At 45.2% G+C, this 122,021-nt stretch overlaps 1 long non-coding RNA gene and 1 pseudogene across 4 annotated transcripts; both read left to right on the forward strand.

The window, feature by feature from the left end:
- The first annotated feature begins 17,951 nt into the window (after window positions 1-17,951).
- LOC112820475 (U6 spliceosomal RNA) lies at window positions 17,952-18,049 on the forward strand (annotated as a pseudogene).
- Window positions 18,050-39,618: 21,569 nt separating this feature from the next.
- Window positions 39,619-121,184, forward strand: LOC112820357 (uncharacterized). 4 transcript variants are annotated; one of them, XR_012377673.1, is made up of 7 exons: window positions 39,619-42,878; window positions 44,630-44,875; window positions 47,998-48,129; window positions 48,938-49,047; window positions 118,164-118,605; window positions 119,043-119,129; window positions 120,942-121,184. It is a non-coding gene; the product is annotated as an uncharacterized lncRNA (long non-coding RNA). The 4 variants fall into 4 exon arrangements; XR_012377671.1 differs by having other exon boundaries at window positions 118,164-119,129; XR_003207128.2 differs by lacking the exon at window positions 120,942-121,184 and having other exon boundaries at window positions 118,164-119,826.
- The last annotated feature ends 837 nt before the right edge of the window (window positions 121,185-122,021 follow it).

Here is a 122,021-nt window from a genome sequence, read left to right on the forward strand (position 1 = left end):
ACCACCCCTTATCAGCATGTGTAGGGCTCCCTCCGGCTAGCAGGCAGCGCCCCGTCCCCAGTACCCACTCTTTCTCAGTTCAGTGGCCTTCGGGCCCTCCTCTCTTTGCTCTAGGCACAGTGCCCCAGGATGCACCTTTGTTCAGGATCAACAGCATCTGAGGCTGTCCCTTGAGATTGATTTCTTGAAGGGGAATTACATGTAATATACATTTTGATAACTATTGCCGAATTCCTATCCAAAGAGGGGCCCCAAGGAGCTCTCCCAGAATCGAGCTTGGAAGCCCTGAGCCCAGGCTGACCCCCGTGTCACTGAGCTCAGGCCCCTCTGTTGAAGCAAGCCAACCACTAAGACTAAAATTATCTGGGTGTCCTTCCAGTGATTGTGTATGCATGCTGGGACCATAGGCATGCTTACTTTCTTAGTTCTCCCGAATAGTCGTGAAAATTTCCCCAAACTGGGACTTGCTCTGGGGGTCCCCGAGAGCCCTGGGAGTGCTTGGGGAAGAGCGAGGGCTGCAGCTAGCCGAGGGAAACAGAGACATGTACCACCTCTTGCCTTCCAAACACCGGAGCCCAGATTCCTGCTGCCCAGCACAGCGGGTGTGCCGGGAAGGAGGGACGGAGGGGCTGACCAAGCCGGCGCTGGACTCCGTGGGGCTCGGAGCAGTGGTTGGAACAAGGTGAAGGATGGCTCTGTGTGTACTTGGCTGGCTCATGCCAACGTCAGGTGGGGGCGAGTGCCAATACCTCCTTTTCTGCTTTCAAATAGTTTCACTCTTGTGAATGGAAAGGAATAAAGTTTGCATCCCCATCCAGGACCATATACCCAAGGTTTCACAAAATAATCCCTGCTTTGGCCATACATGTGAACCTTGACCTGTCCCAACCTGCCCCTGTTCTCCTGCCCCTCCTCCTGGAAGTTATGGTGATCCACTAAGCTGGGGACACAGCCCGCCGAGGGCTGCTACCTGCTCGTGGGAAGTAACCTTGAGCTCCCATGGTGCTCTTGGGATCAAAGGAGCCGTGTCGATCTAAGTGGCCAGATCTCACAGCTCTGTTCTCATTTCTCTGTCCTTACCCATGCCCCCCCCCCCCCCCCCACCGTCTGGCCTTCCTCCAGCCAGCTGGCCTCGGATGACCCATGGCCAGCAGCCTTGCACGGGTCTGACACAAAGGAGGCCGTGGGCTCGGAGGGCTGCTCTTGGACCTTCTGGCTGCTTCCCTCCCCCCGTGTGTGATGTCTGCGAGGGGTGGGCCGTAGGTCAGACAATCACCCACAGTGGAGGAGAAGAGATGTCAATGCATGTAGAAACCTTCCAGGAAGGGGGGCGGGGGGCGGGGGGTGGGGCAGAGGGGAACTAACACTGAGGGGGGTTACTGTCACAACAGCCCCGAGTGGGAGGCGCTGCTCACCCCACTCGCCTGTGGAAGCGAGTCCAGGAAGGCTGAAGGCCCCGGCCGAGGCCCTGGGCCAGCAGAACCCACCGTCCTCTGCGGCTGGTGCCGCGGCTCGGGCCATCTAGCGCGTGCTCGTCAGGCTGTGGGTGAAGCCTGGGCCGCGGGGTCGCCCAGAAACACGCCTGTGCTCGTGGCCTCGCCACAGCGGAGGGGCCCCCTGGGGCCAAGGAGCCAGGAGCGGTCCCGGTTTCTTATAGTGGGAGCGAAGCGGCACTGCTCTGTAACCTCCCGCTGGGAAAGGGAAAACTGCCCTATCATGACCCCTCCTCTGAGCAGACGGCCGCCCGCCTCCGGAGATGTCCTCTGAGGGCGCAGGCCCGTGGCCTCATTGGGCCCCAGTGCCTGCCCACTGCACGCGGCTCCGACCCCAGGCTGGGGGCCGCAGCGGGTGTAGTGCCCGGGACCCCTCACTCAGTCGGAAGAGGCCGAGGTCCAGGCGGACTTGGCAAGAAGAGCTCTGGGGTGGGTGCAGAAAGGTTGTCTCTCAAGATGGCACAAAGAGGTGTTTTTAAAATCCACCCAGAGGTGAGCGATTCCAGCAGCAAGAAAGGAGGGCACGAGAGCAGGGTGCAGGGGGGTGGGGGCAGGCTGCTCCCAGTCCCGGGCTAGGGCCTTCTCAGAGGCAAGATTCTGCACTTATGTTCCCAGGCTTCTGTGGGGCAGGAAACATCAGACATGCTTCTGCCCGGCCCAGCAGGAGCAAGCTTCTCAGCTCCGTGGCTCTTTCGTGGCTTGTATTAATGACGTCATCTCTGAGATGCTTTGAGGTTCCTCTCTTAGCCACTCCGACTACTTGTCTTATTCAGAGCACCCCCTATCAGTCCCTTAAATGTTTGTTTGGTTTCAATTGTAGAGCAAATGTTAGATTTGTCTTTCTCCTTGGTTTCCAGTATCAGTGACCCCGGTGTGGATCACCCCTCCACCTTTATCTCCCACCCAAACACTGACTCGTCGCCTGGTTGCTGTCTTACCGGCCGGGGTTAGCACGTTAGAGATAGTCACCCCTGCCGGGATCCTGCAAAGCCATGATTGCTTCTCAACTCGGTATCTTTGATGGGCCGGTGTCTCTTTATTTGGAAGGAATCCATTCTCAAGACTTTGGAGATAGAAAGTTCAACTTATTGGCACCTAGAGCTGGAAGAGACCTAGGCCTTCAGGTCGCACCGCGAATGCTTGCTGAGATCCTGCTGAGTAGCATTGATGTCCACATGGCCTTTCTGTGAACGCCAAGGGAAGGGACCTGGTCCCTCCTCAGGCCACCGCCTCCTTCCACCTCTGGACGCTGGATTGTCAGAACCTTCTCTTATGTAGTGAGCAAAGTGTGTTTGCTTGCAGCTTTCCTCTGTTGGTTTTAATTTTGCTCTATGAGGAACAAGTTATCTCATGTCTGCTGCTAGTTCCAATATAATATATTTTGGGGTCTTCTCATTAACTTTTCATTTGAATGAACTCCTATCTATCTATCTATCTATCTATCTATCTATCTATCTATCTACCTACCTACCTACCTACCTGTCTATCTCTGTCTCCATGTCTGGCAGATATACCCTAAGATGATCCTCAGTGAATTGCCCTCCCCCTTGAGTGTAGGTGGAACCTTGGAGTCCTAACCAATAGAATATAACCAAGGAGAGGGCATGTACCTCTATGTTATCTAAGACTCCGTCTCCCTTCCACTGGCCTTGAAGATGCAAGCAGCCGTGTTGTGAACTGCCTGTAGGAAGTCAGGCCCTTAGCCATAGCGCTTCAGCAGATGGATTCTGGAGCTGGAGCTCTTTGCCAGTGTGGCATAAACACAACACGTTCAGAGGTAGGAGACCTGAGTGATGACCAGTGTTCATGTCATCCATCAGAGTGCACAAGCTGTAGCAATAGACTCTCCACGAGCTCATGTGGCAGGCAAGGACCTGTGAATTTCTTCCCTTCATGGGTGGCATGGGGGTCCCTCTGCACATAAGGCCTGTATTTCTGCATCACAGCAGTTGTGATCTTGATGAAGAAGAGGGCTGGAGGAGGCTTTGGAAGACCTTACCACCCTTCCTCCTCTCTGCTCTCTGGTGCAGGAGTCTGGCCCTCCACACAGCATTGCTCCACAGCCCTTGCTGGTGGAGCGAGCCATTGCTCCTGTGGAGGTTGAATGTCCATGCCCCAACCCCCAGAACCAGGGAATGCTAGTCTCATGGCAAATGAGACTCAGCAGATGGGCTGAAGTTAAGTATCTTGAGATGGGGAGACTATCTGGATGATCTAGACAGGCCCAGAATACGTGTCCTTGTGGGGAAAAGACAGGCAGGAGATCAGAGGAGGAGGTTGGCAAGTGGCAATGGAAGGAAGAAGTTGGGTTGATAGGAGGGAGGGCTGTGAACCAGGGAATGTGGGGAGCCCCAGAAGCAGAAAATGGCTGAAAAGGGTGCTCCCCTCGCACCTCTAGAAGGAGCCCCCCCTTCCGCCCCTGCAACTCCTTGACTGTAGCCCAGTGAGACTGATTGCACAATTCTGGCCTCCAGCACTGTAAGAAAATAGCTTTGTGGTGTTTTCTTACTGCAGCCACAGGAAAGGAAGACAACTGCCCTTTCTGCCTGTGGCCATGGGGCTGACCGTGCCCCTCTGGGGAGGCGGAGCTCTCTCTCTCATCCATGTTGGGCCGGCCATGTGACTTGCCTTATCCCACAAAGTGGGGCAGAGGGGATGTGGGGCACTTGCAGGGCCCAGCAAAGCCCCACGTGGTGGTCCTTGGCGAGCTGTCGCCACCCCTGTCCGCCGTGAGGACAGCACACCTGCTCTTCAGCTCAGACCCAGGAATGATGGGCAGGTGAGGTGGAGCAGAGTGAGAAACAGCCCTTCCTTGTTAGCTACGGAGATAGATTGTCCCTGCACACAGCTTGGCTTCTGGCCTGAGTTGGCCCACGGTGGACATTGGCAGGAGGGTTGCACCAGCCAGGGAGTCTCTCTTCTGCTGTCAGCTCCGGGAGGTGTCCCTCGACCCTGTCTCCTCTCTTGGGCTCCAGGAGGTATCTCTGGCAGCCGCTGAGTATTGTCTGTGGTTCCAGCTTTCCCCATGCAGCCCCTCCTGAGGACCCAGCTCCTACAGATGGCCTGGCCTTTGGGCTCTGCTAACACCTACCTCTTTCTCTTTCTGGCACCCCTCCATCCCTGGGGGAGGGTTCTCCTGCTTTGGCCAATCCTCATGGTTTGGTTTTCCATCTCTTCTAACACCTTTGCAACCAGTTTTCCATATTAAATGCTGTCTCTTGAACTGTCTGGTATGGTCCTTTTTTTTTTTTTTCTGGCTAGGTAGAGCTAGAATATCTAGTGAGCGAATTAAAAAGAAAAGAGAAAGGCTGGCAGCTGTTGACAAAGGACACAGGACCCAGCATGAAGATGTGTTTTGGTGGTGGCAGGGAATGTAAGGAATGCATGGAATCTCCAATCAGGGAATTGCGGTTGACAAATGCTTCATTCTTGCAAATAGTGCTAAAATCCCTATGCTCTTCCTTAAGCAAACATTCGTGCACACACAAACACACACACACACACACACACACACGCATAAGTCTAAGGAGCCTTCAACTGCGCTTCCTTGGGAACCGTTATGAGGAAGCTCTAATCTAGAGATTCTGGACTGAAGCATGGACGAAGAGCAAAAACTGCATGGTTGCAAAAAATGGCTGCAATGATCCCTCCCTGTCTGCGATGTGACTTCGATGCTCTTCCATCAAGAGGTTGCAGTTTGTATTTTTGCTCCTTGAATCTGGGCTGATCTCATGACTTGCTTTGACCAACAGAAGGTGGCAGAGGTGATGCTCTGCCAAGCGTAGTGTACATGGGCCTGCCTGTGCTTCTGCTCTCTCCTGAGAACCCTGCCCAGTCGCCACTGTGAACAGCTCAGGGCTCGTGTGCTGGAGGATCAGAGACCTCGTGGAACAGACCGAGATAGCCAGCTGAGGCCATCCGGGACCGGCCAGCCCCCAGCTCACCCGGCAACTGAGCTCAGACCCATGAGCGAGTCCCACTGATCCAAGCCAGATGTCACCGAGGAAGACTTCTCGAGCTGGCCTCGGGTCCCTATGAGCACAAACACTGGACTATATTCTGAGAGGAAATTAAACGTAATCGTAGGTAGCCTGAGCCCAGTCCTGTGGGCATTTCCAGTTATACTGGGGAGAGGCTCACAGGCCACAGATGGACACGGCTTTCAGCGTGTCGGACCACTGTGGCTGGGCAGGAGTGGGGCACGGGCAACTGCTCAGTGTCTTCAGACCTTTTCACCAAAACATCTCTTCCCATCAGAGAAGGATTCTGGCCCGGATTCATAGTCTGGAAGCAGGGATAAAAGACCTGCTTCAGCAGATTAAAAACAAAACAAAACAAAATTTCTTGCCTCATTTAAAAAATATGAATACTCTATAGCTTATTAGGCTTGCATTTACTATAAATAAGAGAAGTTACAATTTATTTGCATTGAGCAAAATTGTTGGCATGGAAAGCACTCCGTGTTTATCCTGATGCTTTTTGTCTCTTTGGTGCACTCATTGCCCCTGGTTGAAAATCATGGTGGCAGGGCGGGGTGGGGGCGTGTCGAATCGTGGAAGAATTGGCTGCTAAGATTTTACACCCGGTTACCAGTTGGTTCTTGGACCCAGGTCTGCATTTTTAGCAATGCCTGAAGGCAAAGTAGGCAAGGCACCTGGAGTAGTAGGAGCAAAATATTAGGAGGAGGAGGAGCAAAGTAAGCAAAGCACTGTTAATAGGTGCTTAATATGCGTTAGTTCATTCCCCTCTGCTGGGAAGAAAATAAGAGTTTTGGCTGAGGACGAGATGAACACGGTACATTAGGAAGCAATGACCTCGCATCTAACAGTTGTCCCGTGTGGCTCTTGAGGGGGTGCAGGCTGGCCCTCAGCTGTTCTCCTTCTCTTACGAGGAAAGCCCTTTGGCAGGAATGTCGGCCACATCTTCATCCTGCTTCTGCTCTGGGGTCTGCTGTGCCCTGCCCTTCTTGCTCCTCCACAGTCTCTGCCTTGGAGCACAAGCCGCTCCAATCCTGGTGGGGTTTTGTTCTCCTGGTGGTGAGTCAACTTGGGACCCAGGCACAAATTGCAGAAACTTTCCAGTCTTTAATTGTGAATTTTAGGATTTCAGGCTTTTTGGCAACTGTGTTTCTAGAGCTCTCATGACTTGTTGATGATGCTGCCTTCTGTACCAAGCTGTGCAAGTGTCATGGGGAGGGACTCTCGATGATGATGTTAGACTTATGCAGGTGATGCTGGGGAAGCCCCTCTTTCCTTGCTGTTCCAGGAACCAAATGGAATAGCAGAGGCTTGGAGAAGGGAAGAGCTTGCCTCTGGTGTGTGTGGCAGAATAACGGCCCAGCAGAGATGGGCACACCCTAATCCCTGGAACCTATGACTGTGTTAGGTTAGTGATGAGCGGGCATCAGGGGTGCAGATGGAATTAAGGTGCTAGTGGGCTGGCTTTAACATAGGGAGTTAGCCTGGATTATCTGGATGGGTCCAATGCAATCACACGAGTTTAAAAGTGGATAGGGGACAGAAGAAGAAAGTTGGAGGGAGACACTGAGTGTAGAGGAGACAGGACACAGAAATGCAGTGTTGCTTCACTGAAGATGGAGGAAGGGGCCACGAGCCGAGGAATGCGGGCAGCCTGGAGACGCTGTGGAAGGGCCAGGAGACGGATTCTGCTCCAGAGCCTCCAGACAGGAATGCATCCTGCTCTCACCTTGAGTTCCACCCAGTGAGACCTTTTCTGGAGTTCTAAGCAATGGCACCTGAAGATAAATTTGTGTTGTTGGAACTGCTAAGATTGTAGTAAGTTGCGGTTGCCTGGAAGAGTCTCCCCCACCCGAGGTCATTCATTTCCCACCAGCCAGGACCATCTTGGCTTCCACAGAGGGGTGGGATCTTATTCTCGTGGTACCCTCGAGCTCATACAGAGCAGCAGGATCCAGCCCTTTCTAGACTCTTTCTAGAACTTTCCATCGGTGAGTGCCTTCCAGGACAGCCATGGGGCGAGAAGGAAGGGAGGGGAGGGCTTCAGCTAAAGGGCAGCAGGAGGGCCCTGCCCTTGCAGGAGCTGGGCCTGGGGCTGAGCCGCGCTTCTGGGCAGCAGGGGCGGCCCTCTCCAGGAGCAGCCCAGCAGGAAGCAGCATGGGAGACCCTCCAGGCACCTGGAGCGCGGGCCCACCTGCTCGCCCTGCAGAGAGCAGCCACAGGCGAGGGGTCTCCCACAGAGGGGCTCTGCACCTCACTTGCCTCCCTAGCTAATGTCACACAATAGGGACCCAGGAGACATCCCTTGGAATGGGACAGACTCCTAGCTCTAGGTCATCTCTAAGGGCGAGCCTTAAGAGAAGCTTCTTGAAAGCTTCTGGAATATGCCATGGAGTGAGAGATTGGGAAGCTGCTTCTCTCTTGCTGAGTCATACATTTGTGGGGGTATTAGAATTTCCGTGGGTGAGGATCAGTGCCCATTTTCTCCCTAATGCATTTCGTTTCAAACTCCGGAGACCTGTGCAGAAGCCTCTTCGGGGAACGGAAGGCTTGCTTGGCAGAATTAGCCTCCACCTGAGGCTTCTCAAAGGCAGGGCGTTCCGTCTCTCATGTCTGTGGTCCCCGGGGGAGTGGGGACCCTCCTGGCTCCCCATCGCCTCTTCCCTACATCGTCTCGTCCTCAAAGTCCGCAGCCCCTCCCGGCAGGTGTCCCCCAGCCCCCATGCCTGGCCTGCGGGCCTCTCCCCATTCCCACCTGTGTTCCTTCCATGTTCCCTCCGTCCCCATTTTATGTCATCGGGCTCCTTGAGGATAAGGCATGGGATGCCTGCTCTCAGTTCTGTGACCTCCTTAAAGCTCTGGCCATGGCCCCCCAGCCCACCTGGACCACATCCTCCGGGGCCATGCTCCGGGCCTGTCCTCTCCGCAATGCCCTGGCCTCCAAAATCTCCGTGCAGACTGTCCCCTCTGATGCCTTCCTCCACCCGCCCAGTGCCCTGGTGTTCCCTCACTGTGGCGCCTGCCTACCCTTTTGGAGGCTTCCTTCTGATTCCTTCATCCAACCACGTGTCTGCTCTGCTGCTCCCCATCCCTGCACCCCTTCTTGTGCCACTGGACTCCGTGGCTCTCCCCAGGAGCACTCCTCTTAAGCACTCTCAAGTCTCTGGCCCTCTTCCCTCTGACTGGGATGCAGTCAGAAACATCATAGCCCGATTAAACCCATCCATCTGCCCCCCCCCCCCGGGGTCCGGGCATCCCAGGAGAAGGTTGCACCACCGGCCAACACCCCCTCTGGAGATTCCTGCCCTCCAGGCTCAGAAGAGCCCCCATGCAGCTGCGGTCTGCCGCCTTGTCCTGGCCTGCACCCCCTCTCCAGGGGCCTTTCCATGGGCTCAGCCACTCTGCCTTGTTTTTTCTTTTTTTTCGCTGGGGGTGCTCAGGCATCATTAGGTCTCACTTTTTCTTTCTTCTTCCACTTCATTGGAGTGTTACTTTCCTGTGCCTGCTGTGACAAATGACCACACAGGGAGGGGCTTGAAAAAACAGAAATATATTGGCTCACAGTTCTGGAGCCCAGAAGTCTGCCATGTGGGTGAGGGTGATTGACAGCCCACTTATGAGCATTTGTGCTTAGATGTGTTTACTGAGCCTGGGTATGGCTGCAGTGAGGGCTCTCTGGTATTAACAAACGGATGCCCTTCCATAGTTCTTCTAAAATGAGGCACAGACAGAACAAGAGCAACAGCGACCCCCTACAGCAGGTCTACTTTGCCTGTTTATCAGAAGGTTTCAGATCCTGTGTCTTTCCCACCTCCCCTTCCCTGCCCTCAACCAGTGGCTGACGTGATTTTAGGGTTCCAGCCATAAAGAGAAAATTCTTTAATTTAGAGATGACTGTCCAGGCCCCAGGCATATTGCATTTACAGTACAATATTGCTTTTGGGGGTGGCAGATAATATTGTCAGAATCATCCTGGGACCAAAAATGAAGGTCAATGAAATGCACCGTCTTATTAAGCCGTTCACTAATTGCATACTATTCCACTTTTATTAGCTGCCCCGTTTGACGAGGGTGGTGATTTTGAAGCTAGAGAGAGAGGCAGTATCCCATATATACTTGCATAACGTCGGAGAAAGAAAGGTCATGGGTTTTCCTAGCACTTTTGACGAATCTGACAAGTATGTGCAGATTCCAGGTAAGTGATTCCAGACTGGCTCGTTCCCTTGCACACTTTGTTTTTCTGTTGTTTTAACATGACTGTGTACTACTTCCTGTCTCTCGCAACCTGTTGTACGTTAATGGCCAATTGATAATAGGATTCCCAAACACGAATGCAAGACAGATACAGCCACGAGCTAGCCAGAGGGTGTGTTTCGCCACTGTGCACCTCTGTCTGATGGCACGTTTTTAACATCAGGCCCGTCCCGTCTCAAAGCTGGTGTGCACTGCTTGCTGGCCTGCCAGTGGGGACAGCCAGGCGTGCCCCCGCCTTCCAGGGCGTGAGGAGGCGTGGTATCCAGCGTGGGGCCCTCGCAGGGCACCAGGATGAGGCTGAACTCCGGGTGTGGGGCACTTTGGGCCACATTCCAGCCTCCTCTGGGGGTGACAGTACCATGTGGTTTCTCTCGGGGACATGCGCTTCTGGAGATAAAAGCGAAGCAGGCAACGTATGTTAGGGATCAGGGCCCCTCTGCTGACCACCCACCCACCTGCTCTTGCCGCAGCTTTGGCTAAGCCACAATTAGAAGCTGGAGCGGGGTTCCTGGTCCAGGCTGGAGCCATGCAAGCGGCTTTCCTGCGCCCTGGGGGGCCCGTCTGAGGCCTCTGCTCCTTGGGTGGAGGGTGTCTATGAGCTAGTGGTAGGAAGGTCAGGGGCCTTTGGCCAGGATGGCAGTGCCGCTGGGGCAGAAGGTCATCCCCAAGGGAAGATCAGGCTGCTGTGGAATTACATTAGTCAGCAGGAAAATGGGATTCAGAGAGGTTTAAAGCGGAAATCACCACAGAGGTTTCACACCACAGCCCTCCTCTTACAGATCAGAAGGCCGGCCCGAGAGGAAACAGCTCAGGGGCCACAGAGCTGGGCCCGGAGTCCAGGCGCCCGGTTCCCAGCCCTGGGGTTTCCCCCCACACCGTCGGCCTCTCTTTCCTGGGAGAGAGAGACGGGTTCCTCAGTCAGGGTCTCACGGCTGCCACCCCCACCCCAGGCTCTTGGGTGGGTTCGGGGTGGGGGTGGTGGGGAGTGTTGATGATCCTAAGGAAGTAGCGACAGCGTCAGGTGGAACACCGGCTGTCATCTGAGGCTTCCTGCCCTGAGCAGGCCGAGCCCCCCCACCCCCCCACCATGCCCGCGGACAGCACCCCGAAGCTGGGGCTCCTGCCCTGGGGCCACAGCCCTCGTCTGCCTTTGCCCCCTGCGGCCTGCCAAGCACTGAGGCTGTTATGGGTCCAATTTGTCCCCCCAAAAGCCATGTTGAAGTCCTGGTCCCTGGTGAATTCACGTGACCTTATTTGGATAGATGGTCTTTGCAGATGTCATCAGGTTTAGATGAGGCGATAGTCGAGGAGGGGGGCGCTCCACCACAAGCCGTGTCCTTGTCAGGAGAGGAACACGGGGACAAGCAGAGCGGGAAGAGGATGTGAAGTCACGCAGGGGGACCGCCGTGGGGAGACCGCCGCAGGGGGACCGCCGCAGGGGGAGGGGGACCGCCACAGGGGGACCGCCACGGGGAGAGGGGGACCGCTGCAGGGGGAGGGGGACCGTCGCAGGGAGACCGCCACGGGGGGACCGCCGCAGGGGGACCATCGCAGGGAGGCTGTCAACAGGACGCCAGAGGCAGAGATTGGAGCGACGCGTCTACAAACCGAGGAACGTCCAGAGGCATAGGACAGACGCTCCCCTGGAGCCTCAGACAGAGCAGGGCCATTGCCACCACCTTGAGGTCAGACTCTGGCCTCCAGAACTTGAGAGAAGACGCTTCTGCTGCGTTTGGCTGCCCAGGTGGTGCCTGTTTGTCACAGCAGGCCCTGGGACTGGCACGGCACCCCGCACTGAGCACCTCTGTGCCCGCCATCTGGCCACACCGCAGCCATCCCCTGCCCGCCTCCCTGTACCTGTACCCCTCCCCCCCCCCCCCCCACCCCTTCCAAATCCGTCCTCCTCGCGCTGCAAGAGCCGCTCACCAAAGCACACCTGGGGTTCTGTCTCCTCTGCTCAGCAGTCCTCGGATGCCCCAGCACCGCGGTGCAGTCGACAAGGTGCAGTGTGGCCACCTGCCCTCTGTGAGCCTCCTCTCCCCCAGGCCCCTGTGTCCCTGTGTCAGCTGTCCCACACCACTCAGTCTGCAGGTCCACTCTGTCTCCGTGCTGGAGAGCTGCTCCCTCCTCGCCATGTTGCACACCTCTGCCCGAGCTTAGACGCCCCAGCGGGCTGCCTTCTTGCTCTGCACCATGTTCCTGTCTCCACGCAGACGGCAGAGGGAATGGCGTCCTCCTGTCTCCACCCGCCTGCCCTCCACAGAGGTGTCTGAGCCCAGGTCACGGGGGCCCCCCAGGCCATAGCTCTCAGTAAGCCTTTGTGCTAGTGGTCTGGTTAGCCTTGCTGCACAAGCACAAGTCAGGAGAACTGGGGAGAAGGTTCAGTCTGCATGAGCTTTGCACATCTTGGAACACTGGAGTTTTGATGAATTTCATAAAAATAAATCAGTGACCTTTAGGTTTAAGCTTTTTTTTTTTTTTTAAACTATGCTGATTATAACTCAAGGGAGAAATAAATCGGTGCTACACACTTGTGCTGAGCTGAGAAACTTTTACACAAAAATGCTAAAGTCAGCCTCGCTGGCATCCCATCATTCACTAAAAACCCAGTGAAATGGTATTGAAACTCATATTGAGAAGCTTAGGAATTCAAAGAAATAAACTTAATCGTAGTAGTCACATCTCCATTAGAATCAGATCAGTTTCATTGAAAACTACTGAAAATATACCTTAGTATTAATATAGATCCCACATTATCTTATTTACAGAGATGCGGTTCATATTCTGGGTAGAACAACCCCTCAGCATGTGTTTTGAGATGCTTTTTCTAGCTTGAGAGGGGACACGTGCTAGATTTAGGAAACTAAGCGTATTATATTCCTCGGACATTAGGGGGTGTTATTCTCAGTCTAATTACCCTATTTTCAGGAGCTTATTTTTCTAGAGTCTGAATGCAGCATTGAAAGCCGGGGGCCTATCTTCTGCTGGTGTAGGAGAGGGCCAGGAGTTGGTTCATTTGTCCACTCATTCATTCCTTTGGCAAGCAGCAATAAACACAGTGCAGATGTGCGGCCAGCTTCAAGCAAGGACCTGGCTCCACGTCTGTGGAATGACTCAGCATGATCAGAAGGTTAAGAGACACATTCAGGAACAGCTGTTCTCCAGCCACTGTGCTCTGGTCTTGACATCACTCCAAACTGGAGTGGGAAAAGCAAACTTGGGTGTCCAGTGGGGATGGAGCCTCTTGGTGGGCGCTGATGGGTGTGGTGAGGTGAGTGACTCTGGACTGCAGCCGTGCACAAGCCCTGCTCTGCGAGAGTTCAGTGGGAATACAGAGGCAGGACAGAGTGGTGGAACAAAAGAACATGGGAAGAGTTTTGTGCAGCATTTTGTGGTATGACATCAGAGGTGCTGCCTAATTTATCGAAACTAAATTCTACGATGCAAAAAGAAAGACTGTAGAAAGAAACGCTTCCATTTCACAGATGGGTAAGTGAGGTTATTGTTAGTGTTAGGTTCAATTTAGTTGGAAAGTTTATTATGGAGTGTCTCTCCATCTACCCATTTATCCACTCACCTTCCCAACTGTCCATCCATCCATCCATCCATCCCCACCTATCCATCCATCTATCCCTCAGTTCATCCATCCATCCATCCATCCATCCATCCATCCATCCATCTGTCCGTCCATCCATCCATCCATTCATCCATCCAAATACTCACCTTCCCACCATCATCTACTTTCATACTTACTGGAAAATTAACAAAAACATTTAAAAGGTTTGCATGTATCTTTTGTGGTTTCTGAAGTAAAAACAAACAAAACAAAACCTCAGGGAAACAGCATTTCACCTGACAGAACTAGCAGCTTCTGTTCAGAAAGCCAAAATATTTCAGGTTCCTGGGTGGCAGTTTGGCTATAATTGAAAAAATTTAACATGTATGCTGTTCTGAGTTGCTAATAGATCTACAAAGACATGGTCTCTCCTGTGGATTTGAAATTGAATAAATGGTCAAAACCAAAAGCATTAAAAATATTCAAAGATGAAAAAAAGTTCAAAGATGCCTGTAAGACCAGCCAGCATCAGATGATTCCTCCCTTGTCCTCGCTGATTCATCATCATACCCTCTGTCTTGTGCCACTTTAGAGCATGAGATTGGGAATCCTTCTAGGTACAGGCCACCTTGAACTCCGAACTGGTTTCAGTGTATCACACGTAGACAGACACAGTGTAGGACCCAGGGATCCTGGTTGGTTGCCACATCCACTGTCCCCAGAATCAGTCTCTGCAATGTGACAAAGCCCCGCTCCTGGCTCTCCAGGCCTTAGCACCCATTCTCCTCTTTCCCAGTTCCCTCCCTGGAGCATCCATTTCCCATAAGTGTCTTCCTCCCAACTCCCCAAACCACATCTGGTTGCTCCCCACCATTGGCCTCTGGGTTTCCTACCAGAGGGCCACTCGAGACCCTTTGCTCAGCAGAACCCAGGGCATTCCTATTCCTCTGCTAGAACCAGTTCTAAGGGACTGTAAGGCCATCTGTGTGCCCTCTCTTCCTCTTTGGTAGCACGCCAGTCAGGGCATCCAGTTTCTTCATTCTTGCCATGTCTTTCTTGTTTGTGACTTGATGATGTTCTCAGGCTCCAGTGCCAGGTCAGGGCTCCCTGAATCCACCCCTGGCATGGTGTGGCTTTTTGTCTCCAGTGACTCCTCTCTTTTTAAGGGACAATGGAGTTGATGTTGAGTCATAACAACACACTCCTACTCAGTGCCTAGAATGACTATCACCTTCCAGCCTCTAGGATCTAAGCATAATAACCAATAAGCATGTGGTGCTGATGATGCTCCTGGAGCTTTTAAAAATGATTTGCAGATTTCAACTCAGATAATCCTCAAAATAAGTGCTATGGACTGAATATTTGCGGCCTCCCCAAATTAATACGTTGAGGCCCTATCCCCATTGTCATGGTTTTGGGAAGTGAGGGCTTGGGGAGGAAATAAGAATCAGGTTGGATTATGAGAGGGAGCCCCCATGATGGGATTAGAGCTCCTGTAAGAAGACAAGGGACCAGAGCTTGCTTTCCTGGCCATGTGAGGTTACAGCCAGAGGCAGCTGCCTGCAAGCCAGGAAGTGGCCCTTCACCAGACGCCAGCTCCACTAGCTTCTTGACCTTGGACCCAGCCTCCAGAAATGTGGGAAATAAAGGCTTGTTGTTTAAGCCACCTGGTCTATGGTAGTTTCATTCTACCAGACCAAAATGATGGACACAATACTCTTAAAAAAGACAAGTCATTATTAAACCCATTTTACAAATAGGAAACCGAGACCCAGAGAGGCTATGTGACTTGCCCGAATCACCCAGCTGGTAAGTGGTAGAGCCCAGCCAAACCTGGGTGCAAACAACCAAGCATCTGATGCCCGTCGATTGCTCCCTTTCTTCCTCACTGCAGCAGAGCTCCCAGAGGATGCTCCAGCCCCAGCTGGCACTTTCCATCTCTGCCCCTATTGTTCTCATGCTTCGTCCTCTCTCCTCCTCACCTCCATGCAGCACTACACCGTGCCTCCCGCCCCTCCTGGCCATCATGCTTTGCCTCATCTGGGGAGCTATGTTCTCCCAAGACCATGTGTAGAACAGACCGTGAGCTTAGAAAGGCAGGGCACTTGTACATGGTCATTTATAATTTGTGTTCACAATTCCTCATCACACCAGTCATACTGCTTTATAGATGATAATGGTTCAACATGTGTGGATTATCCGGGGAAAAGCTTGCTTCATGCTGACTCTGCCAAAGGAGGGGTGAAGTCATAGTTACATAAGCAAAATGAAGTGGAAAATGAAGGCAATTATGTAGGTAATTCAAAAAGAGGGAAAAAAAGAAGCACTTTTTGGGTGGGGGGGGCTTAATTATGTGGATTTATCAGATGTGAGTTAAAAAAATGTATAATTACCCAGACAATGGGCTGAGTGTTCCACTTAACTTTGAGTGGGTCAGAGAGAGCGTGAATCGGGCGCTTTGTGTGCCAGACTCGGCTGAGAGGCGAACTCATTGTCAGATTCTGGGAAACCCAAGTGGCTTCTCTGAGCTCTGGTTTTTCTCTGCGACGGAGTCGGGGCCCAGCGATTGGCACAGCTGGTCTGAGTTACATCATCACGCTCCTGTTAAATGTCTCATCTTGGTCCCTAATCCTCTGCACTCCACACTTTGGCATTCCTTTTATACCCTGCTTTCTCTAATTGATACTTCGGAATTTGTCTCTCTGATGAGGTTACAAAGTCTGTGAGGTTGAGATCCATCCCCTGCTTTCTTGGCTGAGCTGCCCACCTCCTCAAATCCTACAGTGGAGGATCAGAGCCAGGACAAGCATGGCGTTGATGGATGGGAGCAGTGAAGTTGCTGCAGACCGGTGTCCTGAGGCAGTGGTCCTAACCTGGCTGGCTGCTCATTACTGTCACTTACAGAGCCTCTGATGTGGTGGATCTGGGTTTGGCCCCAGGATCAGTGCTTCATTAAAGGCCTCAAGTGATTCCAGTGGGGGTCGTGAGATTCTGCAGTAGTTACCAATACCCCTCTGCGGTGGGCTGTGGACACCCGGCTCCTCCATCTTACCGAGGCAGTAGCGGCTCACCATCAACGATGATGAAGCTGACAGAGACTCATTATGAAATCTTCCTCAAGACCCAGTGGCCTTGGCCATGCCATGGAGGAAGCAGTATGGTGGCCAGGTCTTCCTGTCCTTAGTAAAAAATCTCTTTGGGTTGGTCCGTGCTCTAGAGGAGAGATATATAGTAAATTTCCAGCATATATTAACTTTAAGTGTTATGGTCGAAAGTAGAAGATTGATTTTTTGAATCAACCTTTAAAAAAACTCCTTTTTAAAGTAGCGAGTCACGAGATGAGCACAGTCTTGTGACAGCCTGGAAATTTAGAAGCAAACTGTAGAGCATCAATCATTGGTTCCAGGCTGACTGGCTGGCATGCACCCGCATGGGCTATTTTGGGCATGAACTGGTCTTGGAGATGCTATCAAAATATGGTGTTGGGCCTCGTCCAATACTAGCACTTCCATTTGGTTATTAAGCAGAAGCTCCAGAAAGGGCAAGGCTTGAAATAGGCAAAAACTTGCAAGGTTTGAGATTCTATTCAAACTTCCCATGGCCAGCCAGCCTTGGAATCATCAAGCATCAGAATCTGGTGAATCAGCATTTGAGGATGCATCCAGGCTTGATTTGGAGATTTTGACTCAGCCATCAGTGAAATTCAGCATTTTCTCTTGAAGCTTTCAGTGACCTTTGGCTTCATTCAGGCTCAAACACCGAAGGCAAAGGGAGAGGGGATGGATTCTCAAACTCCTGAGTGAAGATCGTGCATCTGAGATGCTGAGATCCATTCATCCACGGTAGAACCAAATGACATCTCCTTTGCCCCTGGGTCTTCCTCTCCCATTACTGGGGCGGGAGGGGTGGAGGCGGGAGCAGAGGCCCTCAGAGAAGGGTCAAGGAGAGCTAGGAGCCACACACAGACCCCATCAAAGCTCACCCAGGCAGCAGGCTCCATGCCAAGTGCTCCACAGAGCTCAGAACCATCCCCAGTCCTGTGTCTGCTGACACATTCCCGTAAATCTCCAGTTGAGACTTGGAGGTACTGTGAAGCTGACGCTAAGTGCTTTCTGCTCTGAGAACAATTATGTACTTCTGAATAACACTCAACACACCCTTTGAATGTGAAAATGGGTTAGATCAAAACATCAGAGTGTACCTGCATCCCTGATGATCCTTTTTAATGTAGCGGTGGTTTCTGACATTAAGGAGAAATGTGAATTTAGCTGCGTGCTTTTATGTCTCTAGCCTGCGACTTGCTTATTCAGGCTGTAGATACACGTAAACAGGGAAACAACAGAAGAACATCAAATATTAATTCTGTATCGGTATTAAAGTATCATAAGCAGTAGTAAGCATGTGTTAAGCTGTCAGGAGGCATGTTGGATTGTACAATGTAAGTTGGGGCCGGATTCTTCATTATCCCGTGGACCAAGAGCCTCACCAAGGATGGTATTTAGTCTCTTTGAGGCCTTTACTTTGGTGTTGAGATGTTTTCCTCAGGCTTTTCTGTATGAATGATTTCCTCTTTTACTCCTTCGTGAATATCTTTGTTGCTGTTGTTTTTTAATTACGAAAAATCTACATGTTTATCTTTAAGGATTTAAGTGATGTAGAAATGAGTAATAGGTGCTCATTTCAGCACATATAAAATTGGAACGATACAGAGAAGATGAGCACGGATGTGCAAGGATGACACACAAATTTGTGAAGCCTTCTATATTTAAAGAAAAAGAAATGAATAATTAGAAATTCGCATGGGTTTATTTCTTATTTGTAATTTAAATTAACCTATGCAGATATCTTTATGTATATAACATATATTATTAAATTAACTTTAATTATATCATACTAAGATATTATTTTATATCTCTGGCTTTTTTCACCTAATAGTGCATGTTTAACAACGTTCTATGAATGTATATTATTTTTAATAGAAAAACTATGTTACAAAAGATTAGGTAAAAACACATTACGATATTCGTTGGGCAGCCATTAAAATGTGAATTGTCCCAGATTTCAAGATATACTACAAAGCTGTAGTGATCAAAATAGTATGGCACTGGCCCAGAAATAGACACATAGATCAATGGAACAGAACAGAAAATCCAGAAATAAACCTGATTATATGGTCAATTAATCTTTGACAAAGGAAGCAAGAATACGCAATGGGACAAAGGACGGTCTCTTCAATAAATGGTGTTGGGAAAACTGGACAGCTACATGAAGAAGAATGAAACTGGACCACTTCCTTACACCATACACAAAAATAAATTCAAAAGGGATTAAAGACCTAAATGTGAGATATGAAACCATAAAATCCTAGAGGAAAGCACAAGTGGTAACTTCTCTGACATTGGCTGTAGCAACATTTTTCTAGACAGGTCTCCCGAGGCAAGGGAAACGAAAGCAGAAATAAACTATTGAGACTATATCAAAATAAAAAGGTTCTGCACAGCAAAGGAAATAATCAACAATCCTTAAAGACAATCTACTAAATGGAAAGAAATATTTGCCAATGGCATATCTGATAAAGGGTAAGTAATCAAAATATATGAAATCCGAGTAATCCAATTAAAAATGGGCAGAGGACATGAACAGACATTTCTCCAAAGAAGACATACAGATGGCCAACAGACACATGAAAAGATACGCATCATCACTCATCCTCGGGGAAATGCAAATCAGAACAATGAGATGTCACTTCACACCTGTCAGAATGGCTAAAAATCAACACCACAAGAACCACCAAGTGTTGGCGAGGATGTGGAGAAAAAGAAACACTTGTGCATGTTGGTGGGAATGCAAACTGGTGCAGCCACTACCGAAAACAGTATGGAGGTTCTTCAAAAAATTAAAAATAGAACTCCTATATGATCCAGTAATTCCATGATTGTGTATTTACCCAAAGAATATGAAAACACTAATTTGAAAAGATATATGCACCCCTATGTTTATTGCAGCATTTGCAACAACGGGGATGGATGGACCTAGAGAGTATAATGCTTAGTGAAATAAGTCAGGCACAGAAAGACAAATACCATATAATTTCACTCATATGTGGAATTTAGGAAACAAAACAAATGAACAGAGAAAAAAAGAGACCAAAAAAATCAGACCGTTATCTCTAGAGAAAAACCTGAAGGTCACCAGAGGGGTGGTAGGTGGGGGATGGGTGAAATGGGTGAAGGGGATTGAGTACACTTAACTCGATGGGAACTGAGTAACGTGTAGAATTACTGAATTACTGTATTGTACACCTGAGACTAATATAATTCTGTATATTAATTATATTGGAATTAAAATTTTTGAGACAGTGAGTTGTCAAGATTATGTGATTACATGGAAATACGATAGTCAATAAATGAAATGTGATACACAGTTATTCATAAACCAAATATCCAACTGGAGTTTTCAAACAAAATATGTTTCTTGTTTAAGATGGATTTGTCTTGGGGCCCCTGGGTGGCTCAGTCGGTTAAGCGTCCAGCTCTTGATTTTGGCTCAGGTCATGATCTCGGGGTCATTGGATGGAGCCCCACGTTGGGCTCTATGCTGGGCATGGAGCCTGCTTAAGATTCTCTCTCTCTCTCCTTCTGCCCCTCCCCAGCCCCTGCTCGCATGCACTCCCTCTCTCTCCCTCTCAACAAAATTATAAATAATAATAATAATTTAGACAAAAATAAGATGGATTTGTCTTGATTTAAAAAAAATGAAATTGCTTCCCTGGGAGAGAGTCTCTTGGCCATCTTCACAATGGCCTATCCATGTGGATTTTGTTTCTCGCAATGAGCCAGGTATGATTGTAAGGGCAATCCCTTCCCCACCTTGACCTTAGTAGGCTGTTCCCCAGCAGCCTCACCCAACTGAATGACAGTGGTGAGATGGGCAGAGCATGGGTTTCATCCTTTCATGACCTTGTTTCTATCTTTCAGCTCTTTAGAACCTCTTTGGGGAAATTAGTTTTAACTTCAAATGCACTTTCTTTTTGGATAAATGTGAACTGAATTTCAGGGAATAAAATGTTTGACAGTGAGCAGATTGCATATAAGGGATTTAAAAATTTATTTGGGATGTTAAATTACAAACAAACAATTTGAAACAATTTGATTCTCCTACAAATGCAAGGAGTGTGTCTTCCATAAAATAGCTGGTGTTCTTATTCGTTAAACATGTTCTAAACTGAAATCTCAATTCCCACCTTCCACCCCACTTGTCAATCCCTAAATTGGTAAGCTGAGCTACTAGGTATACAGTTGCTTAAGCCAAAGATCTAGATGATATTCTTGTAGAGGGTAACTTCTGCCATAGCAACAATTAATCCTGGAATCTCTGTAGCTCACAGTGGGAAACATTCACTTCTTGCTCATGGGTCTGTTTCGTCTTGGACTCAGTTAGGCCTACTTGAGGTCTACATGTATTCCCATCCAGGACCCAGGCTGGCAGAGAAGTCACCCCCTGGGATGTGCCTGATTTACAGTGTAGAGTACAAGCTCAGGAAGGACAGCAGAAATAAGTGGTACCTCCTAAACCTTCTGCCATATCTGGCACACTTCCATATAGATCTTGTTGGTCAAACGAAGCCACGTAGCCAAGTCCAAAGTGAATGGGGAGAGATTTGTACTCTCCCTGCAGGGTGACCAGGCTCTGGTGGGATGGATTAACTGAAGATAAATGATTCAGTCAACCACAGCCCTGGTCTCGTTCAAGTCCTGTTGCCTGTCTGTCCAGAGCATAGCCTACACCTGCTCTCTTCTCTCCCCCTCCACCCCTGCCCTCCAGAGCAAGTCACCATATTCTCTCCCTCTCTTTCTCTTTCTACTCTTCACCTGACCTCCCACAGTCCCTTCCACGTACAGCAGCTGGAGTGATCTAAAAACAACCCAACAAAATGCAGAACAGGCCACGATACTCCCTTGCTTAATGCCATCCTTTGGCTTCTCACAAAAACCCACGATCCTGCTCCAGATTATAAAGCCTAATGAGATCTGGTTTCTGCCCCTCCCCTGATGTCACTCACCTTGGGTAGTTCCCCTCTCCTACATGGCTACCTTCTTCATTTCTCCAGTGTACATACTTATTCTTGCCTTGGGGTCTTCACACCAGCTGCTCCCTCTGCCAGGAGCATATTCCTCCTGGTCTCAAAGATCTAGATGATATTCTCGTAGAGGGTAGCCTCTGCCATTGCAACAAATAATCCTGGAATCTCTGTAGCTCACAGTGAGAAGCATTTACTTCTCACTGACCTTTCTAGAGAAGCTTCCGTTGGACACTGGTCCTAGCACCTTCCCTGTGTGGCACTCACAGCAGCTTGATAGCTTGTCTGTTTTCCTGGTTGATTGTTTGTTGTCTGTTTGCCCTCTCCCACGATGCCCGCTTAGGAGTGCTGGGCCTTTGGCGTCCCCAGTTCCTAGGAGTCCTCCTGCAACGTCCCAGGACTTGGTGAATATTCTGAATGAATTTTAAAGTCTCCTAATGGAGTTCACGGCACAATATCTTCTCCTACTCTTAATGTACTTTTTGAAAAAGTATACTGTTGTGGGTGAATCAGTGTGAGTGGGGAGTAGAGTATCATCAGTTCAATGTTTGCCTCACCGTGGCATTAAAAGCCAGGTCAAATGATAGGATGAGAAATAAATCCACAGGGAGGAAAGACCTAGCACCTTCCATGAGGAGGGGCCGTGCCGTGTGGTGGAGTCAACGAGGTGCATGGGGTGAGACCCAGGGAGAGTGGGGCGATTCCAGTTCTGTTTCTTCCCAGATGTGCGTCTCTGGCTGTGTTATTTTGTTCCCTTTAACTGAATCCTTGGGAGCCTTATGAAGTAGATGTTCAGTAAATGCTGGCCCCCTAGGAAAACAATTCTAAGTTCTGCTGTAAGATGCCTTTATAAACATGTGATGTATTAGAATTCTAAAACTCTACAATCAGAAATAAAAACCAGGTAATTTCTAAATTCTAAAAGTGCTGCTCTGTGGAGGGCTTCCCCTCGGGGTATCTGTCGTTGTAACACCATGTATTACCTTACACTGTGGTTACACTGTAATGCAGCCCCGTGGCCGGCCACCCAGGAGCAGGTCCTCCCCATCTCATTACTTGCGGGGTCAGAACCCATCCTGTTATCTGTGCTCCGTTCCTGGGGTGCTGGTGAATCGGTGTTAGGACTTGGCCAGACCCGCCAGGCCGGCTCCATGGCCCTACGCTGGAATTCTTACTGGCTTCCAGAACTCCTTCCCACGGGGGCTCATTATATTAATTTAAAGCCCTATAGGTGATTATTGAAAAGAAAAGCAAATGTTTACAGACATTGAAGCAATGTCTGGGTAACAATTAGCAATTTCTGTCTCAAGTTAAAAAAAAAATCTCAATTTCCCCCCCTCAGGCCCCTTGCACATCAATAACATAATCCATACTTTTCTTGCTGTTTACAGTTAATTAGCCTGACTTCATGAAGCACTCACAATCATCCTGGAGGCATGACTGCATGCGTTTTAGAAATGGGAAAACAGAGACTCAGAGCGGTTGACAAAGCTGCCCAGGGGACACAGCCTCCAAGTGGCTGGAAGTGCAGGTGCCGGGACTTGAGACCGTAGTGGACACTCTGACGCTGGTTGTCTGTATCAGTTACCTGTGGTTGCTGTCACAAAGCACCGCAAATTTAGCAGCTCACCAACACGCATGTACGATCTTACCATTCTGAGAGGTCATCAGGGCCGTGTCCTTCTGCAGGTTCCAGGGGAGAATCGGTGTCTTGCCTTTTCCCCATCTAGAGCCCATCCCTTGGCTCCAGGGTGCTTCCTCGGGCTACACCGTGGGCTTGGCTGCCCACCTTCCTCGGGCTACACCCCCGGCTCCGTTCCTCGCTGCATCTGCATTTCCCGTAGTCACACCTCCCTCAGGCTCCGCGAGCCTCCTGCACTCTGGAGGACCCCACTGAGGCGCCCAGGCGATTCGGGATGACCTCCCTGTTTTAAGGCCAGTTGATCATCAGCATTAATTCCATCCACGAGCTCGGGTCCCCTTTGCTGGGTTCCCCACCATATTCACAGCCCCCAGGGATTAGGAAGTGAATGTCTGGAGGGGCCCACTGTGCCCACCACGTCTGTCTGTGGCACTTCTGGCGGGGGCTGAACAGACACAGGAGGGGGACGCCCTGCCGCCCACCAGCGCGGGGAGGCGGATTCCAGCACGCTGGAACAGGGGCAGAGGCTTCGCCTATAGTCCTCGGGACCCGCTGGCCGGGCCCCGCGCCTGGCGCCCCTTCCCATGAGCTCCATGCGCGTGCTTGTGAGGTGCTGTCTCTGGGCGTCCCTCCCCCGTCTGCACGGTGGGCTCAGCCACTCTGCCTCCTTGCCCTGCTGACTGGGCCCCCAGGAGGTCTCGTCCCTAAGGCTCCCGTGCAGGTGGTGAGCTCCTGAGAGGACTGGCTGCATGAAAATGCTTGCATCAGCCTCAGCGAGGCTCTAGGCATGTGAGGGCCTGTGGGGTCATGACGCAATGGCCACACACGCCTGGCTATCCCCTCCTTCTGGCCCCGGGGTCCTGGACCCTTGTCCTTTGCTGGGACCACAGGACTTATTCTAGAAGGTGGCACCTCAGGTCAGAGCGTTAATTGGTTTCCTCCGCTCGAGTCCCACTCTACAGTTGGGGGTGTCCCCCAAGGAGGTCCGTGCAGACGACTCCATCAGACTCGAGTTAATGCCCTGCACCTTTCCCGGTCTAGATGTACAAGGGTCTAGTAGGGACAGAGAAAAGAGAGGGCTCGGCTGGCAGACATCGGGGCTGGGTGAGGGGTGGGCTTCCCCGCTGGGAGCAACACGTGCACTTTCTCCTCTCTTCCCTCTCAGTCCCAGGGTCCCGTCTTCTGAGGGGGTTCCTGACCCTACTGGGCTGGGTTCAAAGCCCTCATGGAAGGATTTCTGAGACAGGCAGGTCACTGCTGAGCTGAGTTTCGCACACAGCCCTGCTTGGGGGGTCCGGAGTACCAGCCAACATGACCGTATCTGGTTCTTGTTCACTTAGTTGATGATGTGTCTGTGAACATGGGAAGTCTTCCACAATCTGATGAAAGGGTCTAAGTCCTCACATACTGCTTTTGAGAAACAGAGCTTACGCTGATTACCCAGAATTGTACAGCTAATAGCTGGCCCAGCCATGATTTGAACTCGGGATTTTTGCCTCCATGTTAAAGATGGGTGCACTCACCAGGATCTTGGTGGAAACAACAAAACATTTCTCCCTAACTAGTTTTAGCCAGCATGGCTCTTCAGTCATGAGCAGAATCTCCGAAGAGGCTTGCGGGGCCCCTGAACAGGAGCTTTGTGTCCCCGCCCCCGGCCCCCCTGAAGACGTGGTTTGAGGGACCAACTGAAGCTGGGTCCTGGTCCCTGACACCCCTGCCCCTGGGTCTCAGGGAACTGGGTAAGGAGGCACCACTCTGGCTGGATCGTCTCCTGCCCACCCGCTTCCCTGTGACAGACACAAGGTTTCAGTGCAGAGCCTAGGATGATCCTGCGTGGTATGGAGGCCTGGGACCTGGGATCTGGCTTCTCGAGAGGGGCTGACTCTGCTTCCGTTGTAACGGCTTCCCTGCCGAGCAAGGGTACTCAAAGGGGCCAGCCCCCCCCCCCCCCCCGCCCTGCAAACAGATGCTCACCTGGTGCATTTAGTCATGGCCTATGGGGGCTGAATCCCAGGCAGGGTGCCTCCTGACAGACCCCCGGTTTCCCGTCCCACTTCCCGGAAGAGAGGGTTCGAAGAAAGCAAGCATCTGCGGAGCGTGGGGGACAAGCACCCTGTGCCTGTCGCTCACGTCTTATTTGAATTTTACAAAAACAAGGAAAGTAAATGTGTGAGACATTTTTCTATTCAATTTCCAAGTACTTTCTTAAAAGTGACTTCTGACAACTGTCATTAAAAAGGAAATAGACATAGTATGAAAAACACCCTGAAATCTCATAATATAAAATTTACTTGATTTCTTCCGCTTTGCTGCTGGTTTTGAAGGAAATAACAAGCTTTTTCTATTTCGAGCTAGTGTGAGCCTTGAATTCATATTGCTTATGTCCCTGCTGGTCATAATGCTCAATATATATAGCGCCTAATAGAGTCAACCGTAAAAGCAAAGAAAGTACTTCCGGAGCCCACAGATTGCAGCTGAAAAAAGCCATCACTTATGCAGGGGCCATTATTTATCAGCTTTAATCCAGGGTAGCTATTTCTTGTGCTGTGTCCATGAGACCAGCTCTCTCTCTCTCTCTGCCCTTCCACATCCGCCCAAGCTCTGTGAACCATAAATCACGATTCAGATCTCTCTGTACTAATCCCAGCCATAGCCACAGCCTCTCAGAGATCCCTGGTGAGCATGCCTTTTGTGTCAGATTGCCTTATCCAAAATTTGCTCACTCCCCTACTGCACCCCCTCTTCATCCCACCACCTCCGGGGTACGTCCCGCCAGAGGGAGGATCAAACTGAAGGGGGGGTTGTGACCACATATATGGCGGATGGGCTACAGGGCAGAGCCATTGGACACACAGTGCTGGAGTGGGGGTCCACGCAGAGATCTGATTTTCAGTACCATCGGGTCCTTTGCAATCTGTTTTGTTTTATGCATTTTAAAACAACATTCTGCACAGAGTTACCAGCCTCACGGAGCTGCTGGAGAGAGCTCTGTTGGACAAGGGGGCAAGAACCCCCGGTGGAGAGGAGGTGGCGCTGCCTGTCCCAGGAATCTGGTGGCAGCGCTGAGGCTCAGGGAGCAGCTGGGTGTTGCCCTTTTCTCCGGTCCACGTGCTGCTTACCCTTGCCAATGCAATAGCTTTAAGCGCGTATCTATTGTGCTGCTCTCTGCTAGGGACTGTGAGAGACAGTGAAGCTGGAGAAAGCACCATGCCTGCTCCCCAGGGACTGCACGCCACGGTGGGCAGCTGCAAAGAGAGAGAGGGAGAGAGCACAGACGGCAGTGAAGAGCATCACATTCACGATCCAAAGTCTATAAAAGCAGATGTAGGAGTGAGGGGAGGAAGGACTCAGGCTCACTGTGGGAGGGAAGGCTGGGAGGGCAGGTTTTCTGTGGCAGGTGGGGGACCCTGGAAAGTGGGAGGGCGCGGGGGGCCGTGCGACAGGGACGGGGTTGACAGGAGAGGGGAATATACCTGCAGCGAAGAGCTGAGCTCACGGGTCAGGTGGGTGCTTGTGAAGCCAGAGGCAAGGACTAAGAAGAGGGTCTGCAGAGCCCTCGGTGGGTGCTGCCCATTTACTCCCTCAGTGAACCCCTGCCGAGTCCCTGCTTCAGGCGGCCCATGCTCGGTTGGGAGATCCTGGACCCCGCTGCCTCCGTGCTGCTCACAGGCCATCACAGCATGCACTCAAAAAACTTTAGGAGCAGCGCCTTCCAGAGACACGCGTGAGCACATACACGTGAGTGCGGCGCGGCTGCTCGCAGGCTATGCTGGGTGTGTGCCCGCGAGCAGAAAGGCCTGGGGTCGGGAGGCAGTAAGGAGGGAGTTTCTGGATACTTCCTTATCCTCTCAGCTCCGTTCTGTTGAGTCTTCCCTTCTCCCTGTTGGCCCCTGCCCCTCCCTCCCTCCCTGCGGGTTGCAGAGTCCCAACCTGCTGTGGAGAGCGAGGCTCCAGGCCCACATGGCCCACAGCTGCTGTGTCTGCAGGCGCTGAGACCCAAGTGCACGCGGGCACATGCGTGCACAGACTCATCCAGGACTGGGCTTCGGCAGCCCTGGCGCGGTTCTGAATCAGTGAGTGAGTGGAGAGTAGGAGGTCTGAGCTCAGGGTGAGGAGGCTCTGGGTGGGGAGCAGTGGGAACGTCCCTTGGGGCTGGGGTGCGGGCAGTGCTCTAGGAAATGCTTGTGTCTGAGTCTGCGGTTCAGCGTAGAAGGTTTCCTGGGCTCCCTTCAGCCACCGTGTGCATAATGGCCCTGTGATCCTGTGACAATCACCTGCTTGTAAATGGTATCAGTGCAAGGTGACAGCTGGATCAAAAGGCCTGTGATTCTCAAAAACAGTCCTTGAATGTTTACTAGTTCGAGGCAGCTGGTCTTTGGAGCGGGCGGTCTGGGGCTCCGCAGCCCCTCCCAGGTGGCACCCCCTCTTTCCACAGCTCATCTAATTCCAGCTCACTTCGTGTGTGTGCGTGTGTGTGTGTGTGTGTGTGTGTGTGTGTGTGTGTAGTATATAGTATCTTAAAGTTAGAAAGGCTGAGCCGTGTGTCAGAGTGAAGGAAACAGGGAACAGGGAACAACCATTAACACACCATCTGAGGGGAGGTCAAGTAGGCGGGAAGGCTGAAAGGAAACTCCCAGGTGCCGGCTTCCGGAGGAGGTTAGACAGGGAGCAGAGAGGAGCGCAGAGCCACTTGTCACACGGCAAAGGGCTCGGAGCTGCTGAATCAGAGGTCCGGGCTGCCAGGAATCAGCCTCAGAGCCCGTCTCGGGGACCGTGTCTCAGCAGTGAGCTCCACCACCATCACCACCGCACAGGATTCTCCCTGCTCCTTAGTCTTCGGAAGAAGAAACTATTTTCTCCAGCTTTGGTCTCCTCTCTGTCAGGCTCTGAGGCAATGATGTGAAAGGGAACCCCCCAAACCTCAGGGGCAGGCTTTTGGGACGATTGGCGTCTGTCTCCTGATAAACACGCAGAGCTGCTCTGGCAAACATTTGAGGGTGGTCTAACGAAGCGTGGTACCTGAGCTGAACGACAGTTTTACTTATGTTCAAAGTAGCTCTTAGGGAATAAGTAAATGAACTGATAAAAGATACAACAAATAAGTAACTGCGGAAGCTTGGAACATTTTCCGAAAATTCCTCGACTTGTCGACACTTCGGACAGAGATGGTGGTGGTGACCCCGCCCCTTGGATCTGGGTTTGTTCTGCTTGGACAAGCAGTGGGGATGGCAGTCTCACTTCTCAGAAAGTGGTAACCTCTACTTCCCGCCACTTGGGACACGTCGTGTGGGACCCCAGCCGCTGTTCTGTGAGGCAGTCAAGCCACCTTGTGGAGAACCCACACGGAGTGGATCCCCGCTCCCTGGCTCTGGGATGCGTCACCTCAGAAGCAGGTCCTGTTGAGTTGTCCCAACCAATGTCACGTGGAGCAGAACCAAGCTCCCCGGCTAGGCCCCTGCTCAGCTAAAGAGTGAACAAAATTAAGTAAGTGTTGTTTTAAGATACTAAGCTTTGGGCTAATTTGTTCTGCACCCACAGATCACTAAATCTGATTTATGAATAAGTTTTATGCTATAGGAAAAAGTGTTATGATCTAGATCTGTGGCTTAACTGCAGTTTTCACAGATGTTTTATTACCGGAGTGCAGGCTACATGGCCCCGGTAGTCAGCTGCAGCCAGAACTCAGTCTCCTTATCCGTGGAGAGAGCTGTCCGTCTTCCGCTTATGTCGTGAGCATGAGGGTCCCTGTACAGAGTGTTGAGCAGTGCCCCCACCAGAGAGCACTCCTCAACCGTGGTGGTTCCTTCTCTTCTGCCCCACCCCATTTCCCACCCCTAGGTGATCAGTGATTAATTTTTTGGTTTGTTTTCAGAAGTGACCTAGTTAGGTACCTTGGTGAGAGTCATTGTGTCAGAGAAGAGCAAGGGGAGGGATAGGGTTCAGGCCTGGGTGAGACAGGTCTTCTGTAGTTTGGACACTTTTCAGTTAACAATTTGCACCACCTTTCAAACAAGAGGGTATAGGGAGGGACTCATGAGTGTGTGCCAGTGCTGGCTTCTAACTCTCCCCCATCCTACCAGTGGGCGCCCGCTCATTCATGAATGGCTGTGTGCTGTGAACACTGAGGGCCATACAAAGTGTGGAGGGAGTTATCTGATCTGTGAAGGTTGGGGTTGGGCTGGAATACAACACTCCCCAAAGGATAATCTCAGGAACGCCAGTGCCGGAGGGTAGAGGGCAGTTCCCAGGTGGACAGGTCCTGTGGCCCTCTTCGCTGCAGGACTTTTCAGAGCCTTTAAATCCAGTGGTGTATCATGTTCATGTTGACCCAAATTTCCATGATCAATCTCTGGGTATGACTTGAAGGACTGGGGGCCTCATGGTTATCAGTTGGGCAACCCTAATCTCTAGGGTCTGAGATGGTATTAAATTAAAAAAAAATACAGAGAGCATCAGGTTTATTTTTCACCTCCTCTTTGTCCTTCACAGCTCTCCTAATTGGCCTCAGGGACTCCTGCTCCCCTCTTTCCATGCTACCTGGGCATGGGTGCTCTTCCTCCTGGCTCAGGGTTTCTCCTCTGCTGGGAGGACCCTAACCCAAATGACCTGTCCCTTCACCAACTGCTCCATCAAACATTTATTCCCTTACACCTCATTGCCTCAGAGCCTGACTCCGCCTGCTGATTTCTCCCCAAGACTTCAAAGATGTCCCTCACCATTGTGGCGGGGGGACTTTGGTATCTCTGTGTCTGCTCCGGCATTCTGGAATCTACCCATGTGGAGCCACTGAAGATCTGCAGCCGGAGGCTCCCCTTTTCTCTCCTTGGACCCAAGGGTTTGGGAATTTATGAGTCTTTTTCTGTAAAGGGCCAGATAGTCCATATTTTCAGCTCTGATGGCCATCTGGTCTCTATTGCAACCACTCAGCTCTGCTACAGCAGTGGGAAGGGACCACAGGCAGTAGGTAAAGGAGTGGGCGTGGCCACATTTGTCCTGAGCACCATAGTTTGCCTATCCTGGCTCTGTAATGTATCGTGGGTCCCCTTGGAGCATCTGAACATTCACCAAATTATTATTTTCCCTCCCAGCCACAGGCTGGATAATAAGCTATAGAACTTGATTTACATTTTATTTCACCCAAGGATTGGAACCTGAGGCTGAACTCAAACCCTAAGGTATAAGGTCTTGGCTTCTGGCTGGTTGTTGAGGGCCAGTGAGTGGACATGGATAGGGAGGTTTGGATGCAGTATTCTAACACTTCGGACTGTCAATCAGTGGTGGCTCATTTGGGAGACCATGAGTGAGGGGGTCAGTACCCTGACATGGGCGGGTCACCAAGCAACGGTTTCAGGTGACTTTGTTCTGGAAATTACAGATGGACTTTGACAGGCTCTGAAGGCAGTTCCAGTGCCTGACCTTCTGACATGGATTCAAAGCCTGGCTTCCTTCCTCCTCACTCCCAACCTCTTCCTGTGCGGATTCGTCCCTTGGCTGCTGCAGCTTGCCGTGCCTGGTGCTAACTTGTCTTACTTAATTCCCTCTGCCTGACCAAATAGAAATCAATGCCTGTTAGAAAATGAATTGAAACTGGGAATATAGTATTGAGCTATTGAATTATTTTGACAGACTCCAAAGCCTGATACAGCCACACCTGGCAGCCACAGCCTCAACTTTGTCCAGCTGCTTATTAGCTTTGGAGTGAGCTGTCACAGAATCCTTTCTTGCTCCAGGGACTGCTTCTCGGCCCTGAGAGCCTGTCACCCTCTGCATCCCTAGTGAATGGTATATGTGAGGTAGGGTGGAGACACACTGGGCACAAAGCTCTTTTGTTGCCCCTGCTGACCCTGCGTGGGGCTGGTTTGTTCTGAAGTTGCTCTTCAGCCCATCTAAGCATCCCAGCTGGTGGACATCAATAGATTGGATCCAAAGAACAACAGTTGTCCCCAGAATATAGTCAAGAATGTGAAGGGTCTGAGTTTTACCCTATTGGCAAGCTCACAAGTTAGCCTGGCACAGTTGGTATAAGATGCAGCGCCCCTGGCTTAGGGACAAAGGAGTTTGTGAAATGTGGCAGAGCAGTTGCCCTTGCCTGCAAGTCCCATGCGCTCGGGGCAAGTAGGTCTGGAGGGATGGTGGATGCCTGTTCACACAGTCCACTGTGTTACAGCTGAGGAACTTGAGCTTTGGGGACCTGAATCTTTTAGTAATGGCAGTAAGCATGCCTGCTCTTTGCTCTGGAGGGAGAGACTACTTCTGCAGAGAGTTTCTCAACCTAGGCTTCCTGAGCATTTTGGGCTGGATAATTCTTTGTGGTTGGGGACTTTCCTGTGCATCATAGGATGTTTGCTTGGCAGCGTTCCTGGCATCTACGTGCCAGGTGCCATTAGCATCCTCATCCCAATTATGACAAGCAAAAATGTCTCCAGACATTGCCAAATGTCCACTGCTGGGCAAAATTGCCCCTGATGGCTTACCACTGCTCTGTACTATGTACAAACATATACTCACTATTTAAATATGCTTGAGAAGAAAGGGCATTCTTAGAACAAAGGGAAGTCAGTGTCTCTGATCATAAGGCAAGTGGAAACATGAAAGACCCATAAAGAACTATTTCCCAACAAGGGGCAGGTGAATGTCACGTTACCTGGGTGGGACAGGTTGGCATGGTGCTCAGCATCTGGTCTGTGGCCCAGAGATGGACCATAAGACATGCTCATGAGCTGTATACCCATCCCTGAACGCACGACGTTTCTTTGCTGCTATGGATGAAGGGAAAGTAATTTGGTAGACTTTTACTTTTACATGGGATTAAGGCCTGCTTCCTAGTACCCTACTAAGTTATTAAGGGCCAATAAAATCTGGTGTTTAAATCAGAGAGGCATCAAATGACAACACACCAAATGTTGAATCTCAACCATCTGCTGAGTATTGCCATCACAGAATAAATCTCTAGGATGTAAGAATAAGTCTGAATTTTGTTAAAAATGTGATCGTTGTTATTTCTTGGTGGTCAGGTTTTAAGTTTGATAGATTGCTTTTGCGATCCTTCTAAAAGTGTGCATTTGTGATGTGAAGTGGCTTGCTTGCTCTCTGCTGACAATGACAGAGCGTAAGTGTGACCAGCATGAGGTGCTGCTGACCACAACCACTGAGGTGAAGGTGGTATGGTGGTCCTGTGCTGAGGGTGATGCTGCCTGTGTTGTGTTTTATGATTACAAATGTAAATTTACAGCTCAGCAGATTTTAACATATGAATGGCAGAATTTTAACATATGAAAACCACCAGGAGATTTTAACTCCAGGATTTCTCTATTATACATGATTTTGAGAGACGATATTCAGATATTGACAATAAATCTAAGTAATATGATTTGTCCATACTGCTGACGGGATATGATGGTGGCCTATGACTCATGTGACTGTCGAGCATTCACAGATTTGGGATCCAGCAATGGCCTGGACACAGACATTTGACCAATTTCCTTCTAAAGGCCAGACATGAGTCAAAGAGCAGATTTTGGCCAAATGCTGAGGCTTCTACCTAGTTTACTGACAACTAATATAGGTTCTGTGAGAAACCTGGCTGGTCCACACAGCTGGGCACCGTGACCATCTCCTTCTGCAGGTGAAATGCTCAAGACGATGGTGCATTCTTTCATGTCTCTTGAGTTGCTCAATGTTTTTACTGGCTGCTCTTCTCCACTTTAATGATAAAATACTATTTATTTAGATTTATCCGTATTAATAGAAGTGTTATTCCATAACTCCTTTTGTTAACTTGTCAGTATGTAGTGTTGCCGTTAAAATTAATTGTGTATATTATTTCCTTAAAATCCAGTATGGAGGGAGGCGGAGCAAGATGGCAGAGGAGTAGGAGACCTGGATTTCGTCTGGTCTCAGGAATTCGGCTGAATAGGGATCAAACCATTCTGAACACCTACGAACTCAACAGGAGATCGAAGAGGAGAGTAGCAACAACTCTCTGAACAGAGAAGCGACCACGTACCGGAAGGTAGGACGTGCGGAGAAGTGAATCCGAGGCGATATTCGGGAGGAGAGACGGCGGGGGAGGGGCCTCCGTCGGCCGCTTCTGGCAAGTGCTAGAGCCACGGAGCACAAAATCGGACCTTTTAGAAGTCGGCTCCGCAGAGGGACGTCGCTCCAGTGGCTAAGCGGGGGGTGGAACCCTCGCGGGACAGTGTGGTCTCAGGACCCTCGGGGTCACAGAAAGACCGGGGGTGCCTGAGTGCGGCAGAGCTCCCAGGGATCGGAGCGGGGAAGCCGGCTGCAGAGACGGAGCCGAGGCGCGGGCTCTCAGCTCGGGGTGGCCATAAACTGTGATCCGCGGCCCAGTCGGGCCACTGCTCCTCCAGCAGGGACCCAACAAGCGGCAGAGCCGGGGAGACTCCCCTTCCTCCCCTGGGAGGAGCGGCGCGGGAGCGCACCGCAGGGATCTGCTGGGTTTGGAGACTCCACACGGGGTCGGGTGCCAGAGATAGAAATGCTCGGTCACAGGCCGGGTGAGCACGGAGTGCGGCTGGAGACCAGGGAGACGGGAGTGACTGCTTTTCTCTGGGGGCGCACTGAGGAGCGGGGCCCCGAGTTCTCGGCTCCTCCGGGCGGAGATTGGGAGGCCACCATTTTCACCCTGGTCCTCCAAAGCTGTACCGAGAGCTTGCAGGGAACAAAAGCGCCTGAGAGCAAACCCGAGCAGATTACTTAGCCCGGACCGACAAGGGTGGGGCAATTCCGCCTCCGGCAAAGACATTTGGGAACCACGGCAACAGGCCCCTCCCCCAGAAGATCAGCAGGAGCAGCCAGCAAGCCAAGACCAAGTTTACCGATCAAGGAGAACGGGAGAACTCCAGCGCTAGGCGAATACTGCATACAGAATTCATGGCTTTTTTTCCATGATGCATTAGTTTTTCAAAGTTAATTTTTTTAACTTTTTTTTAATTTTTCTTTTTCCCTTTTTCAACCAACATCTTATCAATCCCTTTTTTAAAAAAAAACATTTTTTATTTTTCATTTTTAGAGTCATATTTTATCCCTTCATAGTAGGTACCCTTATTTTTGGCATATATATATATATGTATATATAAGTTGTTCTCTCTTTAAAATTTTGAGATACAGTTTCTTCTAACAGATCAAAATATACCCTAAATCACTAGTGTATGGCTCTGTTCTAGTCTCCTGCCTGATCACATTCTCTCCCTTTTTTTTCCTTTTTCTTTTTTTAAATCTTCTTTCTTTTTTCAAACAACTTCTTATCTTATCAATTTCTCTTATAAAATCTTTTATAATTTTCATCTTTACAGTCATCTTCCATCCCTTCATTGTATCAACCCTTATTTTGTACATACATAAGTCTTTCTTCCTTTAAAATTTTAGGAGGCACTTTTTTCTAACCAAAATGCGCCCAAAATCTAGTGTGTGGCACTGATCTATGCACTAGCCTGATCATATTTGATCATATTCGGGTTTTTTTGGATTGTTCTGTTTTTGTTTTTATCTTTTTCTTTTTGTTTTTTTTCTCTTTCTTTTCTCTTTCTTTTTTCTTTCTTTCCCTTTCTTTTCCCCTGGTTTCAGGTCTTTTCTGATTTGTATAGAGTATATTTGCTGGGGACGTTGTTAACCTGTTAGCATTTTGTTCTCTCATTCATCTGTTCTCCTCTGGACAAAATGACAAGATGAAAAAAATCACCTCAGCAAAAAGAACAAGAGATAGTACCGTCAGCCAGGGACCTATTCAATACGGACATTAGTACGATGTCGGACCTAGAGTTCAGAATCATGACTTTAAAGATACTAGCTGGGCTTGAAAAAAGCGTGGAAGGTATTAGAGAAACCCTTTCTGGAGAAAGAAAAGAACGAAAATCTAACCAAGTCGCAATCAAAAAGGCTATTAATGAGGTGCAATCAAAAATGGGGGCACTAAATGCTAGGATAAATGAGGCAGAAGAGAGAATCAGTGATATAGAAGACCAAATGATGGAAAATAAAGAGGCTGAGAAAAAGAGAGAGACAACTACGGGATCACGAGGGCAGAATTCGAGAGATAAGTGATACGATAAGACGAAACAACATTAGAATAATTGGGATCCCAGAAGAAGAAAAACAGAGAGAGGGGCAGAAGGTATATTGGAGCAAATAATAGCAGAGAACTTCCCTAATGTGAGGAAGGAAACAGGCATCAAAATCCAGGAGGCACAGAGAACCCCTCTCAAAATCAACAAAAATAGGTCAACACCCCGACATCTAATAGTAAAACTTACGAGTCTCAGAGACAAAGAGAAAATCCTGAAGGCAGCTCGGGAGAAGAGATATGTAACCTACAATGGTAGAGATATTAGACTGGCAACAGACCTATCCACGGAGACCTGGCAGGCCAGAAAGGACTGGCATGATATCTTCAGAGCACTAAACGAGAAAAATATGCAGCCAAGAATATTATATCCAGCTAGGCTCGCATTGAAAATTGAAGGAGAGATAAAAAGCTTCCAGGACAAACAAAAACTAAAGGAATTTGCAAACACGAAACCAGCCCTCCAAGAAATATTGAAAGGGGTCCTCTAACCAAAGAGATAGCCTAAAAGCAGCATAGATCACAAAGGAACACAGACAATAGACAGTCACAGTCACCTTACAGGCAATACAATGGCACTAAATTCATACCTTTCAATAGTTACCCTGCATGTAAATGGGCTAAATGCCCCAATCAAAAGACACAGGCTATCAGATTGAATTAAAAAAACAAGACCCATTGATATGCTGTCTGCAAGAGACTCATTTTAGACCCAAAGACACCCCCAGATTGAAAGTGAGGGGGTGGAAAACCATTTACCATGCTAATGGACACCAAAAGAAAGCTGAGGTGGCAATCCTTATATCAGACAAATTAGATTTTAAAACAAAGACTGTAATAAGAGATGAGGAAGGACACTATATCCTACTTAAAGGGTCTATCCAACAAGAAGATCTAACAGTTGTAAATATCTATGCCCCTAATATGGGAGCAGCCAATTATATAAGGCAATTCATAACAAAAGCGAAGAAACACATTGACAACAATACAATAATAGTGGGGGACTTTAACACCCCCCTGACTGAAATGGACAGATCATCTAAGCAAAAGATCAACAAGGAAATAAAGACTAAATGACACACTGGACCAAATGGACTTCACAGACATATTCAGAACATGCCATCCCAAAGCAACGGAATACACATTCTTCTCTAGTGCCCATGGAACATTCTTCAGAATTGATCACATCCTAGGTCACAAATCAGGTCTGAACCGGTACCAAAAGATTGGGATTATTCCCTGCACGTTTTCAGACCACAATGCTTTGAAACTAGAACTCAAGCAGAAGAGGAAAGTCGGAAAGAACTCAAATACATGGCGGCTAAAGAGCATCCGACTAAAGAATGAATGGGTCAACCAGGAAATTAAAGAAGAATTAAAAAAATTCATGGAAACCAATGAAAATGAAAACACAACTGTTCAAAATCCTTGGGATACTGCAAAGGCAGTCGTGAGAGGAAAGTATATAGCAATACAAGCCTTTCTCAAGAAATAAGAAAGGTCTCAAATACACAACTTAACCCTACACCTTAAAGGAGCTGGAGAAAGAGCAGCAAATAAAGCCTAAACCCAGCAGGAGAAGAGAAATCATAAAGATCAGAGCAGAAATCCATGACCTAGAAACCAAAAGAACAGTAGAACAGATCAACGAAACTAGGAGCTGGTTCTTTGAAAGAATTAACAAGATCGATAACCCCCTGGCCAGACTGATCAAGAAGAAAAGAGAAATGACCCAAATCAACATAATCATGAATGAAAGAGGAGAGACCACAACCAACACCAAAGAAATACAAACAATTATAAGAACATATTATGAGCAACTCTATGCCAGCAAATTAGAGAACCTGGAAGAAATGGGTGCATTCCTAGAGATGTATCAACTACCAGGAGTCAACTACCAAAATTGAACCAGGAAGAAATAGAAAACCTGAACGGACCTATAACCACTAAGGAAATTGAAGCAGTCATCAAAAATCTCCCAACAAACAAAAGCCCAGGGCCAGATGGCTTCCCAGGGGAATTCTATCAGACATTTCAAGAAGAATTAATACCTATTCTCCTGAAACTGTTCAAAAAAATAGAAATGGAAGGAAAACTTCCAAACTTCTTTTATGAGGCCACCATTACCTTGATCCCAAAACCAGACAAAGACCCCATCAAAAAGGAGAATTACAGACCAATATCCTTGATGAACATGGATGCAAAAATTCTCACCCAAATACTAGCCAATAGGATCCAACAGTACATTAAAAGATTATTCACCATGACCAAGTGGGATTTATCCCTGCGCTGCAAGATTGGTTCAACATCCGCAAATCAATCAACGTGATACAATACCTTAACAAAAGAAAGAACAAGAATCATATGATCCTCTCAATAGATGCAGAAAAAGCGTTTGACAAAGTACAGCCTCCTTTCTTGATCAAAACTCTTCAGAGTGTAGGGATAGAGGGTACATACCTCAATATCATAAAAGCCATCTATGAAAAACCTACAGCGAATATCATTCTCAATGGAAAAGCTCTCAGCTTTGGTCAGGAATGCAGCAGGGATGTCCACTCTCAGGAATGCAGCAGGGATGTCCACTCTCACCACTAAGGTGAGGAATGCAGCAGGGATGTCCACTCTCACCACTGCTATTCAACATAGTATCAGAAGTCCTAGCCACAGCAATCAGACAACAAAAAGAAATCAAAGGCATCCAAATCGGCAAAGAGGAAGTCAAACTCTCACTCTTTGCAGATGATATGATACTGTATGTGGAAAACCCAAAAGACTCCACCCCAAAACTGCTAGAACTCATACAGGAATTCATTAAAGTAGCAGGATATAAAATCAATGCCCAGAAATCAGTGGCATTCCTATACCCCAGCAACAAGAAAGAAGAGAGACAAATCAAGGAATCGATCCCATTTACAATTGCACCCAAAACCATAAGATACCTAGGAATAAATCTAACCAAAGAGGCGAAGGATCTGTACTCAGAAAACTATAAAATACTCATGAATGAAATTGAAGAAGACACAAAGAAATGGAAAAACGTTCCATGCTCATGTATTGGGAGAACAATCATTGTGAAGATGTCAATGCTACCTAGAGCAATCTACACATTCAGTGCAATCCCCATCAAAATACCATCCGCTTTTCTCAAAGAAATGGAACAAATAATCCTAAAATTTGTATGGAACCAGAAGAGACCCCGAATAGCCAGAGGAATCTTGAAAAAGAAAAGCAAAGCTGGTGGCATCACAATTCCGGACTTCCAGCTCTATTACAAAGCTGTCATCATCAAGACAGTATGGTACTGGCACAAAAACAGACACATAGATCAATGGAACAGAATAGAGAGCCCAGAAATGGACCCTCAACTCTATGGTCAACTTATCTTTGACAGAGCAGGAAAGAATGTCCAATGGACAAAAGACAGTCTCTTCAACAAATGGTGTTGGGAAAATTGGACAGCCACATGCAGAAAAATGAAACTGGACCATTTCCTTACACCACACACAAAAATAGACTCCAAATGGTTGAAAGACCTAAATGTGAGACAGGAGTCCATCAAAATCCTAAAGGAGAACACAGGCAGCAACCTCTTCGACCTCAGCCAAAGCAACTTCTTCCTAGAACCATCGCCAAAGGCAAGGGGAGCAAGGGCAAAAATGAACTATTGGGATTTCATCAAGATAAAAAGCTTTTGCACAGCAAAAGAAACAGTCCACAAAACCAAAAGACAACCGGCAGATTGGGAGAAAATATTTGCAAATGACATATCAGATAAAGGACTAGTATCCAAAATCTATAAAGAACTTATCCAAGTCAACACCCCAAGAACAAATAATCCAATCAAGAAATGGGCAGAAGACATGAACAGACCTTTTTCCAAAGAAGACATCCAAATGGCCAACAGACACATGAAAAAGTGCTCAACATCACTTGGCATCAGGGAAATCCAAATCAAAACCTCAATGAGATACCACCTCACACCAGTCAGAATGGCTAAAATTAACAAGTCAGGAAACGACAGATGTTGGCGGGGATGTGGAGAAAGGGGAACCCTCCTACACTGTTGGTGGGAATGCAAGCTGGTGCAGCCACTCTGGAAAACAGTATGGAGGTTCCTCAAACAGTTGAAAATAGAGCTACCATACGATCCAGGAATTGCACTAGTGGGTATTTTCCTCAAGGATACAAATGTAGGGATCCGAAGGGGTACGTGCACCCCAATGTTTATAGCAGCAATGTCCACAATAGCCGAACTGTGGAAAGAGCCAAGATGTCCATCGAAAGATGAATGGATAAAGAAGATGTGGTATATATACACAAAGTAATATTATGCAGCCATCAAAGGGAATGGGATCTTGCCATTTGCAATGACATGGATGGAACTGGAGGGTGTTATGCTGAGTGAAATAAGTCAGTCAGAGGAAGACATGTGACATATGACCTCACTGATATGAGGAATTCTTAATCTCAGGAAACAAACTGAGTGTTGCTGGAGTTGTGGGAGGTGGGAGGGATGGGGTGCCTGGGTGAGAGACATTGGGTAGCGTATGTGCTATGGTGAGCGCTGTGAATTGTGCAAGACTGTTGAATCACAGATCTGTACCTCTGAAACAAATAATGCAACATATGTTAAGAAGAAAGAAAAAGAAGAAGCTAGCAGGATGGGAAGAATGAAGGGGAGTAAGTCGGAGGGGGAGACGAACCTTGAGAGATGATGGACTCTGAAAAAGAAACTCAGGGTTCTAGAGGGGAGGCGGATGGGGGGATGGGTTAGCCTGGTGATGGGTATTAAAGAGGGCACAGTCTGCGTGGAGCACTGGGTGTCATGCAGAAACAATGAATCATGGAACACTACATCAAGAACTAATGATGTAGTGTATGGTGATTAACATAAGAATAAAAAAAATAAAAAATAATTCTTATTTAAAAAAAAAATCCAGTATGGAAACTTAAGGACACATGCACTACAGTTTAAATGGTATTCCCTAATCTTCTCCTGACCATGGGATGCTGACATGTGGTCAAGGATTTTTCTTTTTTGATCATGCATTTTTTTGAATGTGTTTGTGAGGGTGTTTTTTGATAGATTAACATTTCAGTAGGGTAGACTGAATAAAACAGGTCAGTTTGCCATCCGTAATGTGGGTGGACCTTATCCAATCAACTGAGGGTATGAATAGCACAAAATGGTTGAAAAAGGTGGATCTTTGCCTTCCTGACTGAGCTGGACATTAGTTTTCTCCCGCCCTGGGATTGAAATTTACGCCACTGGCTCTCCTGGGTCTCCAGCTTCTTGACTACAGATGAGGGAACTTCTCAGCTTCCATAATCACATGGAAGATTGATTGATAATAAGTCAATCTCTTTCTGTCACTTGCTCTTTTCCTCCATCTCTATCTCATGTTACTGTTTTATAAACAAATAGCTATATCAATATCATCTATATCTATATCTCCATTTGGTTCAGTTCCTCTGGAGAACCATGGCTAATAAAGGGACCATCTCAGGGCAATAGAAGTGAGAGAGTGAAAATGTCCTTTAGGGAAATTAGAAACATCAACACAGGTTTCCTTACTACATGGGTTACCACTGAGAAAGGCTGAACGTCAGCCTGCTGGAGACTTGAGGAACCATGTTTTTACATTTGTTTTACAGGAGGACAATGACACTAGGACATTTATCCATGGATTTGCATCTCCCGAGGGTTTCCCCTGGGACATGGATTTTTTTCCCCACTTCCAAGCTATGTCTGCATGTAGCTCAGCACCTTCTGCAGCTTTGGGATGCAGAGAAGTCAGATGCTGAGATGCTAGTGCTCTTCGCCTGGGAGCACCTGTAATGAAATGAAGAGCTGTCCAGCACTAAGGTGCTGAAGTTTCCTGGCACAGGAGGATGTGGTGGGTTATACATCCAGAGGATCTATATGACACAGGTTTAATAAAACTACCTGGTTACTTCAAAATTATAGCACATGGTTTTATAATACAATGGAAAGCTCTGTTAGGACAAGGACAAAAAACAAAATTTTTGTTTATGGATGTGTTTCCAGTGCCTGACACTTAAAAAACAATAAATTTTATTGAATGAGTTGATACAAAATCAGAGGTTTGAACTAACATTTATTCTCTTATGAAGCAAATAATAAGGCTTTTCTATGTATTGCTAAGAAGAAGTCTACTTCAACAGTTTGTTTGTCTCCAATTCTTTGTCACTTGATTTCTTTTCTTCCTGAAAAGGAAAAGAGGTGGGAAAGATAGGTCACAGGTTCTTGTGCTCACCTGGGGCAACTACTCTAAACCATCCCCACCAGCAGGACTAGTGCTGAGCTCTGACAAGACGGTCTTTGCAGGTGGTGATCTTGGAACCTGAGGCATTGAGATACAGGACAAGAGGGGTCATTGGAAAGGCCTAACCTAGGGTAATGGGGAGCCACTTTCTTTATATATTAGAGTGAAAAGGGTTTGGATGCTCACCTTGCTATTTAACTTTTACAATCCACTTTTGTGATAATCAGCATCTGTAAATGTTAATCAGAATATGAATTGGAGTAGCTTTGCCTTGTTTTCAGTCTTCACTATTCTTTCTCCCTTGGGTCATAGATGGAAATCTTTCAGTGCACAGGCCAGTGGGATATGAATGTGGCCTTTCTCAAGAAAAGACTCTGCGTAAGCTTAAAAGAACTTATTAAATTAGTACGTGGGATATGATTTCATCCACATAATAGAAGCTGCAGCTGCTTTTAAAGAAATGAAATTGTGTTGCACGTGACGTTCAGTCTTCAGCCCTACCACACAGGTGCTCTCTTCTAGAGATGCATGGCTCCCAGAGGGCCTTCCTCCAGGAGGGACATCAGCCAGGAGACAAATGAGCCTTCCTGCTTTTCATACTGTACATGTCGGCTCTTCACTAGTGGAGGTTGGAAGTCATGGATTTCATTACTGCAGTGCATTGAGGGCCAGGGAAAAAATCCAATTTGCTGCTGCCTCAGTGTCTTTGTGTTTTAATCAAATGGATAAGAAAGAGTCATTAACTGATGCTCAGGCTGACTGAAATTCCAGTGAGAGGGAATGGAAATGAGATTGTGACACAGCCTTAGAAGGTCACTTGCTCCCTGGTAGTCCTGAGCCAATAAAGTCTCACTTGTTGATTGTTACCAAGTTGTTCACTGAGCACCCGTGGCAGTTGTGGACAGTGGGGGTGGCAGTCCTGATCGCCATCCCTATACCCAGGGCCACTGGCCATGAAGGATGGTGCCTGCCCTTCCTTGGATGATCCAGTGAGTGGATTGTATAAATCTCCTATATGCTGATAAAAGCTTCCTTTTCCCTGTGCCAATGAATCTTGATTTAAAATCACAGGAACTTTTAAAGATGTGGCCACTGTAGTGATTACCTGTATATGGCAGGGTCAGTGGAGGTGCTGAGGGGAGCAGCAAATGCATTTGAAAGCACTCTGAAAGCTATGAAGTGCTACTCAAATTTAGATGCCTGTTATTAATGTTATTATTTTTATCCCTATCGTTATTATGGTTTACTGCCACTGCTACGATGAAGTTTAAGATTGCATAAACTTCCACATGGTTGTCTGTTTGACAGGCAGAGATCAGAGGGGCGGTTGGTGAATGGGAATCTTTCCTATGGCAGAATTTCTCTTCCTGATTTACGCGCAGCTGTCTCTGGGGCAGTCCCAGGGCCCCAGGAGAATTCGTCCACAGAAGGAGATGGATTCCTGAGCAGTTTCACCAGTGCCTCCATGAGGAGTGAGGCAGACACTTGTGCCCTGGAGCAGGTTGGTGGCCTTCCTTCATTCTTTGTTCACTCACTCATGCCTTCCTTCCTCATCCCTTCAATAGTGAGTGGCTCCTTCATGTCAGGCACTGTTCTTCCTGATGTTCACAATTCCCATTTTCCAAGAAGGGACAAGGAGGAGCACCCGTTCTTTAGTGTAGTGAGACTCTCCCAAGTGCTGGTAAGATTGGCCACACTCACGGGGCAGTGCACTGAGTCACCTGTGCAGGCTGGGATTGGGACAGACTTGTGAAGACATGGGGGAAGGGCAGACAGTCTTTAGGGAGTAAGCAGGAAATGCATGACTAAATCAAAATCTGAAACAGTTTGCAGAGATCATGGACAAGTCAATTATCATATGGTTTCATTTATTTGTGGAACATAAGGAATTCCATGAAGGACATTAGGAGAAGGAAGGGAAAAATGAAGGGGGGGGAATCAGAGGGGGAGACGAACCATGAGAGACGATGGACTCTGAGAAACAAACAGGGTTTTAGCGGGGTGGGGGGTGGGGGGATGGGTGAGCCCAGTGATGGGTATTAAGGAGGGCACGTACTGCATGGAGCCCTGGGTGTTATACGAAAACAATGAATCGTGGATCACTACATCAAAAACTAATGATGTATTATATGGTGACTAACATAACATAATAAAGTAAAATTAAAACAAACACACACACAAAGAAACAAAGGATATACAATGGTCAGGCAAAATGCAAATTAGGCCCAGAGGCCAAGGTCAGTGGGAAAACCAAAATAGAGACATACAGGGTGTAGAGTCCCACAGACTGGCTGCCACTGAATAAAGAGCTGCGCTTGACTATGGAAGACAGTATGGAGGTCCCTCAAAAGCTCAGTGTCCTTGGCCCATTTACTATCCAGGTGGAGGCCCAGTGTGTTCTCTATCTTCTCCTGTTCCAAAGTCTGAGATCAGAACTGTGGTAGCCATCTCAAGAAGAGATCACCCTGCTCTTGTCCCTGCAGCCACGTGGGGATGTAGTTGACCAGTCTCCCTCTTGGTCTGTCTTGCTATTCAGTCTCCCAGGAAACCTCCTAGGATCAGAAGGGTGGCTCCTAGGATCAGCTCAGCCCTGCTGGGAGTGGCTCCATCTTTCAGAGGTAGACTCGCATTAGCCAAGCTAGCAAGACTGATCTGTAGAACCAGCAGGCTGCTTTGTTTAATTTACAGCACCTCCGGCACGGCAGGCGCACGGTGTGGGTGGTTTGAAGTTGAGGTCAGCACACGTTATATCCACAGGCAGTGGAATCCAAAGCTGGTTGGCTGAGTAGTTTAATGGTGCCAAGCTTAGCATCATTTTATACCAGGAGTCCCCTCACCACTGAGAGGGAGGCCAAACAACTTGCCGGGGCCTTTCACTGACGTGGGCCAGCTTCTCTCTGGGTCTCTTTCCTGCCTGCCTTCTGACTGGCATGCTGCGATCCTTCTCACATCTGCTCACCTGCTCCCAGTTGGCTCTAGGAGGCCCGTGGCTTGGGAGCTTCTGCTCTTCAAGGTGATTCCAGCCTCTCTGCTCTATTCACTGCGGGCATTACAGACCTTGTGGTGAGACCTCATGGGCCTGTCTAGTTCTCAGGTACTGGCGGATGCTTCAGTTAAAATGAAGATCTCTCAGCACAGGTGCACCAGTCCTGGGGGTTGAGGAAGTAGGGAACGGTGAATAGCGAAACAACACACGGCATTGAAATGCCTTTGTGCATGTGCTGCTTATTCATTGACAAATTTCTTTCCTAGGTTGATGCCATGGTGAGTTCACATCCTCCCGTGCATTGCTGTCTGAAAATAATCATGAGTATTGCTAGTGCATTCATGGGCGCCCTAATGTTTCAGAGGGCTGGAGAGCACAGAACTACAGAGGAACAGAACCAAGTGGTTCACCGAGGAGGTGGAGGCCTTGCAGGAGGCAGCTCCAGGGGCTTCTCTCCAGTCCCGGCTCAGGCTGGGTGACGGAGGAGCGAGGGTGCCGGGAGCGGCCATCAGGTGAGCCCATGTGACAGGATTAGCCTGGAGGAAGTTGACCATGTTGGCGCTTCTCAAAAGTGTTCTGTTACTTGCTTTCCATGATTAAAAACCCATTTTAATTTTTTCTTTATATTCTGCCATCCAGTAGATGAGGTAATCTGACTTTAAGGGGATGTATTTCTACCCTCCTTGGATGCCTTCATAGAGCTCCTTTCATTTTCAATTTAAAAAAGTGGTTCACACACTTTTTTTTTCCTTCTGAATTGTCTGAGCAAAGGAAATTTGCTCACTGTGCTCTAAGGGAGATACCTCTATTCAGTATCCCCAGGGATATTTCTCCAGGGTGACCTCAACTGACATCCTTGGTCCTCATTATTATTAATTACAGTGTCTCTGATAGGTTGTTGGACATCTGGAGCATTTGCCATCCATAGCAGAGATGAAACGGTGTGTGGTTCACCTCCCCAGGAGTGTGTTACCAAGGCCAGACACCACTTTGTTTTGTTTTGTATTGTTTTACTTTAAGAGTTCAGTGTTTCTTTCTTTAAATCATTTGTACCTGCCCTATAAACACTTTAATGAGCATATGCCTTTTCTTTTAACATCGCTTTTTCTTCAACTTAGCAAAAATCAATTTCCCCTTCACCCATTGTCCCCCTCCCCAACATATGAAACAAAACCCAGTAACAGGCCTTGGCTTTGCAAACAGCAGGATGAGTGATGGAGCCGCCATTACTGGGGTGGGGGTGGGGCTAGGGCGAGTTCTCAACCAGCTTTTCTGCTTCTGAAATTTCAGTAGAAAGTAGCTTTTGACATAGACCAAAAGTTCTGAGGGTATACATCTACTTTTATTTTCATTTCTATAGTGGTGAATCATGATATATTCAAGATCTATAACATGGCTTTTTGAGCATTGTGATCATAGGAATAAAAACTGTTTTCACTCTTTTACTTTTGATGTAAAAACATCAGTACATCATAGTAGCTATACTTAGCCTTCAAAGCACTCTGAACATCCAACCATTTTCATTAGCATAGAAAATTATATTTATTTCATGTAGAATCATAACCATTGACTTATTTGATCCAAGGATCCCTATCATGGATTGGCCAGACATAAATATTTAATTACCTCTGATGTTTGCTACAAGGGAAAACTTCAGGTAGATAAGTTCTATTTCCATTTGCTGTTCTATCTTTTTATTGATCGTTTGGAAGGATTTTGGAACGGATCAGCAGTGTTAATGCACGAAGAACGTGTTTCTTCCTGAATCCGACACCCTGGTGTGGCATGTAAGAGTTAGGAGCTCAAGCATAAGAATGTAGCAGTTAAAATGCTCACCCATGCCACCCTTGCCTTCCCCACCCTCCTTCTTCCCTGGGTTGTTGGAATAGTGCTGAGATGCTCCCTTCCAGCTCATTCTCCAGGCTTCTGGGAGATCCCTGATCTCAAAGTGCCCCTCTGACCACATGTGGTTCCTCCCCAGGATTATAATAGCGCACTTATTTACAATGGTTCTTTCCAAAATCCTTAGCTTGTCACTCAAGGGCACCCATGCTCCCACCCACTTGGTCTCTGAACTTCCTCACACACCTGGGCGTGTCCTCACCCACCTGGGTGCCTTGGACAGCACCCAGTGCTCACTTCCAGCCACCTCAGTCTGGTGTGGAATCCTACTGATTCCCTGGGAGTCCGTTCAGTGCCTTCTTCGATACGTCCCCCGTGATGCCACACCATATACACTAGACCAGCTCATTCTCCATGGAGTCTCCATGGTTATTTTCTTGCATTTCCTCACCTCCCTACCATTTTGTACATCCGGCTCTATTTATCCATATCTGTATCTATGTCTATCCATATATATGTATTGTATGTGTATAGTATAGGATATTATATGCATAGAGTAACTTTTCAAAGTCTGTGAGCTCGAAGCTCTGGACATTACCTAGAGTGGCCATATGTTATGGGCTGAATTGCGTCCTCCCCAAATTCATATGTTGGAGCCTTAACCAGCACTGTCATTGTATTTGGAGATAGGGCTTTTAGGACACAATTAAGTTTAAATGAGGTCATAAGGGTGGGGTCCTAATCCAATAAAATTGGTGGCCTTATAAGAAGAGGAGGAGGGGCCTGGGTGGCTCAGTCGGTTAAGTGGCCAACTCTTGGTTTCGGCTCAGGTCATGATCTCAGGGTTGTGGGATCGAGCTCTGAGCTCAGCGGATAGTCCACTTAATTTCTCTCCTTCTCCCTCTGCACCCCCCCCAAATAATAAATAAACAAATAAATCTTAAAATAAAGGAAGAGGAGGAGAAAGTGCTCTTTGTTTCTCTCCCCACACCGATACACCAAGGAAAGGCCATGTGAGGACACGGTAAGGAGGTGGCCATCTGTAAGCCAACAAGAGATCCCTGGCCACACCCAACCACGCCGGCACCCTGGTCTCAGACTCCCAGCCCCCAGAACTGTGAGAGGTAAATCTCTGTTGTTCTGGTCTGTGGTATTTGTTATGGTTGCCTGAGCTGACTAATAGACTATCCATGGTAAAATCATTCAACGTTCATTCAACAAGTGAGGGCTCCGTGCACTTGGGGGGAAGCCATTTATTCCCACAATTAGATTTTGGAAGCAACAATAGTGCTGAGACACCGTTTCTGAATTTCCTATTAATGTTTCTTTTGTGTGGACGAGTTTGACCTTTGGCCATCACAGGCTCCCGAATTGCTCAGAATCACAAGGTCTGTAATTAAGCTGTGACAATAATTCAAAGGATTTCTTTTTCTGCTCTAGCTCTATCCATCTGATTACATTGTAACCAATATTTGCGGCCGTCTCTGTGGACAAAATTTGTTCATAAACTACAAAGAACTTGCACAGCCATGGAAGAAATCAACTTGTTAAATGGGCCATGTTTTTTCTCCCTAAGCAAAGGGAGCCTGTAAAACACTGTTGTGCTGGAAAAAAAAAAAAAAAGAAAGAAAAGAAAGGAAGAGGGGGAGGGGGCAGGGGCCTCTCGACTCTGAAGAAACTTTCTGGGAAACTAAGTTCCCAGACCATTCATGTGACACCCTCCCCTGCACAGGGCTTGTTTTAATAGGGGGCATGATCGTGTAACACTCTACCTCTTGGAACATTTTTCAAGCACCTGTCGGTGAGGAGGAACAGCTCCATCAGCAAAGGCACACTCACGAATCCATTGGAATTGACCCATTCTGAAGGCAGGTAAGTTGGCCATCAGCAGATACCAGTAGCAAGGCCGGATGTAACGCCCCGGGTGTGCTGCTTACCTGTGGGGCTGAGTTACACCCTCTGCATTGAAGAGCTAGACATAGGTGCTTGCTTATGTTGTCTGTCTGTGTCATCAGATGAAGCGGGGATGCAGGGGCGCCCGGGTGGCTCAGTCGGTTAAGCGTCTGCCTTCAGCTCGAGTCATGATCCCAGGGTCCTGGGACTGAGCCCCACGTCAGGTTCCCTGCTCAGCGGGGCGCCTGCTTCTCCCTTTCCTCCCTGCTCATGCTCTATCTTGCTATCTCTCTCTCTCTCTCTCTCCCAAATAAATAAATACATAAAATCTTAAAAAGAATGAAAGGGGAATGCAAATTGTTCCACAGTTCTTTAGCCGAAACGGGTGGCGTGTGACTATAATCATGCAGCAAGGAGTGGGTCACCCCGGGGTCTCCACCCAGAGGGCACCAGGTGTCCTGTACAAAGGGAGTGGCAGTAGTACCATAAGCTTCCATCCCGTTCTGCCTCCAGTGCCCTGACTCCTTGTAAGCCTCTCCTCCTGTTGCTCTCACCCGTCCCGGGAAATGCCACCCTGCATCGATGCCACCGTCTGCCATAGGAGGCCCCGTGTATCCTGGGTAACTAAGGGAAAATGCGTACCAGCTTTATAAATAGAATATTGCATTTTGTCTATCGGGACTCCATAGGAGCTGGGAAAATTCATCTCTGGTTTGGCTTCAAAAAGAACATTCTGAAATTCTTTCTTAAGAATTCTTTCACTTTCTAAAAGAAAGAGAACTCCCCCTTCCACCACTGCAACATGTCACAGTCTCTTCCCCACTTCCGTTCCTTCCCAGTGTCCCAGCAACCTACATCTGATGCCACCAGGTCCCGGAGACACAAGGAGATGCGGAAGACTCAGCTGGTTCCCGGAACCTTCTGTCTTCATCATGATGTGTTTGCTCTGGTATGTCTCGGTCTTTGTCATTCTCTGCCCATGTGCACCATGTGTTTCTGGCATGATCCAACATTTCAGCACAGATGCAATTGCTCAGCATCCACTAAATGGTCAGTATCTGCTGACTGGAAAAATATCATTGCTTAGATAATGAATAATGTTGAGGGGCAAAGTGAAGCTAACATATTCTTGGACAAAAGGGAATGCAGGTTATTGACTGAATAGAGAAGGAAATACAGGGTCCTGGGCGGAAAATGGGAAATGAGAACAGTTTTAATCCAGGCACACACACACACACACACACACACACACACACAGCCTCACTAGAGTCTGGGACTGCCATGCAATTTGCCTGAAGGACAGTTACCAACACCTCTGTCCTTATTCCTGCGTCTGAGTGATTGGGTGCTGTTGGTGGTGCAGAGGCACTGGGGGTGATGTGTGGAGGTGCCATGCATGGTACTCCTCAGACATCCCTCTTTCTCAAAACGTCTCCTTGGCCTGTGTGTGGAGAGCTCCAGAGATGAGAGGTTCATTTCTCTGTGCTTCATTGGTCTTCTGTCTCATGCAGCAGCTTTCTCCCAGAGCTCCCTAAAATACCTGACAGGCACCGCCCTCTCGTTAGGAGGAATTATGAAATCTGGCGTAGAGTGAGCTTCTGAGCTTGGCAAGGAAAGGAGAGACAGGGCCTCAGCGAGCCTCTGCCCCTCCCTCAGGACATTGGAATTAAGAACTGCTCACAATCCCTCAAACCAGCTAAACACAACTCTGAGATCTTCCTGGGAAAATACAAAATCATTCAAATGGCTTTTCAATGTTACGCAGGGCTTTCCTTTCCTCTGAAGTTATTTCTTTCAGGCAGAAAATGATTTTGTTAGCATCTCGGGAGAAAGAGCAGATGGAAGTGGCTAGATTAAAGCCCCTCTGTGTAAGCAAAATAATTTACAGCAACACTGGAATAGCTTTATTCTTTCTCTGAATACGGGAGGAATAAATCACGAGGTTGTCAATTTGGAAAGTGGCAGGATAGCTGTGACTCCAGCAGCATTGTCATTTTTGGGGCTCCCGGAGATGTGCGCCTGAGGCCGGGGGGGGGGGCATGTGGTGGGCTTTCCCGTCTGAGTGGTGGGCCGCCTGCCCAAGTGACAGGATGTTTTCTCCAGGCTCCCAATGAAGAGCCGCGAGTCAATGTGCGAGTGCTAGCCTGGCGTTTCCTCAAGACCCAGCACGAGTTTCTATCTACGGGTCACAAGCAGAGGGGAACAGAATCCAAGAGAGACACGCTTGAGTTCTACAAACCTGCCAATTGACTCGCCACAGAGCGGTCACCTTTTGATTTAGGAAAGTGGCTGCCCAGGTAGATGAGCCCGTGAGGGTGGTGGCTGGGAGCCCCAGCATGCCGAGGCACTGAGCCATTTTCATGCCATTTGATCGAGCATAATCCCTTCCTGGGGCTTCAGGCGGTGCGAGTTCTGATCAGCCAAAGTACTCCGGGTGATTTCATCATTTCAAATTGAACTGTCCCTTGTCTCTTTATAAGATTTTCTTGTTATTTTTAACTACAGAGCAGGTCAGGCTGTTTTGTTATGTTTTGTTTCGTTTTGGAAATAGCATCCGAAGCAATGGGCAGTGGGAAGGAAAGGCGAGTAATGAGCTGTCTGTCAGGGAGGTGCCCTGGTTGAGAACCTGTTTTCAAGCACGGGTGCGAGGGAAATCTAGTTCACGCTTCTTGCTGCTGCTGGAGTGGGTGACAGATGCTGGTAAAGGGAACACTTAGGGGCAGGTGTGGGCTGAGGTGGTCCAGCTGTGTCCCTGGGTCTGTTTCCGGGTTGAGGGAGGCCATGGTAGCCAGCCTTCCTGGAGCTCCGTCCTCAAGGTCTCTACTTTTCCCGTCCTGGGGGAACAAAGAAGGGGGGGATGGGGACAATGCCCATCAGAGCAAATCCGGGCCATCTCAGGCTCAGGCCTCTTGGTGGCCCGCCATCCTGTCCAGTAGAGTAAAACCCATACCTCATGAAACACGGACGTTCACCCTCCGACCGGGGCAGGTGAGACAAGCGGAATAGTATTTGGAACTCTTACCTGACACGTTTTTTCCTTGTAATTCTCTCTCACCCTGTGGTTCTTCTGCCATTAGTCTGGACAGTGAGACCAAGGCTCATGGTCTCGGGAACAGAGGACGCATAGATTTACATTTGTGGCTTTGTGCTCAGAAATGGTCTCGGGGAATTCTAGCTTTAGATTGCAAGAGGTTGCAAGGACAGGGACGTATTTTATGTGTTTACTTGTTTATTGGGTTTTGGGTTTTGGACGCCAAATCTTGGCTGTCACTATTAAGAGTGACGTCGAGAAGACTCAGGGCGTCAAGGCTGTGCCGTCTACCATAAAGACGGCAGGAGTCAGGGGGTGTGAGAGCAGTTCCCCTGCATGGAGAAGGCCCAGACCTTAAGGCCTAAGGGACATTGGCAGGCACAGTAGAGGGAGCTGGACCTGACGAGAGCACCTGACCCCACCCCCTGAAGGGGAAGTCCCCGTTGGAGAGGGGCTCCAAGAGCCTCTCATTGATGTGGCACAACCACCACTGAGCAAGGCAGATCTAAGCAGAAACAGGTGACATCATGCCCCGTACCCCTGACTCAGCTCTCAAGACCTCATAATGGGCACAGAAGAGAGCTTGAAGTTTACCCACAAACATCCGTCACCTCAGGAGAGACACAGGTACTGATGGAGAATGGCCAGGATCAGGCATTCGGGCCTCAGGACCAGAGGCCGTGGGAGCACCCATGAGGGAACACCTGCTGAAGCAGGAGCACAGGAGAGGGAGCTGTGGAGGGCACGGGAGCATCACTGGATGCTCCCACCATGGTGCAGAAGGCACTCTGCTATGGACACCTGCCAGGAAACAAAATAGTCACAGACCAAACAAATTATCCTTCTTCCTTGGCACCATGATGTCATTCCATAAGTTCATCTGAGCCCAGGTGTCACTCACATGGGAAGGAAAGGGATGTGGGTGGAATGAGGTGGATGGGGGGTGGACTACACAGGTGCTCTGAACAGAGTGTAAAGTCAGTGGAAGTCCATGATGGAGCCAGAACCATCCATTTTTGAGCTTCCAAGTTTGTGACCACAAATATTGAACTTACTGCATTATGAATTGACACACAACTACTTTATCTGCCATTGGGCAAAATTTTCAATAGACACTAGAGTCTTCCAGTTGAGTCTTGCGGGAGAATTATCAATTAGTTTGATGTAGGATACGTTTGCCTCAAGCGTACTCACCGTGGACATCAGTGGTGCTCGGCTCAAGGAAAAGCAAACGTGACTCTCAGTGGCTGTGTGGCACTAACCAAGCTGTAGCAACACACGTCTGTGGTGTCCGAGGCAGACGTTCGAGTACCAGAGGGCTTTGGCTGTGGAGAGTGGGGACGGCCACTAGTCTTCTGGAAGCAGCCCTGCAGGCTTGACAGATGCCCCCTTTGCCTTCAGGGCCCCACCAACCACAGGGCCCCATCCTTATTGATTGAAGACAGTGGCCTTGCCTCCTGCTAGCTACCCACCCCTCCCCAGGGCTGCTCCACCTGCTTCCCGTGGTCGGCTTTGGTCCCATTCACACACCTGGGGATGTCAGCTAAGCCCTCCCCTTGGCTGCCAGTTGGGCTGGCTGGACCTCTGTGTTCTGGGGGATACTCTAGGCTCCCCTGCTCTTCCTAACTGACTCAGTGCTTTCTTCTTGCCCTTTTCTGGCTTGCATGGCCCTGTCTGGTGTCAAAGCGCTGGCCTCCCATCCGCTCTGTTCCTTTGCAGCCTGAACGCTGGTTCTGACAATAATCCTGGCTCAGGGCCTGGAAAAAAATCATCGAGTCAGAACCCCAACAGAACAACTCACAAAGTTGCTTAGTGAGCATAAAATTGGAGCTGAGAGAGCTGGATATTCTTAAGGGATGTGTCCAATGTGCTGTGGTAGTAAGATACAGTGCCCTTTCCACCTCTGGGGCTATTAGCAAAAGAAGGCCTGGGAAGGGACATCTGAAATTGGGGCATCCATCCTCCTCCCTAATAGGGCCAGAAGAGCGTGAATGAACACCTCCCTCTCCCGCCTCCTTTCACAATATTCCAGCGTTCACCCCAGGACCATGGCAGTTACAGAGCTCAAATTACAGGTTTAGGACCTCACTTCTTCCCCTTGGCATGACATCTTGAGGAGGAGCCTTAATCGCATTAGTGATGCATTCACAGATCTTGTCATTCAGCGGGTTGCTTCTGCAAAGATTTTTGCTGATGAGTGAATCTGATCCCCAGTGTCAAGTCCTGGATTTCCCAATGGAGAGTGACACTTGCTAACCCAAGTTCACAACCTGGAGGGGGACAGGTGGTCTGTTCCCCTTGGGATCACGGGCCCTGCCCCTGCCCCTCTGCCTGTTAGCTCCCAAGACAAGTGTGGCTTCCTCAGAGAGGTGGTCCCTGAGTCTTCTGACCAGGAAAGACCCTCTGATTTGACCTATACAGCATTGTCCCCTGCTCCCCATCAGAGTGCTCAGCAGTGATAATTTCACCCACATTTGGTTTTATTTGGTGAATGTGTGTATTAGTCTCCTAGGGCGGTTGTAACAAAGTACCACAAACTGTGTGGCTTAGAACAACACAAATGTATTGTTTCACGGTTACGGAGGCCAGAAGTCTGAGATGAAGGTGGCAGCAGGGCTGTGCTCCCTCTGAAGGCACCAAGGAGGGGACTGGTCCAGGCCTCTCTCCTGGCTTCCAGTGGCCTCGGGTGTTCCTTGGCATGTAGATGCATCACTCCACCCTCTTCATAGGGCGCTTCACCTTGTCCTCTCTGTGTGCTTGTCTGTCTGTGTCCAAATCTCCCATTTTATAAGGTCACCAGTCATAGTGAATTAGGGCCCAAACCTAATGGACTTATCGTAAGTTGTCTATCTCACAGAGACCCTATTTCCAAATCAGGTCACATTCTAGGTACTGGATGTTAGGATGTCAGCATAGGAATTTTTAGGGGACAGAAGTCAGCCGATAGTGTGTTGCCTCCATGAAGGCAGGGAACTTGTGTGTTGTTACTTTCAGGGTAGCCTCTGAGCCTAGCATCCTGTCTGGCACAGGGGGAGTGCCTAATAGCTATTGCTGAATGTATGATTTAAGAAAGAATGAATGAAAGCTGATTCTCTAGGATCACCCCCACTGCCCACAGGCACATGTGGCAGCCTTGAAGCAACAACTGCTCACAGGTATCTTGAGACAGCCCCAACCACACAAGAATCAGGCAGAACGCCCAATCTATCCTGCCTTTCTTTTCCAGTCCCGATGTTTGAGAATCTGAACTTGTGGGAAAACGCAGTGAATTTGCTCTTTTCTCCTCACCCCCGGATTAACGAAAGGTACAGAGAAAGAGTTTGGTCCTGGTAAAGGGTAGGCTTGGCAGATTTAGCAAATAAAAATGTAGGCTGCCCAGTTAAGCGTGAGTTTCCCAAATATTGTGTAAGACCTACTTCTACTAAAAGTATTCAACATCTATTTGAAATCCAAACTTCACTGGGGACCTTGTGTTTGGTCTGGCAACCCTGCTGTGGTTGCCATCTAGGTGGTGCATTAGATCTTTGAAAATTGCAGGAGATTCCTCTGGAAATCAGAGTAGGAAGGCAGAGGATGGGGACTCTGAGGAGAGGCAGGGAGGGCCGAGCTCCAGGTCGATCCGCTGTGGCTGTGTTCTGCCGCATCAGGCTCCTCCTCGTTGCGTACAGACAGCTCGGGAGCACCTTCTCACTCACCACCTCCCTCTCTCCTTTGTCCCATGTCTCCTCCTTCTGCCTCTTCCTCGTTTCCTCTAAGGTGATGGTCTTCCTTAGACAGTAAGCAGTGTGGGCCTATGTAGGGCTTACACTGGGTACTGCCTGAACAGTTGTAGGGTTTTCTGCTTGGCATGTAACTGGCCTCCCATCAGAGGCCCCGTGCTCACCTGTGACCTCCAGGGCGTGCGCCCACGGGTACTGACCTCTCACTGGTGGTGGAAGACTGCAAATTCTCCAGACTCAAGGCTCATCTGGATCTGAATATCCTCTCTGTCTCTTCCTAGCTAGGTGACTTAGGCCCATTATAATTCTCATCTACAAAATGGCAATAACAGTAGACAAATCTCATACATTGTGAGCATTAAATCCAATAGCTGAATTAAGGTGCCATGGATCTAACACATAATCAGCGTTTAAAGATATTAGCTATAGTTATCATCATCACCACCATCTCCATTATCATTAACATCACTGTCATCACCACCCCACCATCGCCATCATTCCCAACACCACCACCATCATCTCCAATATCACCACCCCACCATCACCATCATTCCCAACACCACCACCATCATCTCCAATATCACCACCCCACCATCACCATCATTCCCATCAACACAACCATCATCTCTAATATTACCATCATCATCATCAACATCCCCATCACCATCACCTCCATTATCACCATCACCATCCCACCACCATCATCATCATTCCTGTCATCACCACCATCATATCCAATATCACCGTCATCAGCATCATCATCATCAACATCCCCATCATCATTGCCATCACCTCCATTATCACCATCCCCATCCCACCATCACCAACACCATCCCACTACCATCATCATCATTCCTGTCATCACCACCATTGTATCCAGTATCACCATCATCAGCATCATCATCATTAACATCCCCATCATCGTCACCGTCACCTCCATTATCACCATCATCATCACCGTCCCACCATCACCAACACCATCCCAGCATCATCATTATCATCATCACCACTATTGTCATCACTGTCATAACCATCATCACCATCATCATTGTAAAATCATGTTCATTATCATCGCCATCATCATCGTTTTACCCATACTACTCATATATACCCATATTACCCATATGCCTCCATTCCCTCAGCTCCCCTTTCCTGCCACCTGCCTCGTAGAACCTGGATTGAGTTGTTTAAATCCTTATTTCACTGTTGTGGGAGTACAGTGCTTTTGCCAACATTTTGATAAATTCTCTAGAGGCATATCTTCTCAGGGCTGCCTTTGGTCCAGCAGGAACCTGCTTCCCCTGACTAAGTTGAGTGTAGCAATTACCTTACCGGTTAGCATATGGGATCCCCCATCTGCGTAGCTTTGATCTTGACATGAAATTCATCACTCACTGGAGCATTTCAATATGTAGATGACTTTATAGAAACTTGGGGAGTATTGAGAGTTAATATTGTATCAATGCAAACTGAATTTTCCATAGTTCTATTCACAAAGCTCCTCTCCACTCTTTCAACTCATCCCGCACCCTTCCGCCATACTGTCTCCGATAGTCACCTTTTCTTCTTTCTTTCTTTTTCTCACTCTGGGTCTCAAATTCCTGTTCATTTCTGCTGCATCTCCTAAAGACTTCTCTCTCAAAGCCTTACATTTCTTCCAAGTAGCTTATCAAAATGTTTTCCTAAACACACTTTCGTTTCTAAAAGAGTCTGGTGCCAGCTACTCAAATGATAAAAGTTTTACTCAGCTACAGTTAGTTTGAAAGGTGCAGGGAAGAGCTTGAGCTGACTTCTTTTAAAGTACATTCTCCCTTTTTGTCTGAAATAATTATTCTATTTAACTTTTGCTTTCAACATGTGGAACAGAGTCACGTTCATCCCAGGAAGTGAGTAGCCTCTTAAAATAAGATTCCAGAAGCATCTTTCCCGAACATGCTTAGTCCAGTTATCAACACTGCATTGTCTCTAACGTATCTAATTATCATCATACATTTTTATTTGCACTGAATGCATGAAAAGCAATGATAAGAAAGAATCCCATCAAAAAATCCTTCTCAAGACAAAGTTGGGAAAATGGAAAGATTTAAATGTGTGCTGGCTGAGGAACCAGACTCAAGGAATGGACTTCCCTCCACTAAGTGGCAGCTGAATAGGCTGCCTGGAAACTTTCCTGTGATTTAGTTCCGGGGCTCACATGTCAGCATTATTGATGGAGATTGGATTTGCTTCTACAGGAGCAGTGAGGCTTCAGGATGCTGGCGCTGAGCCCTATCGATCTGTTTGGATGATTTTCGCTCCCCAAAGCACACGCTCTCTAAGCCAAGGGATGTTCTTAAGGCTCTAGCATTAAAATCACTCATTTTGACACCGTGGAACCATCCCCCACCTTGCAGAAGTGTATCCAAGAAAAATAATTACACTTACAACTCTAAGTGGATATACCTTTGGGTCAACAGAGTTTTCCGAACTTCATTATTACTCTAATATTTTGACATTGAAGAATTGGATTCTAACCTTGTGCTTAGGGTTAATGCCAAAGGACTCTAGAAAAGTTATAAATAAGGCCTTTATGGGGTAAATTTCTTTAATTAGGGAGGCTGTGTAACTCCCAGTTTGGCAGCACAGTAGATAGAGTTACGGTGAATTTTCACTGCCATTGCATTTCCAGTGAATGCAGTTTGACGATTCAAGCCAGCACCAGCTCTGGTCAGTGGTATTCAGCCTGTGTGACAGAGGAAGGGGACCAAGGGAGAGCATGCACTGCTGCACAGAAGGCAAGGCATTTCCTGTCTCCATCCTTCCTCTTCTCTCCTCACTGGCTTCTGTGCTGGGGCAAATTTAGGGCCTGGAAGCTGCCCTGGGGGAATGATTTGCAAGGGGCTTCCAGAAGGCTGGACCCAAAAGGGAAGGGATCAGCAGAATGTTCTCACTGAGCCCAGAAGAGGGCAGCTGTTGGGGGGCTGGGGGTGCTGAGGTCAGGGGCTGGGGCCACTGCTTGTGTGCCGCTTCTCTGCCTCCTCTTGAAGCATGGGTGCTTTTCAGCACAGTGGGTGGGATGGTGCCCCCTTATCCCCCCTAAAAATTCATGGCCAACTGGAAACCTCAGAATGTGACCTTATTTGGAATAAAAGTCTTTGCAGGTGTAGCTAAGATCTCAAGATGAGATTGCCCTGGATTCAAGTCGACCCTGCATCCAATGGCAGTGTCCTTTGAACAGAGAAGAGCAAGAGACATAAACAGGGAGGAGGAGGCCCTGTGAAGACAGGCAGAGACGAGAATGATGCATCTGGAAACCAAGGCCCCCCCAAAGACTGCTGGAGACACCAGAAGCTACAGGACAGTGTGGAACAGACTCTCCTTCAGACCCCTCAGAAAGGAACACACCTTGTTGACACATGGATTTTGGACACCTGGTTTCCAGAACTAATAGAAAATAGATTTCTGTTGATTGAGCCATGCAGTTGGGGAAGCCAGGGGGCAGGAGACACAGCACTCCCCATCACACCCTCAATGCTCCTAGAAAGGCTCAGAGCCCATTTTGGGTCTGACTTGGGGCCAACTGGGTTTGCCACTTTCCTCTTCTCTCTCCTTTCCATGATGCGCCCACACCCCAGAACATGGCTCACCTGCTCCTCTTCACATCTTCAGGAAATCTTCATGGTCCTGTGCACGTGCAGTGAGACATGTGTTTAGAATTACTGGTTCGATTCCATGGTGAGACTCTTGCTGAAAAAAAGGACTTCTTCATCTCTGTTAGAATAATGCACTCCTATTCAGGGTATACAGCTGAATGACCACCCTTTCCCTAATACTTCCGTGTGTATTCTTTTGTGCCTCCTTAGCACCCCATGAGGTGGAATGCTTTTCATCCCTGCTTTGTAGTTGACAGTGCAGTGGGGCAAGCCTGTGGTCAAGACAATCCTGCTAAGGGGCTGAGCCGGGATGTGAACAGAGACTGGATCCAGGGCAGGTGCTCTCTCCCCTCACACGGAACATCTCATTAATCCACAGAGCCTTTTAGAAATATCATTTCCTTGGTGATAAAATTATAAATGTTCATTATTGAAAAGTCGGAAGATATGTAAGGGTACAAAAAGAACACAAACACCAACTCTTTTCCCATCACACAAAAAAATCATTATTAATCTTGAAATCCTTAATCTTCTTCTAGATGTCCTATTATATCTTTCCAAAGTATATACAAGGTCATTTCATATTAAGCTTATTTTTCATCCTGTCTCCCACTTTGCAGTTTGTTCTGAGCATGGTTACATTCTTCAGTACTGTTTGGAAATGCCACGGCCACATGGTCTTCATCTTGAGGGCAAACCGCAAGGCTTCCAACCCGGGGTTATACGTTCAAACTGTCTCATTTTCCCTTTCAAGGGCCATCCCATTGTGATCATCTTTGTACACAAATGTTTGTCTGTGTTTTTGACTATTTTCCTGGGACGGCATCCTAGAAAGGGTCTTTTCAAAGTGTTTCCAATGGTAGCCCTGCCTCCCGGCTACCATGTCAGTGCTTCTAAGGAGTATTTATTTTTCAGAACAAGACATTAGGCGATATTATGTCTTGTGATACAGAAAGAAACTCTAGTTAGAAGAAGGCTTAGTTGATGGAAATTTCTGTTGTTGTGCCTGTTCACCATTCTCCCGCATCAAATCTGGGCAACTTGGAGACTCATTTCCTCATGCTTTTGGAGAGAGCGGCTCTAGCAGGTCCGGCAGCTGAGTGGATGAACAAGCTATTAGGTCCCGAGGGCTCAGAGGTCCACCCTTCCCCAGCCAGGTTGCTTCCAATGTTAGGGTGGCATAGATGTCCCTTGGTCCCTGTTTGGTGAAAGCATGGAGCTTTCTAGGGGTGAGGTCCCTGCCTACTGCATGGGAAACACACACCTCTGCATGTAATGAACTCAAAGCATCACACATGCTCCATCACTTCCACCTTTGAGATTTTCCAATAAACCCTATTTCCTGTGGCACCAAATCCTGCTAGTGGTGTGACGTGGAGCCTCCTTTGAGTGACAGGGATGGTAACTTTTGTGGAGTCTTCTCAAATTATAACGTACCAAGTAACCACATAATGTTGGGTGAGTGCTCCCAATGATGACCTGGTCCTCTGAGGATCATCTTTTGCTTTGTAACTTCCTGGGGTTGGTGGAACAACTGTTGGCTCTGGAACACCAAGACTCTCCTTGGGCTCATGGGGATGGTACCAGTGACTGGTCTGTGAGAACAGCACTGGCCAAATGAACCTGCCCCTCACTGGTGATCCATTAATTCACATAAGTGAATGCCTTCTTATTCAAGGTGCTGCATTCGGGATTTTATATACACTATTGCACTTGAATTTCAATAACGATGATACTAAAAGTAGTCATAGTAATGAGAATTTTAAAATTACAAAGATGTGAAAATAGGAAAATAGGAATTTCTTTCCAGATAACATGATTGTGTACATAAGTAGATTGTTAGAATTTATAATAAGGATGACCAGGTTGATGATGTATACATTTTTTTAAATCACTACGTATAAGCCACTGAGACAGGCTGGCTGCCCATTAAGCAAACTGTTCTCTGGGATTAGCCTTCTGGAACTTCGCTGGGAATGGGCAGGGTGCTGAGGGCTTCTCCCCTCCCCCTCCTCTTGCACTCCCATCTCTCCTCCCCTCCCCCTGCTGCTCTGCTCCTTTTTCTGTTTCTTTTCCCCTCCTACTCACCTTCCCTTCCCTGCCCTCCTCCTGCCCGGACCCCAGGATGCCAGTGAGCAAGGGCTGGTCTAGTGCCTGGCTTTGGGGGGTGATATGCAAGCTTCTGAGAGACCTCTGACCAGGGGGGGACCCTCGCACTGGGGTTAAAGCCTACTTGCCAGCGAACTGCCAATACACAGCCAAGGAGCGCCAACACAGCGAGTGGGAGACACCCAGGAACACGTGAGCCACAAACACCTTGACAGGTTCGCCTTGTTCAGGTCACTGTCTTCCCCTGAGGTTCCTGTCATGATTCACATTCTTACATGCAAAGAAGCAAAATGTCCGCTTCAGTTTGACTTCAGTGGGGATTGCGAAGATTAGTTTTAACTAATCTTACTTACTTTGAGTTCCTCCGAGGAGTGGTTTTAACTTATACAAAAGAACAAGAACAGGACTTCTAATTGGGATAATATTAGTGAACGGTAATGAAAGAAATCTGAGATTATGTGAATAATAATTCCATTAAAAGGGGCTTCCTATAAATACAAATCTGAAATTAGAGCTTTCTTTCTAATTCTCTTGACTTTTAAATCTTTGAATTGTACTTAAACATTATTTTATTGATGGTGGCAGGCTTTAACTTAATAATGTGCTCTTTTAAAATCACCTGTTAAAGGTGCAGAGTTTTAAACAGGGCAAGTGTTCTTCAGATAATAGACCTTTATAGACATTTGAGCCTGTATCTTTGTAATAAAATGTACTTAACCCCCTAAAGTGCACAATCTTTTTATAATGTCCGTGGGGGTATTCGTAGGTATTAAATTAGCTACAAGGGGGTTTTGAAGCATTCTCTAAATGCTGTAGAAAGATATTGAGAAATGGAGAAAGATATTGAGAATTAGAAGAAAAAAATTAATAATACCAGATAGTCTACTAAGATTGAAGTATGGTTCATTTTTTAGTAAGTTTTCTTCGTGTTTGGACTTTCCTGAGCAGAAGGAACTTGCAGGATGTTTCAGTGCTAGAGTCAAAAAGTGATTGTTTACAATTGAGCTGGTTTATGAAATTTACCCATCCATGGTGTTTTAGAGGATTTGAATTCATCTCATCTGCCTCTCTGGCAGAGGGCAAACTGATCTCCTGCCCTGGATCTGGAATTTCAGCTACACACAGTCTACAGTCTTTCTGTATTTCCTGAATATAATAGGATTGTGGGGATTGTGATATAAACCTGGCTTTTGGTGTCCATTTGGGATTATCAAGAAGCTTGTTCCATTAGAAAGTAAGTTGTCCATCGTATTGATTTAAGAAGAGTAGTGATGTGTGGTGTTTTGTCCCACTGGAAGTGTGAGCAATGATTTCTTATATTGTATTTTAAATTTGGGGGCACCTGGGTGGCTCGGTTAAGAGTCTGCCTTCGGCTCAGGTCATGATCTCGGGGTCCTGGGGTCGGGCCCCAAGGCAGGCTCCGTGCTCAGCGGGCAGTCTGCTTCTCCTTCTCCCGCTGCCACTCTCCGCCACCCCCCCCGCCCCGTGCTCGCTCTCTCTCTCTCAAATAAATAAATAAGATCTTTAAAAACAATAAAGAATAAATTTCATCACCAAGATCACTTGCTTAAATAATAAATTCAAAATTAAGATGGTAGAAACTCCACCCAAAACTGACAGATAATTTTAAGAACAAGGGAGATTTGAGAAATCCAGCGTTCCTCATTCTAGGGGGTTCTGCACCAGGCCAGTTCTAGATGGCGGCCGTGTGTTCCTCACATCCCCTGCCCCTGTGGGGAATGAGGGCCATGAGGCTGCAGGTTACTTAATGAAGGATGCTGACAGGGTGACTGACGCATGCCTGCATTTTCTGTTTAGGGTCTGATTAGAAAGAACACAGATCCTGGCCACTCTCAGGAAGGGCAGGCTCTGGGTTGCAAGGTGTGGATTCGGGTGTCTTGCCTTGGCTGTGTTTCTGGCCACAGCTGGGAAGAGATGAGGGACTGTCCAGGGACATCGGCTTACCAGACAGAGTAGAGCCTCTGATGCTGAATTTGCTTCTGAACATTTTGCAAAGAGCCTGGCACACAGTGTCGATAAATATTTGCTGAATGAATGATTAAATCAATTGTCTAGAGCGTCTCTCTTTTTTTTTTAACCCTCCGTTCACTTAAAAAACCATTTTCTCTTGAAGTATTATGCACAGAGAAGTGCACAAGCATAAATGTGGTGTTTACGAAATTACACTGTGAAACAGGCCCATGAAACACCTGGTCACTGCCCAGTGAATTCAAAAAGAGAGTGTCTTCGTCTGCTCAGGCCGCTATAACAAAGTACCAACCGGGTGACTTACAAGCTCCACCTTAGGAACTTAATCACCTTCCAAATGCCCCACCCCCTAATAACATCACCTTGTTCATTTCTAACATATGAATTTGGGCGGATCGCAAATGTGCAGACCACAGCAAGAACATTTCCAGCCCTCTGAAAGCCCCCAAGTCCCCTCCAAATCACTGCCTTCCCCTCCCCATAAAAGACCATCAACATGCTGACCTTTGTGGAGACCCCTTCCTGGCTTCTCTTTACAGTTCCACCTGACAGGCAGCATCCTAAGCCCAAGCACTGTTCTTGGTAAATGGAGTCCATCAGTATGTTTCCCTCTGTGTCTGGCTTCTTCTGTTCCCCTTACGTGAGTGATGGCCGCTGCATTGTTGCACGTGGTTCTTGAATTTCCTTGGCTTCTTGGTATTCTGTTCTATGCACAACAAATTCTTAGGCTATCCTACTCTCAATAGACATCTGGGCTGTGGACATCATGGCTTTGGCTCTTATAAAGATCCCTCCCTGAGCATCACTGTGCATGGCCCCTCGTCACCTGTGCATGTGGCTCTGTAGGGGGTACACCTAGAGAGTGCTGCACCTGGACCAGGGCAAGAGGGCCCTATGCTGGGCTGTGCATAGAACAACCACAGACAGACACACATGGCACCTCTCCCATTCAGCACCTGTCCCTTGGCTCTGCACAGCTTGGCCCTTAACCCTGGACCTCTTACCTGGTGGCTGACACCATCAGGCCCCTAAATAAGCTTCTCCACATCGGCTCTGTGTTTTCAGAGCAAAGGAGTCTCTGAGTGCCAAAAGAGGGGTTTGAGTTGCCCCAGACTTGGCAGTGTGGGAGCTAGTTGGGGTTGAGGAGTTAGGGAAGTGTAGGAGTATACTGGGCCATGATGGGAAGCATGATGGCAAGTCTTCTCATTGGCATCTAGAACGATTTCAACATTAGAACTGTGAGTATCTTTCTTTTTTTAAAAATTTTTTTATTGTTATGTTAATCACCATGCATTACATCATTAGTTTTTGATGTAGTGTTCCATGATTCATTGTTTGTGCATAACCCCCAGTGCTCCACGCAGAACATGCCCTCTTTAATACCCATCACCAGGCTAACCCATCCCCCCACCCTCCTCCCCTCTAGAGCCCTCAGCTTGTTTTTCAGAGTCCATCGTCTCTCATGGTTTGTCTCCCCCTCCGATTTCCCCTCCTTCATTCTTCCCCTCCTGCTGTCTTCTTCTTCTTTTTTTTTTCTTAACATATATTGCGTTATTTGTTTCAGAAGTACAGATCTGTGATTCAACAGTCTTGCGCAATTCACAGCGCTCACCGTAGCACATACCCTCCCCAGTGTCTATCACCCAGCCACCCCATCCCTCCCACCCCCCACCACTCCAGCAACCCTCAGTTTGTTTCCTGAGATTAAGAATTCCTCATATCAGTGAGGTCATGTGATACATGTCTTTCTCTGATTGACTTATTTCACTCAGCATAACACCCTCCAGTTTCATCCCCGTCGTTGCAAATGGCAAGATTGTGAGTAACTTTCTATCTATAAAACCTAGAGGGGGGTGGGAGGGATGGGGTGGCTGGGTGATGGACATTGGGGAGGGTATGTGCTACGGTGAGCGCTGTGAATTGTGTAAGACTGTTGAATCACAGATCTGTACCCCTGAAACAAATAATACATTATATGTTAATAAGAAAAGAAAAAAACATTTAATACAATTAAATTATAGTTTTAAAAATTGACATAATTATAGCTTTATTTATATAACTTTGATATAAAATTCTTGAATTTATTATGACTTCTGTTTGACCTTTAATTAAAAATTGGTGTAAACAGAAGAAAAATAACTTTTTTTGAGCGAATACAAGTATTTTAAAATTGTAAATTCTTAATATTATTTCAATACATTTATAGACTTCTACATTTCATTATTTAATTTATATTTTGATGGAAGTTTATTCAAATGTACACATTCAGATAATATTTCATTGTGTATTTTAATCTGAAATATGTATTATAAAGTAGTGGGTTACTTTAGATCATGCAGAGTAAATGTAAGTTAATTTGTGTGTGTGTGTGTGTGGAAACAAAATACATAAGTGGGGCTCAGAAATGAAAAGCTTAAAAAGAAATAAATTTTTCAAAGAGGGAGCTCTGCTTAGATTAAAAAATAATCTGGAAACAGGGAAATTAAACAGACTTTTGTCAACTGTGACTCCCATGAAATTTGCAAACAGGATATTATAAATTTTATAGTCAGATTTAATTACTGAAAAAATAATGAAAATGAGCAAGAAAATTATTTCCCAGCAAGTAGAAAACTTAAAGAGGTCAGATAGAATCTCTTTATATTCATATTAAGGGAAGATTGTGGTTTTGATCAAATACTGAAAACAGAAAGGACTAATTCTTATCGCATCCACAACTAGAAGCCACAGATGGACCCCAGCCTGCTGCTAGAAGACAGAGTGACATTTTGTGACATTAGTAAACTGGGCAAGTAGGTGGTGGCCTCAGCATATTGTCTTGACAGTGTGCACATGTTTCTAGCAAACACAGTCTGATCAAACTGATGATTCTGATTTTCCCTTTGGTAAGTCTGTGACAGAAAACTTAGTATTTTACATCAAAATTATTTCAAGTGGAAAAAGAAAGTACAGAAACCAAGTTTTATACTTCAGGTTTAAAGGCAAAGTATTTTACTTTTGTGGATGGTGTAAAGAAGTGGTTCAGTTTCATTCTTCTGTGTATAGCTGTCCAGTTTTCCCAACACCATTTGTTGAAGAGACTGTCTTTTTTCCATTGGACATTCTTTCCTGCTTTGTCGAAGATGAGTTGACCATAGAGTTGAGGGTCTGTTTCTGGGTCTCGATTCTGTTCCATTGATCAATGTGTCTGTTTTTGTGCCAGTACCATACTGTCTTGATGATGACAGCTTTGTAATAGAGCTTGAAGTCCGGAATTGTGATGCCGCCAGCTTTGCTTTTCTTTTTCAAGACTGCTTTGGCTATTCAAGGTCATTTTTGGTTCCATATAAATTTTTGGATTATTTGTTCTAACTCTGTGAAAAATGCTGTTGGTATTTTGATAGGGATTGCATTAAATCTCTAGATGGCTTTGGGTAGCATAGACATTTTACAGTATTTGTTCTTCCAATCCATGAGCATGGAATTATGTTTCCATTTCTTTGTGTCCTCTTCAATTTCTTTCATCAGTGTTTTATAGTTTTCAGAGTACCTCTTTCACCTCTTTGTTTAGGTTTATTCCTAGGTATTTTATGGTTTGGCACAATTGTAAATGGGATGATTCCTTGGTATCTCTTTCTGCTGCTTCATTCTTGGTGTAGAGAAATGCAACAGATTTCTGTAGATTGATTTTGTATCCGACTTTACCAAATTTGTGTATCAGTTCTAGCAATTTTTTGGTGGAGTCTTTTAGATTTTCAATATAGAATATCATGTCATCTATAAATAGTGGAAGTTTGACTTCTTCCTTACTGATTTGGATGCCCTGTATTTCTTTTTATTTTTGTCAGACTGCTGTGGCTAGGACTCTAGTACTGTGACAGTGTTGAATCACTAAATTGTACACCTGAAACTAATATTATGTTAACTAACTGGAATTTAAATAAAAACTAAAAAAAAAAAAGAAGGCAAATTTTGTTTTGTAACTTTTCTATATTTTATGACTTAGCTTTGGCCAAGATGCTATCTGTGCCTGGAAACATCCAAGTTCTTAATTATAAGAACACAAAACGTCCCTTGCACATAAAAATCACACAAGTGTAATTATTTTTTTTTTAAGATTTTATTTATTTGACAGAGAGAGACACAGCGAGACAGGGAACACAAGCAGGGGGGAGTAGGAGAGGGAGAAGCAGGCTTCCCCGCTGAGCAGGGAGCCCGATGTGGGGCTCAATCCCAGGACCCTGGGACCATGACCTGAGCCAAAGGCAGACGCTTAACGACTGAGCCACCCAGGCGCCCCACAAGTGTAATTATTACCATGTAAAGAAGTCTGCATAAAGAGCAAACAACCAGCAGTGTTCAAGAAAGCTATGTGAACATTGAAATACATTGAGGTAATGTTCTTAAAGAATATTAAGTTCAATACTTAGCAAGCATGATCATGTGTTTTTTTAGCATGATGCCACTAGTATAATATTTAAAGAAAACAATAGAAATGTCCTACTTTTGTAGATGTGATTTCAAAATTAAATGATAGAATGGTTGAACATGGAATATAGACCAAAATTGAAGCATATGAACATTATCAAGGATGGAAAATTCAAGTGAGATCCATATTTTAATGACTAATAAAGTGAGAGGAAGAATCATACATAAATGTTTACAAAAGTAAATATTACTCAAACTACATTGTACCTAGGACTAATTCTCTGTTGAAAACTAACATTTATTATATGTGGTGTTAACTACCATACAAAAGAAAACAGGGACATCAAAAGAAGTGGCTATGTCATTGGTTTAAATCCATCGTAATATGTATAAGTTTTGACTAACAGAAAAGACAAGATAAGCCACTTTCAATTTTAGACATTGATTTAAATGATAGTTGAGGGCCTATGGTAAAGGCACTCATACCTCTGTATTAGTAAAGAGGAGAGCTTACAAACCAGAATTTTGGGTGAAAGTCCAAACTGGGAGTCATGGCTCAATTATACCCATAGTGACATTTTTTGGAGCAATGAAAGCAATAATTATGCACACTGTTTTCTGGATCTTCCCGAAGATGGAATATCCTATCAAATTGGACCTTTCAATCATTCTCAAATACTGGAAGGGAATAGCAGATAGTTGCTGTTAGAGAAATCAGATTTTATTTTGACAAAAGAGAAATATTTACTGGAAGAATTACGTGAAACAACAGATGACCCTCAAATAAAATTTAATATGGTCCTCAGCATACAAATGAAATAAATGTTGAGTCTGTACTATTCACAGTCATGGGGTATGAACTCTTGTTTGCTAAGGCTATGTAGCAAAAAGCTTACACAAAAGCCAACCCAAAATAGGATTAAAATAATTTGAAATGTTTTTGTTTAATAAAAGGGGATTTTGCTCATGTAGAATATGCACTGAAGGTGCCATTCCAACGAACCTTGAAAACTTAGAACCAGGAAATGAAAATGTCTGCATGCCTATGAAGAAGAGTGTGTATTAATGATTCTGAAATGAATTATACCCATTGTGACTTAGGACACAGTCTCAAATGAAGAGACTTTTGAGTAAGTTGGGCAGCATTCTATCAGCTGGGTGTTCTTTATAATGTTCCAGAATTTTCTGGATTCGGGAAGAATTTTCTTCTTTAAAAGAAGAACTTACACGATTCACTTCAGTAAGAATTAAGTAAATAAAGCAAATGACAGATTAAGGCATTCATTGATTGTATATTTTTATAGCTTATTTAAACAAACCAATATTGATATGTTATTGTTAGCTGAAGCCCAAACTTTATTCAGATTTTCTTAGTTTTTACCAAATGCCCCTTTTCCGTTCCAGGATCCTGTTCAGGATATTGCATTTCATTTAGTTGTCTTACCTCCTTAGGCTCTGCTAGGCAGTACTGTCTTTTCAGACTTTCCTTGTTTTTGATGACCTTGACAGTTTTGAGGGATGCTAGTTGGGTATTTTGCAGAATGTCTTTCAACTGGGATTTGTCTGATGTTTTTCTCATGATCAGACTGGGGTTATAGGTTCTGGGGAGACAGACCACAGGTGTTAAGTACACCATATCATATCAAGGGGACACACTGTCAACGTGACTTGTCACAGCAGACGTTAACTTTGAATACCTGGGGAGGTCATAATTGAATTTCTTTACTGTGAAGTTACTCCCACCCCTTCATACTGTTCTCTTGGAAGGAAGTCACTTGCTTTAGAGTGCTGAGTCATGCTCCATCTCTTTGAGAAGAGAGTATCTCTACAAGTTATTTGAAATTCTTCTGCATGCGACACTTGTCTATTCTCCCCCATTAATTTAGGTATTCAATCATTTATTTCACTATGGAGCCATGGATATTTATTTTATACTTTGGGTCATAATCTAGTAAGACTTTACTCACTTTTTGCTCAAATTGGTTCAGCTTTGACCATTGGGAGCTCTTTTAATTGTCTCCCTTGACTTTTTGATATATCCCCTGGTCATAGTGTTTAATTAATTAATTAATTAATTATATTATATTATTATTTAGCACTTCCTTGCCTCTTGTCCTCTACAAGATGCTCAAGGCCCCTCTTGTGCATTTCTTGCCCCAATCCTAGAATCAGCCATTTCTCCAAGGATCCCTGGGTCCTCTCATTGCAGAGCAGTATTAGAAACCAGGATGTGAATGCTAGATGTGTTTATTGCTACAGGGTGGTGTTGTTCTTAGGTGCTCTCATCTGATGGAACAAGGAAATATATATGAGAATATTAACTTATGCATAAACATTTGGCTATAAATATTTCTTGATGAAACCATCTGTATCTATATTAAGCTAAATATGGGTTTATGAGGGCACTTGGTTAGCTCAGTCAGTTAAGTGTCTGCCTTCAGCTCAGGTCATGATCCCAGAGTCCTGGGATCGAGCCCCGCATGGGGCTCCCTGCCCAATGGGGAGACTGCTTCTCCCTCTCCCTCTGCCACTCCCCCAGCTCATGCTCTCTCTCTCTCTTTCTCGCTCTCACTCTCTCTCTCTCAAATAAATAAAAAAAATATTAAAACAAACAAACAAACATGGGTTTATATCTCAGCTCTAATCTGTTACTACCTGGGTCATTCCAGCATCTTCCCCGTGCTTATCTCCAACCTCCCACTCCAACAGTGAGAAACCTGGCTGCTACCATCCCCACCCATTTCCTTAGTTATTCTGTTCCAGGCTAGATGTCCAGTGGTTTCAGAACTGGTAATGTGTACCCTGGTGGGAAACCACGTTATCAACTAGAGCACAGTGCTTATGTACAGTTTCCATTGTCCTCAGTCTTACAGGCCCACTCATTTCTGGAGTGGCTGATTTCAGCACCTTTCCTCTTGCCTCTTAAGTGAAGATGTTTCACCTGTAATACAGTTAGATTCTTCTGTCACAGTCTGCATTCCATCCTGGGATCCCATGACCTCTTAAGTGATTAATATTTTTTGTATTCATTAAAGCTCCCTATTTACACAAATTCTGTGGGTTTTGAGAACTGTAAAGCATCATGTATACACCATTACAGTATCATACAGAATACTTTTGCTACTATAAAAAACCCTTCGCTTCACATACATTCCCCCACTCCCAGTTTAAACCTTTGGCAGCCACTAATTTGTTTAATGTCTTTATGTAAATTTTTCCTTTTCCAGAATATCATATAATCAGAATCATAAAGTATCTACCTGTCCTTTTCAGATTCGTATCTTTAATTTAACAGTATGCATTTAAGTTTTATCCATGCATTTGTGTGACTTGAGATCTCATTTATTTTGATTGCAGAATGGAATCACATTGCATGGAAGTGCCACAGTTTGGTTATTCACTCACCTATTGAAGGACATCTTGGTTGCTTCCAGTTTGGGATGATTATGGCTAGAGTTTCAATGCAGGTTTTTGTGTGGACCAAAGTTTTCAAATGGTTGGGTAAATACCTAGGAACACGGTTGCTGAATCATATGGTCCAAACAGTTTAGCTATATATGAAGCTGTGAAACTGTCTACCAGAGTGTCTGTACCGCTTCTCATTCTCAGTAATAATAAATGGGAATTACCGTTGCTCCACATTTTTGTCAGCATTTGATATTATCAGTTTTTTGTTTGGTATTTTAGCCAATTCTAGCCATCTTAGCCATTCTAATAGGTATGTCAGGATATCTCATTATTGTTTGGATTTGCATTTCCCTAATGAAAAATGATGTTGAGGATTTTTCATATGCTTACTTGCCATCTGTAAATCTTTCTTGGGGAAGTGTCTGCATCTTTTATCCATTTTAAAAATTGGGTTCTTTATTTTCTAATTTTTGAGTTTTAAGCTTCTTTGTGGATTTTCAATATAAATCCTTTATTAGATATGTGTCTTGAAATATTTCCTCCCAGCCTGTGCATTGTATTTCTATTCTCTTAACAGTGTTTTTTACACAGCAGAAGTTTTTAGTTTTAATAAATGCAAATTATGAATTCAGCTTTTTCTTTCATGGATCATACTTTTCCAGTTGAATCTAAAACCTAATCATCAAATTCAAGTTTTCATGGTTTTCCTCCTATAATCTCTTCTAGAAGTTTTATGGTTTTGCATTTTACATTTAGAGCTAATTTGAGTTAATTATTGTTAAAGGTGTAAGTTCTGCGTCTAGATCTTTTTTTTCATATTGACATTTAATTGTTCTAGCATCATTTTTGAAAAAAAAAGCTATTTTTTTAATATTGAATTTCCCTTTCTTTTTTGTCAAAAATCAAGTAACTATATTTTTGTGCTCTCTTTATGGTCTCTCTATTCTGTTCCATTGACCTGTTTGTCTGCTTTTTTGTCAATACTATGCTGTCTTAATTTGTGTGGTTTTATAGTAAACCTTGAAATCAAATAGCATGAGTCCTCCAACTTCATTCTTCTTCTTCTTCAGTATTGTATTGCCCGTTCTAGGTTTTTTGCCTTTTTATATGTACTTTACAATTAGTTTGTTGATATTCATGAAAGAGTCTTGTGGGACTTTGACTGAAAGTACCTTCAATCTATGGATTGATTTGGGAAGAATTGACAACAATATTGAGACCTCCTATCCGTGAACAGGGGATATCTCTCCATTTATTTTGATCTTCTTTGATTCCCTTCATCAGTATTTTGTAGCTTTTTACATCAGACCCTGTATATATTTTTGTTAAATTTATACATGATAATTTCATTTTTTGTTGGTATTGTATTAGTTGGTATTTGTACTAGTCAGAGTTCTGCAGAGGAATAGAACCAACAGAATGTGTGTGTTTATATCTATCTATCTATCTATCTATCTATCTATCTACCTATCTATCTATCGATCTATCGGTCTATCTATCGATCGATCTATCATCTGTCCAACTATCTATCATCTACCTATTTTTCTATCATCTATTGAGAGAGGTTTATTTTAAGGAATTGGCTCACATGATTGTGGAGGCTTGTTAAGTCCAAATTCTGAAGGGTAGGCTGGCAGGCTGGGAACCCAGGGAAGAGTTGTAGTTTGAGTCCAAAGACAGTCTGCTTCTAGAATTCCTTTTTCCTTAGAGAAGCCTAGACTTTGTTCTATTAAAATCTGCAGCTAATTGGATGAGACCCACCCATCTTATGGGGGGTAATCTGCTTTTCTTTTTTTTTTTATTTTAAAAGATTTTATTTATTTGAGAGAGAGAGAATGAGAGATAGAGAGCACGAGAGGGAAGAGGGTCAGAGGGAGAAGCAGACTCCCTGCTGAGCAGGGAGCCTGATGTGGGACTCGATCCCGGGACTCCAGGATCATGACCTGAGCCGAAGGCAGTCGCTCAACCAACTGAGCCACCCAGGCGCCCTAATCTGCTTTTCATAAAGTGCAATGACTTAAGTGCTAATGTCATCCAAAAAACACCTTCACAGAAACATCCAGTATAATGTTTGACCAAATATATAAACACTGTGGCCCAGTCAAGTGGACACATAGGATTAACTATCCGAGTATTTTTAAGCTTCAGATTCCAATCGTTTATTGATGGTTTATAAGAAAGCAATTGACTTTTGTGTTTTAAGCATGTACTGTGGGACTTTGTTTAACTTGCTTATTAGTTCTAGGACTGTTTTTTGTTGGGCTTTTCTTCATACACAATTATTATCTGTGAAAAAAAGACAGTTTTACTTATTTCTTCCCATTGTGAATGTAACTATTTCTATTTCTTTCATTATTGCACTAGCTAAAATTTCCAGTGCCATGCTGAATAGGAGTGGTGAGAGAGGACATCACTGCCTGGTTCCTGATCTTGGGGGGAAGTGTCTAGTCTCTCATCCTTAAGTAGGATGTTAGCTTTAGGTTTTTAGTAGATGTCCTTTATCAATTTGAGGATATTCCTCTCTCTTCCTAGTTTGCTGAGAATTTTGTCATAAATAGGCATTGGAGTTTGTTAAATTATGATTAAATGGTTTTTCTTCTTTAGCTTGTTGGTATGAGAATTATATCAACTCATTGATAGATTTTTGAAAGCTGAACAAGCCTCATATGCTTGGAATAAATCCCACTTGGTTTTGGTAAGTAGTTCTTTTTATACATTGATGGATTTGATTCACTAACATTTTGTTGAGGATTTTTGCATCTAAATGCATAAGAGATATTCATCTATAATTTTCTTTTTTGAAAATGTCTTTTACCTGGTTTGAATATTAAAGTAATGCTGACCTCATAGACAAGTTAGGAAATGTTCCTTCTGATTTTATTTTCTAAAAGATATTATGGAGAATTAATATTATTTCTACCTTAAATGTTTGGTAGAATTTACCAATGAAACCATCTGGACCCAGGGCTTTCTTTTTTGGAAGGTTATGAATTATTGATTCAATTTCTTTAGTAGATATAGGGATAGTTATGTTGCCTACTTCTCTTTGTGTGAGTTTTGTTATTTTGTTCCTCTCAAGAAATTCATTAATTTCATCCACATTATCAAATTTTGGGGCAGAGTTGTTAATAGCATTCCTTTATTATCCTTTTAATGCCCAAGGAATCAGTAATGTTGACCTCTCTTTCATTTCTTATATTGGTGACTTGATTTCTATCTTTTCTCCTTCCCTCCCTTTCTCTCTCTCTCTCTGTCTCTCTCTCTCATTCTGACTAAAGATTTATCAATTTTATTTATCTTTTCAAGAACTAGCTTTTCGGTCCTTTGATTTTCGTTCTTTTATACTTTCTCTGAATCCCACAAATTTTGCTGAGTTGTATTCTCATTGTTATTTAGTTCTACATATTTAAAACATTTGCTGAACTTCCTTTTGGCCTATGGGTTTTTGGAAGTATGCTGTTTAATTTCCAAATATTTGGGGGTTTTCCAGCTATCTTTCTGTTGCTGATTTCTAATTTCATTTTGTTGTGGTCTAAGAATATACTTTGTACGATTTCTGTTCTTTTAAACTTGTTAAGGTATTTTTCATGGCTCAGAACATGGTTTATCTTGGTGCATGTTCCACGTGAGCTTGAGAAGAATGTGTGTTCTATTATCACTGAATGAAGTATTCTAAAATGTGTCAATTAGATCAAGTTGATTGATGGTGCTGTTCAGGTTATCTATGTATTTACTGATTTTCTGCCCACTTGATGTATCAGTTACTGGCAGAGGTTGTTCACGTCTCCAGCTATAATAGTGAAGTTGTCTATTCCTCCTTTCATTTCATTCTCTTCTCACATATTTTGATGCTCCGTCATGTGGCGCATTCATGTTGATCATTATGTCTTCCTGGAGAATTAACTCCTTTATCATTATTTAATGTCCCTCTTTATTTCTGTTAATCTTCTCTGTTCTGAAATCTACTTTCTCTGAAATTATTATAGCTACTCCAGCTTTTTTCACCCATTAGTGTTAGCACAATATAACTTGCTCCCATCCCTTCAATTTTGTCCGAGTCTTTCTTTATATTTCATGTGGGGTTTTTTTTGTAGACAATATAGTGTTGATTTTTTTTTAATACCACATGAGAATCTCTATGATTTAGGGAGTTTCTGAGGCTATACACTTTAAAGTGATTATTGATATATTTGGATTGATATCTACTGTTCTTCACCAATTTATATTCATTAATTATTCATTTTATTTCTCTCCTTTCCTGCCATCTCTGGTTTTCATTGAGCATTTTATGTGATTCCATTTTATTTCTGAGCATGCCAATTTTGCCTCTTTTAAGAATTTTTAGTGGCTGCCTTAGCATTTACAATATACATTTTTAAGTAAACTAAATCAATCTTCTAATAGCACTGTATCCTACCATGTATAGTGCAAGTACTTTATATGTGTCGGGCAGGTACTTTTTATGTGTAGTGCAATTCCTCTCTCCTCTCCCTCGATACACCCCTGTCATTTATGTGCTGTAATCACACAACACCACATTACTATTATTCCCTTAAGCAAATAATTATCTTTCAGGTCAATCAAAAATCAGAACAATACAAATATTTTACTTTCCTTTATTCCTTCTCTGACACTCGTGCTTTTTAAAAAACGTGGACCCAAGTTTCTAATCTCGATTGTTTTCCTTCTTCCAGGAGAGAGAACTCCTTTTCACATTTCTTCCAGGGCTGATCCACTGACAATGAATTCCCTCGATTTTTGTTTGTCTAAGGAAGTCTTTATTTTTCCTTCATTTTTGGAGGATTATTTCCTTGAGGGATAGAATTCTAGGTTTTTTGTTTTTTTTTTTTTGAAATATTTCAGTTCTGTTTTCTGATGAAAAACACTGAAATTCTTATCCATGTTTTTGTATAGACAAGATGTTCTTCCCTGACTTCTTTCAAGATTTTCTCTTTGTCTTTGGTTTCCCACACATTGAATGTGATGTGTCTAAGTGAATGTGCATGTATATGTGTGTGTAAACGTGTGTTTTGGTTAGTAATACTGCTTGGGGTTTTCTGAGCTTTCTAGATGTGTGGGTTGGTGTTGTCATTAATTTTGAAAAAGTCTGAGCCATTATTGCTTTCTGTATTTCTTGTGCCCACTTCTGTCTTCTCCTTTTGCTGTTGACATATCCTCAAGCTCTCTGACTCTTTCCTTGGCTGTGTCTAGTTTACTGATGAGGCATCGAAAGTGTTTTTCATTTCTGTTACCGTGTTTCTGATTTCCAGCATTTCCTTTCAGTTCTTTCTGAGTGTTTCCATCTCCCTGCTTACGTTAGCCATTTGTCTTAGTCTTTTCAGGCTGTTATGCCAAAATGCCACAGACTGGGTGGCTTTTAAACAATAGAAATGTATTGCTCACAGTTGTGGAAGCTAGGCGTCTGAGATCAAGGCACCAGCAGATTTGGGGTCTGATGAGAGCCTGCCCCCTAGATGGCTGTCTTTTTGCTCTGACCTCATATAGTGGAAGGAGCGAGGGAGATTTTTAAGGTATTTTTTTATCAGGGCACAACTACCCCTTATGAGGGCTCTGTCCTAAAGACCTGATCACATTCCAGAGGCCCCTTCTCCAAACACCATCACACTGAGGGTTAAGATGTCAACATAGGATTTTTGAGAGAACACATTCAGTCCATAGAACCATCTGTTTTTGCATGTTGCCTCTTTACCCACTTAACATACTAATCATGGTTATTTAAACATGCTAATACTTAACATACTAATCATAGTTATTTAAATTTCTCTGGCTGCTAATTCCAACATCTTTGTCACATCTGAGTCTGATCCTGATGCTGCGCTGCCTGTTTATAGACTATTTTTCTCTTGCCCCTTTGCATACGTTATCTGTGTTTTGAAGGCTGAGTAAGAAGAATGGAGCTAAAGATTTATGTTAATCAGGGTAGGAGTTGGGCTGTTTTTTGTGGACTCGTTTGTTTTAATGTTTGCTATAAACTGTAGATGCAAGGGGCTTACACTTCCTCTGGTTTCAGTGTTTTTGTCTCTCCTGCAGTCTTTTAACTTCCCTTAGAGCTCTTCTTAGAGTGTGCTTTGCGGTGGTCTTGGCTCTGTTCCATGCTTACACTGGAGTCCTGGTGGAGTTGGTGACAAGGCGTAGGGGCCGGGGAGTGTTCCAGTGTTCTGTAATCTGATTGCCGTGATTGGAGCCTGGGTCTTGGGGCTGTGACTTTCACCAGTGTCTCTCCATTGGCACAGGTTACCCCCATAGCCCTTCTTTGCTTCCCTCCTTTTATTTCCTTGAAGGCTGGCTCTGTTGACTGTTTTTCTCCTTAGGCGAGACAGAAAGGCTGGCAGGGGCTGGAGCAGGATGAAAGCCCCTGACCCACCTGGAATAAGGTTCTGGCCATCTGTTTCTCCCCGAGGCGTAAGCCTTTGTTATGGAGAGGGCCTGGGCATATTTCTTGATGATTATTCTTGCCTTCTCCCTGCCATGGCCATGAGGGGATCTTTCTTAGGTCTTCATGAAAACCCGGTGTGGCTTCTGGTTGTAACCCCATGAGAATGTGCGCACCGGAGCCCAGAGGTGTGGTTCCCAGGAATTTCTTATTCTCTTGCTAGTCCACCCTTAGCCTCCAGCAGTTCAAATTGCTGTGTAAGTGTTGCTACCAGTTGACGTCTCCAGGGACTTCTGCTCCTGGCAAGCAGATCCTGGTTGCCTGTCTTGCTGGTTGTGTGCATCTCTCCAGATTTGGGGGTGTTGGTCTGCCCTTCAAGCTCAGTTTTTCTCTGAGGTCCAAGAAAAGTTTTTGATTTTCAGCAAAGGAGAAAGCTGCACAGTTGCACCAAATTTGGGCCACTTTTTACTCTGGATTTCAGGTGTGATGCAAATGAGACCAGCCTGCTCCTGTTTCTCTCCCATTTATCCTTGTCTTTACTCCTCCACCAGCTTCCTTTTGCTTCTGGGGCTGGGGCCCGTCTGTTTCCTCTCCCTAGTCCCCTCTCCCTTGTAGCCTTCTGGAAAGGGATGTAAAAGCCATTCTTAACTGCAGTTCCAGGGTAGAAAAAGCAAAGCTGATCCTGCATCAGTGGATTGAAAATGGGAAAAGGGGATACAGCACAGAGGTCTTTCTGAGGGACCACCATGGGCCTTGGTGACCAGCGGGGTGGGATGCGGGTGAGGGGGTGGAGGAAGAGGTAGGAGAAAGGATATCGCAATTCTAGGCTGTGTGACTGGGTGGATTAATCACTGGTTAGGTATGCCCTGAACATATCTAATAAATAGATAGATATTCCCACGATGATGGGAAAGTCAAGCCAGCTGTTGCACCCGAAGCAGAAGAATTGCTGTGATCACATCTGTGCTTTTACAGGGAGACCTCAGGAGGGTGTAAAAAGGACCCGTGGTGGCAGGTCGTTGGGAGATATATCGCGGGCAGGTAGATGCCAGACTTCTCTTGTCTCCCTTCTCCTTGACGGAGACCCAGAGGGGATGGGCCAGTGCTGAGGCCAAGCAGGAGATGGAAGCAAACAACAAAGTTGCTCATAGATCTCCTTGCAGTGCTTTGCTATGAAAAGAAACTCAATAAAAGCTTCATTTTCAAAAAACAGTAGGCTTCTCTTCTGAGAAATAAATGTTTGTTTGTTTGTTTGTTTGTTTCTTTCTTTCTTTCTTTCTTTCTTTTTCTTTCTTTCTTTTCTTTCTTCTTTTTCTTTCTCTCCTCTCTTTCTTTCTTTCTTTTTTCCTCCCTCCCTTCCTTCTTTCCTTCCTTGTTTCCTTCCTTCCTTCCTTCCTTTCCCTGCACTAACAGGAAACAGAATTAAGGTTGAGCCTCGTGCCCAAGGCTACAGTTATAGATACAGTTGTTCACATCCCTGTGATCAAATATTGAAAGTGCACTTGAGGCAACTGATGCCCAGGTGGAACCACAGAGTCCCCTATGGGCCACAGGAATGAAACATTCTGCACCTCAAATCACGAGCAGGCTTCACAACCCCAGATCCGCTTCTACTTGAATCTATTTTGGAATTGTGAGAAATCAATATGAAAACGTATATATGCTAGGAGCAACTTTGAAAAAATGTCTTCACTCACCTCAAAAAGCCAGACTTGAAGGCCTCCTCCCTGTTAGCGTGTGGTTCAGGCACAGTGCCACTATCCACCCTGAGCCCCGAGATGCCCATCCTCCTTTCAGATCCTCCAAGCCCGCTATGGGCATAAGCCTTGTCAGTCCAGAATCCCCAGTTGTTGGCGTTCATGGGAGCATGAAGGAGCAGGTGTAGCAAAATTGGGGGGAAAAAGTGAACTTTAGACTTTGATAAAAATAATTCAGTTTTATTACTTTTAAATATATGGACTAATCCTGGCTAGGGTTAAAAGGGCTACCTATTTAAAGGGCTTGCCTTAATAAGGAATCATTTTAATTCTTGTTCATATTTCGGTAACCCTGTTTACATGCATGATCTGTTCAGATATGTCCAAAAACAAGTTATTGTCTTGACTAGTAAGCTTTTCTTCATAATTTACACATTCTAGCTTAGACACTGGTTTTTCAGATTGCAAGGACGTGACTTTTGCACTGGCCCTTTGAAGATGGCTGCTAGAATGTCCCGTGTTCTGGATGGAGAGGACAGTGATGGATGGGCACCAGCTCCCAGGACACACCGTCAGAACCCCCCTGAAGGCCTGTCTGCAGATGCTGATTAACCTGACAGGTTTATCCAGCTCCCAGAAGACCCTCCTTCCCAATTAACCCCACAGATACAGTTAGCATTGATTGAGGACTCTAGAGATAGATATACAACAGTCCTGTCCGCCGGCACCAAGCGTCTAGTTGGTGGAGGCGGCGGGGTTGCGGGGCGGCGGGGGGGGGGGGGGGTGGTGGAGATGGTGGAGGAGGGGCCATGGCAGAAGTAGGCACGGGGTCTATGGGGATGGGGGCCATGGGGATGAGTAGTCAATTCTGCCTTTGATGGAAGTGAGGCTTGGGAAAGTTACACAGAAGTGACTTTCGGTTTGAATTATGATAAAGGAGTTCGTTGAGAAACAGGACCCAAGATGAAGCAACGATGAAGGTCCAGGGCCATGGTGGGTAGGAAGCATGTGCTGCCTTGGGAGCCTGGGGCTAGTGTAGTGCGGTTGGGCAGGGATGGCGCGTGCACGTGTGTGAGGGGGAGGGGTGTTTCCTCAGCGGTCGTGATGTGTGGAACCAGACAGACAGCAGCAGAAGCTGAGACCCCGGGGGGCTTCAGTGCCACAGCAAACAATTTAGACTCTATTCTAATGACCTTGGCAAGCTGGCTAATGGCCTTTAACATTTTTTTTTAACTTTTTACTTGAAATAATTTTGGACTTAACAAGAGAGTTGCCAAGATAGCACACAGAGTTCCTGCACACCCTTCCTCTGACTTCCTCCAATGTTAATATATATGCGACTCTGGCACATTAGACAAAATCAGAAATTAACACTGGTGTAATATTACTAACTCAACTACAGACGAGTAAGATTTCATCAGTTTCCCACGTGTGTCCTCTTCTGTTACAGCATCCGAGGCAGGTTTCATGCTGCTCTGTGAGGGCGGGGTGGTGGTACGGTAACGGGGGCAGATGTGGTGCTGGCCGCGCTGCGAGGGCACAGACGATGGGATGCGTGGGACACAACGAAGGAAACGCTAAACTCACAATGCAGGACGGAGCTTCCCGTGCAGCCAGTCAGAGGAGAAACAAACAAAACAAAACCCTTCAAACAGACACCCGAACATGGGCCCATATCGAAAAAGTGTGCGTATTGAACATGGGTCTTCTAGGTGTAAATGTTAAAAACTAACGTGGATTTAAAATGCTAAGCCAACAGAGAAAACACGATCTCTCTGTACAGTACACACACACACACACACACACACACACACACACACACACACGTATTTTATAATCGATATTATGTATTTCTGTAATTGAATAGAAAACTATAATTTTTTGGAATAAGTCCCATTCTATATATTATTTAGACTTATTTTTTAATTCTTATTTTTAAACTTATTTATAAACTTCTTGAAACTCTCTCAGACAACTTTTGAAAAAAGGCTAACAATTATCCAATAAAGAACTAAATTCCCACCTCCCGATAGTCATCCCATCTACCTGGGTTAAGATGGAGACAAAAAATGGAATAAAATTATTGCAAAACCAAAGGCTAAGAAGTAGCTGACATGCCCATAGTCCCTTGTCTCTGGGACCAAGGAGGACCCGCAGTGACACTGGGCCTGTCCCTGGGACTTGCATTCAGAAGAAGAGCAGCGGGGGACAGAAGCAGAGCCATGTGAGGCAGGAAAAGGGAAAACAAGATGCCTTCCATCTAACTTCTCTTAAGGAGAATATTTAAAATAAGATTTCTTGCTTTTGTTAGATCAGTAAGGGTGACAGGGGACCAGAGAAATCTGACAGAGGAAGGGAGGCAGAGGGTCTCAGGAAATAGCCTGGGGAAACCCCCAGGAGACACTGGGGACCTGGGCCAAGGTCTCAGAGGCACCGCGGGGAGGTCCTGGCAGAGCCGCTGGGGTGATGGCTGCTGAGGACTGGGTCAGCCTGGGAGACCAGAAAGTGGGCATTGAAGAGGGCGAGCCTGGGGAGGTCAGAACAAAGTGTGCACAGAATCTCTGAGACGGTCTCGGCGGGAGTTTACTCCACAATAGCATGTGCCAGGCAGTGATGGAATTAGGACCCCAAGAGAAGGCACACTGAACATGAGCCGTTCAAGGTGCGCCAGGATGTGTAACATGACATTAGGAATGGATTGGATTGGCTCTGATGGGTACTGTCCCCAGGTAGGATTATCCAACTCAAGAACACATTGGCAGTATTCCTCTGAGCGGCCTCTGCCTTTGGCATATTCTGAACTTCCTGATTTCATCTCTGCCACTGTGGGGTACTTCACTAGATGAAATCTGGTGGGATATGCTTGAAAAACAAATGTTAGTGGTTGGAACGCTAAAAGAAGATGAAAGGAAGGAAGATTTGGAATTCCAGCAAATCGGGCTGACTTTCCATTTCATGGAGAAGGCACAAAATAAGAAGCAGGTTGAAGTGTTAGAACTCGGCTGAGCCTTCCTGGAAGTAGTGGCAAAGAGAAGCTGGAAAGAAAACACAAGACGCATACTCCCCCATTTCAGGAAGAAGACGGCTGTAACAGAGACAAGCAGAGCCTGGAACACAGGTGAGCTGAAGATGCGTCTCTAGAAGCGCAGGGCGTCTACAGGCTTACAGGTGGCGGACTCCGGAGGTACGGATGGTAACTTGTTCATGAGACTGCTGGGGATGGTGCTTCAGGGGGAAGACAGGTGGGAACCAGGGGAAGGTGTCCAATGGGGCGTGTCTGGCAGTCCTCTTAATTCCACAGCAGGAAGGGACAGTGGCCATCACCATGGCCCAGCTGGACTCATAAGAGAAACCATTAAACATTGGAAAGAGCCCATGGTCCCAGGAGCCCTGGGACAGGAAGGAGAGAGGGAAGTCAGGAAGAAATGGGAGATGGAAAGCATTTGTATACGCGGAAAGGGAAAGGAGCCTCTCAATGAGACCTGGAGAACAGTGCCCCGCTGCTGCAAATTTCTAATCTTCGCTGGAGGGACAGTGTCTGAAATATGATTCTCTGAAATGAAGGGCTGGGACACATTTTCCCCCTACATTTGGTAAGAGGAGTGCCAAGAGCAGGCACGATGGGAGGCTGGATTCATGCGGGCTCACGTCACAGGCTGCAGACCACATGCAGGGCTGGCTACATGCCCCGCACTCAGCAGGGCCCCATACTCGTTCTCATGCTCCGTGCGGTCACCAGTTTGAAATTATTAATAAATTTATCTTTGAATGCGTGCTTTGTGCATGAAGTCTGGTGGGACGATGAAGCATGCATATGAACAGAGAAGATCCGAGCAATGAGCAGGGCCACCATCCCTACCACCTTAATCCCATGTGGTGTTGGCGAGCCCCGCGAGCCCAGAATTCCCATGGGCTCTCTGCGTGTGGGATCTGAATTTTCTAAATTTTGTGGTGTGCCTCCAGGGCTGAGATTGTCGTCTAGTTTTGGTTAAGTCTTTAGATTCTCTAAAGAGTGAGGATTATGAGCACGTTGATGTTGAACGAACCAGCTCTCTGAGGTCTTGTGGGACCCGTGGTAACTTATAGGGCAGACGACTCCGGCCCAGCTTCTGAAGGAGCCTCACGATGCTTGCATTTGGGAGGGAATGCAGCAAATTACAGTACTTTTTTTTTTCCATTTTAATTTCTTTAAACTTAAATTTTTCTTTCAAGTGCTTTTGTCCTTAGTAAAATTTTTCTTAGATAGTAGATTTTGGATTTTAATTCCTTTGGTTTAGACATTTTTCACTTTCATTTCTCTGGGTTTTAACTGATGAGTAAAAGAGAATTTCATCTCTAGAGAAGTTAATCCTGAGAAGTTGTTCCATGAGAGGGTTTATATTCAAATTGGAGGCATCTGTGGACTGCAGGCATTTTATTATTTGATTGTTTTCATTGTCACTTCAGCTCTCCGCGCCGTCAGGCCTCCCCCTGTTCTGACGTCATGGTCCTCTCCACTGAGGGGCACACACACTCACACACACATGTTCTCTGCTCCCGTCACCCTGGACCCCACGTTGCCTGAAGAGGCCTACCACGTGCCCTGGCCCACACTGCCCCCTCTCTCTGGAGGACCTTGCCCTCCTCCTCTGTCTTGCAAACTCGAGGCTCATCGAAAATACCACTTCTCTCCTGTGACTCAGCGCTCCTCTCCTCTCTCAGCCACTCTTGCACACCTCCCCCATATGCAGAAATGGGGGGTCCTGCTGTGAGGTGTCTACTGTGACCCCGCAGCCCCGCATGCCCTTGGCCTTGTCCTTCTTGGGGCCTGGCCTTCAACTCTGCCCTTGGCCAAGGTTGTCTGAGCTCAAGAGGAATAACGTCTATCACAGGCATTGCTGATTTCTTAGTTTATAATGAGTCGCCTCTCTCTTCGGGGGCCGGACATCCTCTGACTGCTTCTGTTCAGGTCCCTTTTTGGGCAGCGACGTCTCTGCTCTGTTGGTGACGATTACTTGCTTTTCCGTGTTCTCTCTCCACCCTTCTCCGCCTGCTGTGTGCTATAGAAGACGGACCCGCATAGGCCAGCTCTGCTCTGTCTTCCCAATGGATTTGGTTGGTGGCACTGGCAGATGATCTTCTGGTTCCCATTGAGGAGGTCTCAGAATCTCGGGTAACTTCTCTCTGGGTTCTGGAAGTCCCCCACCCCTTTGCCTGTGGGTCTAGTCATTAGGGCATCCTGGTGCTACCACCTGCAAGGGGCTGTATCTTTTCCTTGTTGGCTTTTCTTACCTCTGTCCACATCTCTGCAAACACCTCCCTACCAACTTTCCTTAGGGTACTCGTTGACATGCTGCTTCTTGTTGGGACCCAGACCAAGATATTTGAGAAGCCTAATAATAATAATAATAATTACAGTGGTGCCTGGGTGGCTCAGTCAGTTAAGCATCTGACTTTGGCTTAGGTCAAGATCTAAGGGTTCTGGGATCTAGCCCCGAGTTATGTCTGGCTCCCAGCTCAGCGGGGAGTCTGCTTCTCCCTCTCCCCCCCCCGCCCAGTCATTTTCCCTTTCTTTCTCTTTCTCAAAAAAATAAATAAAATCTTTAAAAATAACAATAATAATTACAGCAAAATGAGGTGAATTGTCTTGAGGAGCTTTGTTTTAGTTTTCCATTGTTGCATGGCAAACTAAACTTGGCACTTTAGAACAACACCCATTTATTACATCATAGTTCTGTAAGTCAGAATTCCAGGCTCAGCTGGGTCATCACGGAAAAAAAGAGCTGTTGACACATGCCAGCAGGTGGGCAAGACCTCCTTCCAAGCTCATTCAGAGTGGTGGCAGAATCCAGTTCTTCGTGGTTGTGGGACTGAGGTCTCCATTCTTTTGCAGACTGTCAGCTGGGGGTTATTGGCCAGAAGCAGCGCATGTGACCCTCTCCATCTTCAAAGTCGGCAGTAAAGAATACCTCTTGCATCAAATCCAGCTCAGCTTTGAACATCCTTCTCCAGGAAGAAACGTATCCGTTTTAATGGCTTATCTGATTAGGTTAACTGTGCCATTACAAACACCAACCCTTTTCCATTTTAATTTCTTTAAACTTAAATTTTTCTTTAAAGTATTTTTGTCCTTAGTAAAATTTTTTGGGTGATGTTCCACTGTGGTCATAGGGCCCTCCCAACTCAAGAGGACGGGGTTCTGTAGGGTGTTTGTGAGCCATTACTGGGTCATTTTATTTATTTATTTATTTATTATTTTTTTTTAATATTTTATTTATTTATTTGACAGAGAGAATGAGATAGAGAGAGACAGCATGAGACGGGGGAGGGTCAGAGGGAGAAGCAGACTCCCTGCTGAGCAGGGAGCCCGATGCGGGACTCGATCCCAGGACTCCAGGATCACGACCTGAGCCGAAGGCAGTCGCTTAACCAACTGAGCCACCCAGGCGCCCTACTGGGTCATTTTAGAAATCTGCACACCACAGACTTGATGAGTCTTGATGGATCATGAACTGCTCATTTCTCCAGTAACAATAATATATGTATCCCTTGGATTTCGAGTCTTTTCCTTGGAAAACTATGGATAAACCCTGTTACCTTCTGAATCTTTGTCCTTGCTTTGGAGTGCTCCTGATTCTTTTTTTTTAAAGATTTTATTTATTTATTTGAGAGAATGAGAGAGAGAGAGAGAGAGAGCACAAGAGAGGGGAGGATCAGAGGGAGAAGCAGACTCCCCGCCGAGCAGGGAGCCCAATGCGGGACTCGATCCCGGGACTCCAGGATCATGACCTGAGCCGAAGGCAGTCGCACAAACAACTGAGCCACCCAGGCGCCTCTTGAGTGCTCCTGATTCTTATTTGGAGAGTTATTGCTGTCTTAGGGGATATTTGGAAAATAGAGGGGTGATTTTTATTTTCCTCACTTCTGAGGGAGCTACCAGCAACTTGGCCGGCTTTGGCCAGAGCTGCAGGACACACTCATGATATGAGGGAGAGTCCTGCACAATAATTGCTCCTGACCACATGGTTTCTCAAGAGAGAACACTATACCATAGATTAGGTTTCTTTTTACTGAATTATAATTACATTCCATCTGCCTCCAGAATACTTCCAGGTTATGCTTTAGGCAAAATTTTTACCTGTCTTTGTATGAAGTGACCATTTTTAGATAGCATATAAGTGGACTCTGGGAACCCAAGGGGAAGAAAAAAAGCATCTTTTAAATGACATCAATAACAGAGGGCTGGGGCTTAGGCTTTGGAAGAGAAAATGATTCTAGAAGAGTTTCTCTATGGCTGCTTGATGAAAATTAAACCCATCACATCACTGTCAGTACTGGGTTCTGCAAGATTGATGTGGTATTTGGATAGGCTGATCACTCCCCAAGTCAAAATAGCTCTGACTGCATTATTTTTTGGGGGGTCCTCCTAATCCAATTCATTGATGAGCCCTATAGATTTTCCTTTCTTCTCTCTTGGATCTGTTTCCCCTTTTCTACTGCCACTTCACAGTCCACTCTACCAACGACTATGTCTTGACTTTATACCACGTGCCAGCCACCATCCTAATTACCTCTGGCTTAAGACTTGCCTTTTTGGCTTATTTGGATTCTGTCTCCCAGGCTAGGCCTACTCCAGTTAATTCTGCATTCTGATAATTTTAAGTAATAATGTCAGGTTATTGATCAAAACCCTTTAGTACTTCTCCTGTGCCTTCTGTGGTTCAAAATCCTAGTGGGCAAGAACCAGCCTTCTCCAGCATGGTTCCAAACCACCTTTCGTGTCTGATCCTCAACTCCCAGCCCACTGCCCTTCCAGAAGGATCGGCTTCCCTGAGCTTGCTTTTTAAAAAAAAAAAGATTTTATTTATTTATTTGATGGAGAGAGATACAGTGAGAGAGGAAACACAAGCAGGGGGAGTGGGAGAGGGAGAAACAGTCTTCCTGCGAGCAAGGAGCCTGATGTGGGGCTCGATCCCAGGACCCTGGGATCATGACCCGAGCCGAAGGCAGACGCTTAACGACTGAGCCACCCAGTCGCCCCTTCTGAGCTTGCTTTCATCTTTACTATGTTTAATCCAAGTTTTCTTCCTAAATTGCTTCCCCCATCTCTGTCCACTGAAATAGAACTCATCCTATAAGCACCTTGCTAGATCATTTGTGGTTCACAAAACTTTTGAAATTTTTCCTAAAGAGACATAATTTTTTCCCTGTTAAGGTGGAGAGAGACTTCCTTCCCCTACTTTATGTTTCCGTATGGTCTGACTCCCACCAGGTAGCACTCCTGTGCCTTTTCTGTGCCCATATTTAGTAAGTATTTGTTGAATTGGAGTCATTAGGGAGTTGCCATAGGTCTCTGAATGTTGAGTGTCACCCAGGACAGGAGTTGCCATAGGTCTCTGAATGTTGCGTGTCACCAAGGACAGGAGAGGTTCTTTGCTTCTCTTGGGACTTTGAAAATAGGACCTGAGACATCATGGCATCAACAGACTGATATATTCAAGTGTCAGCACTCCCCTAGTCTTGCCGGATTATAATTATGCTGTGCTTTCTCACACGACATAGGGCTATTCACCCTCACACATGCTCTCAGTTAGAATCCACATTTGTTGTGTTTTATGGTCACTAAGGCATTTTAGCCGAAGCTCTTTTGTTTGATGCTCTTAATACTGTCCTATGAGATTTGTGTAATGTGAATAATATGTAGGAATAGTATTTGTAGTAATCACTTTCCTACAGCCCTAATATTGATGGGATTATAAAGCCTTTCTTATTATGCATCAGAAATAACACAAACAACATACAATATCATGGATGTTTACTGTTTGTTTTTTACTAACCATGGCTAACAGATCTACACACATACAAAATCCGTGTGTGTGTCACATGATGCGTGAGCCTTTACTCAACATATATTTTTTTCTGAAATGAATGTATCTTTGACCATGGCTGTTTACATTTGAGATAGAAGAAACCCATGGCTTCCATTTATTAGTGTTACTCAATGAATAGCATGGCTCTTGAGACCAATGACCCTTTGTGGTCTTTAATTAAGGAGAAATTGGTTTTTCCCTTATATTATTGACTAATGTTATCGGAATTAAAGATTAATTTTTTTCTCTACATCTCTGTTTGATAAAGAATGAAAAACAAATCTGTAGAACCTGCCTAAGTTGCCACATTAGTTACCTATGTTGGAGAATCTAAGAGAGCCTGTTGCCAGCCACCCTAACAGTTACTCCCATTTCAGGGCCATGACGGCGAAGACGGATCTCTCCTAGCCCAGCTCCATTATCAGGAAGAAACTGGAGCAGTGATGCCAAGATATTTTCTGCCAAAAAGAATATCTTTGTGTGCCAGAGCCTGTGCTGAGTGGAAAGTTGTTCCAGGTCACCCCTAGAGTGATAACAAGTGGGGGATCTGCAAGAAACGAGAGCTTGGCCTGGCTCTTGTTCAGGCCAATTCCCCCAGTGCCCCAAGGTTGAGGTCTGAGCATGTGTGCTCCCACCTCTCCTACTCCTTTTGCAGGTTGGGCTCTCCAGAAGCAGACTCTGAGTAAGAGTTTAGTGTGAAGGACATTTATTAAGGGAGCCCCCTGGGATCAATAGTCCTTGGAAGGGTAAAGGAGGAAGCAGGATTGGGCAGAGGGAGAAGCTGGGCTGAGTGGCAGCCTGAGGATGGCCTTGGCCAACTCCACGAGAGCTCTGAAGCAAAAATGGCCCTTCAAATTTGTCCTGAATTAGCTAAAGTAGCCAGGGTCCTTTATACCCCTGCCTCCACCAGGCGTTAGATGTGGTCCTGCTCTGGGGAAGGCATGATCTTGGGTGGGGAGGTTCATTAGAGACCTTCATGCCCACCATATATGAGCTAGGAAATGGTGACCCCCTGGGAAGATACAGGTGGGACCCCCACCAGTTTTGGGCCCCCACTTGTCCAGGAAAAGTGACTTTGGTAGGTTAGCCCCTTCTGGTGGCTCTGACGTTCAGACCTCTGATATGGGGATTGGAGATATTTTGGGGGTAGGGTCGTTTTGGGTTTTTTTTTTTTTCAATAATCCTAAGCATCCCAACTCAGAAACCCAAGAGTAAAGGTCTTTGGAAGCTCTGTCCTTGAGATGTTTCTGAGAACATCCAGCCTCCTTGAGATTCAAATAGGCAATTTGCTGTCAGACTTGATCCATTCTGCTTAGTGCATCAAGTCACATTTAAAGAGACTAAGGTAAAACCAGAAAGCATTTTCATATTCCAAATAAAACTTATCAGTAAGATTCCAAGGAAGGTCAAAATGATTCTCTAATTGTTTAAACACAGAGCTGACACTGTGTATTAACACAGTTTGAGACAGTCATTATCTATGCCAGTTCTCAGGGAGCTTCTGCTGTCAACTTCCTGTTGCCTCTGCCAGAATGAGTGACATTTACAACCTTAAACACGTGGATGAAAGAGAAATTGCAGTTGCCTCCCGGGGTGATGTGACGCTCCATGGAAATGTCAATCAGGAGTGATATTACTTCCATCCTCTGGATTTTATTACTCCAGCTTAACTTTCTATTTCCGTTGAAGATATTCTCTAACATGAACTTCAGATTGGTAAGTGTTTCATGGAGCTTCCATGCAGAAGTGCATCTGTAACTACTCATTAGAAATGATTTCTCTGTGCACTATAATGAAATCGGATTAATCCTGGTTCACATCAGATATTTTTTTAAACAGATTTAAAAACCAAATAAAACGTGCATGACCATGGCCATTTATATATAACCATAGAATTAATTGTGAGTAGTTAGAGTTGAGGTTATTTTATTTGAGATTACTTTAACAAACGGAGGAAATAAGGACCTTGGAGTTTAGAGTTACCAACACCTCACGACTCTATGCTCACCAGTTTTATAATCATTTTACGTGCAGTAGATTCCTTTTCGGTGGTGAAGATAGCATTTCGTGTTGTGCATGGAGGCAATAATGGGGAGAAAACAGCAAGTGCCCAGTTTAGGGTCTTGGGTTTCCCTGGTGCCAGACAGCAGGGCCCATGGGTGGACTCAACCACTCCCCTCTGCCCAGGGCTTCCTTTATGTTGCACTGTGTTATATTTCAATTCCAGATTCCTCCAATTAGAATGTTAAAACTATGCCATTGCAGAAATGCCCTTGTTGTCCATTGCCTCTGCCCTGCACCTGTGCAAGTCTGCGGGCATTGCTTGGGAGGTGAGCACACCTGTACCTGAATTAACTTTAGGCTCTATTGGCTCTGGGGGGAGATAGTGTTTCATTTATTAATTGGACATAAGGCTTGGATTCGAGCCTTTTGGATGACAACTGGCCATTATCTGTTGTATGTGCTCTTAAATGATAATTTTAGGAAACGGTAAAATAATGATTCTCATAAACATAAAATTAACACACATCAAAGATTTTCTTTCACTCTTTAATTAATGAGGAAATCAGTATGATGTTATAACTGGTAAGTAATCAACTGGCAGTAATCAAGTGCATCTCTACCTGATACAACTTGCTTCATATGGGCAAGAATCACTGGCGTTACTGTCACTCCTCTGTCACCTACATAGTTGTGCAATTGCTCAGGCAGAGATCACTTGGGAGCAGTCATATTTGCTCACTTCAAAGCCTTTTGTGCTTTCTCCTGACACTATATTTTAAACGCTACCTCTGGACTCAGCTTTAATACCGCACATAAAGTTTGCCAATGAAGTTAACATGCTTACATTTTTCTACATTGAATTCATATGTAATTAAATACATCTGATCTTAGCAACATAATGATTCTGTTTTACACAATTTTGTTAGCTAAAATCATAACTTTTCCTTCTTCCAATTGGACGTATTTAGAATTAATAAAAAATACATCTAGGTTAGGATAATATAGCAGTGTAGGAGTTCCATCCCCAACGTGCACAGGAAATTCCGATAAAGTCACTAATGGTGTCCAGCAGGGAAGCCTTAGATGGAGGTCATGAGACTTGCATGTTCCTTTCTGAATGGCTGCATGACCTAGAAACATTTCTTAAACATTTCTCTGGACTTTGGCTTCTTCAACCATAAAGAAGATTGTGTTTGAACTCATGATTCCTTCAGCACAAGACTGAGTGATTCTCTTTACCAACTCCACTATGAGTACTAAATGCTGAGCATGCTCCTCAGAAAATGTCACACAGTCCCTGTCTAGGGTCATCAGAAATATCGTGGAGCCCTGGCCCAGTAACCACTGTCCTCACCAGCTCTGTTGAATCTTTGTTTCTCCTATCAAATTCTCATCTTTGCTTTTAGCTGCAATTTTGGGGAAGACATAGATTTACTCACCAAGGCACTCCTCTTCTAAAACACTGAGAACAAAATAATTACCAGTGGACAGTCTTTCTCCCATTTATGTGAAAAATGTGAAATGCCAGCTTACTCAGAAATAGGAAACAAAAACAGCCCTTCCCCGTGCCATTCACACCTTCCAAATTAAGTTCCAATCAGCGTTCCAACTGAAAGTCTTTTATTTTTTTAAGTTTTTATTTAAATTCCAGTTAGTTAACATACAGTGTAATATTAGTTTCAGGTGTACAACATAGAGATTCAACATGTCCATACAACACCCAGTGCTCATCACGACAGGTGCACGCCTTCATCCCCACCACCTAGGTCACCCCTCCCCTATCCCCCTCCCCGCTGGCCACCATCAGTGTGTTCTCTAAGGTTAAGAGTCTGTTTCTTGGTTTCTCTCTCTCTCTCTCTTTTTACCATTTGCTCATTTCTTTCATTTATTAAATTCCACTTATGAGTGAAATCATATGGTATTTGTCTTTTTCTGACTTATTTCACTTAGCATAATACCCTCTAGCTCCATCCATGTCATTACAAATGGCAAGATTTCATTCCTTTTTATGGCTGAGCAATAGTCTATTGTATGTATATATACCATATCCGTACCATTGTGTGATACACACACACACACACACACACACAATACACGTACACACATACACACCGTATCTTCTTGATCCATTCATCAGTTGAAGGACACTTAGGCTGTTTCCATAATTTGGCTGTTGTTGATATGCTGCTATAAACATCGGGAAGCATGTACCCTTTTGAATCACTATTTCTGTATCTTTTGGATAAATACCTAGTAATGCAATTGCTGGATTGTAGGTTAGTTCTATTTTTCACTTTTTGAGGAAACTCTGTACTGTTTATTCTAGAGTGGCTGCAACAGTTTGCATTCCCACCGACAATGCTAGAGGGTTCCCCTTTCTCCACAACCTCACCAGCACCTGTTGTTTCTTATGGTGTTGACACTTTGACAGGTGTGAGGTGATACCTCATTGTAGTTTTTATTTGTATTTCCCTGATGATCGGTGATGTTGAGCATCACTCTCTTTTCTGGGCTTCTTGATAGGCACTTGACACCTGTTATCTATTTTAAGCCCTCAGGGTTCAGTTATTCCATTTTATAGAAGAGGAAAATGCTTTTTCCTGGAACTTAAGAGACCTGCCAGGACTCTACTGATAAGGTCCAGATCAGTCACTGGACTGAGAATATGGGGACAAGACATGGAGGTGTTTGAGTTTGATGCTGTACATGTGGTATCTGCTGTGCATGGTTCTCAGAGGCCTGATTACTTAAATAAAAAAAATGAAATCCAAGGTTAAATGAAGCTAGAGCTTTCTGAGAGATGCATTCCTCTGTTTCCCACTGCCTTTTGCTATGAACTCCTCTCTAGCTGCAGGAAGAGCTCAGGACCCTTAGGCATGGTGAGCAAATATGCCATGACTAATGGTTGTATTGCCAAGTAATCTAATTAAAAAAAAAAAAACCTTAAATGCTTAAAAATATTACTACCCCTCCAATTAAAATTTGTGATATAAGGAGTTGATTGATGACTATCTTTATCACATTTTACATGTCCTACCTTGACTTATACAGTCTATTAGCCTTTCTAAGCTTTCCAAATGTCACTTCTTGCTGCCAAGAGAGTAAACCTTGACCACTCCTTCCTGACTCCAAGCTTGGTTATCAGTCTGGTGATCTTGCGAACAAGAAAAATATTTTCACATTTGGATTCAGAAAAAGGATTTGAGCAGAACATAAACATGTTTTTAATAAATTCTGAGCAGCAGGCTGTCTGCTTTTAGAAAAAAATCTCTTTGTCAAAGGAAGAGAACATTATTGGGAAGGCATCGACTTCCTCAGAAAGGCGTGTGTTGGCAGCTTTTTTTTCCATGATGACATCATTCAGATTAGAATTATACCTCAAATGATTTTTTCCTTCCATTTGAATTATGAAGAATATTTTAAAAATTCACTTTAAGTTATTGCTTTTAAAAAAATAAAGTCGAAATACAGAAGAGTGTCAAGATAGTTTAGTTTGATGGCTTAGTTTCATACCCTGCCCTGGCTAGTTTTGCTGTGTGGCCTTGCGCAAATTATGTAACTTCTCTGAGTCTTGTTTTCTCATCTGAGAATGGCAATGGTAGTAGTTCTTGCCTCCTTGGGTTGCTTTAAGAATTTAAAAAGTTAACATTAGCATATAACAAATACTCAATAGATATTTTTGGTAGTAATTGTCATTTCTTGCTTAAGGTAGATAAGGAGAACAATCCTAGATTCAAACAAACGTGCTGGACAATGTATTTAAGATTACTGAACAAACATGTTCACTGTTGTGTCTTAGCACAGTGCACAGCTGGTAAACCGGGCTAATACAGAATCAGAATCACATCACCCATTTGCAGGACTGCAAGTAGCTGCCTGCTGCCACTGGTTCTTCACTTGGGATTTTCTAGGGAGCAAGTTTGAGCTCCTACCCTCCAGTTACATCAAGCATCATCGACTCTGGACTGATCTAGTATGCTTGTCTTCAACAACTGTTCAGAGGTTAGAAAGTTCATACATATGACTATCAGAATAAAAACTAGGAATCCATATGCTGATGATTGCAAATACAAAGAAGTTTAGCTCCCAAATAATGCCACTATGAGCATAAGTTGACAAAGATTTGGCCCGTCTCTTTTTTAGAGTAGTCCTTAGCTGCTGCTGAGTTTGGGACCCCTGTGCATCCAGAATGACTCAATTAACAAAGCAAAAGTTAACTTGTAAATTATTTCTATAGTTTGGTAGTTTTGAGCATGATATCATATTGATTTCTAATTATAAATATAGAAATGTTGACAAATATTAAATTTACAAACAATGCACTGATCACACAAGATATTTAGACTAATGTTGTTCTTTAATTATAATCAGTGAATAGTTTCTATTTTCCTTGTAGAGATCTTAATTTTCACCATCATTATTTTTTTCTCAGTGTATTATTTATATTCACTGAACAGTAACTATTTAGCTTCTATTGTATTTTTGTCCTGTGTTAGTGTTGGAAATACAGCCATGCTGAGAAGTAGACACTAGATGGGATTAGACATGTAAGAGGTTATCAGGACAATTCCCATAAAAGAGAATAGTGGGGGGCACAAGGAGGCAGAGACAGCCTTCAGACTGTGAGGCAGGCCTGACACCAGTGAACAGAGAGGGGAAGGAAAGGTTGAGCAGAAAAGCTTTGCACCACCACGCAGGTCAGAGAAGGACCAGACTGATGAGGTATTCCCCAGCTCACACTGCTCTGTGGAAGAGTCCCTGGTTTGTCAGGAGTGGGCAGGCAGAGACTGAGAGAATCCCTGGGAAACATGGCCTTGGTGTGAAGGCACTGATGGATGCAGAGGGCCCCCCGTTGCGTCCTTAGTCAGTATTGCTCCCCCCAGCAGGTTAGCATAGCAGTGCATGAGCATGGGGGCCAAACAACCTGCACCAGGACCCAGGCTTCTATTTCAAGAAACTTACAGCATGGTTGGGATACGGAGTATGGTCACTTCCTTGGGGGCATGTCCAGGGTGCCTGTGTAGGCAAGTGGGAAATAACCATTTTCATGGCTTTGGGAACAAATACTTGACGAATAAAAAACTTACTTGGTACAATAGCACATGATTATTATTGGCAGGATCCAGTGTGTTCGTTCAATTCAGTGTATGCTTGTTGAGGGCACATAGTGTCCCAGCACCAAGGAACACGGTGTGGGGCTGAGTGACCGAGACAGATGGAGGGCCATCAGTGCTAGCCTTCCCACACACAAACTCTGGGGCCTTCGAATCTGTCCACCCATGGTGCCTTTGCTAGATCGCAAGCTCTTTGAAGACAGAGATGATAATGTAGTTTCTCTGCATTCCCATGCGCAGTGCCTTGTAGGCACTTTATAGATTTGTTCTCATTGTCGATGAGCAAAATTTCAAGACAGTGATACATCATTATCATGATCACCATCACGGTTGTCCCAAACCCCATCTCCATTCCATATCATCTCTCCCAGGGAATCCTTTTAGGGAACAAGAGAATCACTGCCTCATGGAAGGGCCGCTCACGGCTCAGTGTAATTTGTAAAATAATGGCTGGCCACATGTAATGAAATAGAGGACAGAGCTCTTCCCTTCGCCTGGATCTCCTTGCTTGCTGACTTGGGCTTTTTCCATTATTCCTGCCATTTGCCTCCAACATTCTTCAGGTATGAAGGGTTTCACTCCCCCAATAAAATCCCTACTCAAGAAAAAATTGGACATCAGGCTTATGTGGCCACCTCCTGGGATTCCAAACTCTGGGCTTCCTCTCCCAGGGCTGTTTGCCGTCTGGTAGGAGAGCACCAGGGGAAGGAGAGCTATACTTGAAATACACTCCCCTGAATCACCTCAGGGGTGTCTCCCTTATAGTTCATCCCTTTTCAAGGTAGTCACTTTAAGAGTGAGGAATCACATAGAAAAATATAGACAACAATATGAGAGTCCACCACAAACCGTGACACAGCTGTGTCAAATCTTAATACTTCACCAACTTCTCTTCATCCCTTTAAAGGTACAAAGTATTGCAGGGGAATCTTGTGAACATTCCTGATCCCCTCCACTCACTTACTACTCCTGGGCACTTTTATTTTTTAATTTTTTAAAACTTTTATTTTTTTAAGTAATCTCTGCACCCATCGTGGGGCTTTGGGGCTTGAACCCACAACACCGAGATCAAGAATCACTTGCTCTTCCAACTGAGCCAGCCAGGCACCCCTCCTGGACATTTTTTTATCTTTTCATATCATACATGTGTCTCCATAAACAATGAATGATCTTGTTTTGCATGTTCTTAAAACAAGTGATATCATTCTGTTTGTGTTCACTTTGAGGGTTCCCAGACCACCCAAGTTTCAGCGCTTCCCCAAGGATTTGGCATGTGGTCCTGCTCGCTGCTGTGATTTGTTACAGTCAGAGATGCAGAGTGCAGTCAGCAAAGGGAAAGGCATGGGGGTGCAGTCAGGAGGAAGCTGGGCACAAGCTTGCACCAGTCTTCCCCGAGCAGTCACGCAGAACACGCTCAGTTCCTCCATGTGGGAAGTGTTGTCTGCCAGGAACACGTCAGGACCCAGGGTCTTCGTTGGGGGCTACTCACATCAGTACTCCTGCCTGGCATGGTAGCTAGACTCCAGACTCCCCAAAGGAAGCAGTTTTCCAGAATAAACTGCATTGTTTGCACAGATAATTTTGTCATACTGAGCCTTTGTTGTCCTTAGGGAATGGCGGGAACCCTCTGGAAATCTGAGTTCCCAGATGCAGGTGGGTCTTTCTAAGGACAACAGGCCCAGATTGGCTGTGTTGATGCTTTTTTGCATAGTATCCATATTGTGGCACCTTTTTTTTTTAAAGATTTTATTTATTTGACAGAGAGACACAGTGAGAGAGGGAACAGAAGCAGGGGGAGTGGGAGAGGGAGAAGCAGGCTTCCTGCTGAGCAGGGAGCCCGACCCGGGGCTCGATCCCAGGACCCTGGGATGATGACCTGAGCCGAAGGCAGATGCTTAATGACCGAGCCACCCAGGCACCCCAGCTTTTTTTTTTTTTTAAATTCAGCATTATGGTTTTAAGATTCATCTAGTTGATACATTAATTCTGGTTAGCTTATTGAATTTTTACAGTATTTTACTGATGAACATTTAAATTATTCCCTATTTTTTCAAAGTTGCAAATAATATGCAACAACCATCCTTTTAAATGTCTTCTTGGACATCTGTGCACGCATCTCTGGACTGTAGTGTGTGCATGTCTTCAACTTTGCTGGGTGCAACCACAGTACTTTCCAAACTGTGCCTACCTTATGATTCCACCAGAATGTGTCTGAGCACTCATTTCCTTCCCCCCTCACCAAGGCTTGGCACTGTCAGGCTTTTTTACTGATCTGATTAGAACGAAAAGGCGGGGGGCCCTTAATTACCATGAGTGAGGTATATGTATACCTGGGGAGTCAGGAACGAACAGAGCAAGGACTCAGAACTGCTGGAAGCAGCCTGTGCAGGCTCAGGACAGACAGAAGAGACAGGGCAGGGGCTGTCCTCCCCACCCATTTCCATCTCTGGCAAGGATGCTCTGGGTAACACTGAAACAGCATCAAAGGAAGTTACACTTCATGATCTATTATGTTTATCCATCATCAAATACTGCCAGTTTCTGGGTAAAAAAATAATCAGGGTTTCTTCCTGTGACTCATACACTAGTCAGAAATCCCTAGCTTCCTAGAACTCCAATAAAAACTCCAAATATCTAAGTAATAATTCTTAACAATACTTCCTTTTTTGGCTGAAGAATACCAGGCACAAAAGTAAATGTTCTACAAATCTCTGTGAGGATTTCTAAAGGGGCTCCTTTCCCCGAATGGCCTGTGTCAGTGGAATGGGTGTGTGACGCCTACTCATGTGCTTGAAGGATATTATGAAGTGTGGGTTGGGGGCCATGCCCTCCCTGGGGAGACTGGATCCAGTAGATGAGGTGTTCCCAGACCCCTGGGGGGCAAAAAGCACCAAATCAGCAGTTCCTGTGCTGTCCTGCCTGGTGACCTGCCTAGGACACAGAGAAAGTGAGGATGCCCATGGTTTTCAGGAGACCTTTTGGCCAAACAAAGCAATCTATTATGACAATAGTGAGGTGTTCTATGGGCTGAACAGTGCCCATAAAAGCGTATGTTGAAGTTCTAATCCCCCAGTGTCCCAGAATGTGACTGTGTTTGTAGGGAGTGTTTTTATAGAGGGGATTAAGTTAAAGTGAAGTCATCTAGGTGGGCTCTACTCCAGTATGACTGGTGTCATACCGAAGAGGGGATCAGGACCCAGAGGTAGACAGGGAGGACCACGTGAGGGCTCCATCTGCAGCCCAGGAGGAGGCGTCAGAAAGAAGCAACACTGTCAACATCTGGATCTTGGACTTCTAGTCTTCAGAATTGTGAGAAAATAAGTACATTTCTGTTGTTTAAGCCACTGAGACTTGATATCTTATTATGGCGGCCCTGGGAAGCTAATGCATGATGCATGATGGAGACATGAAGACAGGAATGAGCTGGCCTCAGGAAAGACGTGCAGGGAGAGGAGAAGGTGGGGAGGAAGGAGAGTCTAGCTGGTATCCATCTCTTTGGTTGCTTATCTCACCCCCTTCTCTTATCTCTGTCATGCAGCGCAAAACATGTCTTTGGGAAGTCCCATGTTTCACAGGTGGAGCTCTAGCTATATCCAGAGAGAACACCAGTGTCCTCCACCCAGCCTGAGTTTCAGAGTCCCCTAGGGCAGGACTTGGATTGGTTCCACTTGGGTGGGGGTCAACCCCAAATAAGCAGCAGTGCTGGGGTGAGAAAGGACAGCGCTGGGGTAGCCATGAAGTTGACCTGGCAGGGCCACCCTGGAGGCAGGAGAAGGTCCAGGAAATCAGGGACATAGCTGAGCAGATTGCAAGCTGGTCTGAGAGGGTGGGTGGTGGGAGGACTTCTAGCTTGAGCTATGCTACAGGGTCAGGAGGAATGAGCTCGGCTGTGTTGTGAAGGCAGCAGACCCTGTGAGCGGAGCCTGAGATGCACCTGGGGAGTTGGGCCCAGAGCACCCTGGCTCGGCCTGGGGATTTTAATCTTTCTCCTCGGGGCGTGACTGAAGGTGCTGAGCTGCAGAATGTCACGTTCAGGGTCAGATTCCAGTTTGCTCCATGGACCAACAGCTTCTGAATCAAGCAAGGCAGTGGCTAAAAATTGGATTTGTAGCCACACGCGAGACCTACTAAATCAGACTTCCTGGGGTAGAAGCCAGGAATCTAAATTTTTAACAAGCTCTCTAAGCAATTTGGAGACACACTGGGGATTAAGAATCATTGATCAGGTGTCTGGAGGAGTAACGAAGAAGTTGCTAGCAAAGACTTTCCCTGCCCTGTCTCTCTTTTTCTCTTTGTTATTTTTGACCTTATTCTAAGTAGAGCAACATCTTGGTTATTTTGCAAGGTAGTATTCCCTAGCTATAAAAAAGTGCGTCTGTGTGCACACGTGCGAGAATACGTGTGTGTGCATAAGACTATTTCCTATGAAACCCTTGAGCATCTGCTAAATGAAACCAAGACTGTTTCCCTGGGGAAGCAAAAGGAAGCAAACCAAAACAGCTCAAATAAAAGGATCAGAAGAGCAGAAGTAGTTTGGATTAACAAGACATTGAGCAGGGCTAATCTGTAGCCCTCTAAGGTCAAAATCAGGCATGTAAGGCACAATTCACCGTGAGGAAGATAGGCAGCTCTCTTGTGGGCAGGGGCCAATTTCAGGTGGAACAAGATCCCTTCTGACTTTGTTGAGGATGTAGCCCTCATTACTGGGCCTCCTGTTTAGGTGACCATGTTTGGGTGAGGGCTGTTCAGGATACAGAGTGCATCACTCACAACGCACAGCGCCTTACATGTTACTTGGCAATACATTGCCTCCACTGGTCTTGCTTCCTCACAGACCTGAGACATGTGCATCTATGATGTGTGTTCTCTCCAGGGGCTATTTATAAGGGGATGGTAATCAGGGCTCAAGCAATGATGGAAGGAGGGTCCTTACAGTGACGTCTAGGATGTTGTAGGACTCAGGACCATGGAAAGGTGGGTAGAAATGTGTGAGGGAGAAGCGATTGTCTTTCTCTGGACCAGTTCTAATCCATCTTTGGAAGGTAGTGTCATCTTTTGCTGAAGCATACAACTCTTACAATTCACTCTGCTTGTCTGAGGCTGTGTGTTGAACCTGAGTTGGCTCAGTGCATCCCATGAAACATTTCTACTCCTTTTCCAATCAAGATTACAAATCGATTAGGGAGGATATCTGTGTCAACTAGGCTTGGTGGCTGTGACTTCCCACAAACATCTTTGCAGCATTCAGGAATGTATGTAAAATGCCTTGGGAACTCAAAAGTTCCAGAATAATACCAGCAATAATTATTATTACTACTGTTTTCATTGGTCCTGGTCATCTCCTTAAGTCTAGCAAGGAACTTTATCAGATGCTGTTGATGTCAGTGCCCAAAGCTCTTCTCACAAGGGCAGGGCATACCTGCACCAAAATATCTACTCTGCCAAGCTGCTAGCCCTCCAAGGGCAGCATGAGTTATTGGGTTCAGACTTTTGATTCTCTATGAAAATATGTTGCCAGTGAAGAGACATTCATTCAAAAATTGGTTATTGGTACCATTGGGTACAAGGGTGGGGGAAATTGGGGTTGGTCCCACCATCTTGGAGCTCACACTTTGGTGAGGAAATACTCACTAATCAATCACATTGAAGGATATATTAGATGTGCTCTTTGGAGAAAGAGAAGACACTATACTGAGAACATGTAGCCCAGAACTGGAATTTCCTGTAAATAGGGGAAGGTCCACTTGTTGAGATGCCTAGACTCTGGGAATAGATGGGCTGGGAGACCACACTGGACCTGAGAAGACCAATTAAGTGAAAGATATGCTCTTGTAGAACAGTGAGGTGTGTGTGGCAATAGTGAGCAGTGGATTGATTTGACAGGTATTTGGCAGCTGAAACAGACAGGAATTGGTGCTGAGTTGACAACTGGGAGAGAAGAGGGAGATGCTAAGTGTCATGCCTAGGCTGTAGCTTGGGCAGTTGGTGGATGGTGGTGCCATTCACTGAGGAGGGAAACATTTGGGGCCATGCTCATGGTGGGAGGGGTAGGGCTGGAGGTGATGCATTGTGTCTGGTGTGTGTTGTGCTGAGTTTGAGATCTCCTTGAGACATCCTAGTGAAGACACTGAGTAAGCACTTAGGCATGGGGGTCTAGAGCTCCATAGGCAGGTCTATGCCTGGAAGGTTCACTTGGGAATCTTTGGGGGGGGTATTGCTGCCATGCTTAAAGTTGCCTCCAGAGTCTGCATCATTTATCATCATCATGTTCATTGTTTTAGTTACCAGATCCACTGGACCCAGCATTTCTATGAATGAGGGCCTGAGGAGGAGAGGAATATGATAGGATTTGTGTTTCTTAAAGACCACTCTGCCACGAGGAGGTGGAGAAGAGGAGTGCCAGTGCAAGTGGGGAGCCGAAGTATGATGCTGTTCTGATCATCTGAATGAGAGATGTTGTAGTTGGGGATTCCTGGTGAGGGCAGGGAGAGGGAGCAGGGTGGCTTTGGTTATGTTTTGCAGGTGGAGCTAATAGGATTTGCTTATGGGTAGGATATAGGATGTGAGAAAAAGACAGAAATCAATGATAGTTCTTAGATGTTTTATCTGAGCAACTAGGACTACGGTGCTCCAGGGCACACAGATGGGGGAGACTGGAAGGGCAGCAGGTTTGGGAAGGTGTGTGTCATGTTTGAGACACCCATGTTTACATCAAGTGGGAGTGTCAAGGAGAAGGCTGGCTTTTGGAGTCTGTTCCTGAGGAGGAGTGAACTGGCTTCTTGGGTAACTCAGGACACAAGGGACATCTGAAGGAAGGAGAGGATGTTGACAATTGGGATTATAGTTGTTGGTGACTCCCTGTCCTCTGAGATGCTGCCTTTGGGACTGGGAAGAGAGGTATGGGTCTCCAGTCTTAGGTCTCTCTCCCTTTCTTCCTGGCTCTATGCACACATGATTATTCAGATAAATGAAGTTGAAAAGAAGGCCAAAGCAGACTTGAATGTTTCCATTAATACTGTTAGTTCCTTCATCCCTTGTCCTTCTAAGTTATCTGACAGGGAGGCCAAGGGCCAGAAAGGACTGGCCTTGTCATAAGCCTCTGCCCAGCGGGGAGTGAAAACGTTCTACCAAAGCTCTGAGCATGGCCCTGCCAAGTGGCCTTATTTAACTGATTAAAGAGCTGCTTGATCTTTGGGAAATCTTGGAGCTGATAAAGACACAGTCCGAATCACTCTTTCTGTACCTTAAACAGTCTGCCTGTTGGCTGCTGTGGCCAGCTGCTTTTCAGAGTCTTCTTGCCATTACCTCAAGAAATATTCTACTCTCTGTATGGACATCCCAGCTCAACCACTCATACTGTCCTAACAACCAGCTTGATTCTGTCCCAGAACTCTGGATTTTCCCCACAGGACCCATGAGAGGTGAGGGGCTTTATGGAAAGTTCACAGAGGTGGCCAATGTGTTCCCTAGGCTGTTTCTCTTCTCTTTTCATGGGCCTTAATGCACATGTTCTGTCTGATCTTTCTGGATCAAGAGGTTCTCTGTGTTGGGTAAAAATGTAGTTACTTGTAAATTTGTGACCCATGCTTATTGTAAAATATCTCTTAGCTCTCCTGATAATCAGGATGTAGAGATGGCAGGAGTGGCCTGTGACCTCCTGATCAGCTGTGTTTTAATTGGTTGGGTTCCCGGATGTCACATTTCTCTAGAGTCATGATGTAACTTCCCTGGAGGGCTGGCTGTATTGACCCCTCCTGCAGGGAGCCAAGCTGGGTTTGTTCTACATCACACAAAGACATATTAGATAGTATACGGTCCCAGCAAGTGGTTGATAATTTCCAGTCCAGAAAACTTGCCAGTTGGGCTGAGGCCAGATCCAATGTCTCCTTTTGAAAAGAATGGAACAAACCATGAGCTGGGCACCTATAGATTAAAGAAGTCTTCCTTGTGTGGTCAGTGCAAGAGGCCTCATTGCTCAGGTGCAGGGATCCTGGGGTAGACCTAGAGTGTGGTCATCAAGGTCAGGCATTTTTCCCTCCAGGATTTGAAGAGCCTGCAGCCTTCGGGCTCTGGGCTGGGTGGTCTCTGATTGCTTCTGGTGAAGCCCCCTCCCTCTATCTCTGGGTGGGACATGTGAGTAGTGCAATTGCTGGGTCATGGGGTAGCTCTATTTTCAACTTTTTGAGGAACTTTCATATCGTTTTCCAGAGTGGCTACACCAGCTTGCATTCCCACCAACAGTGTAGGAGGGTTCCCCTTTCTCCGCATCCTCACCAGCATCTTTGACATAATTTTCAAAGGGCCTCAGAATGACAGGACCAAAACTTTTTAGATATTGTTGCCAGTGAAGTACCTGCGTGGCCCAACAGAATTATTTCTTACATTATGTTCATTTACTTTCTGGATTAATTTTATGGTGGAAGAAACTGACTGCTGATTTCTTCTGGGAAATGCATAAGGAGTCCAGATTTTAATATATTCTTTCCTTCTGCCAAGAAAACTTCACAAAGTCTCAGCTTTGTGAATATATATAACCCAATCTCAGAATTCATTTGTGGAGTAGTCTAAATTCAATTCATTAAGCCAAATCCTAAAGTCCCTGCGTATGCAAAACTCTCACTAGAGTTTAAATTAATTGATAAATACTTGCATCTTTATGTTTCAGATTATTTCAGAAGGTGCATGGGTTGCCTGCAATTTCTAAGGTGGTTAGTGATGAATGGCTACCTTTAACAAAGAAGCTTACATCAGTCATGAAACACTTGCCAATTTGTCATATTTATTAGTAAAAATTGAAAGCCACCGGACAGATGACCCAAACCTTGTAGCCATTAAAGAAATGACAATTCATGGAACAATTAACCTGGTTGCTGGGAGGCTTGCTTCTCCAATAAAGAGCCCGGAAGTGCAGGGCAGCTATAGTGGGCTCATTTGGGAGTGTCCCCAGTGAATCTCTCTTGGGAGACTCTGCCCGGGATACTATAGGAAGACTGCTTCTTCTGAATGCACTGACTGTCAAACCTTAACCATTGCAAGGTACAAGGTACATGCTTATGTTCTTGGTTTTGGCATGAACTAATCCCTGCATTCTTTTCTCTTCAAATGTAGTATCAGGTTTCCCACTTACTAAATAGTATTTTTTTATAAAGATTTTATTTATTTGTTTGAGAGAGAGATAGAGAGCACAAGATGGGGGTGGGTCAGAGGGAGAAGCAGACCCCCCACTGAGCAGGGAGCCCGAAGCGGGACTCGATCCAGAGACTCCAGGATCATGACCTGAGCCGAAGGCAGTTGCTTAACCAACTGAGCCACTCAGGCGCCCCTAAATAGTATTTTTTTTAAAGATTTTATTTATTTATTTTAGAGAGGGAGAGACAGCATGAGTAGGAGGGGCAGGGGGAGAGGGAGAGAGAGAGAATATCAAGCAGCTCTATGCTGAGTGTGGAGCCCCATGCGGGTCTCGATCCTAGGACCCTGAGATCATGACCTGAGCAGAAACCAAGAGTTGGATGCTTAACTGATCGTGGCACCTCAGCACTCCCCACTAAATAGTATTAATAAAAAATCACAACTAGGAACACGGAAGACTCCACTTTCTACCCTACATGCAGCCAGGAGTGGCCATAGGACAGGCTGCGCTGATGGGAAGTGAGGCTGCCCCCTCTAGGTTTTGTCCTTCATGAACTTAGAAGCCCCGACATCATGTGTCCCAGACTCTCTCCCATCCCTTCCCACTGGTTGGAATGTAGCTGATGGAGCCACAAGGTGGAACAAACCTGGATTCCCGCAGGAGCCTGTGGAGCAGAACGGTTCCATCTGCCCAGGGATGGACACAACATGGTGGGCTCATAAGGAACTTCCTTTTGAAGGTACTGCATTTGGGGTTTCTCAGGCTAGAACTTATTAACATGTACTCTCATGAACACACTGAATCAGTTCCTAAGGGTTCTGTGACAAAGCACCACAAACTGGGGGGCTTATACAACAGAAATTTGTTATCATAGTTTTAGAGGCAAAAGGCAAAATCAAGGTGTCAGCATGGCCATGACCTTCTGAAATCTCGCCTGCAGAAGGTCATGGCCGGGAAAGGGAAGTCTTCCTTTCCTCTCAGGTTCTGGGGGGTCCCCTGGCAGTCTTTGGTGCTCCTTGGCTTGTAGATGCATCACCTCCATCTTCACCTGGTGCTCTCCCCGTGTCTTCACATTGTCTTCGCTCTATACACGTTGGCCTCTGTGCCCAAATTTCCCATTTTGATAAAGGCATCAGTTGTATTGGTTTGGAGCCCATCCTAATGACTTCATCTTTACTTGATTACCTCTGTAAAGACCCCATCTCCAAATACGGTCACATTCTGAGGTACTGGGGGTTGGGACTCCTACATTTCTTTTGGGAGACACAGTTCAGCCCATCACACACACCTGAGGTGTGTTTACTGAGGCCTTATGGTGCTCCAGGCATCTCTCTGAGCACTTATACAGATTACCTTATTTCGTTATCATGGTGACTTCATGAAGGAAATACTCTTGCTGCCCCTACATAGGGTAATGAAACAGGGGTGCAGAAGTATGAAGTAATGCTCCAGGTCACACAGACTAGAGGTGAGCCCTTGTGTGTGTATCCAGAACCTGCACTGTGTGGTCTTTTCTATCTCTCAGAATGGAGCTCTGGCCATTAGGAAGAAGAGAGGCAGGAAGACAAGCCTGTCCCTGGGGATCCTGTGCCCCACTGACTACTCCTTGATGACTGGAGACATGGGACTGCTTTGCTCTGAGAGGCCAATATTCCAATATGCATGTGCTAACCGAGGTGAGTGGACCAGGAGCGCCCGACTTTGGTCTTTTGGGAGCGCCAGGCAGGCCACAGTGAGGTTCTCCATCTTGAGTCTGGTTGCTTCCCTGTGGATGTGGACTGTCTTTGTAAGTGGTAGTAGGCTCTTGTGTAACATCTGGCCTCTCCTTGTGGTCATCTCTGTTTCTCTGGAAGCTTCCCTTTCTGTTTCTGCCAAGTGCCCATGGATGGGTGTCTAAAGGGTCAGAGTTTAGCTTCAGGAATCCAGGCTCTTCTGTTTGTAGTGGAGCTACTTGGAGGTGAGTACACCATGTGGGGTGTGTAGTGATGTGACTGCAGAGTTCCACAGGAGCTGGATAACAGAGAGCCCCTGAAATGCTAATGGACAGCAATGGGCCATTTGGGACAAGATCCTCACTCCATTTTCTTGAGGCTAATTGGGACATCGGAGATGCTCAGAGTCAGCTTGCTCCAAGAACCCACTGTAAAGATGGCATCTACTGATTAAGGCCCAAGGGAAGAGTGTGTTCTAGCCTTGTTTAGATGATAATGTTCTACCACCAAGTTGCCCACTGCCCCCACATCCCATCTTCCAGCCCATAAGCTTTGAAAGCAGTTTCAATTACAAATGACATCAGATCTAAATCAGGATCTGAGGAAAGCAGCCTGCTATTAATCAATCACTCCAGTTCACTGCTTTATGCGCATACTGGCAAAAAATAGATTCAGGCCGCTTAATAAGATGGCTCAGCCAAGGAGTTAGCATGACCTGTGAGTTCCTCACTCAGGAGAAGCAGGCGTGACTCTGGGAAGAGCCGGCACCTGCAGGGTGGTGGGGAGTTCCGGGGGCTTCTTGGCAGAGCTGCTTGTGACCGCGGGTTTCTGACTGACATTTCTGGTTTACAAGGTGACCTGAGCACAGAACCTTTTAATTAGCCCACAGATCCGGCGCGCTTTGTGTGGGTGACTGTCAGTTTCTTTGCCTTCTGCGGCCTTCTGTTGCTATGGCAACACTCTCCCAACAATGGATCAGGCAGCAGAGGGGCAGCAGAGAGGCAGGCAGCCCTGTGCCAGCTCCCAGCCAGATAGTAAATATTCATGATAAGACTGCGAGGTTAAAAACTGCATTGCCGATGAGTTTTATGATTCGGGGTCAGCATTATGCAGTGCTGGGGGCGGGGTAGAGAAAGGGAGCTTGTTTACTCTAAGGCTAAAACACAGAAGCAAAAGTACCAAACTCAAAAAATTACCCAGAAAGTGTGAACATTCCTCAGCCGTTGTGTCTTGTCTTCTTTATTAATATCAGATATTTCCATGGAGGTAGAAAGAATATGGGATTATCTTTATTGACAAGTAATATTACTGTAATAGTGTCTTGCCCATCTATTTGTTTAATAATACTGAGTCACAAGGGAATGTGATTAAAAAGTTGAGATCCAGTCAACGTGTAATTAATAGTCTTCTGAGCAGTATGGGCACATTCAAGCTGCTCTGGTCTTATGAACATATTTATACCTTCCTGTGAGGACACTTCAGGATGAACAAATCTGAGGGTCGATGCTATGTCTATGAAAAAAAATCTGCTCCTCCAACACACTGCAGATATTCATCTTTCAGATGGTTCCAGAAGAGAAGTAACATCAACTGGTCACAGGGAAATTCAGGTAAAACCTTTCTCTGTCCTCTGGTCACTAGGGTCTTGGATTCCTAGAGGGCTGTCAGGTGCTGGTGGGTCCCACTGCTGGTTGGCAGGGCAATACTGGTGCCGATGCCCAGTGCAGTCTGGACCAGAGGCTGAGAAACTGGGCTTCCTTTCACCTGAAAATTTAGTTCCATGAGGGAATCATAAATTGCCAGTTGGGTCCTTAGATCCTCATGGGAAAGTCATTCCATAGTAATGGGAGAGCTTCAAGATAGATTGAAAAGACTTGCCACATCAATACTTACACGAGTGTTTCATTAAGTGTAAAGTAACTATTGTAATTACATTACCTGCAGATTACTTGATTATTTAATTCAACCTGTTAAGGAATTAATTTCTGTTTAATCAGTGCTGTCATTTAGAGGACAGACATAATCACTGAGCTCTGTGCTGGTAATGACACACTACCGTTCTTTCTCTCAGTCTGATGTGGTCTAACAGCTGGAGGCCACGTTCCCATCAGCACATTGGATCCTCCAGATCCAGACGAACGTGGGCTGGGTGTTGGCAGGGCACCTGCGGGGAGCCACTCAACGCGTATCTCCAGGTCGCAGGGGGGACACTGCCGGCTGATCCTGGTGCTGTTTCTAGTGCCTCTGGATGGAAGGGTCAGGAGCATCTTCCGTAGTGAATGTCACAGTGGAAGCCCATGGCTGGTCAAGGCTGTGGGAGGTAGAAAAGCAAAGCCATATTTTAAATTTTCCAGTAGGCTAGTATTGCTTGAAGGGAAAAGCTGATAAATTTTAAAACATCCGTTCTGTGAAAGAAACTGTCAAGAGAATGAGAAGACAAGCCACACATTAGAAGAAAATATTTGCAAAAGACACATATGATATATCCAAAATATACAAAGAACTCGTAAAATTGAACAATAAGAAAATGAACAGCCTGATTAAAAAATGGGCCAAAGACTTGAACAGACACCTCACCAAAGATGATACACAGATGGCTAACAAGCGTGTGAAAAGATGCTCCACATCGTGTATCATCAGGGAAATGCAAACAAAGCAACAATGAGATACCACTGTACACCTATTAGAAGGGCCAACATCCAGAGCCCTGACAGCACCAAATGCTGGCGAGGATGTGGAGCAACAGGAACTCTCACTCATCGCTAGTGGGAATGCAGCATGGCAGAACCACTTTGGAAGACACTTTGGCAGTTTCTTACAAAACTGAACATACTCTTACCATATGTTCTGGAATTTGTGATCCTTGGTATCTGCCCAAAGAAGTTGTAAATTTATGTCCACACAAAAATCTGCACACAAATGTTTATAGCAGCTTTATTCATAATTGCCAAAACTTGGGAACAAGCAAGATGCCTTCAGTAGGTGAATGGATAAGTGAACTGTGATACATCCAGAAAATGGAATATTATTCAGTGTTTAAAAAAAAAAAGAACTATCAAGCCATGAAAAGACATGGGGAGCCCTAAATGGATACTACTGAGTGAAAGAGGCCAATCTGAAAAGACCAGATACAGTATGATTCCCAACTATATGATATTCTGGAAAAGGCAAAACTATGAGACGATAAAAATCAATGGTTGCCACGGACTGGGGGAATAAGAGAAGCACAGAGAATGTCTAGGACAGTGAAACAACCCTGCACGGTGCTATAATGGTGGATACACATCATTACACATTGCAAAAACCCATAGAGGTGCAACATTAAGAGTGAACCTTAATGTAAACTATGACCCCTGATGATGGTGGTGAGTCACTGCAGGTTCATCATTCCAAAAAATGTGACTGCTCTGGTGCAGGATGTTGATGGGGGGGGGTGCGTTATACATGTGTCAGGGCAGGGGCTATGTGGGAACACCATACTTCCCACACAATTGTTCTGCGACCCTAAAACTCATAGAAATAAGGCTTACTAATTACAAAAAAATAATACACAAGAGAAAAGGCATGTAACTGAACAAAATTACAATTGAGACTTCAAGATTACTGAAGAATCATCCCCTTTTGTTGTGTATAGCTACATGTTTGTGGCTCTTTGCAGAGAGCGGACCAAGGCTCAGGACTGATCATGTAAGATGAATGTATACGCAGGTGAGGACCCAATGGTGAGCCAGCTTCTTTTCACTTCTTGTGAGGCTGCTAGAAAAATCACGACGCTGGCTGAGGGCTTGTTGGTCAGCAAGATCTGGAAGAAAGATTACTGTGGAAGTTTCAAACTCAAGAAAGGAGAGCATCTTTCCACATCATCTCTGGGCGTCTGTTCCCTGGGCAGAGTGAATGGTTTCTCCTGTGATTGGCATGAGAGGCCAGCATTAAATCAAAAGACACCTAGAAAGTGCCGAAGAAATTTTTCTGTAGAAAAATTTTCAATTATATTCAATATATAGCAGCCTCAATTCACCTGATTATAATGGCTATAATTTATTGAGTGCCTCCTACGTACCAGGGATATTTTTTATCAAACTGAGTGGGAAAGTACCATCCTCCCTCTTACAAATGAGAAAGGGAGGCTCACAGAGGCTAAGTGACTTTCCTACGGTGCTATGTATAGTGAGGATAAAGCAGAGAGTCCATCTCTCTGGTGAACTCCAAAGCCGATGTGGTTTTCAGCACGCCTTCCCTAGTCTTCCTCCTGCTCTGACTCAGCATGGGGAAATTCCAGCTCAGCCACTCAGTATTGTTTAAACCACCTGGCAGATGTTGTTGACCATCTTCCAGAAGGGCCTGCTTTAGCTATTAGAAGTCTCTGTGGTGATGACACAAACAAGGATAGAGCCAAATGTTGAAGTCAAAGCTCTTTTTCCTTCACCTAAGAGATGGCGTTTGTCGCCAGTGGACATTCTAGCTCTATTACCTGCTACACCCAACTTGATAAAAGAATGTCTGCTTCAGGACATCCTGGGATTCATAACAACCCCCACGGCACTTGTCAACATGCAGAAATTCCCCCGTAGGATGCTGGCATCTTGGAACTCACATCACACCGAAGATGGAAACACTATCTCACTTCTGGAGCCAGAGAGCCCAGTCCCTCAATAGCCCACTTTCTTTTCAGCATCTCTAAGTGTGAGGAAGCTCTTCCTTTATGGTCAGGTGAAACTCCCTTCCCTGTATTTCCTCTCGTTAATAGCTGTTCTGCTTTTATAATCACACAGAATAATGCCGCTCTCCACTACCTAGCAGTTAGATGGATTTTTGGCCCTAAGGTTCAAGATGTTCCTCAGGTGTCCTCAGCTGTGTCTCATGTGCTGAGGTGAACATCCTAACTGAGCTTTGAATTAAGAACTCAGTTTCAGTGAGCACAGATAAGTCCTGTTTGCACAAGCTTGCTTAGAGTCCTATAATTTCAACTCACCGAATATACAAGATGAGTAAGGGCAGGGTGGCTATGTGTACAAGACAGCCAAATTCAAGTTCATCCTTAAATCAAGACGTGAGAGGTCTTGTTCCAGCCTCCCGCAGCTGGCCTAGACTCTCCCTAAGTTCCATGCCTGTTTGACTTCTTAACTTTCCATTGTTGCCCTTTGCATCCCAGTGGGTTCCATTACACAATCTCAATATTGAGAGGCAGAAAGTGGACAGGCTGATTTAACTCACACAGATATTAGCAAGAATGCATAAAATGCCTCGACCTTGGTTTCACATTTTTAAGGGCATTCAATGAATCAAGTGTATTTTTGCTCTAATATCTAGGTATAGAAATGCTATGTGTATATTGCCTCAGGAGCTACGAAGCCCGACTGCTCCCCATCTTCTCTCGCCCTTCCTGTTTTATTTCTAAACTGTGAAGAAATATGAAATAACCGTTTTTCTTTTCAGGGAATTCATTGTTTTTTCAAAATATGTTTTTTATTTTCTTTCTCAAGTATGATCTGGAAGATAGGAAAATTCCATATGCGTTAGACCTTTCATTAATACAGAGTATGACTTGATCTGGGAATTTCTTTGTAGGTGTAATGATACTTTTAAAGGTAAAATTCACATTTTTTTCTGGTGATGACCATCTAGTATATGAATAGCACCTTTTATGTGGATGTAGGAAAAAAGCTTTTTCTTTAATAAGTAAAACAAACAGCTAACTCATTCCTCCTCTCTAATCGTAATTCATTGAAACACCGCATTTGTACCACCTGACATCTTTGTGTTACTGCTTTAACTCCAAGACGAGTGGGGCTGCTGCCTTTGTACCATGGGAGGCTTATGTCTTATGAGGTCCAAATTCCAGAATGATGACAGATCGGTGCAGATTATCATAAATGCAAATCTTAAGTGCACTGGAAAAGATCTTAAGTGCAGAATTTGTGGTGTTGCTTATAGGCAATTAATTTCAAGATTCAAATATTGGTATTTTCTAAAAAGTTCAGGGGAAGGAAAGAAGCTTGCCGTACTGGAACTGCAGAATGCATAAATTAGTGGGGAACTACACAGGCAGGATCATTTTGTATGTATGATAATCTGTATTTCAGCATTTATAGTTGCCTCATATAAATGAAGGGCAATTTCAGTTCTGCCATCCCTGCAGGAAAGGCTGACATGTTTTGGCGTCTTCATTTGAAATGTGCAGGCTGTGTTCATAGGACTTTTTACCCTAGATCTGCTAACCTATCATAATGAGAATCTATAATGCAGAGGGAGTTTTGGGTTTTGTAGCTGGACACAGGGTGCAATGAGATTGAGAATACATTTTCTTGGTACGGAGCATGAATTATGATTTCTATAATGGGCTGCAGTTCCCTGTAAAATACTTCCTATTTATTGAAAGTAAATGTTAAATTGCCAACAGTGTATTTCTCTGCATTTCTCAAATTATTATTTTATGGCAAGAAATGAAATACAGATTGCAGTCTTAAAAGCCTTTATACTAAGCGTCAATTCAAAACAGTTTGCTGCAGCAAGGCATGAATCAATGGGTGGCAATAGTGTGCATCCAGCAATCCCAAAGCCCCAAATTGCAGACAACCTGTTGGCTGTTGCCTTTGGCTTGGGCCACTAGCCCATATCGTATTTGTTGAACTTGGCTCAGGGGGGCTGTGAACCCAGATGATGGCCACGTCCTATGTAAATGCAGTTGAACTCTGTATGACAATTGGTAAGTCAAGTGGGTGAGTGTGTGTGTGTGTGTGTGTGTGTGTGTGCGTGCGTGCGTGCACGTGTGCTGTGCATGACAAGCCTGTGATTCATGTTTAATTTGACTGTGCAGTTTCCATGGCACCCTTGTGATGCTTTTGTTTCTCCCTGTGGAGATGAGCTACATTTGCAGCTGTCACTAGTTTGAACCCTAGAACATACATTCATGTTGCACGGATATGGACCCATGGTTGTGAAGGGGAGTTTTGGTGAACTACAGTGAGTCTAGGAAGAAGGACAGTGGCAGGATCACATGGGTTGCCCCAGGAGTGCAACAGAAGGCTAATGCTAGAGATAACTGGCTAACTGATTCCATGCATATCGCCCATCTAAGTGCCTTAAAGCTGAGCAGAGCCACAGAGATGCGGATTGGTTTCCTGTGGCCGCCATACAAAATAACACAGAGTAGCACCACTGTGGGCTGCTAGCCATCCTTGGGGATACTTGGTGTCCTTACTTGGGGTCACATCACTGCAATTTCTGCTTGAGTCTTCACATGGTGTTTGTGTGTGTATGTGTGTGTGTGTACGTGCATGCCCAAATTTCTGCTTTCTAGGAATAATCATTGTGTTAGGGACTAACTCAATCTGACCTCATCTTAACTAAATTACAATGACCCTCCCTCCCACGGATACATCCACCATCACCATCTGCTTCTACTCATGTTATCGGTTGAAATTTTAAAACTACCCCCCCCCAAATTTTTAGCAGCATTTTTGAGGCAAAATTGAGGTAAAACACTGCACATATTATGACTTTGGAAATACATGAACACCCATGTTACCACCACACAAAACATATACATACCTATCACCTCCAAAATTTTCCTTGTGCCCCCTCCCTTTTTTGTGGTAAGACCTCTTATCATGGGATCTACTCTCTTAACAAGTGTTTAAGTGTACAACACAGCATTGTTGACTATAGGTGCTATGTGTACGGGAGATCTCTAGGGTGTATTCGTCTTGTGTAACTGAAACTTTATACCAGTGGAATAATTCCCCATTTTCCTCTCTCCCTGCAGTCCCTAATATCCACCGTTCTATTCTCTGCTTCTGTGAGTTTGACTACCCCAGACATCTCATAGAATGGAACCATGCAGGATTTGTCTTCTGTGACTGGCTTATTTCACTTAGCATGATGTCTTTCAGGTTCATCCATGTTGTTGCAAATGATGGGATTTCCCTTTTAAAGGCTGAATAATATCCCCTTGTATGTATAGACCACATTTTCTTTATCCATTCATCTGTTAATTTGGGACATTTGGGTTGTTTCCATATCTTGCCTATTGTGAGTAATGCTGCAAAGACCATGGGAGCACAGATATCTCTTTGAGATTCAGATTTCAGTTCTGTTGGGTATATGCCCAGAAGACCAGTGGAACAGAATAGAGAGTCCAGAAATAAATGATGCATATACGGTCAACTGCTTTTCAACCAGGGTGCCAAGAATACATAATGGGGAAAGAACAGTCTGTTCAAAAAATGGTGTTGGGAAAACTAGATATCTAATGTGAAAGAATGAAATTGGATCCTTATTTTACTCTGTACAAAAAAAAACAAAAACAAAAACAAAAACACAAAACCCCAAAACCCCACTTCAAAATGGTTAAAGATATAAATGGAAGACCTGAAACTAAAAATGCCGAGGAGAAAACACAGGGGAAAAGTTTCATGACAGTGGGCTTGGCAATGACTTCTGGAGTATGACACCAAAAGCAGAAGCAATAAAAGAAAAATTAGACAAGTGGAACTGTGTTAATCTAAAAAGCTTCTGAACAGCAAAGGAAACAACAAAGTAAAAAGGCAATCTACAGAATGGGAGAAAATATTTACAACCTGTATACCTTATAAGGGATTGATTTCCAAAATATACAAGGAACTCCTACAATTCAATAGTGAGACAAAAACAAAAACAAAAACAAAATCTAATTTTGAAAATGGGTAAAGGACCTGAATAGATAGCCAAAGAAGACACACAGCAGAACAGCTGTGTGAACGAAAAGATGCTCAACATCACTCATCATGAGGGAAATGCAAATCAAAACTACAACAAAATGTCACAGCATACCTGTTAGGATAGATGTTATCAAAAAGAAGGTAAAAATTGTCAAGGATGTAGAGAAATTGTACACTGCTTGTGGAAACGTCAAATTATGCAGCTGCCATGAAAAAGAATACAGAGATTCCTCAAAAAGTTGAAAATGTAAACACCCTATGAGCCAAGCAAAGTCAAGCTAAGGGTTTGCTAACCTTGTTCACTTTAACCAAAATCATAAATGGACCGGGGGGAGGGGCGGCACCTGGGTGATTCAGCCTCACTGAGCATCTGACTCTTGATTTCGGCTCAAGTCATGATCTCAAGTTGTGAGATCAAGTCATGATCTCAAGTTGTGAGATCAAGTCCGGAGTAGGGCTCCACGCTCAGTGGGGAGTCTGCTTGGGATTCTCTCTCTCCCTCTGCTCCTCCCTGCTGCTCACAGTCTCTATCCCCCTCTCCCTCTCTCCCCCTCTCTCTCAAATAAATAAATAAATGTTTAAAAAATTGTAAATAGACCAAGGCTTTTTTTTTTCCAAATAAGATCAAATTCACAGGTTCCTGGAGACATTAATTTTGAAGGGATAATATTCAGCCCACTACAGGCCACATATCTTGTTCTTGACAGTGGACTTAGGTGGAATTAATGTGTGTCATTTCTGAGCTGAGGCACTTAGTTGGGTGCAAGGCCCTCTAGTGCCCTCTTTTGCTAAGTCTACCGTGGAAGTTGCATGCTCCAGGTGGGGCAATTACAGGATGGCAGAGGCTCTGCAGAAGAGAGTTACACTGGATGGTTACCTGGACTTGCACTGGACATTCTAAGAATGAGTGAAAAACAAATGTGAGCTATGTTAAGCCAGCCAGGGGCAGAGGAGCAGCTCCTCAGGTTGAGGAGGTTGAGGGCCCTGTGGAGCAGGTATGGCCCACCCCCTTCTTTCAGATTAGAATGCTTGAAGACCTGTGTCCTCTCCTCTCTTAGTCATGGGCCAAGCTCAGGGCACAGGTTCTGTCTTTTCCAGGGGAGCTCTGTGTGGCCCAGCCCTGCCAATGATGGGAGCTAGGTGAATCTGGCTAATTCTGAGGCTAGGAATTAAGACCCACCTGGCAAGATGACTGAAACCATGGTCTTCAATGTCGACTTAACGGTAAAAACACTATCTTCATATCAATAATTTCCCCTGGTGTTTTCTCCTAGATGGTTTAGAATGTGGGTAAGGAAAAAAGAGTGACATTCATTAGTCCCTTCAAATCATCCTAGACATATTATATCCATAAAACCAAACCAAAGTCTTGCAATGGAAATACTCAGAGTAGTAAATCACTTTTAGGATATAAAATAATAATACATAATAGTATTTTCATAATGCTTACTATGTGCTGGACATTGTTTCAGGCACATGTCTGTCTGTCTGTCTCCACCCATCCCCCCATCCATCCGTCCATCCATCCTCATTTAATTCCCATGACAATCATCAGAAGTAGGTACAGTTTCTCTCCTCACTTATTAAAGATTACAAAACTGAGGCACAGAGTTGTAGTCTTTCTGTCGTAACTAGTTTCACAGTCTACCTTTAACTCTATTTTCTTCTAAAATGTGAATTGTTAAAATAAAAATTCCAGTTGAATGACTAAATGAAATCAAGGAAATTGTCTACTATGTAGAGGAAAAGACAAACAGGCGATGCTGCAGCTTTGTTCAAGCAGCTTTTCCCATCTCTAGATCAAAGAGTACTTCTCACCATTGTTCTTGTAACTTGCTAGTTTCACCTGCCACATTGGAGTCTCTAGTCCATGTATGAGGTGAAGTATGGATCCAGTTTTATTTTTCACCATATATTGAACGGGTTACCAACAATCCTACTGAACAATGTTTCTCCAGGGTTCCTGGGACCATTTCTGTCACATAAGTTCCCACATATAACCTCTCTGTTTTCTTTTCTTGGTCTTCTTTTGCCTTTGATTGCACCAATAACTTATGGTTATTATTACTAGGTCTTTTTGAATGCCTTACTGGTTGAGATATTTCTTAGATGCTCTATAAAATTGTGGTTTATGAATGGTACTTGTTTTTAACGTTTTTTTTGGAGATGAATTACATAATTTTTTAGATTTACCCTATTTTTTCCACCTTCCTGAACATTCTTGTTCTAATAGATTTGTTCTAATAGATTGCTGATTATGTTGGCTTCTGTGGGTAGATGTTCATGGCTTCTTGAAATAATTACAATGATATCCCTTCCTTCCCCCATTTTTGTATTTATTTTTCTTCCTTATCAGGAAATATGTTCAACTGTAGAGATGACAGTGGGGTTTTTTTTCCTGATCTGAAATTGAATGCTTGTAGACTTTTCCTTTCTAGTCTTATATTTTTGTTAGATTTTTATTTGATAAGTTTTAACACCTAGTTATAATTATGCTTTTCTTTTTTTTTTAAAGATTTTTTTTTAAGATTTTATTTATTTATTTGAGAGAGCGAGAATGAGAGAGAGAGAGCACATGAGAGGGGGGAGGGTCCGAGGGAGAAGCAGACTCCCTGTTGAGCAGGGAGCCTGACGTGGGACTCGATCCCGGGACTCCAGGATCATGACCTGAGCCGAAGGCAGTCGCGTAACCAACTGAGCCACCCAGGCGCCCCAATAATTATGCTTTTCTTGATTGGGGTGCTCATTTGATTTTTTTTCTCTTTTAGTCTATTGATGTTATGTTAGTAACTTTTAAAATAGTGAACCATTTTTGCATTTGTAGGATCAATTCTCCCTGCTAATGATTTTTTTTGTATACATACTTATATAAAATATATATGCACACATGTATGTATACACATAATTCTTAAATTTTTTATTATGTTAATCACCATACATTACATCATTAGTTTTTGATGTAGTGATCCATGATTCATTGTTTGCGTATAACACCCAGTGCTCCATGTAGAACGTGCCCTCTTTAATACCCATCACCGGCCTAACCCATCCCCCTGCTAATGATTTTTTATTTTCATTAATATACTATTGGATTTGGTTAGCCATTATTTTATTTAGGGATCTTTGTATCTACATTCATGAGTGAATGAGACTATACATTTTATAACTTACATTGGTCTCTTTAGTTTTGGAGTGAATATATGCATGTGTAGAGCTTTCTATTTGTTCTGTAACAACTGTTTCCAGGTGTGGTGGAGAACACTTAGAAAGAAAGCTAAGCCTATTTTGGTTTGTTGTGCTCATTTTTTTTAAAAGAGAGGCCAGTTTGCTTAAAATTTATGGATTTATACAAGATACCTATTTTTCTTGTGCCAATTGGCATTTCATATATTTCTAGGGATGTAAAAATTTGAATTAAGTTTTTAAGTTTTTATTGCATAACTAGGTTTTCAAGTTTATTACTGCATAAGTACTGACACTGACACTATTCTATGTTATTATTATTGTTTTAAATCTCTGTTGTATCCGTGATCATGTCCCCTTCACTGTTCCACACTTTGTAAAATTTTGCATCTTTTAATTTTTACACTGGATCAGTTTGCCAGTGGCCTATCTTAATAATCTTTAATACATCAGGTTTTGATTGCATGCTCTTTTCTATATTTCTGTGTGTTCTTTCTAACCTTCCTGTTTATTTCCTACATATTACCTGTTTTTTTTTTCCATCTCCTAAGTTAATGCAAATATTATTTTCTAGTGGTGGTCAATGAACAGGAAGTTAAGTTGAATGCATATTATTGGGAGTTTTTAGAGACAACCCATGGAAAAGCCAGAGATCACTTTGTGGGATGACATTGTGAACACTGTCTGGCTTCATCCTCCAGCTCCACCACCTCTGGCCATGTCTCTGTGCCTCTTGGTCTTGTTTCCTAATTTGGAAATTGAAATTAGAAAGGTATCTACTTCATAGGGCTATTGTGCAGTTCAAATGAATTAACAGAACTTTAGGCTTAAAACAGTGCCTCAGCATGATGATGCTCAGTAAGTATTAGCAAATGATGATGATGACAGTGATGATGGTGATGATTATCAATCAGCTCTCAAACACTGGGAGGAGACCCTCCTTACAACTCTCCCTGTGTACTTACCAGCATCCATGTTCTCTTTCTAGGTCCACAAATATTTTCCAGATGTTGCATCTAAGTGGGGCCACATGACTTTGTGAGACAAAATGAGATGTGAAATATCCAGGTCAAGGCCAGTATATGTGGATGTGCTTTCTCCAGGGGCCCCCTTTCCCCACTCACCAGGGGAATGCTAAGGAGGATGAGGTCCTATAAGTTGGTATAACATTTTATAGAAGGAATGCCTGTCCCTGACTGCATGGAACCCCTGTGCTCATACTTCATGGATGTGATAACAGCAAGAAGTAAACTTTACTTGTGTGAAGCCATTGAGTTTTAAGGAAGAAGATCCATGCAACATGAAGGAGCCTTCAGAAGTCACTGGGTCCAGTCACCTCCCAAACTTGTTCTGTATCTGCAACCTGTGGTGCTTAAAAAAAAAAAAAAACAGATTCCAGGACTGATGTCCAGACTTCTGAATTTCACAGTGTAGGTACCAAAAGTCTTTCTAAAAAGGTCCCTTAGGGAAAATAATGAAATCAATTCACTGCGTGATATTTGGGGATCACTGACTATACATCAACTTTTGGTGGAAGCAGATATCCCCTCTTCTGGGTTGTTAATGGGGTAAGGTCTAAAATTCTCCTGAAGAGATGATTTCACAGTACAAAGCGGTTCTCTCCATGTGCTTCCTTAATGTATTATGCCCTTTCATGAGTCAGCCTAGCTGTGTGTCTGATTCCCTTCCTTCTGTCAAGGGTTTGCTTAAACACTACCTTCTCAATGAAGCGTACCCTGACCACCCTCCTAAAATTGTACTCAGGTCTCTATTAAATGTCTACACTTTTCATTATTCCATTGCATTTTTCGCCTTCCTAATATTTCATATAAATTCTCACATATTGTATCTCACCCTGGGAGGATAGGAACTCCACAAGCAAGGATTTCCCAATGTTTGCTGATGTGTTCAAGTGCCTAGGACACTGCTGTGCACATGGTGGCTGCTTGATAAGGTCTGTTGAATGGATAAGTATATGGCTCCGTGGTTCACATACTGTTTATAATGCTGGCCTCCTGAAAGCTTCTCCAAACCAAACCAAAGACCTGGTTAACATTTAGGGTGAAAATAGATTGAACTACTTTTGCTTTTGGCTTTTCCCTTTCCCTGTTTTTGAAAATATTTTTGGAGACTCAGGAGTAAATCTGTCTGGTCTGGACTGAACACAGTATTTCATTTTGGTTTTAACCTTATTTGGGGAATAAGCTGGGTACATATTTTGACAAGTTGATGAAAGAAACACAATTCTATATATTCTAGTGAATTCTTTTCATATGTATTCCTTAGTGTGTTCTGTAATTTGTCATCCCACAAACTTGCATTTTGGGTAAAAAAATGTAATATTTAAGCAACTAAAACTTTGAGCTTCTAAAACTTTGAGCCCCTACTCATGTATTCATTCAGGCATTGATATTTTGAATGCCAACTGCGTGGCCAGTGTTGTGCTGGGTGTTGAGGAAGTGTCCCCGCAGCTTATGAGCAAGTGCGTGTGTGTATGTATATGAGGATTCTTTAAACAATACATTTTTTAATTTCTATCAACTGATTGGCTCTGTATGATTTTGAAATTGCTCAAGAGTTCTAAAGGGCAAATTGTTGCACTGAATTTTAGAAGACATTAGACATTTAGAATTTTAGAACACATTAGTGTTTTACTGGCCTGAAGTCAGAATTCCTAGGCTCAGTGAATGGTTTTACTGTGACATTTGTTGTGGCCAGAGTAAGTGCCTTGACCCCCCCAGGGTCGTTTTCATTGGGTGTCCTTTTCTGCTTCGCAGAGAAGGAGAGAAGATGTGGGATGGGCCTCGGATCTCTAAGAGGTGCTATTTCAAGTATTTTATTACACAGTACACTAATCCTAAACAATATCAGAATGACAGTCCATGCAAACTTGCAAAATAAAAAAAAATACTGTTTTGGACAGTTTTTAATAGAAAAAAAGAGACTAGGAATTAAAATGCCTTTAATAAAGCAATCCTTCATAATTGCAAAATCTCCATGCACTAGAAACTCTCCAGCTCACTCTAGTCACTCAATTGATGCTCATATTGCCCTCAAATATCTCACCTATGGCAGGAAATGACACTTCAGACCACTTTAATATGGAAACACAACTGCAGCCACCTCAAAGTCCATCTGTTTCACCTCTAACAATTTAGTTGATTATTGCAACTAAAATGAGGAGCTGAGGTAAGAGAGACAGTCAAGATGGAAAAATTCTTTCCTGAGAAATTAGCTAAGGAAGACTCTGTCAAGCTGACTGGATAGGTAGAAATAAAACCCAGAGACTATGGCTGACAGGGAGGAGGGAGTCACAGCAGCCCTCCCAGGGGAGCTCCCGGACACCGTGGCCACACGTCCTGCTGCCCCTGTCCATCCCAGCTGGGCCGTCTGCTGTTCTTGAAGAGTCCCCCGTAAGGGCCAGCCTCTGGCTCCCACGCCTTACCTCTGCTTATCTGCCGCTTCCCACCCCTGTCTCCACCTGTGGCTTTTTCAAGTTCCCAGCAAATGTCTCAGTCCCCCTTGGTCTAGGTTTCCTTGTCTGAAAACTGAAATTAGAAAGTTATCCACCTAATAGGTCTATTACGGAGTTCAAATGATTTAATAGACGTCTAGGCTTAGAACCGTGCCTCGGCATACTGAGGCTCAGTAAAAAGGGGTTAAGGGAGTAAAACACCGGGTTATAGATAGTTTGTTAGGTGATGGGGCAGAAACACACAGACCATGACTTTATTCCTCAACCGGCTGATGCTGTCTGTTCTTTTAGGAAGAGACTGGAGTGTCACTACACCCATAGAACTCAGGATAAATAGAAAGAATGGCTCCTCCAAGAATCGGGATCATCAGCTGAAAGACTGGCTGTTCTGATCCTGCAATCCTCATGTAATTTTCAGACATCCTACAGTTAGTAGCTTTTCAAAAAATGTGTTACTTAGTTCCATCCCTGACTCATGGATTTTGATTGCTTATTGTTAATCAGAGCCTCATTTCATTCAACTGAATGTCAAAAATAAAATAAACAGAATGGGTTTATTTTCTCCTCTTCAGTTTAATTCCCATGAAATTAAATAATGTCATCTGAAGCCAGTCTACTTTCAAAGGGACTCTTCCAGATGAATAATGTTTTTGGATGTATTTTTTTCTTTTAAAATAATTTCTTAACTTATCAAACTCAACACCCAAAGAACAAATAATCCAATCAAGAAATGGGCAGAAGACATGAACAGACATTTCTCCAAAGAAGACATCCAAATGGCCAACAGGCACATGAAAAAGTGCTCAACATCGCTGGGCATCAGGGAAATCCAAATCAAAACCTCAATGAGATACCACCTCACACCCATCAGAATGGCTAAAATTAACAGGTCAGGGAATGACAGATGTTGGCGGGGATGTGGAGAAAGGGGAACCCTCCCACACTGTTGGTGGGAATGCAAGCTGGTGCAGCCCCTCTGGAAAACAGTATGGAGGTTCCTCAAACAGTTGAAATTAGAGCTACCATACGATCCAGCAATTGCACTACTGGGTATTTACCACAAAGATACAAATGTAGGGACCCGAAGGGGTACGTGTACCCCAATGTTTATAGCAGCAATGTCCACCATAGCCAAACTGTGGAAAGAGCCAAGATGCCCATCGACAGATGAATGGATAAAGAAGATGTGGTATATATACACAATGGAATATTATGCAGCCATCAAAAGGAATGAGATCTTGCCATTTGCAACGACGTGGATGGAACTGGAGGGTGTTATGCTGAGTGAAATAAGTCAATCAGAGAAAGACATGTATCACATGACCTCACTGATATGAGGAATTCTTAATCTCAGGAAACAAACTGAGTGTT

This window comes from Callorhinus ursinus, unplaced genomic scaffold, assembly GCF_003265705.2.
Source record: "Callorhinus ursinus isolate GAN/ISIS: 27379988/994484 unplaced genomic scaffold, GSC_fseal_2.0 scaffold3, whole genome shotgun sequence".
Taxonomy (NCBI): domain Eukaryota; kingdom Metazoa; phylum Chordata; class Mammalia; order Carnivora; family Otariidae; genus Callorhinus; species Callorhinus ursinus.